Source organism: Nymphaea colorata, chromosome 13 (assembly GCF_008831285.2).
Source record: "Nymphaea colorata isolate Beijing-Zhang1983 chromosome 13, ASM883128v2, whole genome shotgun sequence".
In the NCBI taxonomy this organism is placed as follows: Eukaryota; Viridiplantae; Streptophyta; class Magnoliopsida; order Nymphaeales; family Nymphaeaceae; genus Nymphaea; species Nymphaea colorata.
In genome coordinates this window covers 17529214-17673392 of record NC_045150.1, presented here as the reverse complement: position 1 = coordinate 17673392, position 144179 = coordinate 17529214, and the positions used below count along the sequence as shown (strand labels likewise).

At 38.2% G+C, this 144179-nt stretch overlaps 6 protein-coding genes across 20 annotated transcripts; 5 read left to right on the top strand and 1 right to left on the bottom strand.

Moving 5' to 3' along the window:
* Positions 1 to 15687: 15687 nt before the first annotated feature.
* Positions 15688 to 18180, top strand: LOC116266987 (uncharacterized protein At2g27730, mitochondrial). The gene is made up of 3 exons (XM_031648533.2): positions 15688 to 15935; positions 16750 to 16788; positions 17811 to 18180. The coding sequence occupies exons 1-3, from the start codon at positions 15813 to 15815 to the stop codon at positions 18015 to 18017; spliced, it is 369 nt and encodes a 122-aa protein (XP_031504393.1). The 5' UTR covers positions 15688 to 15812; the 3' UTR covers positions 18018 to 18180.
* A 5008-nt stretch (positions 18181 to 23188) lies between these two features.
* On the top strand, positions 23189 to 44441 carry LOC116266802 (F-box/LRR-repeat protein At5g63520). Of its 3 annotated transcripts, none has more exons than XM_031648187.2 (11): positions 23189 to 23458; positions 23541 to 23648; positions 23746 to 23838; positions 23917 to 24048; positions 27356 to 27460; positions 27579 to 27618; positions 28560 to 28671; positions 28764 to 28954; positions 30972 to 31159; positions 42905 to 43023; positions 43889 to 44441. In XM_031648187.2, exons 1-11 carry the CDS (start codon positions 23228 to 23230, stop codon positions 44325 to 44327), a joined length of 1758 nt encoding a protein of 585 aa, XP_031504047.1. In that variant the 5' UTR covers positions 23189 to 23227; the 3' UTR covers positions 44328 to 44441. The 3 variants fall into 3 exon arrangements, with proteins under 3 accessions (XP_031504047.1, XP_031504046.1, XP_031504048.1); XM_031648186.2 differs by having other exon boundaries at positions 28548 to 28671; XM_031648188.2 differs by lacking the exon at positions 28560 to 28671 and having other exon boundaries at positions 28706 to 28954.
* Positions 44442 to 57095: 12654 nt separating this feature from the next.
* LOC116266800 (DEAD-box ATP-dependent RNA helicase FANCM) lies at positions 57096 to 117746 on the top strand. Of its 6 annotated transcripts, none has more exons than XM_050081153.1 (23): positions 57096 to 57292; positions 57691 to 58012; positions 58145 to 58288; positions 59060 to 59142; positions 59291 to 59405; positions 61567 to 61658; positions 61740 to 61794; positions 61897 to 62018; positions 62115 to 62228; positions 64051 to 64244; positions 68114 to 68244; positions 90109 to 90169; positions 90734 to 90804; positions 102964 to 103013; positions 103093 to 103258; positions 104089 to 104216; positions 104332 to 104667; positions 104744 to 104807; positions 104918 to 105085; positions 105953 to 107113; positions 107307 to 107358; positions 107510 to 107656; positions 115250 to 116486. In XM_050081153.1, the coding sequence occupies exons 1-23, from the start codon at positions 57272 to 57274 to the stop codon at positions 115821 to 115823; spliced, it is 4371 nt and encodes a 1456-aa protein (XP_049937110.1). In that variant the 5' UTR covers positions 57096 to 57271; the 3' UTR covers positions 115824 to 116486. The 6 variants fall into 6 exon arrangements, with proteins under 6 accessions (XP_049937110.1, XP_049937111.1, XP_049937109.1 ...); XM_050081154.1 differs by lacking the exons at positions 57096 to 57292; positions 115250 to 116486 and adding exons at positions 57327 to 57597; positions 117574 to 117746; XM_050081150.1 differs by lacking the exon at positions 57096 to 57292 and adding an exon at positions 57332 to 57597.
* LOC126410679 (uncharacterized) lies at positions 72493 to 76288 on the top strand. 5 transcript variants are annotated; one of them, XR_007575147.1, is made up of 4 exons: positions 72493 to 73340; positions 73460 to 75313; positions 75404 to 75608; positions 75706 to 76288. XR_007575147.1 is itself a non-coding variant. In XM_050081156.1 (4 exons), exons 2-4 carry the CDS (start codon positions 75040 to 75042, stop codon positions 75992 to 75994), a joined length of 768 nt encoding a protein of 255 aa, XP_049937113.1. In that variant the 5' UTR covers positions 72496 to 73340; positions 73460 to 75039; the 3' UTR covers positions 75995 to 76288. The 5 variants fall into 5 exon arrangements, 2 of the variants coding, with proteins under 2 accessions (XP_049937112.1, XP_049937113.1); XM_050081156.1 differs by having other exon boundaries at positions 72496 to 73340; XR_007575145.1 differs by having other exon boundaries at positions 73460 to 75608.
* A 1445-nt stretch (positions 117747 to 119191) lies between the features above and the next one.
* On the bottom strand, positions 119192 to 143536 carry LOC116267319 (eukaryotic translation initiation factor 5B-like). Of its 3 annotated transcripts, none has more exons than XM_031649004.2 (13): positions 143387 to 143536; positions 133048 to 135928; positions 132844 to 132951; positions 132652 to 132752; positions 132370 to 132460; positions 132026 to 132136; positions 131873 to 131938; positions 123237 to 123296; positions 122570 to 123124; positions 122174 to 122293; positions 121944 to 122063; positions 119891 to 120056; positions 119192 to 119463 (listed from the first exon to the last, which is right to left on the bottom strand). In XM_031649004.2, exons 2-12 carry the CDS (start codon positions 135880 to 135882, stop codon positions 119991 to 119993), a joined length of 4233 nt encoding a protein of 1410 aa, XP_031504864.1. In that variant the 5' UTR covers positions 135883 to 135928; positions 143387 to 143536; the 3' UTR covers positions 119192 to 119463; positions 119891 to 119990. The 3 variants fall into 3 exon arrangements, with proteins under 3 accessions (XP_031504864.1, XP_031504860.1, XP_031504863.1); XM_031649000.2 differs by having other exon boundaries at positions 143237 to 143530; XM_031649003.2 differs by having other exon boundaries at positions 143281 to 143530.
* Positions 127330 to 131862, top strand: LOC126410700 (uncharacterized). Of its 2 annotated transcripts, XM_050081308.1 has the most exons (4): positions 127330 to 127515; positions 127602 to 129455; positions 129557 to 129761; positions 129848 to 131862. In XM_050081308.1, exons 2-4 carry the CDS (start codon positions 127607 to 127609, stop codon positions 130119 to 130121), a joined length of 2328 nt encoding a protein of 775 aa, XP_049937265.1. In that variant the 5' UTR covers positions 127330 to 127515; positions 127602 to 127606; the 3' UTR covers positions 130122 to 131862. The 2 variants fall into 2 exon arrangements, with proteins under 2 accessions (XP_049937265.1, XP_049937264.1); XM_050081307.1 differs by having other exon boundaries at positions 127330 to 129455.
* Positions 143537 to 144179: the final 643 nt, after the last annotated feature.

Here is a 144179-nt window from a genome sequence, read left to right as displayed (position 1 = left end):
TAAAACATCATAGTCCTTTAGAAAAATTTGGGGTGATTACAGATGCCCCTCTTTGTTAATAAGCCGATGTTAGCCGTGCTTAGTGACAAAGATAAACGCCACAAATTTTTCAAGCAAGACATTTTCATAGAGATGTTTCAGGCTTTACCCATTACCTGAATGGGTTGTTTGAGCTTAAATTGCAGGTTTAACCCCTTACCTGCATGGGTTTGCCGATTTCAAATTCAGGTTTAACCCCCCTGAATGGGTTGCCTTGACTTGCATCACAAGTTGAACCCTTTAACTGTGTGGGTTGCTTTGGCTTGTAGCACAGGTTTAACCTCTTTGCCTGCATGGGTTGCTTTGGCTAGCATTGCGGGTTTAACCCCTTGTCTGCATGGGTTGCCCTCATATTGCAGGTTTAACCCTTTACCTGCACGGGTTGCTCTCAACCCCAGTGTAATTGTCATGTTTTGAGGTGAAGGGCATTAACAGGATCGGCACGCTCCACCCCATCAGCATCCATTAGTCGGTATGAATTGTGGGGCAAAGCTTCCTTGATGACATATGGGCCTTCCCAATTTGGTGCCCACTTGCCTCGTGGTCGCCCTCTCAGGTACACTGCAGATCGTATGACCGAGTCATTCACTTTGAACTGTCTCTCGATAACTGACTTGGCAAATTGTCTGGCTACCCTTTGGTGATAAGCTTCAGCATGTTCAGCCGCTTTTAGCCTCTTTTCATCTAGCAAATCGAGCTGCATTAGCCTTTTCTGCTGATATTGAGTAAGAGGGAGCTCTATGAGAGAAGCGAACTTCAAAGCAGGTTTCAACACATGTAATGGTAGAACCACTTCTGTTCCATAGACTACCTCTGCTAGAGTGGCATTTGTTGGAGTTCTCATAGTGGTGTGATATGCCCATAGAGAGTTGTGCATCTTTTCATGTCAATCTCTTCCAGTTTCTACTGTCTGTTCCAAGATGCGGACCAGGATCTTGTTGGTAGCCTCTGCTTGTCCAATGCCTTGGGGATAATAAGGAGCTGAAAAATGATGCGTGATGTGGTACTTGCTGCACAATTGCCTCATCTTTTCATTCTTGAAATGAGTTCCGTTGTCTGATACTATATCACGAGAGACTCCAAATCTGCAAAGAAGATTTTTGTGAATGAAGGACACTACAAGACGTCCTTCCACTGTTCTGAGTGTGACGACTTCTACCCACTTGGTAAAATAATCTGTTGCAGCAAGAAAATACTTATGGCCGTTAGAAGCTGCAGGGGATATCGGTCCGACTACGTAAAGGCCCACATTGAAAATGGCCAAGGAGATGTCACAGAATGCAAGTGAGAGGCTGAGGCATGAATCGCTGGAGCATGCAGTTGGCATTCTTTGCATCTTTTGACAAATTGGTGACAATCTTTTTGCATGGTAGGCCAATAATATCATGCTCGAATTATTTGTTTGGTGAGGGTTTGGTAACCAACATGGCCTCCACAATCTCCTCAATGTGATTCTTCGATTACTTCATTTGCCTCATCTTCATCAAGGCACCGAGAGTATTCAGTGCTAAATCCACGTCTGTATAATACCCCTGCTATGATAAAGTACCTCGCTGACATACGTTGTATTGCTTTTTGTTCATTTTTAGGCATTTCATCCGGGAATTCTCCGCTTTCAATGTACCTTTTGATTTCATGGTACCAAGGCGTATTTCTCCCTTAGATATGATGAACATGCACCATCATTTCAAAAGCAGGGTGTACTAATCTTTCGATCTCAAAAGAACGGATTGCTTCATTGGTTCGAAACGTGATGGTCGATCCCAAGCTCGCGAGGCCATCCGCAATAGGGTTACCTTCTCTCTTTACGTGAGCCAATTGTACTTCTTCGAATTGACAAATTAAGGAGGTAGCAATTTCTTGATATGGCATCAAATTTTCATCTTTGACTTGTCATTCTCCATTCACTTGGTTTATAATAAGCTGAGAGTCACCGAAGGCATGTACTCTTTTCACTTGAAAACTCAATAAAGAATGAAGTCCTTGTATGAGGGCTTCATATTCAGCCATGTTATGGGTACATGGAAAATCAAGTTTCAAAGAGTATGGGATCATTTCGCTTTCTGGAGTGATGAGTAAGATGCCTATGCCTGCTCCCATCACATTTCTGGACCCATCAAAATACATCTTCCATGTCGGAACTGTTTCCAATCTTAGTACATGTTCATTTGGAAACTCATCATTTGTTCTGATTTCTTCGTACTGAGGGAAGTCTGGTAACTGATCCGCAATTGCTTGTCTTTTGATTGACTTTTGAGACACATATTCAAGATCATATTGCATCAACAAAACTTGCCATTTAGCGATACGCCCGTTAAGGAATGGTTGTTCCAAGATGTACTTGAGAGGATTTAGTTTGGAGAGTATCTTGACCTCACAAGCTAATAAATAATGTCTCAACTTCTGACACATCCAAACCAATGCCAGACAAGTTTTCTCTATTGGAGAGTACTTCTTTTCGTACTGAACAAAAGACTTGCTAATGTAATAGATTGCATGTTCGATGCGACTTCCTTCCTCATATTGTACCAAAAAGCCGCCACATGCTGACTCATTCACTGTGATGTAAAGCAGCAATGATCTACCCAACGTTGGTGGTTTTAGAATTGGTGGATTTAGAAGGTATTTCTTGATCCTTTCAAATGATTGTTGGCATTCAAAACCCCATTCAAACTTGACACCTTTCCTCAGCAGCTGGTTGAATGGCTCGCATCTCATGACCAGATTGGAAATGAATCGTCTGATGGATTGGATTCGTCCTTGCAAGCTTCACAACTCCTTGATATTGGTAGGTGGTGGCATATCGATTATTGCCTTAACTTTGGTAAGATCCATTTCAATTCCCTTCTTACTGACCATGAAACCCAACAGTTTGTCTGACTCAACCCCAAACACACATTTTTGAGGATTCAGGCGAAGCTTGTACTGTAAAAGCTTCTCGAATACTTGGGCAAGAGTTTCAATGTGGTCTTCTCTTGTCTTGGATTTGATCAATATGTCATCGATATATGCATCCATGATTTTATGCATCTGGTCATGGAGGATAGCAGCCATGGCTCTTTGATAGGTTACTCCAGCATTCTTCAACCCAATTGGCATTACCGTGTAACAAAAAGTGCCCCAGGGTGTAGTAAAAGCGGTCTTAGGTTGATCTTTGACTGCTAATTTGATCTGATTATATCCCGAATATCCATCCATCAAAGAAAACATTGCATGGCCCGCAGTACTGTCTACCAACAGATCAATGTTTGGAAGAGGATAATCATCCTTTGGTGTGGCTTTGTTCAAGTCTCGAAAGTCAATGCACAACCTGACTTTACCATTTTTCTTAGGGACCACCACGATGTTTGCCAACCATTCGGGATAATCAATGGCACGAATGAATTTTGCCTTTAGCAAGTCCTCTAGTCCTTCTTTTACAGGGCCTTCTAGTCGAGGGTCAAGCTTGCGCAATTTTTGCTTAATCGGCTTGCAGTTAGGATTTAAGGGCAAACGATGTTCGACCAATTGGGGGTCTAAGCCTGGCATATCTTCATAAGTCTAAGCAAAAGCTTCTTAGTTACTTATAAGAAAGTCCACCAATCTTTTCTTCTCATCCACTGACAAACTAGTGCCAATTTGAAGAATTTTAGAATCTTCACTGGTTCCAATATTAATTTCTTCAATTGGATCATTAACCAAGGATGAGGGATGTTCTTTTTTTTTTAATCTGAGTGAATTCTGGTAATTCTGACTCGAGTATTATCATAGAATCCCTTTCACTGACTACTTGTTCGATAAATGCTTTCTGGGGGGACTTTCGCGGTAAAAGAATAAACTGAGACATATTGAGTTCTGACATCTTGTAAAGATGACAAAGGAAAGAGTTGGACGAAATTAAAATTGACAACAAAAGATTACTTGCATTGCATATAAAAAAAGTTCTTAGTTCATAGAATGGGTCCCCTCATGAGACCAGACAAAAAGATATTTAAAAATTACAAAATTCATGGGAGGATTTGAAATAAAAGTGAATACTATTAGCCCCCAAGATCTTCTTCAAATTCCTTCATGATATCCCAGTCCTCTCGTGTTCATCTGAAAAGGGATGTCAATCGGCTGCAAGATGCCATCTTCATTTTTTCCGAGGCTAGTGAATGGACGGTAGCCACCTTTCAAAAGCAATTGAAAACCCTTAGGGTTTTTCATGAAATGAACATACAATTGGTGTTCTCGGTAACTTGCACGATTGCTTGAAATAGTATAAGCATTTCTGGATGGTTCCCCTATCTCCATGTTCTGCATCCATTCCTCCAAAGGTCTGTCCTTTGTTGTTCTTATGCTCGGTACATCTACCGGATCAATTGGCCTAGGGAGCATTGGTTGCACTAGCCTTTCGGTTGGATCCTCAGCACGTATAGTGATGACTGATGTGCCAAAATTCCATTTGAGGCATTGATCAAGAGTGGATGGGACTCATCGTATTTGGTGGACCCAGGGTCGTCCTAAAAGTAAGTTATATGATGGTGGCACATCTACCACATGGAACACAATGTGATGGCTAGTATTTTCGATGGTCACGTTCATATCGAGAGTACCTTTGCTGTTCATGCTTCGGCCATCATATCCATAGATTTTGATATCATTTGAGCGATATTTGTCTTCACGAAACCTCAATGTTTTGGCTGTGAGATCAGGACAAATATTCAGACTACTTCCTCCATCAATCAAAACATGTGGCACTGTCATTCCATTGACCCGAACAACGATGTAAAGTGCATCTTTATGGAAATATCTCCATTTTGAGAGGTCTTTTTCTGAAAAGGTAATTGACTGATTTTTAGAAGCTTGAACCGAGTCTCCCTCATCCATACGCTCTTCCAAGGGGAGAACGTCCAAATAGCATGGATCTTCATCTGAGGAGTCATTTGATGATTTGTCGCCTTGTAAGATAAAAGTCTTCGGAAACATGGGAAGTTTCTTGGGCAAACTTTCTATCCTGCCATTCATCATAGCAATGAAATCTAGAGGTTCCTTATCTTGGTCTACCACCATGACTTTGTGTGAACTACTCCCAATATAAGGTCGAATGTGCTCTTGTGGATGGTACATAAGTGGAGTGCCTGTAGTGATCATGGCCACTGCTGCCTTTCCGTGGTCAAGGAATAGATTCCTTAGTATCTCAGGGGTGCTATCATCACAAATCTTGAGATCTTTGTTGATGAAGTCTTGAATAATATTTTTGAGGACAAAACAATCCTTAGTGTCATGACCAAGGGTACGATGAAACTTGCGCAGTTTTTCTTTATTTCCTCCCATCATTTTCGGAGGCTCTGATACTTTTGGCAAGACGATAGTTCCTTTGGCGAGAAGGTATTCCAGGATCTTCTCCCGAGACTGGCTCAGAGGAGTGAATTTTCGGTCGTAGCTCCAACCTGGGTGTTTGTTTTTCCTTTCATCGTCGCCTTTGAGAAACTGCGTGTTCTTTTTGAAACTGACTTCCTTGTCATGCTTGTAGTTATTGCCATGGTCCTTTCTAATGCTAGCATTGGCTATGAAGTGTGCGGGCAACTATGTCCTTCCTCCTTTATTTCCATCTTCTTTGTACTTAGGAGCAATAATTCCATCAAAATCTCCTTCCTCAATTCCTTCTTCTATCGAGTTTGCTTGTCCAATCAACTCGGCAAAGGTTTTGATCGGGGCATTGCGGATGAGACTTTTCAAGGGTTGGGCAAGATTTTTTCTAATGAGTGACAAGGCTTGTGTCTCAGAAATGGGCTCATTCATCTTATTGCATTGAATTCTCCATTTTTAGATGAATTCCCGAGCCTTTTCTCCCTATTTCTGATGAAGGCTGCAAATGGTACTGAGGGTTGGAGCCATGGGAGCATTTTGTTCAAATCTTTCAACAAACATGTTAATCAACTTGTCAAACTCCTTCAACTCGATTGGATTGACATTTTCTTTGTACCATTGTGCGGCAATGCCTTCAAGACTTCTTGAAAAATATCGGAACAAAGCTCTGTTATTTGTCTGAATTTTGTAGCAATCATTGAAACATGTTGAAAGATGAACGTGTGGGCAAGTGGTTCCATCATATCTGATGAATTCTCTGGGCAAGCCTTTCACGTCTTCGTCCCCTTCAATGTCAAGGTAGTAGTCCTCACATGAATATGAACGCTTCCCCTTCCCCTTAAGCTCAAGATTGTTCATTCTTTTCTCCATTTCATAGAATCTGCCCTTAATCGGACTTTCATCATCACTTGATTCGACCAATTCTGGCTTGGCTTTTTTCTTCTTGTCCTTGATCTCTTTTACTTTTTCTTCAGAACTCTCACTGTCTGAGCTACTGCTAGGGATGTACTTCTTGGTCTTTTTGCCTTTCTTGGTAGACTTTCTCTTCCTTTTGGGCTTCTCTTCCGAACTTTCAGTGGTGATAGGACCAGGTGAACTGCTTTCTATCATAATTTCTTTTCTCTTTTTGCTTTTCTTTGTTGTCTTTTTCTTTTTGAGATGAAGTAGTTCCGGTTTTTCTTCCTTACTAATTGCCGAATCTGAACTCAAATAATCTTCATCCTGATCTGTAGGAGAGGACTTGTTCTTCTTCTTCTTTCTTTTCTGCTTGGCAGCCTTTTCATTCTCAGGTTCTGGAGTAACCACCAAGGCCTTTTGCTCTTCTTGCTCTTTCATGAATCGCTCCATGAACAAATGAAACATATGGTAAGCTTCTGGCTCGATTGCTGGTAGGCCAAGTGTTTTTGACCGGAGTTCAGAAGATGAAGCCTCATTCTGAGGAGCTTGCTTAGCTTGCGATCTAGTTTCAACCATCTTGTTGGCTTTCAAGTATTCACCTTATGACACAAGAAAATAGAGTTATTGGACGGAAATAATGACAAAATGAAGGTTCATATTGCATTACAAGTTTTAAAAGTTACATCCAAAGATACTAATAAAGATGATAACGACAGAAGGAATACAAAGTTGACAACATAAAACTTTTAGGGAAGGATGGATGGTGGTCGGTTGGCATCCCACCACTCAGCATATTCATTCTTCACCACTGGGCCTATGAACCAAGTGTATGATATTTGTGTCTTCCATTCTTGTCGAGCTACTGCAAACAATGCCATCCATTGAGGAGAACTAAGGTCGAATTCGAGAATAGCTCCAATTGGTGCATGCACAGAGACCATCTTCTGCCTTTGAGAGAATTGTCGCATACATCTATCAGCACAATAATCAACTATGAAGTAAGGGCCCAAGAGTGTGGTACGCCCATGATGATGGTGAGTGTATCGGGGTAGACTCTGCCAATGATCACAATAATCCTAAATGATCTCTCCTTCATTCAATTGCTCGATCAAACGGCGGTATTGCTCCAACGTTGTCAATGATCCATCAGTGTTTCTGAATAGACTGGCTTGGGGTCCCACATGCTTCAGGAACCATAATTATAAAGCATATGTGCATCCTTTTATGAAGTCGATATCTCCAATGGTAAAGGAAGGCTAAGGCTGTCATTGCTACTGACAAGTGTTGGGTCCCTCTATGCCCCCATAATCAAAAAAGTTGGTCAATATGGACATCTAAAAGGTCACTCCTACTGTGCAGAGCATCATACAATGTTTAATTCTCCCTATGGCTTTTCGAGGTAGGGTAGAAGGTTCAACATAGGTTCCAAATTCTTCATACAAATTTTTCATGTTGATGTTTTGATTTTCACGGTTTTCTACTAAAGGTCAAGTTTTTCGTCCAGTAAAGTGAGCAATGAGGTCATTTGCATTGACCTTGGTTGGGTTCGTAAGGAATTGTTTTTCCAATAGATCATTTGGGTCACAAGTTGGGGTAGGGAGGTCTAGTATTTCGGCAAATTCATCTAGTAATATTGTCATTTCTCCCCATGGAAACCAAAAAGAAGAGGTCCTTGGGTTCCAACGCTCGGCGATTACATGTACCAAATTTCCATCAACTGACTGTATTCCTCCAGCTGCCACTGTCTCTAGCCCACATTCTTCAAAGTAAGAAGGAAACATCCGAGAGAAGGTGGGATGCTAAGTCCGATACCATTCGGGAGCCAAAGGTTTAGACTCAAGAGAAATGTAGGTGGACCGTTCGGGACCTTCCCCAAAGAGGATGTGATCATAAGGGAATGTGACACCACGTTGGAAAGAATACATCTTGAATGATGACTCTAAAAGACATCTTGAATGATGACTCTAAAAGATAAAGATTGAATTAGTGGAAAACATTGACTAGGTTGACAAAGACAATATGAGGTAAATGTGTGGAATAAGGTTGCAAATCATCACATAAGGTTTCACGCACATCAACATCTATTATGAAATAATTTTCTTTTTTTTTTTAGAAAATTAGGTATAGGAACCTAATTGAGATAATTTTGTGTCACGATAATCCGATATCAAGTTATGCTTATATACCTTAGCCAAATGGCTTAGTACGAGCATAGATTCTTTATTAGGCAATTAAGGGTAGAGTTCATCAACTCCTTCTTGATCACTCGTCGATATACCATAAATTACCACTCATGGTACTAACAAGGGGGCTTTCCCGCCCAAGGTGTGGTCTAGTTGTAAGGCTTAGTCTTGTGCTACCACCAAAGACCAAGCCCGGCAGCATGATGACCGGGACAAATAGGTATGAGGAATTTTGAAATACGAGAAATCATATAAAATGAGTTGTCTCTAATGCAATGTTGCCTAAGTTTGAAGATTAAAATAGAAGAGCAAATATGGTTTTCAAACAACTCCTAAATTGAGAAGGGTGGTATGTGATCATAGATATGTGTGAACATGATTGATCCTTCTCAATTAATCCTATGTGCAAGAAAACAATCACAATCACCAAACAATGCAATGAAATGCCAATGAGGTCGAGGCCAAGATAGGGGACATGCTTTATCATTGGCAATATATGAGATGTTCAAATTAGTGAAAATGCATCAATTATAATCATAGCCAAACGATGACGGGTCCCATCACGGTCGCCATATGTTTGCATCCCAAAATATTGGTTGGTTTTAGAGTGCTCCAGAAAAATGAAGTTTTTGTTTTGAAAGAGGAAAGAAAGGGACTCGCCCGTCGGTACGAGGATCGACCGTTCCCGGCACCTTTATCGGGGGTAATCAACCCAAGGGCTATGTTTATCATTGATGCATTTCGTTTTAACTTAAACATCTTTTTTATTCTATATGCGGTGTAGAAAATATTGAAAGTTTGAAGTTTCAAACTTTTGAAAAGGTTCTTGAAGAGTTGCTTGAAAATGTGAAATGTTTTGAGGAAAAAGTGGAACTAGTAAATATCATTTGAGAAGCTTGTGAAATCATTTTGAAATTACTTTAGTGTTCTCTTAAGACTTTAAGTAGGTTTGAGATTTTGCTCTAATTCGATTACCACCTAGAGCTTCATCCCTTCTTGCTTAAGTTATTTTGGAGAGGTGCATGTGATCATAAATGAAATAAAGTGGGTGAGAATGTATGGATGAATTTACCCTATATGATTGAAAGAATGTAAAACATTCCTACCACAACATTCATCTAAAGTCATTCCTACCACAACATACATCTAGGATTTTTGTTTTTGTAAATATCATATATATGACGGAAAAGTTTTTGAAAATGGATTGGGATTGTAGACCGTCAAGCATGATTCCAACATTAAGTCATTACTTTGTTTGTGGTCTTAATGAAGTTGGTAAATAGAAAGTTCGTGAGAGGAGAATGTTAAGAAGAATACAAGAGATAAAAGCACTCTTATGAAAAGAAAGAGAGAGATAGAGAAAGACATGCATACATATGTGCATACCATAACATATACACATATATGAAAGCTTAAGAGAAAAAGATGTATTGATTTGAAAAAAAAAAAGAAATTTTAGAGGAAAAGAAAAATATCATACGTATATATGGTTATGAAAAATTTTATAAGAGAAGATATTTGTCTTGAAAAGATGAATAAATATTTGAAAGAGAGGAAATGGAGCACATGTACATACGTATTCATGCACAAATGAAAATTTATAAAACGGAAAGTGAAAGCATAGAGAGAGAAAGATGGGGGGTCATCATGTTGGCATTGATGTATATAACATGTATATACATCCATACCTTCACAAGATTAGAAATCAAGGAACAACTTAAAATTACCAACTTCAAGTTTAATGTGGGCCGGAGGGGAACTTGGATTCATGCAAGAGTTTAAGCTAAGTCCCTAAGGCCATGTTATAAGGTTCCTTTTGAAAATGTTTTGGAAAATAGGATTTATATAAGCATAGAATGTTATTATTTAGTTTGTTGTAAGGGATATATTTCTTCCACCGTTGGGTATGGAAGAAAACAAGCAACATAACGAGACACTCATTAGGGTTCCTAATGGGATGATTAAGAAGGAAATTAGCGCAAAATGACATGCAAATGCATATTAACATGTATATTTTCGTGATGGTATATCCCAGGTTGGATAAGTCCCAACCTCAAAAATTAATATAAAATAAAGAGTCCCCAAACCACACTCTCATTCTCACCATACATTCACATATAAGTAGCAAGCCAAGCAACTATGCATGGATAATATATAGACAACATTCAATGAAGGAAAGAGAGAAAGAGGATGATAGAAAGTGCAAGGTTCAATTAGAAGGGACGATATGATGTAACTATGAAATGATATGTCACCTCATATTCTCATGTTCCCGGTGCACTTGAGTATAGCCTCTTGACTCTAAAATAAAGATTGAGAGCTATCTCCTTTGGCCATGGAGAAATAAGAAATAGAGGAAAATAAGATGAAGTAAAAGAACAACAAGAATGTATTCATAAAAAGAAAGAACATGATTAAAATGAAAGATCAACTCATCTTTCCATGCTCCCGGTGCACTTGAGCATAGCCTCTTGTCTCTAAAAAGAGATTGAGTGCTACCTCCTTTAGCCATGGGGAGATGAAGATGAGGAGAAAATGTAGAAAGAAAAATGATACTATATTTAATAAAGGAAAGCATGATTCAATCATGAAATGAAAGATCCTCTCATCTTTTCATGCTCCCAATGCACTTGAGCATAGCCTCTTGTCTCTAAAAAGAGATTGAGTGTTATTTCCTTTGGCCATGGGAAGATGAAGATGAGAAAAGAAAATAACAAGAACAAGTCTATATTAAAGAAAGGAAATAATAATAACAACGAGAATATATTCATGAAGGGAAAGAACAACAACAACAAGAATACTTGAAAAGAGCATGATTTAATCATAAAATAAAATACCATCTCATCTTCTCATGCTCCCGGTACACTTGAGCATAGCCTCTTGTCTCTAAAAAGAGGTTGAGTGCTATCTCCTTTGGCCATGGGTAGATGAAGATGAGAAGAGAAAATGAAAACAATCAACAAGACTGTGTTCAAGAAAAAGGAATAGCATAATAATAAGAACATGTTAATGAAAAATAACAACAATAAGAATACTTGAAAGAAGCATGATTTAATCATAAAATAAAATATCATCTCATCTTCTCATGCTCCCGGTATACTTGAGCATAGCCTCTTGTCTCTAAAAAGAGGTTGAGTGTTACCTCCTTTGGCCATGAGGAGATGAAGATAAGAAAAAAAAAGAAATGAGAGGGATGATGATTACATACCTCTAATGAGAGATGACCTAAGGAAGATAAACACCTTCACTTGAAAATCCCCTTTGAGTGAAGCTCCAAGATCATGCCTCCAAGAGGGTTATAGCTTGCTCCAAGTTGGAGAGAGAAATGGAGAGAGGAAGAGGGAGAGAGAGAGAGCTCAAGAGAAACTCTAAGTCTTCAAGGAAGGGCAAATTAGTCTTAAATGATTGATTTGGATCTGAACTTGGGTTTTGGATCTGAAAGTAGTATTTTGGATTTAATTTGGATCTGAAAGTAGTATTTTGGATTTCATTTGGATCTGAAAGTTGTATTTTGGATTTAATTTGGATCTAAGAGTTGTATTTTGGATTTGAATCTTGTGCCTAAATTTGAATTTCGCACTTGGATAAAAATCATAGTCCTTTAGAAAAATTTGGGGTGATTATAGATACAAAATAGTGCTCCAAGAGAAGTTAGAGCAGATGCATATTCAAGAGATACTTTGGTTTATGGCCAGAAATCTTTGATTAAGAAAAAAATGACTAAAGTTTTGCTTAGTTTGGTTCCAACGAAAAAGACATATAGACAATTCCTTTTGTGAATGCAATAAAGGATTTGTAATTATCTTGGCAAGTATCAACCTCAAGAAATGGACAAACATGTTGGTTTTTGATATGAAGATTTCACTATAAAAGCTAGTAGAACAAGGATACGTGAAAAGATTATCGTAACTATAGTAGAATAAACTCATATGTTACGATTCAATTGGTGGTTAGCCCATATAGTAGAACAAATATTCCGAAATAATTGGGTTTTAGAAGGCTTTGTAAATTTAGATATTGATGCAATATATGTTTATCCATGTGACACAAAGCAATAAATTGTCATTAAGGTATACTCTTTTTTTGCTCCTTTATACGACAACTTATCTCTGAATGAAGTTCAAGAGGCCTCTCCAAACAACTGGTATGAAGAAATTACAAGGTCGAGGGAATTTAAATTGTCACAAGAATTAAAGAAATGGCACCATCCATTCAACCTTATTTTAGAAGATAGAAACACCATAATACATATGTACGACCCAAAGCATGTACCTATGGTAATATCATTCTCAAACCATATCTGCATCAAGCCATGATTACAAGAGCATTTATTCCAAATTAATGCAGGATGGCAAGTTAAAGAATTAGGAGATTGTGGAAGAAGTTGTGCCGCAATTATTCCTTATTTAGGATATGATTCAGACATAGAATCAGAGGCAGACAGAACACGACACTAAGTACTACAAAGTAAAATAGAAACGAAGTTGCTAAGTTCTTAACCCTGCAGCCAAACATTCATGAAGACCGAAAAAAATTGACCCTTGAAAGTCACGGTTAAACTTTTTATGGGTGTAGTACTTCCCATGTAAAATTCAAGTATTATCTGTTTGAGCAGGTATGTGAAGAACTTCTCCTTGAAAAAATCCCCCAAGTTAAAATATGGATTTGCATTGGAGGTCATCTCCCTAAAATCTACCCTAAAGCAACTCTCCAGGTTAAATATGACTTTTACATTTGTAATTTTCAACATAAAAATTTACCCTATGATTACCCCACAGGATAAACTTTGGGTTACTCATTGAGGTAAATCATCTCGAGGAGCCTCTAAAAGACTGTTGTAGTTGCCGACAAGTTTTGTAAAATAAAGCAACGTTGCGTGAAGGCAAAAGGAATCTCGCACGCAACGAAAGAATGCAAGCAACGATGGTTTCTTCTTCGGAAAAAGCAAAGGCGGTTACTATAGCAGTCACTATAGCACTTTGGCAAATACTATTTGGCACTGTTGCAGAAACTATTTGGCATTGTTGCACATGTAACGATTTTTGTTTGTTTGTGTTTTATTTATTCAGAAAGGAATGTGATTCCTTTTCCAATTTGTTATTTGTTTTAAAGTTTGGTGCCTATATAAACAACACCCCGAAGTTTCTAAAAATCATCCATCAATCTCATCATACATCCTTTGCATCCACTTATACATTCATCCTTCCATCCTTGGTGCTTGTTTGGTTTCGAGCCCTTGGGTCTCGGTTTCCACGCCAGCCCTTCTTCCCCTCTTCTTTGTTGTCCCTCATGCTGTAGCAAAAACAAACCAGCGTTTTTTGTGTTGTGAAATCCTGCCCCTCTTCTTTAAAGTTTTGTAATTTTTTCATGTTAAATATATGATATTAATTTTCATATTTTTAAAAATGCTAAATTTGTTGAAATTTCTTTATTGAAGTTTTTTTTATTATTTCTAATTAAATAAATACGTTATTTAATGTTTATAATTTTGTAAGATGTTGTTGTAAATATTTTAAGTCAAATGGTATATATGGCAATTATATGGTTATTATTGTTCATAACCTCATGGAGGTTATATTATTAGCAACTAATCAGAATTCCCTTCATATAAAATTTATATTCTTATTATGTCATAACCTGAAGTTGGTGCATTCGACAATACCTTTTAACCAAAACATCTTATTATTGTGGTAGGTTGCAACTTCAAAACATGAAGCTACCAACTCATGGGCAGCTCTTACGTTGGGATTAGATATCACGTTATATCAACTCAATGGTTTGGATTATGATCTAAAGTTACAGTTCAGATTTCATTTATACTTGTTAATATGTTTATTATCGAATTTTTTAGCAATTCAATATCTGGTCCATTGGCATCCCTACCAATTTGTCTAGTTTTTGTTTAAACCATGGCCTTGATAAAACAAGGCAACATCATGTAGTGGAACCTTCTTAAGTCCTTCAAAGGACAAGGTAGCATGATGTCCACATCTATAATTAAGGGTGGGCAACAAGTTCGGGGGTAGTCGGGTACCTGGCCTGTAATGGGCTGGCCTTGGATTGGCTATTTGATATTCGGGCTGGCCAGATTTAAAAAAAAAAAAAAAAAAAAAAACTTATTGGCCCTGACTGGCTCGAGCTGGGTATTGGGGGCCCGAGCCGGCCCGATATATGTTTCTAAAAAGTATCTCTCTACATTTTTTTCTTTTGTTTTTTCTTTCTTTCTCTCTCCCTCTCTTTTATATATATATATTGATGTGATGTCCAAATACAAACTTTTATTGCATCACTGAAGGCTCCCTTAGAATCTTTTGGCTCCCTTAGAATCTTTTCGCGTGCCACGGATAGCTCTCTTAGAGACACTTAAATACATCGATTCTTGTTTCTGAGATATTAAAAAATGAAGTTAAGAGTTTCAAATAAGGCTTGACATAAAACCGGATACCGACGGATATGAAGTTGATTGTCTGGCCTGGCCCGATAACTAAGCGGACCGGGTTTGGGCTGCTGTCAAAGGCTTTAGGGCAGCCCAAGCCCGACTTTGTCGAGCCTTGGACCGGGCCGGCCCAACCCGATGTCCATCCTTATCTATAACAGGTATTGTTGCTGGCCCTTGAGGTTAAGAATTTTGATTATCCTATTAGGAAGTTTGGAATATTCAAATATCTTGATTGTCACGTAAAAATCTTGATTTCCTTTAGAATCATGATAGTTCTCCCAAAACTTTTAATCTTGGTAAGTCTAAATTATTGCCACTCTTTTTCATAGGAAAATATTAATTATACTATTTGGCATGGGGTAGAAACCCTAACGAAGCCAGTGGCTGGTAAGCGATAAGTCATTGGTTAGAGTGTCACATATTGTAAAAAGCCAAAAATAGCTCCGAGCAGGCCTGGCTCCTCACGGCCCTTTTTTGAAAGGTCATTGACTTTATAAATACCACTGTTCGTTTGGAAGTGTTGACTGAGTTATATTCTAATTTCACATATAATTAAATCCAAGTTCCACCAAATCAGTAAATAATATTATTTTTTAATAATAACTGAAAGTACATTAAAAAAATGTATGTTTATATTCAACGTGAATTTTTCTTATATAATTTGTATCCGGTTTCTAATTTACTATCAATTTATATTTGAAACCGATGGCATCTTCAACGGAATACACGAGGCATAAAGTAGACGCAAGACCCAGATTGTACCTATAAATCCAGCTATTCCCTCCTTCTCAAAACGCGTGGATGTAGAGAGAGGGGCAGGCCAAAACCCTCTCGAGCGGCAGCTGGAGCGAAGAAAAGGATCCGATCAACGAGGAACCGTCGACAGAAGACGGGTGCGTGGCCGAGGAGGAAACGGGGCGATGGCAATGGCGATGGGCGCCAGAACCACCAGTGTGAGGACATTTTTCCGGCGGTTCTCGAGTAGCGGCAGTGGGAAGATCCTGAGCGAGGAAGAAAAGGCGGCTGAGAACGTCTATATCAAGGTATTGTTTCCTCCCCAACTTCTGTCGTCTGTATATGTTCCATATTGATTTCCATTTTTATGGAGAAGGAGCATCAATCTCCGTTGCGGACGGAAATTTTCGACTTTGAGATCGGGAATGACTTTTTCTTTTTCCATTTCCTGGTGGATGATAGTGCTGATTGTTGATCATGCTTTTTTGGGAGTCCCTTCTTTTTCCTTTGGCATTTCGTTCATGGGGATAGTTAACCTAATTTCCTATGATAATATTTTTCCCTTCATCATTTGTTCATAAAGAAATTTGTGGTAAATCTACCTTCCTTGGATGTTGGAACCTATCTGCATCTAACAAATATATGCCCCTTGAAGATGCTTAAGCCTATCGATAATGAATTTGGGAGATAGAGGAAGAAAATTCCAACTAAATGGCAACAATAAGAACTTATAATGTGCCTAAATGCAGACCATACTTTTGCTAATTTTTAACGTTATTATAGATCTTGAGTTGTTGCTGTGTTCGAGCGTCTCTGTGGCTATTTACCTTATTGTTTTATTGCAATTTTATTTGGGCATAGAGAACATCTTTGGGAGTAAAAATATCTTTAGGTGAGTGTAAAAGTGCTTGGTGCCATGCCCAATTATGTCATTCAGAGGGCTCTCTTTGCACTGCCAATTAACTTGCAGGTTTATGTTTCCTTATATCCAACTTTTTTTTTTGTGATTAATTTTTGTAGTTTTTCTTTTTATATTTGTTTTCTCATATTGTATTTCTGTTTGTCCTAAACTGTGTCTATGTTGTGAAACCAAAATTAAATATTGGTATGCTTCTTCTGCAGAAAGTTGAACAAGAGAAGTTAGAGAAGATTGCTCGCAAGGTACATGGTTCCCTCTGATTAGAAATACCCGCAACTAAGAGTTGCACCACATAAGCTTTTGCTTTAGAAAACTCCATGGTTATTATACTGAGGTATATTTATTGCCTATTTCTGAGCATGTTTTCACTGGGATATGTAAAAAAACATTATCTTTCCACTATAGCTATATAATTCCAATCATAGTCACAAATAACGTCTTGGAGTTTTAAACGGTGAGGTTTTTCTCACCATAATACGGCGGGCTTGAAAAATACAGGAAAAAAACGGTATTTTAAAAAAAAATTAAAAAACTAAAAATGGAGAAAAATAAAATAAGTGAGAAAATAATAACACAAACATAGTAGATTTTGCAACAAATAAAAAATAGAAAATGAAAAAAAAAAACTGTTTGGCATTAAAAAAAAAATGAAAAAAAAGGTGAAAAAACGCAAAAAAAGCATGTTAAAAACGCTTTTTTTTCGTTTTTCATGTTTTTTTTCAAATGTTTTTTTTTTAGTTTTAAACGGCATTTCATTTTCTCACGTTTTTTTTGTGTTTTTTTCAAAATAACGCATTTTTTGTCCAGGATATTGTTTTGCCTGTCCATGATCATGGCAGGAGCATAGAGAAAGGAATTGTTGGTTCATAGTATGAGGAGAAGGAACAGAGAAAATGTTGAAAGGGAAAGCTCCATATAAGGGTCTTCACTTTGGTTAAAGTTTTCCTCGTTTAGGCTCGTAATTTGACTACTTGAGATATGAGTTGTCATGCAGTTTTTGTCTAAAGAAAAAAGCTAACCAATTTTAAGCCAGTTTACCTTCTCGCCAAGCTATTAAGAACTCTTTTGAAGGTTTCTAAGGTACCTTAACAATCATTTCAAACATCAGCAGCAAACTGGCATTTAGAAAACCTCTAATGATACAAAGTTGAAGTCACTTTTCTTTCATTTTTTTCTTCTTCAAATGGAAATATCATGTGGGTGAGCACCCAAGGTTCAGATTCTTTTTGCATTAAAAGCTGATCTTTATTTTAAAACTTTTCAGGGATATAAGCCAGAAGAACACCCAACAGCAGTTAAGACAACAGCAACTGATGCCAAATCAAGCAGCCCTTCTGCTTCTTCATCTTCTGGCACTTCAACTGACAAATACAGGAACTATGCGGTCCTCTCTGGTGTGATAGCAATAGCAGCTTCTGTTGGATGGTATCTAAAGTCTACTGCCAAGAAGCCAGAGGAAACCCAAGATTGAGCATCGCCTTGCATTGACCACCATGGTCCCTCTGTGCATGCAACTGCACGTTTCATTTGTTTTTCTTCATTTCCTGAATGAACTGTTTTTGTTCATAAGGTGCCTGAGCAGTGAGCTCGCCTAACAAAATTTATGTTTAAATTTGTTGATGTGCTTGAACAGATTTCTTGGCCATCTTTGTGTGTGTGTGTGTGTGTGTGTGTGGCGCGCATGTGTGTGTGTTGGGGGAGGGGGTGGAAGAGAGAGAGACATTAGGCTTTGTAATTTCAGAATCCCAATTCCAAGAGTATTTGAAATTTGGTGGAAGACAAGTCCATTACATCTGGAAATTTGTTGAAAACTGGAAGTGTTAGCATGCGTCAGTCCAATTCCGTGAATTCAAGCATATCTTTTTAGGCTTTCAGTTGGATAATCTCCTTGAAGCTTGGAGCCTTGGGCTTCTAGCTAGCGCTGCTGGTAGGCATACTCTAATTCTTTAACTTGATCCAGGCTACATATCCTTTCCGTGTTGTTTTGAGTACATTCGCTCTGAATTGGCCGATTTGAATCAAATCAATGGTAGAACGATGCAGTTGCTATAGGGGTTCACCAATCTTTAATTATTCCCTAAACTATGTTACACAATTTTTATGATCTAAAAGTCATTAATTTTTCTTTTTGGATTGATTAGACTGCGTCATTATTTTTTTTGCTTGTATAGCCTCTAGCAAGTCTTTTGATTTCTTAGTCTTTTCTGTATTTTATGTTTTGGTAATTAATAGTGTTCGAACTTATAATTTTTCTACTTCATGGTTCTTAATCAGATCATTTTGACTGGTTTTTTTCTTCTTGAAAATACTTCTGATTCAAAAAGAAATTCTGACACAACATTTAGCCTGCTCAGGTAGGCTCGTTATAATTACTACAAGGCCAAATTTCTGTCAAAATTTTGAACTTTTTTTGGCTTGTTACCGAAAGATGTACGAGAACTTCTTAATCCTTCCTGTAAGCAAAATATGAGATGAATGTAGATTTGTCAAACTGGTGATTGGGATTAGTTTTTATTGTTAATTTTTAACTGTTTTCATATTTGAAGTCAAAAAACATGAAGATACATGGTTCTTACTGTGTAGTTTGTGACATTTTTTACATGTTCATGACTCGTATGTGTATATACAAGTCTAATGTTAAAATATGCAATCTGTTCTGTATATCCAAATACGTAAGTGTAAATGTATTTGTACACATAAGAGTACATATGCATGGCTTACTTGGTAGATACATATATAATTATACAGTTGTGTTTTTTTTTTCTTTGTTTTCCTTTTTTCTTATTTTTTACTGTTTCTTAATTTTTGTTTCTTTCTGCTCGCCTTTGGATGTTTGAGCTGGCCGTAGGACTCTCAATAGCTAAAATTCTAGCAAATTGGGTCATATGATATTGATGCCCATTTCTAAGGTTAAACTTTTTTCTCATAATGAAGTTCCATTTCAGTTTTTCACTCGTCTCATTCATGTGTTTCCTCTTTTGAGAGTTTTGGTTTCTATGAACCAATTTTCCTTCTTAAATTTGTTTTAAACTCAGTTTTATCCGATTGTCCCCACTGTCCTTATTGTAAAAAAAGTAGAACTTATGAAACCCAAGAGAGGAGTCTCTACCTCCATGGCAGAAAAGTCACAAACCTGACAGAAGCCAAAAGGGCAAGTTTTAAGTTTCAAAGATCAGAGACAGCACTTCAGTGGTAGTACAACAATTAGCAAGAAACATAAAATTCCTAAAATGATATGCCATGGAATGCATTGAGTCAAAGTCAGGAAGATTGGACAGGTACTTCATCATCTTTCTTTGCCAAAGCTCTTGACCTACCACTAGGTAGTTCTCTCCTTGAACACCAAGAACCAGGTTTAATATGTCATAAAAAACCCACCACATCGACATAAGTGTCATCAGGGTTGCAGCTGATTGCAACACAATCATGGCCACCTTCCCCCATATCAACCGCAAATGTTTTCTGCTTCTCGTTACAATGTTTTCCTGTTTCAAGTCTCTCTTTTATATGTTCATATTAGGTATTCTCATTTTGGGTTTTTCCTTCGTAATTACAAATATCGAAGACCCATGTATGCAACATGTTTTGTAAAAAGGTCGTTAGTGATTTCTTTTATCAATGGATATGCAAATCATAAATCGTATTAACCTTGTGAACCCGTGCAATGTTAGAGTGCAAGGCAAAGAGATAGAGAAAGAGAGAGCGAGAGAGAGTAAAAGAAGGATAGGTAAATGGGTTTTCTTCAAGTGGTTGTAACCCAAATGTAATCTTGAATTTGGGCTTACGAAATCTTTTATAGCCACCCTAGTTTTCTCATATGAACCCGTGCAAAAAAAGCCATTGTGTGGGTTTTTTTCAAAATCATGTAAAACAATTTTACAAAAAAGAGTTTAAATCAAAATAGAAAAGTCAAACTTCAGGAAGCGACCCTCTCCGAGTTTTGACTAGAGTAAAAGGTGGGACATGACCACCTTCCAACAAAAAGATTGCATATGACATTCAAAGACAGACTTCCACCTCCGTTAAGCCTGGAATCCGGCCGGCCTGACATTCGAAGTCTAGGTCTAACTCTATTAAATAAAAAAAAATTAACATAAAATAATATATAACTGCAATTAATCTTAATAAAATATTATATATATATATATAAGTTAATAAAATAAATATTAAAATATATATCAGGCCGACCCAGTGCTCTTTTTCCAAGCTTAGGCCCGAGCCCAGAGTCGGGCTGAATACCGGGTACCCACCGGGCAGCCCCGTCCAGTCCCCAGCCTTACCTCCACGGTAAACTGTAGAAACACACATGAACTTGGTCATTACGGGCAGAACCAACTTCCAAACATTAGACCACCACACCCACTTGAAAACCCTAGACCTCACCTAAGAATGAAGGTAACACATGTATAATTTTCTCTATGAAAGAATCAATCTTTCTTTGTGGAGCTTGCACGACACTCAACAGGAAAATGTGAATGGAATATCCTTCCTTGATCCACAAGGGAAACATTGTTTGGTGACAAAGAAACCTAACCTTTTAAGCTTATCAAAAGTCAGCACCCTAATCTCACAAGCGAATAATGGAAGCTAAATGAGGAATTGTGGTTTATTTTCCCAAACAATTTTCTCCAATCAACATCAACTTGGTACGGCCTTAGAGCATTGTCAATTATCCTTTGTCTAGATATATGAATCTTCTGAGCCTCACAAGAGTTGGTCCTCTTAAGCATGGTTCTCACATTAGCACAAACATATTATCCACTCTCCCATAGCACTTGCCATAGAGAAAATAGTTTACAATACCAAGCCCCATTGTCCTTCCCAAAAAATTTTAATGAATTACGCAAGGTGCCCAACTTTCTCTAGCACCAAAGAATTGCTTTCCAAGAACACATTGCCCTAATAATATGTTTTAGCAGTCTAAAAACTGGCTTGAGAAATGTTTTCTTTCTTTTTTTCTATCATAACCTTGCCCAGAGGAAATGGATTGAATCATGCATATTTGATTGAGAATGGTTTCTCGAGTTAATACCCCGTTTTGCAAGGGAGGGTATATGGAACCTAGCTGACAAGGTGAATTTGTTGAGGACCCTCAAAATGACCTTAAATGGAATTCATCATCATCTTAACCATTCTTTCCACTACCCTTTCAGGGATTCTAAAGGACTTTGCCTAAATGAGTCGAAGGCTGGATAACCAACTTTATGAGACAAAGTCATGTTTGCACATGATAGGTTCCATCTAGTAAGCATATGAAACATCTTGTTGCTGAGAGTCCAGCAATGCTCTGCCCTCATGCTTCCTACAACTAGGGGAAACCCCAAGTAAACATAAGTCTTCGACAACCAACCACAAGAAGGCCCTAGTTTCCTTGAGAGTAAGCTCCTTTTCACTGAAGGGACTTATGAAAGATTCTGTAGGCTTGGCTTTTATGTCTGTTCTTCCTTCATTTGCATGAAAATCTAATTTATGTTCGTACATCATTCATGTTGTAAGAAGGTGGCTTTACAAAAAAAAAAAAAAGATGATGTCATCAATAAGTGCAAGAATGAGAGAGAAGTTGCACATACATAACAATCTAGAGTGGTTGAATATATTTGCTTGTTTTTTCTACCTTCAGGTTTCGATTAACATCTTCACAATGAGAAGGAAGAGATGGGGTGATCAAGCATGTCTTTGTATATTATACATAGAGTGCTCCTTTGCCTTCCTAAAAAGAAATGCGTAAGTATGTTGTTAAGTTTTTTAATAACCTAAGAATGATCGTGAATGCCACAACATATTGTCTAGTGATTTAATGTTACAGATTTACCAAAAGCTAATTTAATCCAAAAGTTTGTTGAATGCAATTTAGCTAGAGAGATTTATGAAACCAGAAGTTCGTTGAATGATTTAGTTGATTGTGGCATTCCACTTATGGCATTCCACGTCACAACCCGTAATAAACAACTTGTTCTCTTAAGTTTATAAGATAATCTATAGACACATATTTTATAAATTAAAATATTAATATATATTAAAAACTATTTTTAGCATCTTTTCAAAATCTATAATCTATTCTATTCGCCCATCTCTTTACAATTTTGCCATTGTGCGACTCTATAAAGGGGCAAGCACATTATATGTTAGGCTCTGTGTTAGGCGTCTGATGGTGAACTAAAAGGCCTCCTATGTAAAAACAAAAGTAAAACTGAAAGTATAACTTTATATAAAAAGTGAAATTTCTTATTAGCCACCCAACACCAATCCGACTTAAACAAGGAGAGCGTGAGAGATGAGAAGCTTTGTAAAACTTCGCTTATGAAATATAATCCATGAATTTTTCGAAGAAAAAGTATTTTTTTGCTGAAGATAAAATAGAGTTTGAAATACATTTTTGAACTTTTTGATAATGAAATATGTGATTGTGAATTACTTTGTCAATTAGTGCGGTTGTTTATAACTATATGAAAAACAAACAGTTGTTTATAAGCACGTCAAAAGATGAGTGACTATAAGGAAAATATTTACCTGCAATATGCAGTTTTAAGAATTTAGAGTAAAATTTTGGTCTAAGTTAAGATTTTCTTTCCGAAGTGCCCTCAACTCCAAGTCTGTATATATGCCATACGAAGCATGGCGGTCTTTTCCCTCTCTTGTTCACTTCCTTCCCTATTGGCTCCTCCTCTCGCTTCAGTCTTGATGCACTCATTCGGGGAAGAAGAAAAAGCGAAAAAGATGCAGAGAGCCACGGCCGAGGACGACCCCAACGTCATCCTTCCGCCGGACATCATGGAGAAGATTTTATCCAGATTGCCGGCGAGGTCGTTCGCGGCCGCTGCCTCCACTTGTCGCTCGTGGAACTGCCTTTGCGATCGCATCCTTTCTCAGCCTAAGCTCCTCTCTGCCTTATCTAGTGACCCTAGACTTTCGGTCTGCACTAGAAGAATCTCCTATTTTCGTCTATTGAGAGAGAAAAGCCCCAGTTGACCGTTTAAATGCCCATTTTTTGCAGGTTGCCGTCGAGGAAGCTTGCGAGTCGGTTCTCTCGGAGCCCATTCGGCCGCATTTTGCAATTTCGTTCATTGGAAGCAAGTTTAGCTTGAAGGAGACGCTCCGACTTGTATGCCTTTGAGTCTGTTTGCTGCCAATTAACTTGTTTCTTTTCTTGAATCATCGTTGTGGGGATTCTGATTTGTTCTTCTATGTTGGTTTGGAAGATAAAAGGAAAATTGGGTTCTTCAATACCTATTATCACTTGCTATTCCCCTGGGATAATTGGAAGAAATGCTAAGACTAAGGAGTTTGACGAGGTAATTTCTTTCTTCTAAAGTTCAGCGTCTATTTGGGGAATGGATTTTCACTTATTTGTTGTATTACTTTTTCTTTAGGTTCAATGGGTATCGGACTCGGAAGAATATGGTCACAGTACACGGGTACCAGGGGATCACGGGATTGTGTTGACAGTTGGCTTCGTTCCTGGTTTGAAGGTCGCAGCCATGCCGGTTAGGCATGTTAATGAGGTCGTATTCTCATGCCAATCCACCATGTTACATATTCATGAATGCGTTGTGAGTCGCGTTGACTTGAATGAATTAGGGAGTGTGATTAAGACATGCAAGAGCTGAGGCATTACTCATTTATGCTTAATTTTAAATTATAAATTTGATTAAGAAATGAACGCAGCAGTCCGTTCCATTGAAATGGATGCAAACTTCGAGCATGAAACGTGCCTAACATACGTCCCTTGCATTATAAACATTAAACACCATTTTCCTGGAGAATGAACAGACGAAGTTACTCAAGAAACACTGTTGCTATTCCTCAGAGTTACACTTGTTTCTCAAAAGGTGCATGTCCTGTTCTGCTTTTTCTGGGATAGCAAAACACTATTCCAATTCTCCTTGTTCCAGGAACAGCAGAAGGAAACCAAGGAAAGATATAATGTTTAAGAGATCAAGAGAAGAAACTCTGCTTGGAGTTGAAGTTTTTATTCCACTAGTTAATAGAAAAAAAAAAAAAAATCTTGAGCCGAAATCAAAATGAACCCTTCCTTAGTTCCATTAAATCGCTAGTAACAAGAAGCTTGGTTCCAACTGCGTTCTTTCATTCGATGAAGTAAACTTTCTGAGATGGTCAATGAATGTTGCGATAAACATCCTGCAGAGTTGCTGTATGATGGTCATTCTGAGAGCACCTCTGCAAGTACACTGGAGACCCTTGGATAGCTAGCTCATCCATTCTGAAGATTTTTTTTCTTTTCCAGAGTTACACTTTCTGCTTATGGCACTGGTCTTATGGTATAGATGATTAAATGAGTCCTTGTGGTGCACTTGAAGGCAGTGAAGTTAAAGAAGAATGAAGGCTGATGGATTCTCATGATTAATAAAGGATTAAGGGCAAGAAATTTTTGGCTTATGTATTTAATGGAAAAATCATTTGTTTGTTTAGAATGAAAATTGGAACGAAATTAAGGGAATCATATAGATATAAACTTTAATGTGAATATGGCTGGGTTCAATAGCTAGAATCCATTTTTCACTTGTAATCTTTTCCTCAAGAACAGTGAAATTGTGTCCATTCCACCTTTTTGGCAATTCCATGCGGCAGGTGAAAATCACAAGAAAAGGTAAAATCATTTCATTTCACTTTGTTATGATATAGAATCAATGGTCTAAACTTCTTAAAGAAAATTGAGCTCTTTTAATTGACTATGATAGACATTCAGGCTACTCTGATTTCAACATTAAGTGCAAATCTCAAGCAATGATGGAGGCATGTATAAAGTCCTCCTAAGAAAACATTTCAACAGGTAATTCCAATCCGAGAGTGCAGTTTTTTCCTTGGTCCCAATTCCAAAAAGTATATGCCCATCCCCCTTTTGTCCATTATGTCTCCCTCAAGCCCCAACTAGAGCCATATTCAGGAAGATCAATAGGTCGGTAGGATCCAATTCTCGTGCAATTATGATGGGTCCATCTTTGACATGAGAAAAAGAGGTAAATGCCATAGTGTATCATATAATAAGTTTCACTGAAACTGTGGGGTTTCCTGAATGATCCACATGTAATTATATACTGTATTTTATGTAATACACAGACCAGAGAGGGAGAGTTGGGGGGTTTTTGCATGACAATGCATATCACTAGAAAGAAAGAGAGTTGGGGGGAGTGAGGGTTTTTGAGTTACGGAGCATATTATTAACGCGCACAAAGGAGAGAGAGGGTGATTTTGTGGAGTGACTAGTGAGGGCTTTTGAGCGACAAAGCATATCAGCACAGAGAGAATGAGAGACCTTTGGGGGAGCTAGGGTTTTCATTCTTTTCTAATTTGCTTAACTCTGCAATACAATATTATAAAAGCAAAAATTTCTAAAACATGAATTTTGCCCATATTAGAAGAATAAGCTCTCATTATTAAAATTTCTTAATTACCAGCTAGCATTTCACATATACTTCAAATTGGTGCTCTTCTTCACCAATGTTTTTGTGTGTGTGCATCCCACAATACTCCTATACTGACTTTTTTCAATATTGCCATGTTTGAACCCATGCCGCCATACCTACACCATTTGACTTAGTTTATAGGGTTTGATGGATGAACAAGTTCCATGTTTATCAAATTTCATTCCAAACTTGAGCCTGACTAAGTTCCTATCAAGCTTACATTTATTTTAGTTCACAAATCACAACATATCAACGACATTGTTAAATCATTCAGCAAGCATGGACTCAGTTTGGTTCGACTATTTTCATGTTTCTGATATTCTTCTTTCAGAAAGATTTTCTAGGATCAAAATGTGGCTAGGATTGCTGGATCTAGCTTGCTCAGTTTTGTATGCAGTTAACCCTTTGACGCCTCCTGTTCCACCTATTGTAGGTTTTTGGCTGCCACTAATCTGAAGAACACTGTGATCGAACCTCTTGTAAAATTAGAGAGTTTTTCCATTGTTCACTTGTATTCCCTGGCAAACATGTGTACTGACAAGAATGAGTGTCCAATTATCTTGCTTCATGCATTTTCTCTGAGTTTGACAATGAATGAAAGCTTCATACGTAACAATCAATAAGGCCAAATGGATAAAGTGTGTCATGATCATTTTAGAATAATGGCTTCATCTGATGCTCCATGAAGTAATGTTTGGCCCATGTCCAACTAACTTGCTTCCTATGTTTTGGAACAACCCAGCAACAAGTCAAAAACTTCAGAAGTAACAATGAATAAGATCAAACATTAGACAAAGGATGTTCCGATCATTTTAGAATAATGGCTACATCTGATGCTTTTTCATGAAGGCTGCCTATGTTCCTGGAGTTGAAATTTTTGACATCTTTACTCAATTTAGATTTCCAAGGATGGGACACTTATCCAAGTAGGTGGTTATGTTACACTGCAAATTGAATAATGTGGAATGGGACATTTATGCAAGTAGGTGGTCATGTTAAAGTTAAACTGTGAATTGAATAATGTGGAAGGGGACATTTATCCAAGTAGGTAGGCATGTTAAGCTGGGAATTGAATAATGTGGAAAAAATTTGTTTTCTGTGACTTAAGAATGTTAGCAAATTGAGCATTAGGAGGAACTTTTAGCTTGTTCACTAGATTTTTTTTGGGTTGGCGTGGTGGTGGCCAAGATAACAGCCTTGTGTTATCTTGTGCTGCAATGCAAATACCATTTTCAATTTTTTTATCTTGAAGGTATACAAATATTATGCACCTTTAAGGTCTATTCTTTATTGTTTGCATCATTTCAAATGTTTTGGTCGTTGACCTTTGTATCACTTTGGTGCACATGCACCAAATATCAATCTTTTGATGTTCTGTGAACAGGAAGGTGATCCCTGGTCACTGGTTGACTTATACTTCACAAATGTCAAACGTTATGTGGAATCAGTTTCTGGAAGTTTGTATCCAACTGGAATGATCATCTTTGCTGTAAGAGATTGTTGTTCATCCTGTTGTTGGTTTACTTACTGTTGGATTGTCCTTAGCCACAAATTGCATGTTGATAAAGACAACCACTTAGTTGAAGTTCTAAATGGTGCTTTTTCAGGATGCTGGTTCTGACATGACATATTTTCTTGAATCGATGGGTAAGCATGGCATCGCAGATAACATCGCAGATAATCTGGTTGCATACTAGTTTCCATTTTGAGTCTTGAATGTTGAGCACATAATCTTAGTTGTTGACAAGATCTTCGAAGCCTTGTAACTATGACATGTAGAGTTATTTAAGCATGATTGAAATGTGAATGCCTGGCATTTTTGGACATGAACAGTCCCTGGAAACTTCTCAATAATTGTTCTCTTTTCTTTTTTTTTTTTGACATTCTCCTTCCTCAAAAAATTTGAACAGTGAGGGAGAGGATGACAGCTCATTTTCTGCCCCCTCTTTATGATTTGGTAGGGAAAAGGAAACTCCTTTTCCTATCAAATTAGAAAGCGGAGGCAGGAGGTTAGGTTCTCCCACCCCCTCTCCTCTTTTTTTCTTTTAATCAGAGAAGAAATAGAACGTGGCTGATGTCCCTCTTTCTTGGTGTACTTAGAATTTTAAATATAAATATGAATATAAAGTAGGGAATGGGTGTGCATTTGTAGTTCATGAATATATGTACTGAAAAAATATGATAACTGTGCAATGCCATAGAATCTTCTCAAATGGCTCGATTTGCAGCGGCCAATTCAAAAGGCAAGGGTCTCATAAATTTTGCCTCTCGGGCCCTTTGGGTAATTTTTGTAAGAAAAAATGGTAAAAGGAAAAGGAAGAAACAAAACTTTTGAGACCCTCACCTCTTGAACGGGGAACTCCAGAACCATCCATCTCAGAAGGTTATAACTCTAAACGGCCCTCATAGTCCCCACTTTTTGCAGTGAAAAAAGAAGCATGCTGCTCATGCATAAACTCCATTTGGTATCATTTATGGTGCATTAGTTTCTTGGAAAAGCAACACGAACTTCCTTTATTATGGGTATCCAGGTTTCTCAGATATTGTACCCATTTGGCATGCTGATTCTGGTATAGGTTTTGGAACAGTTTTGGTGCAAGGATTCTTGATTTATGCTTTTGTTGCCAATACCCAAATGGTTCATGCTACCAAGCTTGGCAGTTTTTCCTATAATGGAAGATGTGGAAGGGGCGGGGACAGGTGCATTGAATAAAATTTTTTGGTAAATTTTCAGATGAGGCTTTATGTGACAGCCATCACATTACTCCTGTCGCTGGTTGCTTGTTGAACAGAAACAAGGAAGGCTGCTTTTTGTTTAATGGCGGAGAGTACCTCAATTTTGAAAGTGAATGCAGGAAAGTGCACTCTTCTCAATCTTCAACTACCAAATCTCAAGGCAGTCATAAAAGATCACGTGCTAATAAGAGTTTCATATATGATGTTGTGGCCTTGGTGTTTGCTAAGGACAAAGAAAATCTTCATGGTAATGTTTTGCTGCTAAAAGTAGTTGATGGTTGTTGATCAGTCCATTGAAAAATTACCTTTTTAATGCCATTTGGAAACTCACTGCAATTTTCGAACTAGAAATCAAGATATCTTTGAATGTGATTGTTGGTTTTCATGCATTGGAAGTCTCACATGCTCTTCTTCAATAGCTTATTTGACAATGTTATTTTGGTGAACAAACTTGAGCCTTTCCAAACTTGTACTAAGAAGAGAGCGAATCAAAAATCTGATCAAGGTTAGTTACAATTTATATGGCAGATCATGCCAATAAGGAGCAGCTGATAATCTAAAGTGAGTTAAACCAGAGAAGGATTATTGATTTTGAGAAATTTTACTGAGGTTAAACTTTTCTTGAGTCAGCCTTTTTAGAAGAACATAATTTTGTGTATACGTATATGTGTTTGCATTATTTATTTATAATTCTTAACAGAAACAATAATCAGGAATATGACATATGTTTGTGTGTGTGTGTGTGTGTATATATATATATATATATATATACACATACATATACTAAGCCAGAAAAAGGAAAAAACTTTCTAACTGCTTGTCTGCCAAATGGGGTATAAAACGCATGTGTGTTTTTCAATTGATATCAGGATGAAAATGGATCTTTTTTTTTTTTTTTTACAACTAGCCTAGAACCATATCTCCTATAGCATGAATAAAAATAAGAAAAGACCCAATATAAGATTAGTAACAAGGATGTCTATAGAAATGAAAACATAGATTCTATCAGCTACTCTGTTTTAGCTTTTATTTTGCGGAAAAGTTTAAAAGATTAGTTATGATTCCCTCACAAAGGTGCTGGATCAGAATCATTTTGAGATGCTATTTTCCTCACAAACTTCTTTTCTAGTATATAATAATGATAAATATTTATGCAAAAGTGCAACACGGACTCTATAAGGTGGTTGCTGCACCTGTTGTATCCGTACCAGGTGCTGGTTCCGCTACATACCAAATGCAATTGTCAGCTTTGACATGTGCAGTTAACTTCATATGCACACAATATACTTGACTGTGGTTCAAATTTGGTGTTGTTAAATGAGTCATGATTTCATATATTCCATAGTTTATGGACTGTCACATAAGCAATTTAATTTTTTGTGTTTCTGTCTCTCTCTCTCTCTCTCTCTCTCTCTCGATACACACACACACACACACGCACACACACTCACACACCATGCACTCAAGTTATTTGGAATTGCTGAGCACCTGGCCTGCATCTGTATCTGTACCTTCATGTGCACCCTCACCCATGTCCGTAGCTTATATCTTGCGTTTGTAAGGCCAGCAATGGCAACGTGTGTGTACATTTCCCATTTTATATTCCTTATGGCCGTACAGTGTGTTGAATTTTCTTTACGAAGGTATCTTAGTGCATTGTCTGGCTTATTTCTCTGTTGCATTTGGTCATTATTGTCAGTGTATTCAAAGGTCAAATTTTTGGTTGTGCTGGTGTGATTCTTCTTTGACTTCTCCTAAAGTAGGAAAAGGCCTTTATCCTATCTATTCCATATCATACATGGGTACTACTATGTCTAAGTCTGGATTAGTCGCCTTGGTTCAACTACTTTCTTGAAATGCTGCCAATTCCCATGAAATCTGGAACTCAAAAATGGAAATGTTACATTAAATGATTAAAGTACTTGCATCCTCCTTGGACCAATACTTCGGACATAGAATTGGAGGCCCTCAAAGCAGTGTATCTTTCTGCCCTGTTACTTGCTAAGCAGTATGGGGCTCTCATCTGCACGTTCAGGGGCTTGTGGAAGATTCTTAAGTGTCTTTCATTCATAAGAGGTCCTTATTTTCTGGTTGAAAGATACAGCACTTAGCCTTCTAACTGCATAGTAGAAATTTTCTTTAGAAATGTCTTCCATTACTCGAAATGTATGCTTTTTGTTTGCATTTATGGTATTCTTTTACATGATGAATGGCATTTGTATTCTTGATATTCATTTTTAATTTCTCCCTTACATTTTCTGCAGGAATGGGTGATATCCAGTTCAGTCTTGCTCTATCAGCTGGCCTTTCATCTGTAGGCCCAATTTACAAGGCAGCTTCTGTAAAGTGTATAGAGGATAAAATATCAGGATGTTCTACATGGATGACTGCAAGAAGGGATGGATTCCCAAACCTTGATGGCCAGGCATTATTAGATGACCTTGAGAGTCAGGTAAACAACAATTTTGACACGCAGGTGTAAACATTCCTCTTCTTCTTCTTCTTCTTGCCCTTTTGTTTTTGGCCTCATTTTGGATTGCAGCAGAAATTTGCTAACTAGTTTTGTGGTTAAGGCAAAAATGAGCCTCAAGGGTGTTGGTTCATTGTGATGTGCTTTGTTTGTTACAAAAGTAGTTATGAGTCCAAATTCTTTGGACTCCATTCTAAGCACAAGCCAGTGCAGCATAGGTTGTTGGGGCAACTGTACTAGCGATATCTTTGTAACCCTCATGTTCTGAGTGTGCAGTTTCGTCATGTTAGAAACAAAAGGGTAGGCAAGAATAAAGCGTGCTACTAACGTAACAGAAATTCTTGGATTTGGTTTGTTGACATGTTTTAATGTACGGGTTTGGATTTGGACCCGGTCCAGTGGGTGCTCCTGTTTGGGCCTGTTGAGGCTCTACTTATATCTTTGTAACCCTAATTTTTGGCTGTGAATGAAATCTTAAGAGAGGGAGAGTCTGGTTGCTAGTGGGCACCAGTTCCTCCTCATCTGTGGTTTTTTTCTTCTTGTTGAGGGTTTTTCCACGTTACATCGTGTTCATCGTATTCCTTTTCCTATTTTTCGTGTTTCTACATGGTATCAGAGCCAACGAGTTTGGGAATTTTTTTTGCGGTCGTGAAGTTCCGGCCCTGACCTTTCCGTCACTCGCTGCTCTTGTTCCGTCGTTGCCCTTGCCGCTGCCGCCCGGTTGCATCGCTTGAGATCGTTGCCCTCTCCAGACCGACGTCGGAGATTGCTGTCGCCCAACGCTGCTCAATACTACTTCCTTCATCGTGCGTAGTTGTCGCTCGACTCTGTCATGAAGTTCTTGCTGAGCCCACGTCATGACCGCCTGCCGTCGTCGTCTAGCTAGACGCTCCTGCTCCGCCGTGCCTTTGTTGTCACCGGTGCCCCGTGTTTGCTGCTGCCCTCTGCTCCTCCACCACCACCTGTCAGTTCCGCCCAGCTTCCTTCCGTTGCTCTGCGTCTTCATTGTAGGCTCAGACACAGTCGCCTTCAGGGGTCTCCACCAAGCAGTATCGCTGCCAACGTCTTCCACTAAGCACGGTTCTAGTAGAGTTGTCGCAAGAGCTCCTCCGATGGTCGGTGCTCGCCCGACACCCCTCTGTCTCTGCATCGCTGACGGTTCCTGTTCTGCCGTTGCCTGTTCTGTTAAGTGTTGCCCTTCCGTCTAGCGCTGCATCTCCTCCCTGTGTCAGTGTTCTCCTGCGGGATCTGCTGTAGAGTCCCAGCACCTCTGCTCATGCCAGTTGCTGCGTGCTCCCAATTACCGCTGCTGCCCTTGTCACTACATGTACCCAGCGTCTGCCGTGTGGGTCAGGCGACTGTATCCTGCTGTGTTGTTTGTGTCGCCGAGTGTTACAGCCCCTGAGACTCTTGTTGGGCTTTGGTGCTATTCCTCTTGGCATTGTTATCAGCTTTGATTTGGGCGTCGGTGCACGTTTTTTTTTTTTTTTTCGTTCCGAAAGAAATTCGGGTGTTCCATCGACGTGATGGCGGATTTCCGTATGGGAGAGTGGATCATCGACAGGAAAGGAACGTGTTTCTACTTACCACATGACCGGCGATCCTAAGGTCTTTCATGGGTATAAGCTTTCGTCAGGAAAGGAACGTGTTTCTCTTACCGATGGTTCATCTATCTCTGTGGTTGGGAAAGAGAGTCTCTCACTTTTGAACAAGTTCTTAGTCCACAATGCTCTACATGTTCCCCATCTTCCCTTGAACCTCTTGTCGGTTAGCAAGATCACGAAAGAGTTGAATTGCGAACTTGTCTTTTCTGTTGATCGCTGTGTTATGCAGGACTTGGTGACAGGGAAGATGATTGAGATTGGTTTGCCTTCTGACGGGCTATATCGTTTACCTGTGCGTGCTGTCAGGCTCTTATGACGGCAGTTAGCCAAGCAACGAAGAACAGAGAGGACTCCCTTCAGTTGATTCTCCGTTGGCATGAGCGCCTTGGACACCTGCCTTTTGGACTTCTTAGACAGCTATTTCCTTATTTATGTTTCAGGTTAGACATGACCATGGTGTCCTGTGATGTCTGTCACCTGGCCAAACATGTTAGAGCTTCATACCCTTTGTCTAGCCATCGGTCTAATGAGGTATTTGCCATGATTCATTCTAATGTGTGGGGGCCTTTAGGGATTCCTTCTTGTCATGGTTTTCAGTATTTTATCACCTTTATAAATGATTGTTCTCGTAACACGATTGTCTACTTGTTGAAAGACCGTAGTGAAGTTCCTACTGTCATAGAGACTTTCATTGCTTATGTGGAAACTCAATATGGAGCATCTGTTAAGACCTTTCGATCTGACAATGCTTGTGAGTATATGTGTCAGTCTGTTGATAGCTTCTTTCGAAAAAAGGGAATTGTTCATGAGACTTCCTGTAGTTATACTCTTCCTCAAAATGGAGTTATTGAACGAAAGAATCGTCAGTTATTGAATATGACTCGAGCTCCTCTTTTTCAACGTCATGTTCCAAAAAGGTATTGGGGGGATGCTGTGTTGACCAGTGTATATCTTATAAACCGTTTGCCTAGTCGTGTGTTGAATGGGCAGACGTCTCACTCTATGTTACCGGGGAGTCCTGAACCTTTCTCTCTTCCACCCAGAGTTTTTGGTTGTGTTTGCTTTATTCACAATCATAGTCCTCACATTAAAAAACTTGATCCAAGGTCTATTAAGGGCATATTTCTAGGTTATTCTCCCACTCAAAAAGGGTACAAGTGTCGGGACCCTTCTATTGGTCGTGCCTATGTTACCAAAGATGTCACTTTCCTTGAACGTGCTTCCTATTTTGGTGGGAATCCTCTTTAGGGAGAGAATTCTATGTCAAAGGAAGAGTATTCTTAGTATTCTCCGAATCAGGAAATTCAGTTTACTGATTTTTTGGACTACAAGCGTAAATCTGTTGGTCCTTCTATTGAAGTACTTGAACAAGAGAAAAATGGAGAGTGTTCTACTAGGGCAGAAGAGGAATGCAATCGTCTGTTTGGGCAAGTTTACTCTAGGCGAAGAGTCTGTACAGATGAGATGACAGGTGGTGAGAATTCTACTCTCAATCCAGTTAGTCCTTCCCTAGATGACCCAAGTCGTGCTCAGAAGCAACCTGTTGAAGAAGAGAGTCAGACTGTTGCTGCAAGTGAAGAGCTTCCCATCGCCCTGTGAAAGAGTGTCAGGTCATGTACTCAACATCCTATTGGTAACTTTGTTTCATATTCTGAGCAAGGACTACAAATGTTTTGTATCTTCTCTTACTTTGGCTATGATTCCCAGGAATGTTGTTGAGGCTCAGAGTGATCCTAAGTGGACTTATGCAATGCAAGAAGAGATGGAAGCCCTGAGAAGGAACATGACATGGGAAGTTGTAAAGATTCCTGAGGTGGATCACTTGGTTGGATCTAAGTGGTTCTGCACTATCAAGTACAAACCAGATGGAAGTGTTGAAGATACAAAGCTCCTCTTGTGGCCAAGGGGTTTAGTCAGAAATATGGGATTGATTACTTGGAGGCATTTGCTCCTGTGTCAGAGTCATTATCTCCTTAGCTGTGATGAAGGAGTGGAAGATGTACCAACTTGATGTCAAGAATGCTTTTCTCAATGGAGACCTTGAAGAAGAAGTATATTTGTGTATGCCTCCAGGATATGAGGAACCTGAAAAATGTTGCAAGCTAAGGAAAGCTGTATATGGGCTCAAGCAATCTCCTCGAGCATGGTTTGAATGACTTACACTTGTCATGAGACAATGTGGATACCATCAAGGGAATGGAGATTATACACTCTTTGTGAAGAGAAATGAGTAAAAGGTTATTATTTTGTTGGTATATGTTGATGATATGATTGTCACATGTGATGATGAAGATGAAATAATTAAGTTAAAGAAACCGTTGGCGATCGAGTTTGATCTCAAGGACCTTGGTAAGTTGAAATATTTTCTTGGCATTGAAATTGCTAGGTCTGAGACTAGCCTCGTGCTAAATCAACGGAAGTACACTCTAGATTTGTTAAAGGAGACCGGGAAACTGGGGTGTAGACAAGCTTCTACTCCTCTAGATGCTGGCCATAAGCGAAGTCTTAGAGATGGGGAGCCTCTCTATGAAGAGGCCAAAAGAAGATATCAATGTCTTGTAAGGAAGTTGATTTATCTTACTCTCACTAGACTTGATATTACCTTTGTTGTGAATGTGATGAGTCAGTTCATGTATGCTCCCACGGATGCCCACTTGAAGGTTGTTGACAGGATCTTGTGCTACTTGAAGAGGAATCCTGACAAAGGTCTTTTGTATGTCAAGCAAGACACTCTTGGGATTGAAGGTTATTCAGATGCAGATTGGGTAGGTTGTATTGACACTAGGAGGTCCACCTCTGGCTTTTGTATATATTTGGGTGGGAATCTCATAGTGTGGAGAAGTAAAAGGCAAGATGTTTGTTTTCGTTCCAGTGCTAAAGCAAAATACAGAGCAGTTGCTATAGGAGTTTCTGAGGTTTTTTGGCTGAAAGTATTGTTGACTGATATTGGTATAAAGGTTGAAGAACCAATGAAGATGTATTGCGATAACAAGTCTGCAATCAACTTAGCCAACAACTCTGTGCTTCATGATAGAACAAAGCATGTTGAGATTGACCGACATTTCATTCGAAAGAGAATTGATGCTAAAGAACTTGTACTTCCTTACATGAGATCTGAAGACCAAACAGCTGATGTTCTGACCAAAGCATTGTCTTCAACTTCATTTGAGAGAAATGTATTCAAGTTGGGCATGTTTGATCTGTATGCCCAACTTGAGGGAGAGTGTTGACATGTTTTAATGTATGCGTTTGGATCTGGACCCGGTCCAGTGGGTGCTCCTGTTTAGGCCTGTTGAGACTCTACTTATATCTTTGTAACCCTAATTGTTGGGTGTGAATGAAATCTTAAGAGAGAGAGAGTCTGGTTGCTAGTGGGCACCGGTTCCTCCTCATCCGTGGTTTTTCCCTCTTGTTGAGGGTTTTTCCACATTACATCGTGTTCATCGTATTCCTTTTCCTATTTTTCGTGTTTCTACATGGTTTATCATTTAAGTCCTCCTTCTCTCTCTCTCTCTCTATATATATATATATATATATATATATATATATGTTAACCTCCACTAAACTGGTGCAACCTCTTATAAGAGAAACCCTGAACAAACACACGCACACACCCTAATCCCATAATGGGGTTCTTTCCCCCAGAGGAAATAAGCTTCAAATACAGTCATGATTCCTCAGTTCTGGCCTCCCAACCCAATTTATAGATTTTACCAGGTCAGTGCAATAGACCCAACTTATGATCCCATTCCCGGTTTCTCTCTCTCTCTCTCTCTGTGGATGTGTGTTTGTGTATCTGTGTGGATGTGTGTCTCTGTTTGTTTTTTGGTGACAAGATCAGGTCTCAAGGTGTTTCATGAAATGTAAGATGGGGACATGCATGCCGAATGTGTCCAGTAGGCTTGTCAATGATGGTATGCCAACCAGAAAGTTTCTGGTCTTAGCAGTGTTCCGTGTTGAGTAGGTATAATGTCAGTGGCTCGTTCTTCACGGGGACGGGGTATTTTCTAGGTAGTGCTTGAGATCTTCTCTTACTCAATTCTTTTTTTTACTTTTCTTGTGTTAGAATATGTTGCTGTGGGAACCGGATCCATTCCTGGACCCGGTTCTATGGGGCGCGGGTACCGAGGTGGGCTCGGTACCCTAGGCGGCTTCTCCTCTCTCCCTCTTTATATTGTCACTTGTGTTTAGTGTTGAATTAAGTGAAATATAATTTTCTCTCTCCTAGGGTTGCGGTGAGCCCCTAGGTCAGAGCCTCCCCGTGGTTTTTCACCTCTTTCTGAGGTTTTCCACGTAGATTGTGTGTTCGTTCTCCACTCTCTCTCTTTGTGGTTCGTGTTTCTACATGGTATCAGAGCCAGCGGAGTTGGAGAAGCGTTTTTTCCGAGGATCGTCAAGTTTTTTCGTCGCCCGACGCCATTGAAGTTCCGGCGCCGCTGCTGCCCTTGTGACGTCGCCCTGCTCTGCCGCCGCTGTCCTTTGTTCCGTCGCCGCCGTCCTCTGTTCCGGCGCCGCTGCTGCCCTTGTGACGTCGCCCTGCTCTGCCGCCGCCGTCCTTTGTTCCGCCGCCGCCGTCCTCTGTTCCGCCGTCCTCTGTTGCGCCTCCGCGGTCCTCCGTTCGGCCCGTTCTTTGTTTCTGCCACCGTGGGTGGCCTCTGTGTTGCGCCGTCGCCTGCTTTCCGTTGCCGCTGCCTCATTCCCGCCGTCGTCGCCGCTGCCTCCTTCCCGTCGCCGTTGCCTCATTCCCGCTGCTGTGCCTCTTGTTGCTGTGTGCTTGTTTGTGATGGCAGAAGCGATGGGGACTCAAAAAGATGCCGTTCTTGACACGGGCAGCGCCTCCAAGACTGAGAACGTGTCGATCCAGGTCACCTCCATCCGTCTGACCAAGGACAATTACCTATCTTGGTCTGCCGCTCTCGAGATTGGGATTACTAGCTGTGGGCGTCTCTCTTACATCACTGGCGACAAACCTGCGCCCATCAAATCTGATCCTCAATGGGCGACGTGGGCGTTGGAGGACAGCCAAGTGAAGGTGTGGATTATCAGCTCCGTGTCATCCGATATCCAGCCCCTCATTCTGCGGAAGCCGACCTCTTTTGATATGTGGACTGTGCTTGCAAAGATGTATGGTCGCAAGAAGAGACATTTGCGCACCTATCAGATTAAACGCAGTATTTACTCTCTGACACAGGGTGATTTGTCTGTTGCTGCCTTCTATGCTGCCCTGAAGACCAAATGGGAGGAGCTAGATTATCATGTGACTGATGAGTGGACGTGCGTTTCAGATCATTCCCTCTACTGGGAAAAGGAATGGATGGACCGTACGTTTCTGTTTCTGGGAGGCCTGCGGGATGAATTTGAGTCTATTCGTAGCCAGATTCTTAATGGTGATGAGATTCCGGGGATAGAGGAAGGATATGCTCATGTTGAGTCTGAAGAACAACGTCGCCAGGTGATGCATCTTGACACCGGTCATGGCCCTTCTGCCTTTGTCAGCCGTGCCTCAGGGACTGGGCAGCGTCCTGCCCGACATTGCACTCATTGCCACAAGTTGGGGCATTCGGTGGATTTCTGTTGGGATCTTCATCCCGAGAAGAGACTGGTCAGAGGTCGTCCTCCCTCTGGCAAGCGTAGCCCTTCTGTGTCTGATTCCAGTCAGAGCAATTCTTCTAGTGGTGCAAAGTCCAAGTTGTCCCCTGCTCAACTCAAGGAGCTACAGGCGTACATCAGCCGTCTATCTACTACCCCTGAGGAGTCCTCCACGTCTGAAGGGGCTCAGCTAGCCCAAGCTCTCGTTGCCTCGACTGATCAAGGTAAACCTTCTCTTGGTGATTGGATTGTTGATAGTGGAGCCACTCACCACATGACAGGGGACTCTAAACTCTTTCAAGAATATCAACTTTCCTCTGGCAAGCAATGCGTGTCTATGGCAGATGGGTCTTCTATCTCTGTGGCTGGGAAAGGGAGCTTGTCCCTGTTGAACAAATACCGTCTCCACAATGCCCTGCATGTTCCAAATATTCCTGTGAACTTACTCTCTGTCAGCAGTATTACTAAAGAATTAAACTGTAATATGATTTTCTCTGCTGATCATTGTTCCCTGCAGGACTTGGTGACGGGGAGGAAGATTGGGATTGGTTCGGTTACTGATGGGCTCTACAGGCTGCCGGTACAAGTTGCTTCAGCATTGATTTCTGTCACGAGTGGTCACTTGTCTGGTGTGAACGATAGATCTACTGTTCTGCGATGGCACGAGCGTCTTGGACATCTCCCCTTCCAGTTAATAAAGAAGTTGTTTCCTCATTTGTTTGCTTCTGTCTCCATTGACTCCTTCGCTTGTGAAGTGTGTCAATTGGCTAAACATGTCAGGGCTTCGTACCCTATTTCTTTGAATAAAACCACTCATCCGTTTGCCTTAGTTCATTCCGATGTTTGGGGTCCTTCTGGAGTACCCACGTGTGGTGGTTGTCACTATTTTTTGACGCTTATTGATGATTACTCTAGATGTACGTTCGTGTACTTGTTGCGAGAACGTAGTGAGGTTCCAGTAGTTGTGAAAAACTTTGTTGCCTTTGTTGAGACTCAATTCCATACTACTGTTCAAGCTTTCCGTACGGATAATGCAAGGGAATATGTCTCCCAATCCCTTGATGAATTCTTGAAAGGCAAGGGTATTGTTCATGAAACCTCTTGTAGTTATACCCCTCCTCAAAATGGTATAGCTGAACGTAAAAATCGTCATCTATTGAATGTTACCCGGGCCATTATGTTCCAACGTCATGTCCCGAAGCGGTATTGGGGTGATGCACTTCTCACTAGTGCACATCTCATTAACCGTATGCCTACTAGGGTGTTGGATGGTCAGTCTCCTTATTCTACCCTGTGGCCCACTCAGAATCCGTGGCCTCTTACTCCTCGTGTCTTTGGGTGCAGTTGTTTTGTGCATAATCATAGCCCTACTCTCAAAAAACTTGATCCCCGGTCTATTAAAGGAGTTTTCTTGGGGTACTCTTCCACTCAGAAGGGGTATAAATGTGTGGATCCCACTACTTCCAAAGTGTATGTTTCGAGGGATGTCACATTTCATGAACATGAGTCGTATTTTTCGGTGAATCCTCTTCAGGGGGAGTGTCTTGGGAACAAAGGGGAAGAGTATTCCTCTAATCAGCTAATTCAGTTTATGGAGTTTTTGGATTACAAGGTTAGTCCCAGTGTGATTGACACGGTCACAGTCAGTAATGAGAAGGGCAGCCATATGGAAGGGGTCACGGTGGATGCTCAGCCCATTGTTGCCCGGGATCACTTGTTTGGCCAGGTTTATGTCAGAAAGGAGAAAGCTACAGTGGAAGATGTTGGTGATGAGGATAGAACCAATCCCAATCCTGTGATCTCCCCGGATGACCCAAGTCCATCGAATGAAGAGCTCCCCATTGCTGTGCGCAAAGGCACCAGGTCATGTACTTCTCACCCTATTCAGAGATTTGTTTCTTATGCTAAGCTCAGTACAAATTACAAATGTTTTATCACAACCTTATCCAAAGTTGTTATTCCCAGGTCGGTGGATGATGCTAAGGATGATCCCAAGTGGTTACATGCTATGACAGAGGAGATGGGTGCGTTAGCTAAGAACAAAACATGGGAAGTTGTTGATATCCCTAAAGGGACACACTTAGTTGGCTCTAAGTGGGTTTACAACGTGAAGTACAAACCTGATGGCACTGTAGATCGATATAAAGCTCGTTTGGTTGCAAAGGGGTTCAGCCAGAAGTATGGGATCGACTATCTTGAGACCTTTGCCCCTGTTGCAAAGTTGAAGACCGTGAGGGTTATTCTTGCTCTTGCTGTGCACAGGAAGTGGCGTATGGACCAGCTTGATGTTAAAAATGCGTTCTTGAACGGCCATCTGGAGGAAGAAGTCTATATGAGCATGCCTCCCGGGTATGTTCAAGAGGGAAAATGTTGTCACCTCAAGAAAGCTTTGTATGGCTTGAAGCAGTCGCCTAGAGCTTGGTTTGAGAGACTAAGGATCGTTATGAAGTCTACTGGGTACAAGCAAGGAAATGGAGATCATACCCTATTCATAAAGCAGAGAGATGGTCTGGTGAGTCTTCTCCTTGTCTACGTTGATGATATGATTGTCACTGGCAGTGATGAAGAAGAAAACAGAAAGATGAAGGAGAGATTAGCTAAAGAATTCGATCTCAAGGATCTGGGTAAGCTGAGATACTTTCTGGGGATAGAGATTGCTCGATCAGAGACAGGGCTGGTTATGAATCAAAGGAAGTACACTCTTGACTTACTAAAGGAGACAGGCAAACTTGGTTGTAGGCCCTATCTTACTCCTATAGAGTCGGGAACTAAGATAAGTATCAAGACGGGCACTATTCTGGATGAGGAAGGAAAAGGGCGATATCAGAGGCTAGTAGGTAAGCTTATCTATCTTACTCTAACTCGCCCTGATATCACGTATGCGGTAAATGTGCTAAGTCAATTTATGCATGCTCCCACGGATTGTCACTGGAAGAGTGCAGAAAGAGTGTTGGGATATCTAAAGAATGACCCAGGAAAAGGACTGCTGTATACTCGACAAGACAAACTTACTATTGAGGGCTACTCAGATGCAGATTGGGCAGGTTGCACTGACACAAGGAGGTCTACTACAGGGTATTGTATCTTTCTTGGAGGTAACCTAGTTGTTTGGAGAAGTAAGAGGCAAGAAGTATGTTCGAGGTCTAGTGCTGAGGCTGAGTACAGGGCTGTTGCAATGGGGGTTACAGAGATGCTGTGGCTGAAGATTCTTTTGACTGATATTGGTGTGGAACTGGGAGATAAAATGAAGATGTACTGTGACAACAAGTCTGCGATTAATCTTGCCAATAATCCAGTTCTACATGACAGGACCAAACATGTGGAGATTGACCGTCATTTTATCCGGGAACGCATTGACTCAAAGGAGCTGATTCTGCCATATATGAAGTCTGAAGATCAAGTTGCAGACGTCCTAACTAAAGGGCTTTGTACTTCTTCATTCGAAAAGAATGTTAGCAAGCTTGGCATGTTTGACATGTATGCCAAGCTTGAGGGGGAGTGTTAGAATATGTTGCTGTGGGAACCGGATCCATTCCTGGACCCGGTTCTATGGGGCGCGGGTACCGAGGTGGGCTCGGTACCCTAGGCGGCTTCTCCTCTCTCCCTCTTTATATTGTCACTTGTGTTTAGTGTTGAATTAAGTGAAATATAATTTTCTCTCTCCTAGGGTTGCGGTGAGCCCCTAGGTCAGAGCCTCCCCGTGGTTTTTCACCTCTTTCTGAGGTTTTCCACGTAGATTGTGTGTTCGTTCTCCACTCTCTCTCTTTGTGGTTCGTTCTACATCTTGCAATATCCCAAAACAACCTTTTTTTTCATTTTTGTGTTCATCTTAATGTTGGATGGAAAATGCTCTTTTATGTGGTTCCCTATCTTTTTATTTTCTAGAAATTATAAGATTTTCTGATTCTAAGATACTTGCTTGTAATGGTCAGGTTTTTGAGTTCAAGCTTCACACTTGAAAAGGTCCATGGACTCCATCCATGCACATCGCAGTCCTTTTACTTTTGTGTTCCTAGACCTTTGCCTTTTCTCATGAGCTGCTCTGAGAACACAAAAATGTGGTTGGTCTCATTCTGACAATACAACACAGCGACCCACTTTGCATGTTAAGTTGTTAACCAAGGAATAGCCCTCTTGGGACATGCCATGTGCCATATGCCAATAAATTGCCAATCCATTTTCTACTTTGTTGCATTGCCATATGCCAATAATTTGCCAAATCTTTGAAAAGCTTTATCTTTTACTGAAAGTCATGCATGTGGCTTACTGTTTTATATTGTTTTGCCAAGCATGACAATTGTGTAGGCAACATCGTGTATGCAACTATGCATCTCTTTGCAACTTGAATAATGAATATTGTTATATTTTTTCTTGATTTTTCTTTGGAACTACGGTGCATTTCAACATACAATTATTACTTTAAATGTTCATTCGTTGTTGTGGATTCTACTGAGGTGTTCTTTGATGGCAGTAGAAAGTGAATCCTGAAGCAATTTTTGTATTTCGTCTCACTTGGTTTAAAAGGATTGTGTAGGTTGGAAACGAGAAAGCATGTAATGCATTCTACATTAGAGTCTTCAAAAGGAGGAAACCTGCCTTTTCGTTTAAGAAAAGGAAGCTGCTTGAATTCATTTCACTGCATGAAGTTACTGGGTGAGTTTTGAACTAAATAATTAATTTGCAGTAAATTCTAGAATATGTTTTCCTCATTGATATTTTATCTCATTTCACTAAGATCTTTTTCTTTTTAATAATTTTTTTCTCTTTTCAAGAGATTTAATTGATATCGTCATTCAAGTATATAGCAATCCAAGTTAAAATGCCATGTCTAAAGTTTGGATAGCATACAGATTCAGTTGAATTTGAGACAAAAGTCACCTTAACAGAAAGTATCTTGCGTTGACATCAATGACTCACATGTAATTAGTGTATGCTTCATCTAAGTTTCTTAATCTCTTGGCTACTCTTAAGGTAAACGGAGTTTCTGCAGAATGGCTGTGGAATATGTCAATCGTACATATCTAAATTATATGTTGATCATTCATCATGGTGCCCTTTGAAACTCTTGTCGATGAGGAAGAGTGCTTCCTGAATGCATGCATGTGCTTTTGTTTTTGTGTTGTTTTGTTCCTCTATCCTAAGTGTTATGCCTTTATCTTTGCATGAAGCCCACAGGGAGAGAGAGCTGCATTTAGATAAAAGAAAAGAAACTAATGAAGTAGAAGAGGAAATAGGACTTGTGGAGTACTACTTGAAGAGAAAATTGGAAGACGAGGCAATTTACATTGACCAGGACTGGAAAAAGGGAATATTGTTATTAAAAATTTGGAAGTGGTCCCTTTAGAAAAGCTGCAAGTGTGACTTGGTTACTCTTAATTATTGTGCTTTGATATAGAGTGAAGAATTGTCTAGCATTGTTCCCTTTATATTGAGATTCTGCTGGCATGCAAGCTTTAACAATTTAGCAGGCAGTTGATATCTATATTGCTGATACGATAATTATTACCATTGCTTCCAGAGCAGATGATGAGTACCTTTTTGTCGACGGAGGTGGCATTAGAACAGGGGATTTATTCCAATTTTGTGCTCCAGATGTTGATTCAGCATTGGCGTCACGTAGAACTGTTCTGGAGAAGTTCAGATGCTTCAAAGATGGAGGACTGAAGGACCACTCGAATAGACAGGACGAACATGAGCGCAAGAGGGTGGAGGTGTTTGGTGGGCTTATCTTTGCATGTATTGGTCGTGGCGAACTGTTCTTCGGAAGGCCATCCATTGATAGTTCCACCTTTTTAGAGGTCTTTCCTCATGCACCATTATCAGGAGTATTCTGTGGTGGCGAGATTGGGCCATGCACCGAGGAATGTGGGGAGGAAAACCTGAGCTCCTATTGCTTAAACAGGTACAGCACCGTGTTTTTGGTTATGACCTACAGTCCAAAACTACCAGCTCTATAGAGAAGCCTAGAACAGTTACATGCTGCAAAAAGACTCGCTTCTGCTCACTTTTCTGAGCTACAATGTTGTACTTCATATGCAGTTTGGTATTTTATTCATCAAGCCTTTCTGATCTGCCCTCTGTTTTTGTTGGCTTCGCCAGAATAGGATATCTAATTTCTACGCTTTTGCATAACTGGGTCTATGGAACCTCTACAAACAATTCATTACTTATTTCCTTGGCTAGTTCTAAGAAAAATCCAGACCCACAATTCTCATGGGAGTAACCGTAAGGCCCTTCACATGTGCCCTCTTGGTTCAAATTTTACACCAAGTTCTTCGATTTGCTCAAACAAACTAAAGTTGTTACTGCCCATCTGACAGCCAAAACCCTATACCCATTGATAATCACCATGTGCTCTGAAAGGTGTTCATCAAAGCCATGATTCATCAAATTGGTAAATGTAGTTCCTTTGACTATACAGTATGTCTTGGGTTTGAAAATAGTGACAAATGCTATGTGCAAAAACTTTCCTACTCGATGTCTCCACTCTCCCCAAATATTCCCAAATCTGCAATTTATATGTTTAATGAAATGAAAGAGAAGAAACATGCTGGTTATATCCAGTCGCTTTCCGGTGATGCTGTATAAACATCTATAAGAGCATATTAGCTTTGTAGAATTTTGTATAATGAGGTATACAAGCGCCTACGCTTAACGTTGATTTTATGATTATGATGGTTGTATCACCAATAAACAGGAGACAAACACATGGATAGAACCTCTTTGTTAGGGTTTTCTCCTGCAAGAGATTGAGGACTCGTCGCACATTATGGCTGGGTTCAGCGGTCGTCACCACCTTCAATCGAACGGGAGGTGGAGGGGACACAAATGGTTGTCAAGTGCCATTGTTCGGATTGATGGAGATAGATAATGTGGTTTCCAAAAAAGTTCAACCCGGAGATTGGGAGGCAACCTCACTGCTCTGCAAATGATGCAATGATTTTGTGATTTTGTGGAGGAGTGTTTGAGATTTTGTGTGTCGTGCAAGTCAAGCTGCCATTGCACAAAGAATTACAGACCAACCCTAACCCCTAACTACGAGGAACTAATGGAGCTAAGACTGGTTTATGGCTAGTCAGAACTGAAAGCACTCCGGCCGCAAAGACATATTCATGCTAATGCAGTGAGAGAGCTCGGAGTACAGCTAGTCTGAGACCAAACAGACTTGAAGCATTAGTGGAGGAGCAAGAACATCCTATGAAGTCGGTGGATGCCTTGGGTGCAGAATCTTGCAACCCCACCACTGTGGTCAAGCGCCCAATTGAAACGAGCACTCGACTGCACAATCTTTCTGAGTTTCCGGGGCCAACATCACAGGTACGCCTGTCCACTACTCCACCAATATGCCTTCCATGCCTATTGTGCAACCATTTTGGTCCAATTCGACGATGTTGATTTCACGATTTGCAGCTAGTACCATATTAGAGGGGAAAGGTCAACTACTTGAGGGACTCTATCCCCCGCTTCTGCATACCCACATATACCAAATCATCCATCTTTGACTCGCAGAAATGGCTCTTGGATGAACTGGAAGCTGCAGAAGAGGCGCTGGAAGTTAGGGGGGGGCATGCCAGCTTCCTCCTCGCACGAAGATTGATTAAGCTAGACACCAAACCATACCAGGAAAATCACCGAAAGACTGCAGAATACCACTTCAATAGGTAGGTAATTCTCTAAACTATGGTTTCTTCATGTGTGATGGAAAGGCCGAGCATAGATGTACAAGTACCACCACGGTTATTATTACCCACGGAGAGCCTAGGCATGAGGAGCAGAGGCAGGTGCGGGCACCCCTGTGGGCAATTGCCACACATACCCACAAAAAATTTCCATTTTCATATTAATATTTCAGGAAATTTTTCATTTACATATTAGTTCCCTTTAAAAATTTAAAATTTTTTATGGAGCCTCAAATATAACAGACTTTTTTTCGACTGCTAGCATTTTTTAATAACATATGCAAGTTCATCTCCAAGGCGATTGTTTACAGAATGAGAAATATCTTGGTACTAGGCAAGGAGCACGGTGCACATGAGCAGATTTTTATTGCACATGAATTTGTGTATGCGTGGAGCATCGTAATGGGGCATTTGTCCTCATGAAACTAGACCTGTCAAAAGCCTATGGCGGGGTGAATTGGAATTTCCTCAGAGATGATTTAAAATGACTGGTTTTTTCCCCAGGGTGACAAATATATGGCAAACTTGAAGGCCACCTTGATCAATAACAAAACTAGAAATAAAAGTTCCTCAGATCCTTTTTTCAACCAAATTCGAAAGAATCAATCTACACCGAGCACCAAATGGTGCCATAACTTTGCTTTAAAATGTAAACCCTTGACTCAAGCTTGCTTGCTGATTGGCATTAATCTTGCAAATAAATGCTATTTATGTGCAGTTCAAGAAGAATCCATTTACCATTTATTTATCACATGTTATGTAACAAAAAAGGTTTGGAGAATCATCAGACCTTGTTTTAATGCGAAAATTCCAAACTGGGGTTCAGCCAAAGCTGCTATCTCATGGTGGTGGAGACATGAGTTTAAATATAGGTGGGTCTCTAAATGTTGGGGTTTGTGTCTTCCCATAATTTTTTGGAATATATGAAAGTATGGAAACTTTAAGCTTCATGAGAACAATCAAGACCAATGAAGTCTCGATTGGAAGACTTGGCAAGAACTCTAAAGATCTTATTATGGAAGCTTTAATCATAATAGATCATATGGTGGTCTCCCAGGATTCCACCAAATCCCTAGCCAAATTTTGTTGGCAGACATTTTGTTGTACAAATAGTGTTTATACTGGACATGGCTTAGATATTATCAAGATACTTCGGCATGAGGGCTAAATGTTTTGTCGATAATCTTTTGTGTTGTTTTTCAGATATCTAAGGTGCCCTTTTTTTGTTGCAGGACCACTTAAATGCATATAGCGGTTGTGTAATATGGTCAATTGTTAGGGTTTGCCTTATATGGGTTCTTTGAAAATGCTAAATGTGAATTCCTATAGGGAGGTTGTTTGTCTTTTAACAAGACCCATTCCCCTCAACCCAAATACGAGGAGTTCTAGTTTTGGTGAATAGTGAGGCTATCCGGCCTTCCTTTATTTTTGGATTTTGTTTTTCATGTCTTCCTTTGTATTTGATCACATTTTTTGTTAATAAAGGTTTGGGAGGCCTAACTAGACCTAGGCACCAAGCTGTGCCACCGAAGAGCACCTAGTACTAGCCCGACACGGCGATGGGCGTTTCATTTTGTCAAACCGAGCCCGACCCAAAAAAATAATGGCCCGGGCTCGAGTAGCGATTTCAGGCAATACCCGATCATCCCATTAGGTCGAATAGACAGACAAGTATTGACTTGTCACTCAAGTGACCTGAACCACTCTTCACTTTCTCTCTTCAGTCTTCAAAGAAAGGAAGCTCACTGCCAATCTCCCTCGCCTCAAGCTGCCTGCAGTCAACCTGTCGCTACCATCACCACTTGCCGACTGTGTTGCCTTCCCCGATTGCCCCCCTGATTGCCTGAAGGCTAAAGCTGCTGCCAACCATCACTTGAGTCAATCTATTGTCGCCCCCTCGTGTTTGCCTCCTAGTCAGATGCCGACCATCCTATGGCCGAACTCCCTCACGGCTTATTGCCGTCATGCAAAATGAAATATCAATGGGTTATAAATAACCATGTTTGGCGAGCTTCATTGACATTTGATATGTGATCATGTTAATATACTTACGTCGGACACCACAATATATTGACATGGTTTGCAAAGTGCATTCACATATACTTAATTTTATACATGTGTCTCTACCACATAATACAAGTTGTGTGTGTAATGTTTTATCATAATGTATTACTACTAAGTATAAAATTCAATTGAAGTTGTTCTTTATTGCTGCTGATAATTGTTCAACAAATGACAATGGAATAGGTTTACCCAAAAAGACCATACAAAAAAAAATATTTTATTTTCATTGAGGGATTTCATATTCATTATAGTGTACATATTATAAATCTCATGGTTAAAGATAGCATGGATGATACAATTTCAAAAATTTACGATAGTTTAAAATAGATAATGAGATCACCAAAACGACTACATGCTTTCAAACAATGTATAAAGGTACTGACTTTGGATAAAAAAAAAAGTTTAAACTGTGATGTTCATGTTCAATGGGACTCTACATTTACCATGTTAACAGATACATTGTTATTCAAAGATGTCTTCCAACCTTTATGCTAGTTTTTTAAGATATTCTACACTACAAATCTATTATCTGCCACTAAGCAAATAATGTTGATCTTGTTTTTTAATAAATTGCATCAACGTAGCAACATTTGTGCGAGTATTGTGTGAAAGTAAAGAAATATATAAGGTCAAAAATATAATATTCTTATTTTAATTGCATTTGGTTTGGATCTTAGGTTCAAATTGTCGTTCTTATAGTTTTTTGCTTGTTAGTTTGGATAAACCAGATGCAATGATCAAATATGAGATCATAGAGAGCACCCTTCATGAATTCTATGCTGAATACAAAAACATGAATGGTGATAGTGCTGCAAGTGATATAGAAAGGGGAATTACATCTACTACCATAATTATAACTAAAAATATAGAAGTTTAGCTAGATATGAGTTTAAAATTAACACTGTATCTTTTGTAGTGGTTCATGTAGATCTAAAAAAATATTTGATTGATCTAATGAAAGAAATTGCACCTACTGAAAACTTCAACACATTATTTTGGTGGAAAGTGATTGAAAACAAATATAAAATTTTAGCCAAGATAACTCGAGATGTACTAGCAATTTATGTATCTCGTTGTTTCAGAGTTGACATTTAATATATTAGACAGAATTCTTAATGATTATCAATGTTCAATCACTCCTAATGTTGAAACATTAATTTGCACATAGAGTTGGAATTGTGATGAACACAACCTGCTTGAAGTGTTTGATGTTCATTTTTCAATCTAATTTGTTTTATGTATTAACATAGTACTACGCTTAGATTGATATGTGTTGTAGTTCTTATAGTGATGACCAAAATTTTGACGAGAAATGCTCATGCAATGCATGATTATCATGTTAAATGTTTTTCAATTTATAGTGTTTTATATTTATGTAATTTCTGAAGTAACTGTGAAACGAAGAAGCATTGTTGTCTAATGATTTCTTTATTGATTATAACAACTTGTAAAACTATTGAAACTCTTGGTGATTTCTTCGATATGGATGAAATCTTCAAATTAATGTTATTATTTTCTTGTTGGCATTTGTTGATCTTAGTATTTTGGATTGATAGTCTAATAACATCTTATTTTTAAGGCATAGAGTAAAGTTTTTTTTTTTATAGTATTGTAATCACCCCAAATTTTTTCAAGCCCAAAATCTAATTTGTAGATCCAAAACCCAAGTTCAAATCCAAATAAAGCATTTTAGACTCATTTGCCCTTTCTTTTGACAAAGAACCTCCTTTTAGAGGATAATTTTAGTCTTTTTGGTGGACAAGAATCATTTGTCCATCCTTTCGACAAAAAACCTCCTTTTAGAGGACGATTTTAGTCTTTTTGATAGGTAAGACCCATTTGCCCCTTCTTTTGACAAAAAACCTTTTTTTAGATGGCAATTTTGGTTTTTTATAAGACCTATTTGCCCCTCCTTTTGACAAAAAAATCTCCTTTTAAAGAGAGATTTTAGTCTTTTTGGTGGACAAGACTCATTTGCCCCTTCTTTTAACAAAAAATCTCCTTTTAGAGGGCGATTTTAGTATTTTTGGTGGGCAAGACCAATTTGCCATTTCTTTTGACAAAAAACCCCTTTTTAGAGGGCAATTTTAGTCTTCGTGGGTGGACAAAGACCCAACTCATTTAAAAAAAAACAATAAGCCTAATGGCGAATCATACCCATTTTCAAACCATTTCTTTTTCAAATTAATTCCAAATTATGTGAAATTTGGATGAAATAGGATGAAATTAAAAAAAAAAGATCAAATTTTGGTTTTTTTGCTACAAAATCTCTATAAATAACTTCCCCCTCTCTTGGACAAGAGTGATCCTTGAAAGAAACCCTAAAGTATTCTCACTTGAACGCTTAGGGTTTCTCTTGATCTCTCTCTCTCTCTCCCTCTTCATCTTTCCATTTCTCTCCAACTTGGAACTAGCTACAACTCTTCAAGGGAGCACCAAAGATCCATTGGATGATTCATCTTCATCATTTTAGAGCTTCATTCAAGGTGAGTTCAAGTTTATTTCAAGCATGCTTGTTCATTTTCCCTAAGTCATTTTCTCATTTAGAGGTACGTAATCATTATCCCTCTCATTTCTCTTTTATTTTCTTTCCTCTCTTCTTTCTCTTCCCATAGCCAAAAGAGATAGTTATCAACTCTATTTTAGAGCCAAGAGGTTATGTTCAAGTGCACCGGGAGCATAAAAATATGAGATGATATTTCATTTCCATGCTTGAGTCATGTTATCTCATTTCTTGAATACATTCTTGTTGTTCTTTTGCTTCCTTCTATTTTCCTCTTTTTTTTTATTTCCCTATGGCCATAAGAGAAAACTCTCAACTCTATTTTAGAGCCAAGAGGAGTGTACCAGAAACATGAGAAGATAAGATAATATTTCATTTCATAGTTGAATCATGTTTTAATTATTTCCTTGAATACTGCTTATATATTATTCATGCGTAGTTGCTTGATTTTCATTTATATTTTGCTTCTCTCATTTTCTCTCTTCCTCATTTCCCCATAGCCATATGAGGTAGCCCTCAACTCTACTTTAGAGTCAAGAGGCTATGAGAAGATGAGATAATATTTCATTTCGTAGTTGAATCATTTTCTCTCTCTTTTACCATGCATAGTTATTTGATTTTCTTACATATATGTGAATGCACGGTGAGAATGAGAGTCTGGTTTGGGATTCTCTCATTATTGTGTTGATTAATTTTGAGGTTGGGCTTTGTCCAACCCCGGAAGAACTTCACGAATTTATACATGTTAAAGTGCATTTTCATATCATTTCGCGTTAGTTTCCTTTTAATCATCCAATTATGAACCTTAATGAGCACCCTATCGTGTGATTTGAGTTTCTTCCATACCCAACGGTGGAAGAAACATGTTCTCTTGCAACCAATGAAATAACTATGTTTTATGTTTATGTTTTCCAAAATATTTTCAAAAGAATCGTTTCTAATATGGCTTTGGAGACTTAGCTTAGACTCTTGCTTGAGTCCAACCTCCCCTCCGGCCTACATCAAAAATTGAAGACGGCTATTTTCAAGTCATTTCTTGATTTTAATACTCATGAAGACATATATGTATATACATGTTATATACGTATACATGCACATGATTATTTCTTTTTGTCATTATCTCTTTATGATTTAACTTATCATTTTACAAACTCTCATATACGTATATATGAATATATATACGTGTATTCAATTTTAAAATCTATATCTCTCTTTCTAAAATGATCTTCCCTTCAAACCTCATTTTCATAAGCTATATATATATATATAGCTCTTTCTTTGAAATCTTTGATCTTGTGATTTTCAAGATATCTTTCTCTCTCTTCTTCCCTATTATTTCTTATGATCAAATATCTCATTTTGTGCATCCTTTTTGGACATTTTTTTTCTCCAAGATCATTTTCATTTACTGACTTCACTAAGACCATAAATCAAGTAATGACCCAATATTAGATTCATGCTTGATGGTCTACAACCTCAATCCATTTTCAAAAACTTTTACTTCTTATATATGATATTTACCAAAACAAAAATCTTATATGTATGCTATAGTAGGAATGTTTGTAGATGAATGTTGTATATTAATGTTTCATTCTCTTGTAATCATATATGCTTCATTATCTTTAATCATATAGGATCAATGCATTCATGCATTCATAATCACGTAATATCATTTATGAGCACAATCACATCTCTAAAAGAACTTAAGTAAGATGAGGTGGAGCTCTAACTAAGTGGTAACCAAATTAGAGCAAAATTTCAAACCTATTAAAGTCTTAAGAGAACACCAAAGTGATTCCCAAAATGATTCCCCAAGCCTTCCAAATGATATTTACAAATATTTATTAACTCTCGTTTTCCTCAAAATGTTTCACATTCTCAAACAATTCTTCAAGAACTTATTCAAAAGTTTGAAACATTAAACCTTCAATATTCTTCTACACTGCATATAGAAAGGATGTTTAAGCCTATATTAAATGCATCAATGATAAACATAGTCCTTGGGTTGATTACCCTTGGTAAAGGTGCATGGAACGGTCGATCTTCGTACCGACGGACGAGTCAATTTCTTCTCTATTTCAAAACGAAACCTCATTTTTCTAAGAACACTCCAAAACCAATGAAAATTTTGAGATGCAAACAAGTATGAATAAGATTATGAGAATGAAATTGTTTATTAGCCATCCATATTCTATAAAAGACATGTTATGCTATGCCTACTGTCTTTTCTATTTGATATTGTTGATTGAAATAATTTTCACATCCTTTCCCACCTATCACATAATTGTCAAGCATGTCCAATCTAGTGGGATTCAGTAGATGTTTGAGATCTACCGCTGTGATTTTTAAATTCTTATGTGAAAAGTGCATGAGTGACAATATTGTTTTATAATTTTTGTATTTCAGTTCCATGGGATTTGAAGATGGAGATCTTAAATTCACAATTCTCAAGCAGTGAATTTAAAGTGAGCTTTACGTTAAGTTAGACCCTTGGATCTCTTATATATTCTTCAAATTTAACTCTAGCCTATTTCAAACTCTTATATTAACGTTATATTATTGTCAAAGTTCAACATCAAGATCTTAGCTCATATGTATCATCTCTCCTTACAAATCACCTCTTAACTTAACAATCCAGAATTTCTTATAGAAACAATATAAATGTCAAATAGATATTTGTTTTCACCATAAAGAAATTGTGAGGCACATGGTGTTTTAGGAATTAAACCATTTTCCTTCCAGATCCATAATAGTAAGCTGGCCTAGCCCAACCCAGCCTGCTTAGCCAGTTGCAAACCAGCTCAGCCGGGCCTTGGACAGCATGATGCAGGCCCAGCCAATTAAAGGGCAGGTTGGGTAGCGGACCAGCCCAATAAGTGACCGGTCTGAAACAGGCAGACTTGTTCCAGACCAGTTCTGCCCAATAACCATGCCTAGGCCTAGGCCTAACCTTTGAACAACAAGGAACCTCTGACTGCTTTGTACAAAAACGTTGTCATTTTTTTTTAGCATGGTTTTATTATTCTCATTTATTTTAATCCAACCATTAATGTGGAATCATTGCTCCTAAACCCATGCCTCCTTGAAGCATCAAATTGGGATGCTCTTTCTGTTTGCTAGAGCAAACTCTTACCATCTTTTTTAACCCTTTTTCTCGGTAAATTACTCATGCCATCATCATCCAACCAATAAATCATCTACGAGTGCATATTGGGTTCATGGAATTTCATATAATGGGGAGGTATGCAAGTGTGTATGTGTATTGTTTAAGAGCTACATACTGGTCGTTGTAAGCCCATGGTATGCAAGTGTGTATTTGTAATGTTTAAGAGCTACATACTGGTTGTTGTAAGCCCATGTTTTATGATTCATGTTAGTACTCGTTCAAGTTTGTGACCAAGCTAGATTGATTTTATCAGTGATTATGATGATTTTATCATTAATAAACATAATATAAACACATGGATAGAAGCCAAAAAAGTTATTTGGGGGAGCCATTCTTTTTTTCTAATTTTTATGGGGAATGGAGCAAAATGATATTTACTTAGAATGTGTTACATTGATAATTGATGTTAATTTTTAATATTATATTCTATTTTATTTTGTTGAGAAAATATGCCATTAATGTGGTATTATCACCTTCTATTGTTCTCCTTGCATATCTCAAAAGTGCAAAAACACATACAGCTTTTGATTAACTTCTCATCTTGTACCTATGATACTTTAATTGATTGGAAATGTTATATCTTCAAGAAAATTGCAAACTCTCGAACAAAGCATAAACTGCACCTTTGCTTAATAGCTCAATAAGATCTATGCATCTCCAATGTGTGAAGTAGTCCACTATGCTTATAAGTGGATGACCATGACATTTAAAACTTGTAATTTTACAACTAATTTCAATTGTCTTTGTTGTCTCAAAACTGTGACAATGAAACATAAGTGTGTTGGTGTTTCACATTGTTATCAAAGCATTGTAGATCTTTCTACATGCTTGTCTTACTCTCTTGAAAAAGAAAGCTACCAAAATGCATCTCCCATGATTTCTTCCACTGAAATAATTACAACTGATTGTATCATTCAAGACAACATTTTCTTTCCTCTTTCTTCTAACCTTTATATATGTTATTCCTTTTATCTTTTCATTATCTTCACCTATGCCTTCTATACTTTCTATTTCATAGTTTTTTCTTTCCTTTCTCTCCATTTTTCTTTTATTTTATCTATTTCCATCTTTTTCCATTGTTTCAATAAATGGTATAAACCTAAGTGCCTCACTAACCTTCGCACCTTCAATTGTAATTGCATTTCTTTTTTTTTAAAGCAACATGTACTTTCTTCGATGTTAATATTTTGGTCTTTCTGAAATGAGGTGATCATACACATGCAGGAAAGATTTCTAGACAAGACACTGGACTAGCCATCTGGTCTTAATCTCATTATTCACATTGTCCTATAAACAACACAAATTTATATATTTAGGAAAAACTAAAAAAATATTGACAAAATATTATTGTAATAACAGTGATTTACATGCTATTATAACCATTTCCTTATCTAATTTACATATTTTGACTGTTCAGTGGTACTAACACTACAACAATGATAATCTATACCGTACCAAATTTGTATCTAGTAAACAATATCACATAGTCTGACTGATTAACATATGCAGAATGTGGTGATGAGTTTGCAATCCAGTTGCCCATTACTAATCAAATCTGAATCCGAGTCCGACGTGCAAATGAAATATATGATAGATATCTAATACAACCATTTGCAAATCTCAAATTTTTTGCTAATCCGACTCTTCACATTTTTCGATTTTTGTGGCAACATAAAGTTTACACGCCAACTCATTCGTAGGGGTGAATACAAGCCGAGTTGAGTCCAAGTCCAGTCAGCTCGAATTCGGCTCAACTAATGAAACATCGACTTCGACTCGGCTCAAGCTCGAGAATAGCTCAACTGAAGCAACTCGAGTTTGACTCGGCAGTTACGTGTTTAGCTCGACTTTGACTCGAAAAACTTGTTTGAATAGAATTGATATTCATCGTTACTTGTTGAGCTATTTGTGTAAATAAATATATTATTTAATAATAGTTTATTTATACCAACAATGTGTTCAAACTATAACAATACTTTTCATGTAATGTACTCTTAGTAGTAACATAGTCAATTTTATTCATAGCCAACTTAATTTTGTAAGTAAACAAATTCTTATCATTGATTAACATATAACGTTGAAAATGATTCACAAGTATAAAGTTTAAAAATAAATATTTTCATAACATGAAATTGTATTGTACTCCAGTTGCATGTTAACAATAACAAATTTAGACGAAAAAAACATAGGTCATATTTAAGTGAAAAATGAATACCAAACATGCAAAAGCGATTTACTCATATATAATAATAAAATAACTTACTAATAGACAGCATTACTGAGGTAATTGGGACACTATAAGCATTCCATTGGTCGTGCACTAGAAAATAAACGAAAAAACTGCCAATTGTTTTTTTTGTGCAATTGAAAAATGAAACAAAGAAACTGAGGAATGAGTGCTTCTCAATTTTTATAATCAATTTAATTACTATTTGCGGTTGCATATAACCAACAATAACAAAAGTTAAATTCCTTGTAAAGTTCAAATGATTAATGGGAGAAAGTAACAAATGTTTAAGAATTTACAAATTACATTTTAATACATTGACTTGCATATTAACATCAACGAAGACGAAAAACAAATGTCAAATCTAAGCCAATAACTGATTATTAGAACATGTAACATTGGTTTACTCATGTACAGTAATAACAATAATTTATTCACATGGAACAACAAATTTTTAAAGAAGAACAATTGCTTACTATGAAATAACTTTTTTTCCATAAATGAACACAAATATATACCCTAAAAGTTGTTTTTATCATTTAACATTGTTTTCTAATGACAACCCTATTAGGTAACACTTTTCCAAAGGCCCGAAAACAAAGTACATTCTCAGGATGAATGCAAGTAATAATTGCAAACTGTCAACGTAAATTATCTAGCCCAAATACCAATAAATGACTAAAACAGCTCCACTGAAGCGATTCGAATTGAATTAGGGGCAAACTTGGCCGATTCGAGAGTGCCCTGCTCAATTTTTAAACAATTTTAAATATTTTAAAATTATTATTATTTCTAGTTATTTTAAATAAAATCGTTTATCTCTCACTATTTTTACCTACTCCAACCGATTCAGCTGAACAATGAATCGGCTAATCGGTCTAATCAGTAGCCTCATCGATTTGGCTCGTGAATCGATTTTATTAACACTGATTTTGTGTTCAAAGCTAAATTTTTATTCTACGCCTAAATTAGATCGGTTAAGTCGACAAGCAATGGCCAATATATTAATAAATGACATTTAAAGGATATGTGTTTACTTTTTAATTAATTTCATTTTGGCCGATACAGAGACGGAATCGATACTGACAATGCTGTCAGGAGTCCAGACTCGACTCTGGAAAAGTTCGTTTCGCGCCTTCTGTAAAGTGCAAATCCATCGGTGATGTCCTTCCGCAAGAAAGGATGTGTTTGCCGGGATAACCCTCCCGCTCCCATAGGGCGGGAAAACTCTTTCCTCTCTCTCCCTTACTCTCTCCCCTGCCATGGCGTCATCTTGCGACGATGTAAGTGGTCCTATTCAGAATCTCTTTCGGCCTCTGTCCTCCTCACACTAATCAAACAACCGATGCTTTTGTTGTGTTTCTCTTCGAATAAAGTTTGTGTTTCATGGTTCTTCTTCTTCTTTACTTCAAGTGAAAGAAAAGAGGACTATCAACATCTGCAAGTGTATGTGGAACTATCTACATGCTGTTCTTTTTGGCCGTCCGATGACAACCCATGTCATATTTTCTCCTGTTTTAGAAGTTTGATTGGGAGGGGGCGCGTAGATGGAATTATTAACCAGAGTGCATATTTCCATCTGCAATTGGTGATCTGCCTTAATTTGTCCATGTTGGCGTACAGATTTTCTGTTCCTTTTTTGCCTTCTGATGACAGCCACTTATATTTTCTCCGGTTTTAGGAGTTTGATTGGGAGGCGGCCGTGAAGGAGATTGACGATGCTTGTGAACGGGTAGCTTTGGCTTCCATTGCTGACGAGCCCGTCCGCTCAGTTGCGAGCGAGAACCAGGATGGTAATTTTCGCGACGGAAAATTCCCATTCTTTTACAGGCCAAAATCGAGCAATGGTGCTCGTCAATCCACCCTCGACGGCTTCGTTGGCAGCAGCAAGAAATTCGGGGATGGGCCTGAATCCAGCAGCAGAGCAACCATGGCTGTTGATGACGGCGAAAATCTCTATGTTAGTATTGATCCCGAGACGGCCAAAACATGGATTTATCCAGGTAAGTATCTTTTTCTTTGCTGACTTCGGCAGTTGTTAAATAATTTGGTGGATATCTGCTTTCTATTCGAATCGCCAGATTTTGGAAACCCCGTCTGGTTGTTCATCGGTTTTAATTCACTTCTTCTCGCAGTTAATGTGCCACTTCGTGATTATCAGTTTTCAATTGTCAAGACGGCATTGTTTTCCAATACCTTGGTTGCGTTGCCCACGGGCTTGGGGAAAACACTTATTGCTGCGGTTGTAATGTACAACTATTTCAGATGGTTTCCAAGAGGTATTCTTAATATCAAAATCGTTAGGGAAAGAAACTCCTTTTGCTGACATCTGGGTATGTTTTAGATGGTCTTGCAAATGTATTATTTTTCGTCAAACGGGCGAAATTAATGTGCGTATGTGTGTGTTTTTTAAGTATGAAGTTCGCAACATTCAAATCTATCAGTTGCTCTGATCCAATCGTGGAAATATGATGCCTATTCATGGGTGATGAGTCGATTAAAATATTTGTGGGTACAACTATCTAAATTTCAATCTAACCCGTGGTAATATAAATATTACTCCCAAGAATGCTTTTCATTTTCTTTCTCAAGAAAGAAAATCTCATAAACAAATACTATAGAAGATGCCAGGTGATGTGTTGTTTCTTGTGAGTTGTGAAAAGAATCAGGTAGCAGGCGCCTTCACAAAGGAGCTTGCTATATGGAAAGTGACACTCAAGAGAAATCTTGTTTTACAATCTACAAGTTTTTAGATTCTGCAAATTTCGTTTTCCCAGATAGTCATGTTAGAGTATAATTCAAACAAAGAAAATGATAACTAATTGATTATATCTTCCCCCAACATGTCCTCTTCAGGTTTATTCTTTTCTGCCAGTTCAGCCTTCAGTCCTTTGTATTTTTCTTTTCATTGATGAAATGTTAATTAGTAATTGGCCTATGCATTTTTCTGTTTTTCCTCATGATGTTTTTCAAAACATCAATTTAGGTTTTCCTTTTTGTTAACTTTGTGGAATGGATTGATTTTTATCACATCACGTATTCGATGGCAGGAAAAATTATTTTTGCTGCTCCATCACGACCGCTAGTTATGCAACAGATTGAAGCATGCCATAATATTGTTGGAATTCCTCAAGTATGTCTTTTTTGGTTAATCTTTACTTTTATTCCTTGTCAATAGAGACAAAATGAAGCAATTTTACAAAATGCTCAGTTTATAAAGTTCAAATAATTTTCCTTTATCTGTGATGTACTTTAAACATTGACAACAAAACTGATTCCAGGAATGGACGATTGACATGACTGGTCAGATGAGCCCTTCGAAAAGATCTAGCTTTTGGGAGACAAAAAGAGTTTTTTTTGTTACTCCTCAAGTGCTCGAGAAAGATATTAAATCTGGTGGGTGGTTACATGCTGAGAGCTGTTTTTATGGTTTTCTTTTCTCTATGTCTGTATGTAAAAATTGAAATATGAATGCTAAATTAAAAGGAGCAAGCAGCTAACAAACTAAAAAGTTTAAAACCTAATTGGTCCAATTTGTGAGGGTCAGTAAAGCCCATGCTTGTAATACGCCAAGAAATTGTAGGAAGGAATCACTTTTGTTTCTCTATCCTTGTAGTGGCCTCCATCAAGGGTATTGTTATGTCAAAGAAACAAAATACCTTATCATGCTTCATACCGTTGTCACAAATATGCTTTCAGGTTTTAAACACTGAGGTTTTCTCGGGTATTTTTTGGCAAAGTTGAAAATCTCAAGAAAATCTCCTCAATTTTGTAAAAGAAGTAAAAAAATTAAAAATCCTGAAAGTTAAAAAAATAATATAATAAGAGATCAAAAAATTCATCTTAAAAGCAGAATGCTCGTCAGATTCTCAAAAATAGAACATGTTACAGAAATGGAATAGTGCTATCTTGTGCATTTATTCTTTATAGTTTATAGTTTATACTATACCTCACTTGTAGTTCCCGAAGGTGCAGAGTAATTTCCAAATTTCTGTCGACTCGCTGGACCTAAGAGATGTTTCCTTCAATTCCCGAACAGCATCGCAGCAGGAGGAGAGAACTATGAACGAGCCTCTCTCTCTGTGAATAAAGGGGCTCCAAACAGTAAAACATAAATCCCTAATCCTCCTAATGTTCTATTTTGCCAACTAAAGTGGCAGGTTAAAAACTGACAATCTTTTCTTCAATTTTGCATCCTTTGCAACTTTTAAAAGAATTGCTCACATGCAAAATAATTTCATTTGCGGTAATAGGAAACAAGGAAAAAAAACATGAAAAAATGTGCTGTTTTCGCATTTTTTTTATTTTTTGGTGTCTTTTCCAAAAAGGCATGCCTTTTTATGTTTTTCACCTGATTTTTTTCTTTAAAAACACAATATTTGTGACACCTACTTCATACATATCATGGTTGATCATTGTCCCATATCCTATCCTAGATACAGTCTCTGGCAATATAAGTTGTTGAAATACAGTCTCAAATACATAGAATTGCAAATACAAATAGCCACACCCAATACTGCACCTCTACCTGCATACCTAAGTTGGGTCAGGTGTGGTGACATATTCGATCCATGTGACATTGTTTCTTGTTGTGTCTGCATTTCACTTCCATGTGTGCACATGTTTGCTAAGCTCATGAATTGCTATAGCATTCAAGTCATTTTGTTGCATAAATATTCTCAATTATAATTCCATAAACCTTCATATGTTAGGTATAGCATAGGCATTCAGGTAAGTTCGTTGGATAAATATTCTCAATCAGAATTACATACCCAAAAAAAAAAAAAACCAAAGGACATGTTAATAAGAAAAAATGATACTATTCAACACCAGAAGTCTCTTTGGTTGACCTTTCAAAGGACATAAGGTGGTGATGGCCAAAAGAGATGAACCTACCAAAGACAGCTTTTGGTGTGCATCTATTGCCAAAATATGAACTACTATGTCTACCTATTTATGCAACATATATACTTATCCTTCTGAGGTCCTCAATTGGTTTTTGTGGATTAAACTGGAAGGTTTAAGAATTGTGCAGAAAAGTTATTCTCTTATTCAAGCTTGACAGATGGTTGAAATGTCAGGCTATAAAGAAATATGGTGCTCATAAGCCCAAATCAAATATAGCTGCTCCTGCATCTTTTGGAGCTGTTGTTAATCGTGAAATGTGTCTCTCATATACAGACAGACATGCATAGATTCGTTGTCTGTGGATTGTTTTCAGTTATTATTGTCTGGATAAAGTTTGTGTAGAACTCCATCAATTTGTGCTTATCCCTGCATTTGTCAATTCAACTTCTCTTATTGTTTCTCATCTGTTTGCTTGTTGATATATCTAGGTATGTATGCACCTGCTGCATAAGTCTTCCCCATCTTTTTCTGCAAAGTCTTCCCCATCCTTTTCTGCAGAATCATAAATGCCGAACCTTGAAACTCTATTGCATCTCACTATTATACTAGAATGAAAATCACTAATGACAATTAATACTAATACATAATAATACCTCCTGTCTCTTTTGTCAATAACTTTCTCAGGAATGTAATCTGAGTTTGCTTTCAGGAAGGTGCCTAGTGACAGAGTTTGTATGTTTGGTGATTGATGAAGCACATCGTGCAATGGGAAACTATTCTTACTGTACTGCAGTTCGTGAGGTGCTTCTTAGTTGACCCACTGATTTGTAAAAGATTCAGTTTTTGTAAAAAATGTAAATCTTGGTGTGGCTCATGTTGCAGTTGATGGCTGTCCCTGTCCAAGTAAGGATATTAGCATTAACAGCAACACCTGGCTGTAAGATCTCCTATATTTTCCTTCTCTACCATTGCAAACCTCTCCTCCTCTTCCTTGTTCCTGTCAAGTTTACTGTTTTTACTACCTATCTGCAATTTTCAGCAAAAAAGCATACTGTTCAGAATGTCATTGATAACCTTCAGATTTCTGTCCTTGAGTACCGGAATGAAAGTGACAATGATGTCAAAAAATATATGCATGACAGACAATTGGAACTAATAGAGGTTTGTAGTCATAATTTTTTTCTCCAACCATTCATTATCTCTTAATTACAGGGTTTCTCCATCTTTTATACTATTTCTGGCTGGGTTTTTTATCAGGTTGCTATGAGCAATGATGCAGTTAGAATAAATAACTTGCTTCTGGAAGCTATACAACCACTTGTCTCTAGACTTTGTGCACTTGGGGTGCTGCAACATAGAGACCTTTCGACAGTATGTCTGTTTTACACTAGCCAATTTTTCCATGTGCTTTCTGCTAAATGATTGCTGTTTTTGTTATGCATGCAAATATTTTGTTATGTGTTTGTTGGATGGGGTAGAATTCAGACGCTATCTGCTGCTGCACTAAAATCAAGGTGAGAAAGTTGGACACAACCAGCTATGACCTCCAAAAAGCTTTTTGGTGGAGAAACACTACTAAATTGCTAGTACGTAGACTAAAATACGTCACTAGAAACAAGAAGAACAATAGGATTATAGGATGCACATTAAGCAGATGAAAGTAATAATATTACCAATTCTAATTTCTGTAGGTGAATGGACAAAGATGCCCCTTATTTAATTGAATGCACATCTAAGCTTGGGCACCGGGCCGGGCCACCGCCGGGTACCTGGTACCTGGCCGGACTCGGGCCCGGAAAAAAGGAACCCGGGGTGGGCCGATAAGCCCGGGTGGGCCCGATAATGATTTTTTAAAATTTTTATTAATTTATATATATATTTATCATATTTTATTATGATTAATTATATTTATACATTTTTATTTAAAAATATATTTTTAAATTTAATCGGACCGGGCTCAGGTTTTCAGAGTCGGGCTGGGCCTGGGCCTGGGTTTTGGATGTCGGTTCGGCCTGGGCCCGACTCATTATTGGCCCAGGCTTATGCACATCCTCAAGTTCTACATTGTTCTGAAACATGTAGAGTAGAGCTTGGTCTTCAAATACTCATGAGCAACAATTTGTAACACTTTTTTGTAAATACAAAAAATTCAATATGATTTGTTTGAAAATGCTTTGACTTTCAAGTTTCAATAAACTACACTCAATGCCAGAGTAAGCACTTTTAGTTATCACATGTTATGAATTTGTTTTAACTTGATTAACATGGTATTCTTGAGATTTGTGTCAATGCCATTTTTGTGAAGTAGCCACCAAATCTTTACAAAAAAATGAAGAAAGATTTCGACGAAAATAAGCAAAAGAAAAACTGGAATGTGGAAAGAAAAATAAATCAATATGCAGCAGATTAAGAAAAGAATAGAGAGGGGCGAAGACAGAAAGATGATAACAAGAGTCCAAGATTGGAATGAATATGTAGTTGAATGTCAAAGGTTAATGAGAGGGCATGAATCAGTAAGTTGAAAGAGTTCAACCTTTCAAGAACTTAGCCATCAATATGTACATCAATGTTGAAGGTTAATGTGGACCTAGATCAGAAAGGATGACAAAAATTTTGGCCCTGATGTCTGAAAATTGGACTAGCTATGCACATATAGGTAAAATATAGGAAATGACCAGTTAAGACCTTTAAAAGCTTATCTATGTAATGAACACTAAATGAAATCCACTTGTGTAAAGGAGAATCAATTAAATTGCAATAGTAACTGCACTGGTGGGGGTGGGGGGAACTAGAACATAGATAGAGAAGAATTGCATTACTAGATAATAGATAAACTGATATGCCTGTGTGAAAAGGATGGAAATGGCCATATCTATGTACTTGACAGGTAGATGCCTGTGTAAAATTATCTCCACAGAATTATTCATTTAATTTTATATCTTCTATGAAAAGAAAAATGAAGTGTCTTAGTATCTCTTGACCTATTTCCGCTTAAGTAGTCGTTGACTACTACATGTGTTCATTGAAGCCATGTCAAGTTAGTAAAATCAACCAACCATATCTTGTTTCCCTGTCGTGACAATACTGTTTCTTGGCTTATATGTTTCATCTTTCTAGAAAGGAATTGCTCTCTGATGGCACAACATAATTATTTTGCCGATTAACATGATTTAAACTCTATCATTGCTGGCAGTTTAGCCCTTGTGCGTTGCTTAATTCAAGGGACAAATTTCGTCAATCTCCTCCTGCAAATCTTCCACAGGCAAAGTATGGAGAAGTTGAAGGATATTTTGGAGTTCTAATCACCCTTTACTACATTCATAAATTGTTATCAAGTCATGGCACGAGACCAGCATATGAAATGTTGCAAGAGAAAATGCAGCAAGGGTATGCTGCTTTATATTATCTTATTGTCGCATTTTCTTCAATATGTTTGTCTGTGAGGTTAATGTCTTAGTGTCGATCAATTTTTTTAATGTATTTTGTAATTATCGATGTACTTCCTGTCGGTATATTGTAATTACAAAAAAAATTTGATGCAAACGTGATATATTGATATTATAACCATTGGTCAGAATTAATTGGTCAAATTGCATCTTATAAATAATTGTCATGCAAATTATTGTTGCAGGAAACAATGAGGGTTTTTAAAGCCATCTTTAAAGAAAAAATTTCAGCAACACAAGGAAAGGTGCCAAGAAACTTAGGGAATTACAATCTCATTCAAAAGATTTAGTATTGAGTTGGGGTCAAGAACGTGAAGTTACGAACTACATGATATGATGCATGATTCATACATAAACCCTACATATCAACATGCATAGCATATGAAGTTAGCATGGTAATTGGTATGCATGTATATGCATGTTGGTACATGTGTTTCTATGCATAAAAGATGTTAAATGACATGCATGAATGCCTAGCTAATAATGGTATAATGATATGAGTCATGCATGTCGATGTGAGATGATATCACCTACTATATGCATGAGGATGATATGTGTATACTTAATATGATGTGTCTAACATGCTATTCAATGCACTCGTATGTATATGGCTATATGCATGCACATAGAGTAAGATGGATGACATCCAATGTTTGTATGTGATGCCTACATGAGTATATGCATGATAATAGCATGATGGATGAATGACATTATGTATATGACATGGTGTGATGACATGTCATGCCATGCTCACATGATAGCAATATGTGATATGTGTATTTACGTTTATGAGTCATTTGTTATGACATGGCATACATGAGATGCATGATCTTTACATGGATGACAAGGATGGAGGGATGGCACTTAGACCTCTATGTGACCTAATGATGTGTGCATAAAGACAGTTGCTTAGTTATATATGTTAGTAAACTAGCTAATTAAATGCATGCATATGGTCTATGTTAATATTGATAAGAGGATACCCAACTTGCAGCCACTTTTCCACAGTCAGCCAAAAAAAAAAAAAATCTGATAAGAATATGGTCCACGTGCAACCATTCTTCCACGAGCCCAGATCTGACTTAGAACTTTCCAACGCAACTCTCACGTAGTTGCTCACGCTCCACTACATCCACATTGGGAACCTAATCACACATACCTCTCACGTGTGATTAGTCTTCCCTTTCACGCTGCTCCACTATCTCCCGATCAGCAGAGAGAAGAGAGAAAGGAAGGGTAGAGGAAGAAAACAAGGTGGGAAGAGATGGGAGACAAAAGAGGAGAAGAGGTCTTCGGAAAGTCACGTCAGCCGCCGGCAGAGAAGGGTGGATATTGCCACTCTGATACCATGTTATAGCTGGCAGTCTTAGAGAGAGAAAAACTTCTTTAACACTAACCCTAATCTCAATAATAAATAGATTAGGGCAGAGGTAGAGACATACAAATAACATCAACCAAAATAGAGAAATGTTATGAGAACTCTTAACTATTAAATATTGCAAAGGACCACCTAAAAACTTAAAGTCTTCTAATTCAACACATATAATAGGTTGATGCAATACTTATAACAGGTATAACAGACTGTCCGTAACAGTATAGACGTATAACATGTATTACAATACATATAACAGGAATAACAAATTGTATTACAGTACATATAACAGGTATTGTTATATGACAAAACAGACTACCAGTACTGTACAGGTATAACACATGTACTATAACATTAACAGTAGTATAACAAACTAAGAATACATATAACAGTTATTAGTTATTACAATACATGTAACAGGTATAACAGCTGGTTAACAAAACAGACTAACATGAATGCTGGATGTTAAGACTGATAATGAAAGGCACAGATGCATGAATCAAAAGAGAATCCTGTGCTACAGATGACATGACCAACCAGCACCTATACTAGGTGTTGGTGGTGAATCTAAGGGCCGAACTAAAGCAAAACAAATCAGAATTAAAATCAATAAAAACAGACCCTATTCTAAGTGAACTTCTATGGTAATAGATCCTAATCCTACTCTGGACACAACGCGACCTCATAAATCAAACCCTTGTAGAGAATTTATGTACAGAAAGGAGTTAACAAATCTATGTCTTGGAAGGAAGAGAGATAGGTGACAGTCATAAGGCTGCCGTCAACTTCCCCCTCCTTTCTAATGATTAATTATTAAGTATATGAAATATACACAAAAAAATACATAGTATACACAGTTTTATAATTACGAGGAAAATCTGTTCATCCTACTTTACCAAGCCATTCAGTCATTGACACCAAAGCACATAGAAGAAGATCAGTCCAGCACAAGCCGTTCATCAGCCTTCTCTTCATCATTCGACCAAAGAATTGGTGATTGAGCATGATAATCAGAAGAGAAACATAATAAAATAATGCAAAACATGATGAACTAAATTTACAATGCAGAAACAAGAAAAAGACTCTAGGCTACACCACACGATCCTAGAAGAAAACAGAAAAAGAAGAACACCAACCTTTATTGATACTCTGATGAAGGCGTGAGTTGACATGCAACTCCTATGATCTGTAGCTGGATGATTCTATGCTCTTCACATGTCCCACATCATGGATGATGCTTGTGCAGTCCCTAACAAGTCATGGGCAAAAGGAGAAGTGGAAGGGAAAAGGTGGAGTGCGTGCAGGGCGAGCCTGACTTGCACGGAAAAAAAGGTGATGTGAACCCAACTTCCACCCAATGATATCTTTGCAACCTGCTGCAAACCTGCAAAAATAATACCCAAGATAGGGGAAAGACACAAAAGAGATGGAAAAAAAGAGAGGAAGAAGAGACCGACTCACCAGGATGAAAACCCTATTTTCTTGGGTGGAGAACCCCCTTTCACAAGCTTGAAGAAGGAAGGGAGAAGACATAGAACGCCGTCAGCCAAAAGACCAAACTTTCCTCTAGGGCTTATTCTATTCATGAGGGAAAATTTGGAACTACTTTTTCCCCTTCCCAAAAAGTCTCATAAACATTTGAAAAGTACTCAAAACATCAAAATTTCACTATATACTTCTATCCTATATTGAGCCATGTTTTGAGCTATTTTACATATGCATTAAATATGCTTCTAGTGCTTGGTTCAAGGCTTGGGTCCGCATTTAAACTTATTTGACTCCTTGGATTTGGATCCGGATCTCTTGCAATGCTGCTTCAATGCACCAAATATGTGATAATTCTCCTCATTTAGCCCTATTTCAAATAAAATTTAAAGCATAAACTCTTATCGAAAAAAACAATGTTAACATGGGTTCTTAGCAATTAAAAGAATGGAAAATGCATGCCAAATTGTATCAAATTATGATGCATTTAATCTATGCATCGTCACTCCCTAATTTAGGCGCCGGCATTAATTTAGGCACCGGCATTAATTTAGGCACCATCACTCCCTATTACCTAATGATTCTCCATTATCATTTATCAGCTTAATATTTACTCCTTGTACTCTATCCTTCTATAATACTGTCTTTCCTTCTTTAAGCTCCAAACCAGGTTAAGCAGTCACAATTTCATAGAAGTGTGTCAATGCTCCCCTTCAAAGCCCATTTAGGAAGTGAAGTCAAGAGATGTGTTGAATTTTCATGAATGATCAGAACCTCACCTCTTATTTTGTTAGATAGCCATGAAAAAACAACTCTATTTTCAAACTTTTCTGATATTTGCTAAATAAATATGGAAATGCTTTTTGTACTGGTACCTTCTAAATGATTTTCTGAACAGTGTATCTAGTCATTTAGGATAAATGTAGCTTTGATGCATTTTTTTTCTGATGCAGGACATTTGCAAAGCTCATGAGTAGGAATGAGGCTCTGTGGAATGCCAAAATGCTGATGGAGAAAAGCTTATCTCATGGTGCCCCAAATCCCAAATTACTGAAGATGTTAGAAGTACTCACTGATCATTTCAGTATGTGGACCGTGTAATTTTCTGTTAGCTTAAATTTTTCACCTTAATTTTTGAGGATTATGTTCTTGGCTCTCTGAACTAGTTGCCTGGAAACTAGCCCTTGACTTAATTCACTGTTTTCTATTCAACAGGCATTCACATTTTTTTAGTATTGTTTATATTTGTTCTCTGTTACTTTGGAGGGTGAGGGTTAACATTTGTGGAAAAGCATGCTTGTGAAGACAAAACATGTTTTCTTCAAGTGATCCTCTTGATGGATTTTTATGTGCTTGTAGCTCAATCGTTGTTGATCAAGCATGATGAAGCTGTGAATGAGCGAAATGCAGACAAAGATCTTCAAGAGCTGAAAAATAACAGGCATGATCACCAAGTCTTTGTGACACAATAGGTTCAACAAAGAACCAAACTCACAAACACTTGATATGCACCAAGGCACAAAACTGAATGTAAACCTTTATTTTATAAACAAGAAAGAATAACAAAAATGAGAAATACAAAGAAGAGCTGCCTTTGTTTCATAAAGGAAGCAGCAATGAGCTATCCAATGGCTAGTCTATTGCTGCAATGCAGCAGCAAAAGAATAAGAGTTACAAAAGTAAAAATTAACAAATGAAAAATTGAAAAGATTGTATTCCTGTTATATATATCATTGTTACAAAAAACATGTACGAGTATTATATGGCAAGAAATTTTTCGAGTATAATACGGCAAAGTTGTATATCTTGGGAATAAAACGGGAAAATCTCGACAAATTTTTAAAAAATTTAAAACATTTAATAAATCCCAAAAACTATAAAAAATAAAAACTCATAAAAAATACGAAAAAACGCAAAAAAAACATGTATAATACGCGTATAATACATATTTTTTTTCACGTTTTTTCTATTTTCTGACGTTTTTTTTAAACGACGCGTTTTTCTCACATTTAATACGACTGACTCTGTTTTATATATATATATATATATATATATATATATATATATAATTCATAGTCACAAAAAATGCGTTATTTTCGAAAAAAATGGGAGAAAATGAAATGTCGTTTAAAACTTTAAAAAACACATTTTTTTAAAAAACATGAAAAACGAAAAAAAGTATTTTCCACGTTTTTTTCACTTTTTTTTATTTTTTTATTTTTTTAATGCCAAACAGTTTGTTTTTCATTTTCTATTTTTTATTTGTTGCAAAATCTACTTATCTTTTGATGTTTGTGTTATTATTTTCTCATTTATTTTATTTTTTCCAATTTTTAGTTTTTTTTTAAAATATCATTTTTCCCTTTTTTCCCGTATTTTTCAAGCCCACCGTATTGTACCCGATAAGAACCTTGCCGTTTAAAACTCCGAGACGTTGTTTGTGACTATATATATATATATATATAGACACACACTCTCTCTCTCTCTCTTTCAATAATATGCAAATGCATATAATTGAAATATGCGTATTGATAAATATGTAATATACATATATTCTAGCAAAATCTGCCGAGGCTTTTATTGTCAGTGCAGAAAAGACGATTGGATGTACTGGCTTCAAGAGTGAATGGATTTGACCCACTTGCATCACTCCCCTTCTGGTTACGTATTATCTTTTTTTCACCTGTTCAGCCTTTGGTAAATTTTGGTATAAGCTTCTTTTGCATGGTTACCTATGCCAAGTGTTGCTTCGTATTAATCTATCTTCTGGGGCATAACAAGGTAATTTCACTGGACAGTACACAAATATAAGTGTTAGACTAAAAAGGTCTCCGACGTCTAGAGGAATTGGAGGTGAAATGTAATGAAAGAATAGTCCCACAATGGCAAAAATTTTTAACTATTTGAATGTTTGCCAAGAGAAGCAAGTCTTAATGTTTAGATGGGATGAAGAAGGTTGAGCTAGTTAGTATTCTATATTTAAACTTTATACTTGATTTCTCAGCTCACTGAGATAGAGGCATTTGTATGAAGGAAGTGCAGCTCATCGATAGATGTCCAACCTTTATTTTGTTTTTCCTGATTGCTTTACCTTTATGTAGCATAGAACCTTATCTCCGATGCATGCAGATGGAAATGGGGAAGCTGGTGCAGCATTTGTTGACAAATTGAGGTGCATGTGCAGTGTGTGTGTGTGTATATATATACCATAATTATAAACGTTGTCAATATTCTGAAAATATTGCAATTTATCACAAAAAATAAGGAACCTGATATTATAAGGAAAATATCACTATAAAAGGTGTTGAATATTGGAGGAAGAAAGGGACGTGAGAGAGAGAGAGGAAACTTTCTTGTGTCATTCACGTAACCCTAATCTCTTTTAAAAGAGATTAGGGCGTTGACTACATATTTACAATTTCAGTCCACTAAAATATAAGAAAACAATAAGTAGACCCTTGTCTACTTTCTAATATTTCAGAAAGACTCAAATTGACTTTAGAAAACTTTTAACACTCCCCTTCAAGCTGGAGCATAGATATCAATCATGCTCAGCTTGTTACATCCTCTCAAGAAATCTCCAATGGGAAGAGCTTTAGTAAACATATCAGCTGCTTGATCTTCAGAAGAAACGTGGATCGTGCTAATGACTCCTTCTTGGACCAAGTTTCGAACATAATGGCAATCCACTTCAATGTGTTTCGTCCTCTCATGAAAAACAGGGTTATTTGCAATGTAGGTAGCGGCTCTGTTATCACAATACATCTTCATAGGAAGTTTCACTGAAATTCCCAATTCTACAAGCACTGATTTGACCCATGACATTTCAGCCGCCTTTGAGCCATATCTCTATATTCAGACTCGGCACTCGATCTAGCAACCACATTTTGTTGCTCCTTCAAGAAATAAGATTCCCACCAATAAAGACGCAAAAACTTGTAGTAGATCTTCTATCATTTACTGACCCTGCATAATCAGCATCACTTTATGCTTCTATGTCCACACATTCTCCTTTTTTGAACCATAACCCCTTTCCCGGGGCTGATTTCAAGTATTTTATCACCATTAAAGCAACCTCCCAATGAACTTTCCGAGGTTTCCCTATGAATTGACTAAGCTTATTTACAGCAAAGCTGATGTCTGGACGAGTGATGGTCAAATTAGAGATCTGTAAGAACGAGAGTCAAAAGCCTCTGATTCATCATCATGCATATGAATCCGAGGATTCATGGGAAGTGTAGCAGGTTTGGCTCCCAATAACCCTGTTTCCTGCAGAAGATCAAAAGCATATTTCCTTTGAGACATCATAATCTCTTTACTACTACGAGCCACTTCAATACCAAGGAAATATCGAAGTTGACCAAGATCTTTTGTGACAAAGTGTTTTTGTAAGAACTCCTTTATCCGAGCTATCTCTTGAATATTTTCTCCAGTGAGAACAATATCATCAACATATACAATCAATATCACTATACCAGAAGTCCCTCGCTTGATAAACAACGAGTGATCAAGCTGGGATCTTCGAAATCCACATTTAGAGACAACCTCTCTTAGCTTATGGAACCATGCACGGGGATTTTGTTTAAGTCCATAGATAGCCTTTTTGAGTTTGCATACCTTGGAACACTCACCCTGTCGTTCAAAACCAGGTGGTTGTTGCATATAGACTGTTTCAGAGAGATCACCATATAGAAATGCATTTTTCACATCAAGCTGAAAAAGAGGCCAATCCTGCTGAACTGCGAGAGATATAATTAGGTGAATAGTACATAACCGTGCCACAGGCAAGAACGTCTCGAAGAAGTCCACCCCATAAGTCTGTGTATAGACTTTAGCCACAAGACGAGCTTTGAATCGCTCTACGGACCCATCAGAATGATATTTGATGGTGAATACCCATTTGGAGCCAACAACATCACAATTCAACGGTAGGTCCACCAAGTCCCAAGTCTCCCTAGAAAGAAGAGCATCCATTTCTTTCTGCATAGCATGCTTCCATCGTGAATCTAATAAGGCTTAGTGGTGAGAGGTCGGAATAGTATGACTAGCCATAGCTCGATCAAACTGCACCAAACTTGTGCTCAAATGGTCCATAGAAACTGAGTTAGAAATTGGATGCCTTGTGCACTGTTGCTGGCCCTTGCGAATAGCAATAGGTAGATCATCTGCAGAATAGTCATCATTTCTTCTTGAGTCAGTCTTATCATTAGAACTTACCTCATGAGAAGACGTTGGTGGGCGGTTAGGAAAGGGACCTTGACGTCAGGTATAGACTATTGGAGGATCAAGAAAACGATCACCTGATAATGGTGGAGAGGGTGGGATCGACTCAAGTGATATTGGGGGAATAGGAAGAGGAACAAACATTGGAAGCTCAAACACAGTGGTACTTAGAGCGGAAAAATAAGGACGAGACTCAAAGAATGTAACATCCGCACTGACGATCTCTTTCTTGGTATGGGGATCAAAACATCGATAGCCTTTTTGATTGGAAGAATATCTAATGAATACACATTTGACAGCTTGGGCAGCAAGTTTGTTTTTGTTTGGGCCCAAGATGTGTGCAAAACAAGTGCATTCAAATGCTTTAGGAGGTATATGAAATAATGGTCGATCTGGATATAGTATTTGAATGGGGATGCGTTCTTGGATGGCAGACGAGGGCAATTTGTTGGTGAGATAACATGTGGTAAGAATAGCATCACCCCAAAAATAGGAAGGCATATGAGTATGCAACATGAGGGTACGACCCAATGTTGTACGTATCGTACGATACGACCCCGTATCGTACAATACGTATCGTATCGTTTGAAGAAAACGATACGATACACCCCTCGTATCGTAAAAAGGGGGTGTATCGGCCCTGTATCGCACGTATCGTACGATACAAGGCCCGTATCGTACGATACGGGGCGATACACCCCGTATCGTACGATACGGCCTAAAAACGCAAAAGGGGGCCGAGACCTACTTATTCGGCTTCTTTTTCAAATTTTTCTTCTGTTCTTCATTTCTAACGCTTGGATAGTGCCGTGAGGGAGGGCGATCGTTCATTTTGACCCTGAAGAACTTGATTTTCATCGTCAAATCGAAGATTAAGTGGTCGATTTGTGCGTGGGTGCTTGATTTTCGTGGGAAGGAAAGGGGTTTTCTTCATTTCAGACATTTCTTCTTCGTAAGGTATGAAATCTCATGTTCTTACCATGTATTCTTAATTTTTTTACCGTATAATCGTAGATTTGAAGACTTTGAGTGTTTTTCATTAAGTTTACCATAGGATTTCGTTTTTTTTTTTGAAGATATGGATCCTACATGGCAATGGTGCGAAAGGGTGAAGGAGAATAACCGTTTGAAACTCAAATGTGGCTTCTGTGGGAATACACTTTCAGGAGGGATTATTAGAATGAAACACCATTTGGCAGGGTCCTCCAAAGATGCGTCTCCTTGTGTTGGAGGACCAAACAAACCTTTGCCTCCATTTGTGCGTCAACAATGTTCAGATATGCTTCATGTTTTACGTCAAAAGAGAATACAAAAAGAAATTGAAGATGCAGATGTAGGCTATAATGTGCCTTTGGAAGATGAAGAAGAAGAGGATGAAGCTTATGAATGTGATGATGAAGACGATAGCAGTCTAAGAACAGATTTGGAGACCTCAAGAGGTAGAGATCGTAGAGGAAAATGGATTATGTATGAAGGAGGTCGATCTGGCATAACGGGAAGGAAGAGGAGAGGCACAACAGATGTTAGGGCCAGGTGTGGTATGCGACCACCTAGTGGTAGAGTTCCTACTGGTAGGTCTAGTGTTGGCTCTATTAAGAGTTTTTTCCCTTCATATACCAGCCCAGGTGGTCAGCCGCAGATTCGTGCTGCTATGACATCTAAAGATATGCTATATCATGCACAAAAGCAGGTAGGGAAATGGTTTTATGATGCCTGTATTCCATTCAATGCAGCTAATTCTTTTCAATTCCAAGCCATGGCAGATGCAATTGCTTCTATAGGCCCTGGATTCAAAATGCCATCATATCATCAGTTGAGAGGCAAAATTCTTCAGGATACAGTCAAAGAAGTGTCTGAGCATTGCGATGAGTTGAAATTATGTTGGAAGGAAACAGGTTGCTCCATTATGTCAGATGGTTGGACTGATACAAGGTCAAGAACACTTGTAAATTTTCTTGTGTATTGCCCTAAAGGTACAATGTTCTTGAAATCTCTTGACTTGTCTGATGTTCCTAAGACTGCTGAGATTTTATTCAATGTTTTTGATAATGTTGTACAAGAAGTTGAACCTGCAAACATTGTACAGTTTATTACAGATAATGCTGCAAATTATAGAGCTGCAGGAGATTTGTTATTTCAAAAGTATAGAACATTTTATTGGAGTCCATGTGCCACTCATTGTGTTAATCTAATGTTTCAAGATCTTAATGAGATGCATGATATGAAATCAGCCATTGACCAATGTCAAGAGGTAACAAAATTTATCTATAATCATGCATATGTATTGAGTTTGATGAGAAAATTTACAAAAGGAGTTGAATTAATACGACCTGCACAAACTAGATTTGCCACAAATGTATTGACTGTGCAGAGTGTGGTGAAACAAAGAACTCCTTTGAGACAGATGTTTGCTAGTGAAGAATGGGCTGCATATCCACATGCTCATAAAAGAAATGCTTCTTTAGTTGTGGATATTATATTCAATAACGTATTTTGGGAATCATGTGTGAAGCTATTGAAGGTTTGTGTTCCATTAGTTAAGGTTCTCAGGTTGGCTGACAGCGAGGACAGACCTTCTATAGGGTACTTATATGAGGCTATGGACAAAGCAAAAGAGGCAATTTGAGACAACTTAAAGGAAAAGAAAAAGTTATATATGCCCATATGGAAGATTATAGATAAAAGGTGGACTGGACAGCTTCATCAACCTCTTCATGCAGCAGCTTATTATCTAAATCCTGCAATTAGATTTTCTCCTACATTTAAGAAGGACAGAGAAGTCATGCATGGTTTGTTAGATTGTATTAATGTGTTAGTGGAAGATTCTACAGAACAAGATGCTGTGCACAATGAGTTGGATCTATATGATAGTTGTTTTTGGAACATGAGACTACCTGCCGCCGTTCGAGCCGGGACAACGATGCGTCCAGGTAAATACATAGAAATTTTTAATTTACTTTGCATTTGTTACATTTGATTCTTTTAAAACTTTCACATTGATTTGTTATATTTTTGTTTAGATTTGTGGTGGAATAGGTATGGGTTTGATTGTCCAAACCTAGCACGTTTTGCAGTCAAAGTCCTCAGCCAGACATGCAGTGCTAGTGGATGCGAAAGGAACTGGAGTGTGTTCCAACATATCCATAGCAAAAAAAGGAATAGGCTCGAACATAAAAGGTTGAATGACCTTGTCTTTGTTCGATATAATATGAGGTTGAAACAAAGGTAATATAGGCATATACCTTAATTAATGTTTACATTTTTATGTACAATATATTTATATGAAATTATATACTAACAAATTTTCTCTTATTTAATGTAGAGAATTAGAAAAATCATTAGCAAGGAAGCACACATCTCAGTTCGATCATATCAGCTTGGAAAATTTTGACGATCTAGAGCCATGGATTGAAGAAGAACCAACTACAATATTTGATGATGAAGATCTTGAATGCTTCAACCTTGAAGTTGAAGCAACAGAAGGCTTTGTTGATGAAGGAGAGTCTGCTACTGCTGGTGCTGGTGCTGAATATGTTGGTGAAGATCTTCCAATTCTTGACGATGAAGAAGAAGAAGAAGATGAAGATGAAGATGATGAAGATTATGAATGATGAATCATGAATGAGAGTCAAGTCAAGAGTGCTTTCATTTTATATGTATCAAAAACTTAAGAGTTATGAATCTATGGTTGTTGAACACTTGATTGAATGTTTTATCATTTATGACTTTATCACTTTATGGCTTATGGCCTTATGCTTTGTTGAATGATATTGTATTATTGTTATGAATTTTGATGTTTATGAATGATGAACGCGTAAGTTTATAGCAATAATAAGTCTATCATTATCTCAAACATGTTTTCTATGAACAATTTATTATTTTTAATTTTTTCTGATTTTTTTTATGAATTTTCCGAATTTTTTTAAATTTTTTCTGATTTATTAATAATTTTTTAAAAAAATTTACGATACGGTTACGATACGTTACGATACGTTACGATACGGCGTATCTTAAAGCCCGACCGATACGGCTTACGATACGCGTTTTACAACATTGGTACGACCACATTTAGAAGTTGTCGATGTTTGCGTTCAGCAACACCATTTTGTTGGGATGTGTGAGGACATGTATATTGTGGTCGGATCCCATGATTGACATAAAATTGGAGTAGAACTGAAGATTTAAATTCAAGAGCATTATCAGTGCGAATATTTTTGACAACAACACCAAACTGAGTTTTTATTTCATTGATAAATTTCTGAAGAATATAGATTTCAGACCTGTCCTGTAACAAAAGTACCCAACTGACTCTAGTAAAATCATCAACCAAAACAAGGTAATGCCAAAAACGTGAACGATAGGAAACGCGACTTGGACCCCAAACATCAACATGCAGAAAGATCAAAGGGACTTTGACTCGATGGACTCTAACTTGAAGGGAAACTACTACGTGTATGCTTGTCTAACTGGCATGCATCACGTAAGAATGACTCTGACACAGGAATATCTGGAAAAATGCAACGAAGCTTGAACACAGACGGATGACCCAGTCTGAGATGCCACTGCAAAGGAGAAGGCTTTGACCTGAAAGAGGATGCAGCAACATCTACAGGGACAGAGAGAAAATAGAGCCCCTCCTGTTCATGGCTGCCACCAATCATCTTCCCAGTTTGTAAGTCCTGAAAAAAACATGAACCAGGATAAAAAATGACTCTACATTGTAAATCTCTAGCCAATTGCTTAACAGATAACAGGTTAACAGGAAATCGAGGAGCATATAGCACATGTGTGATGGTCCCAAAAGGTGTGAGATAGATATCATCGCTGCCCAGAATAGGGGACAACTTGCCATCAGCCAACCTGACGTGTTGTGGTGTAGTGAACCTGGTAAACGTTAAAAACATCTGTGGCTGATTACAACAATGCCTGGATGCTCCTGAGTCAATCATCCATATCATACCTGGGTCACTGGTAGGGGCACCAACAGAGAGAACCGAGCCTATAACAGCTGTGCTGGTTGAGGCAAGAGTAGACCTCCTAGCAAGAACCAGATCATATTCTTCCTTGCTTAAGTTGAGATAATACGATGGAGGTATAGGAGAACAGGTAGGAGACTCAACCATAGCATCTGTAGACTGTGACGAAGTTGCAGTAGATGAAGAAGACCCTTCTGACCTACTACCGTCAGCCATAAAAAAAATTGCACTCGAACACGAAGACCACAACCAAATGATGTGCAGCAGGTTGAACACAAACACAAAAATAGCAGACTTAGCATGTGGGAATCCACCAAGCACCACACGACTAGACAGATCTGAACGTCCAAGAACTTCTTCCACGGCAACAAAGGTCAGATCTGATGGCTGAAACTTCTTCACCCAACGACAAGAGACTGATGCTACTTGATTAGCAGCAGTTAACACCTCACAAAGCCTCGCTTTACTGATTTCACATTCACGATTTGCAGATATTTCTCCTCAAGTCAAACTGCATCTTCAACCAGCAACATGACTCTACCCACAACAACTTCTCACGTCACACTGTGCCCACAACCAGCAGATTAACTCTGCCCCACACGATCTTATGCAGCGACAACAAAAGGGCAAATCTGATACATCACGTCACAAATCGTCTTCCATGGCAGAAAAAAAATCAGATCTCTTTAGGGCAGATCTGATACATAACGGCATATGTTTACGGCAGCAGAAAATCAGATTTGATAACCAGATCTGAGCGGCATAGATATTCTTCCACGGCAACAAAAACTTAGGTCTGATACATCCTGATCAGATCCACCATCTTCTTCCACGGCAGCAACTTCATCAAGATTTCTCCATGTCTTCCACGGCAACAACAACACAAGGGTGCTGATCATGTTTCGACATGTTAAACGTGATTAGCCCCTTTCCACCAAACAATCAACTTGCTTGTTTTGTAAACAGCAGAAACCCTAGGCGTGAAACCCTAGTTTGGAGGAAGAGAAGAGAAATGAGATAAGGAGGGAACCCTAGGCGTGAAACCCTAGATCGCACAGCCCTAGGTCTGTTGCTCTAATACCATGTTGAATATTGGAGGAAGAAAGGGACCTGAGAGAGAGAGAGAGAGAGAGAGAGAGAGAGAGAGAGAGAGAGAGAGAGAGAGGAAACTTTCTTGTGTCATTCACGTAACCCTAATCTCTTTTAAAAGAGATTAGGGCGTTGACTACATATTTACAATTTCAGTCCACTAAAATATAAGAAAACAATAAGTAGACCCTTGTCTACTTTCTAATATTTCAGAATGACTCAAATTGACTCTAGAAAACTTTAACAAAAGGTATCACAGTTATTCCTTTAAAAAAATCCATTAGATGTAGAAAGGAAGAAAAAAGGTGAAAAGGAAAAAGGAAGGAAGAAAGGAAGAAAAAAGGTGAAAAGGAAAAAGGAAGGAAGAAAGGAAGAAAAAAGGTGAAAAGGAAAAAGGAAGAAAGAAATGAAAGAAAATGTGGAAGGAAGAAAGGAAAGAAAAAGGAGGAAATAACGGAATGAAAGAAGGAAGGGGACTTATTTTATGCCAATGGAAGAAGCAACCAGGGAAGATGGAGACTTTTCATTCAGAATGCCACACTGTGGTTGAGGAAACTAATAGTAGAGAACCTAACAATCAAGATTGCGAAGGACCAACATAGGCTTGAAGAACACAAGGATGGATTAGAACAAACCTGTGAAAGAACGGAAAAAATGGTTATTCACATCTCTTTTGGGATGGCGATGTAAATTCCAATTCTGATCTCTCTCTGACTAAACCAGTATCTATCCCCTCAAGTATCTCACGGTTCAAGAGTCTCTGGCCCTCCTACTTGTTTTGTTTCCAATGAGTTATTCTCTCCAGGCCATCACATTCATCTTGCTTTAATTCACTCCTATATTGAACTTAAATCTTACGAAGTGAAAATCTAAAATGAAATGACAGCCTGCAATGGCATATGAACTCAATGCTTGAGAGAGAATGGAGGTATGTGTTGGTGAAACTTCCTGCAGGAAAATTTACTTGGTGTGGATCCTCAAAGCATTGCAACTTACAACTAGTGTCACAAATGACACGATATTATGTTAAAAAAAGGCTACAATGAGAAAAAGCCAAAAAGACATGTTTTTTTTTAAAACAATGCCAAAAAACAAAAGATGCACTTGGGCGTCTTTTATCACCACACGTGAAAAGAACTTCCTTGTGGGAATTTCCTTTTTAGAAGTGGCATATAATGAAGAAGGTCTGTTTTTCAAAGTGCCCTTGCTTTTTAATGGTAAAAATGAGATGTTGAGAAAGCTTTAGGATTTATACTTGTAGCCCTTTCATTTGCGAAAGAAAATAGTCTGGTTTTGGCGTGGGATCCTCCTCAAAAAGTTCTATGTTGCTTCTGGGAACCGGTAGCCATTGTCTCCTCCAATGCTGCTGCTGGGAAGTGGCTGTAAGATTTTAATATCTAATACCAAACTACCGAATGAAGTTAGATGCAAGAGGAGGAAAAGAGAAGTCGGCTGCACGTCCAAGCAAGAGAGAGATGAAGGAGAGCAGTAATAAATGACGTCTGCCTCTTGTTATCATTATATACTAATCACGATTTAGGGTACATCGTAAAATACACAAAATAACAATAAGATTTACAAGTATGCCACCGCCCATGATGTGTTGGGTGTGTGGATCAAATGGGTCGGGTCTGGGAGTCCCAATCCATATGTACAAACTTAACAGCCCCTCAAGTTGTGCATGGGGTTTGATCATGCGCAACTTGTTCTTCAATTCCCAGAAATGGTGCCCTGTGAGTCTCTTGGTAAAAAGATCAGCCACTTGTTCAGACGTGGATATATAAGTGGGAACAATCTCGTCTTCCGCAACCTTTTGATGAATGAAGTGTTGATCAATCTCTATATGCTTAGTGCGATTATGTAGAACAGGATTGAAGGCAATCTTGATCGCTCTTTGGTTGTCACAAAATAGAGATGACTGAGCAATGGGAAGAGAAAGTTCCCCAAGCAGATGACGTAACCATGAAGCTTCAGTTGTACCTGCAGCCATTGCCCCATATTCCGCCTCAGTGCTAGAACTGGAAACTGCGCATTGTTTCCTGCTACTCCAACAAATAAGATTGGAAACAAGGAAAAGACAATAACCGGAAAGTGATCGTCTATCGTCTGGATCACCTGCCTAATCTGCATCAGTATAAGTGGAAATGTTGTGGCCATGCAAAACAGTTGACTTCTTGTGTAGATGAGTCCATCGCCAAGGGTAGCTTTAAGATAACGCAAAATACGTTTGGTAGCATCCATATGCCCTTATGTAGGTTTATGCATAAACCGAGAGACTTGATTCACAACATATACTATGTCTGGGCGTGTAAAAGTGAGATATTGCAACATACTAACTATACTCCGATAGAAACTAGGATTTGGGTAGGCATCACTCCCATCAAATGCATTTAATTTTGTGTTGAGAACACTAGGTGTATTTATGGGCTTGCAACTTGTCATACCTGCCCTATCCAAAATATCAAGAGTGTATTTATGTTGTGTAAGAGTTAATGTGCCACCTTTTCTATCAAGCTCAACACCCAAGAAATACTGTAGTTTGCCAAGATCCTTCATCTTGAATTCTTGTTGCAATACTTCCTTAACATGGGATATATGACATGAAGAATTTCCAGTAAGAACTATGTCATCTACACATATAAGTAGCCAAGTGGTAACTTCACCTGAATGATAGATGAATAAGGAATGATCAAGTGAACTTCTGAGGAAACCAGCCTGTTGTATATGGAGGGAAAATATATCGAACCATGAACGACATGCTTGCTTAAGCCCATACAGTGATTTTCGTAATTTGCACACCCATTTGGTTGAATCATTGGAAACATATCCTGAAGGTTGTTCCATATAAACTTCTTCCTTTAGAAAGCCATGAAGAAAAACATTTTTAACATCCAACTGATATAAATTCCAACCATATGAGACGACAAGAGAGATGATAACCCGGATCGTTCCCATCTTGATGACTGGACTGAAAGTCTCATCATAATCTTTCCCGTACTGCTGACTGAAGCCTCTAGCCACGAGTCAAGCCTTATATCTATCAATGCTTCCATCAGGTTTATACTTGAGTTTGTAAACCCATTTTGAGCCCACTACATTCTTACCATCTAGACGACGAACAATCTCCCATGTTTGACATTCATTTAAGGCAGCCATTTCTTCATTCATGGCCTCGATCTAATGTTTTCTTTTGCACGCTTGTTCATAGCATTTTGGCTCCACCTTTTTGTTCAATTCTGTCATAAAGAGTTGAAAATCCAAAGAGAAATTACCATAACTTACCCATCTATCAATAGGGTGCCGCACACGTTCTGATCTACGTGGACAAGTAGTGGCAGTTTCTGGATCAGCTGGAACTGATCGTCGATTATACACCATTCCTGAAAACCGATTAGGTAAAGTCATGCTCATGTTGTTGGTTTGAGTAGATGAATGTATGTTGTTCATCTGAGTGTTTGTGGCTGTCTCGAGCTTATCAATAGTTCTGTCACTTTGTGCGTGGTGTATATCAGCTCTTTGGTCTAATATTTCAGCATTCAGCCATGAGTCATATACATCATTTCTAACATTAAGTGTTGCATGTGGCTCATTTGAATCCTTCAACCTGAGCTCATAAAAAACAACATGTTGTGAAATATGCACACGTCCAGTTTTTGGATTGTAGTAGCGATAGCCTTTATAATTTTCTGCATAACCTACAAATCTACACATGACAGCTCGATCTTGAAACTTATTTCTCAAAGAAACATCAACATGAACATAACAGATGCATCCAAAAACACGTAGCTCATCATAATTTGGTTGTTCTTGATGTAAAATAAAGAATGAAGATTTTCCTTCAAGCATAGATAGTGGCACTCGATTAATAACATGAACAACAGTATGGAAGACTTCAGTCCATAAAGTCATGGGCTCATCAGTGTTATGCATCATACTGAGAGCACTTTCAACTATGTGCCTATGTTTTCTTTCAGCAATATCATTCTGTTGTGGTGTGTGTGGACAAGAAATCTGTCTAGTGATCCCATGATTTAGTAAGTACTCAGTAAATTCATTTGAAATGAACTCACCACCACCTTCACATTGGAAATGCACGATATTACTAGAGTATTTGTTTTGGACCAAGGTGTGGAATTGAATGAACAAGCGAAAAACTTCTGATTTGCTTTTCATGAAGTGGATCCAAGTGTAACGAAAATAAGAATCAATGAAAACAACATAATATTTACTCCCGAAAGAGGAAGAAATAGGAGCCCGCCCCCAAACATCAGAATAAAAATGATGTCAAATAACTTCGAAGCTCGCTTATTTATTGAATGAAAAGGAAGAGCATGACTCTTACAAATATGACAACTTGAGCACATGCTAGACTCACTGACAGGACTTAGACTGGACTTTTGTAATAGTCCGTCTGCAACAAGACTTTGAATGAAAGACCGACTACAATGTGCTAAACGATCGTGCCAAAGAGATGACATATCATACTCTGTAATATTGACTTCACTATGACTGGGAAAGGATGAATCTGAAACACAAGACTTAGACACTTTTGGAGCTTCTTCAATGAAGTACATGTCTTCTTTGCGAACACCCTCAGCGAATGTCTTCTTGGTTCGAGCATCCTTAACATAAACAGAAGAAGGAGTAAACTCAACAGAGGAATGAGTATCATCAATAAGCTTTGACATAGAAATGATACTTTTCTTGACATTTGGAACAACAAGAACATTCTTTAAGGGTATTGAGGAATGAGCCATGGATAAGTGTGCATTTTCAATATGTGATATTTTCTAATGGGAACCATCTCCTGTGATGACTGAGCCTTTAGCTAAATAAGGGAGAGCACTAGAAAGCTTACCTGCGTCATCAGTTACATGAGCTGCAACACCAGAATTCACATACCATTGTCATTCCTCATTTTGCTTGAGATTGACTTTAGACAACGCTGTCATTAGAATCTACTGCACATCAGGGGAAATGTTCAATGCCGCAATCGTGTTCGAAACAGATGACCCTGCTGCCTTATTGTCACGCCTGACCTGTTTTCCCTTGTTCTGTGGGTTATGCCAATATTTTGACTTTACATGACTTCTCTTATTGCAATAAAAACAAGTAGGTATCTTTCGTGGTACATTTGTCTGTGCATTTGTGTTAGGTGTAGGCTATGTCACACGGATACGGGTACGGGTATCCTATGGATACGGGTATCCTATGGATACGGGTACGGGGACACGGCATTTTCAAAATTTTAGGATACGCGGATACGGCGAATATTATATTCAAAAAAATTAAAAATGATAATGAAAAAAGTCTCAAACAAAACATTGTTCATCACCAATCTCAAAAGTGATAACTGCTAAGACATAAGCAAGAAACATGAACAATAGCGAAGGCTGAAGTGAATAGTGAACAGGAACATTCAAGAATGGTAAATTATATGTTAATGCCATCTAGATATCACGTATTCATCATTGTCTAGCATCATGAACAACAGCGAAGGCAAAATCCCCAAATCGGTTATACACCCAAAACGGCAAAATCCCCAAATCCCAAAATCAAACAAAAAAAAGAAAACATCGCACATAGCATTGAAGAATAGGATTCTAAACCGTCCAATCTTCAAACCAAAACATCCCCAAATCAGATTTTAATACCCAATCTAAAAAATCCCCAAATAAAAGTTGAAACCCTAACTTCTATTATCGAAAATAATAGACAAAACACTTACCTGTATGTCGCTGGCTGCCGCCGGACGCCACCGGAAGTCGCCGTCGATCGCCGGAGGTCGCCGTCGCCTGCCATTGCCTTACTGTGCTGCCAGCCTGCCGCGGAAGCCGTCGAGGGTAAACGAAGGTCGAGCGTCGAGGGTAAATGTCAATGTGTAAAACAAAACGCGGGTTAAAAAATCGGTTATGCAAGTGGTTTGGATCGGGTATGACCCAGACCCGATCCAAAACGTATCCAGCCGTATCGCCGTGTCGGGATCCCCGTGTCCGCGTGTCGACACCGGTACTCGACCCAGTCTGCCGTATCCGTGTGACATAGGGTGTAGGAAAGATACCTCTTTCTATCCCTGCCTGTAAGTTCCAAACTCTTGGATGACTTTCTTGTAAAGCATGGGTCCCACTGACCAATACATTGTGACCGCCAGAATGAACTAATTCATGTCGCTGTACACGACTCGCTTCATGCTGAATTAATTTTGCTTTCAAGTCTTCAAAAGAGGGAAGAATAGGCAATACCTCTAAAGCAGTGTAGAAAACATCAAATTCTGTCCCCAATCCACTCAAAGCATGCTGTACCTTGTCCTTGTCACTGACTGGATGCCCTATGATGGCAAGCTGATCACTGACATTTTTGATCTCATGTATATATTCCAAGACTGAACGTGTGCGTCGCTTGATATCCTGAAATTGCCTCTTGAGTTGTAGAAATCTCGCTTCTGATACTGGATAATACGTGGTAGCAAGTACATTCCACAACTCAAGTGCTGAAAGATCATCATCAACACCCGCCAAAACTTCCTCTGATAGTGTGGAGGTGATATAAGCAATGAGAGATTGATCATGAGCCATCCACATCTCATATTCAAGATTGATTTCTGCAATGGTCTCTTGAACTTGCCCTGCAACATTCTTCACCTCTCTCATAATCCATTCAGGTGGCGCAGGTGTGGTGCCATTGAGATGTCCATAGAGACGGTGACTCTTGATGAATGGGATTATTTAACGTTTCCATGTCAAATAATTGGTATGATTTAGCTTTTGTGAGATGATTTGGGAGAGGAAATTGGACGACAAGATGCTGAAATTGCGGTGGGAATCCATAAATGTAATAATCAGAAAATAGGGGGAAAATAGAAATTTTGAGATTAGGGTTAGGTGGCTGACGGTAGGACAGATTAGGGTAGATGGTAGGGTTAGGGCAGACGGTAGGATTAGGGCAGAAAATTTGAGGATTAGGGTTAGGGCAGAAATTTGGGGATTAGGGCAGAAAATAGAGTTTTGAGGATAAGGATAGAAAAGAAACAAAGATTAGGGCAGAAATTAGAGATTCTTACTGAACATTCTCAGTGGCAAAACCTGCTCTGATACCATGTAAGATTTTGATATCTAATACCAAACCACCGAATGAAGTTAGATGCAAGAGGAGGAAAAGAGAAGTGGGCTGCACGTCCAAGCAAGAGAGAGATGAAGGAGAGCAGCAACAAATGACGGCTGCCTCTTGTTATCATTATATACTAATCACGATTTAGGGCACATCATAAAATACACAAAATAACAATAAGATTTACAAGTATGCCACCGCCCATGATGTGTTGGGTGTGTGGATCAAATGGGTCGGGTCTGGGAGGCCCGATCCATATGTACAAACTTAACAGTGGCTACAGTGAGGCTCCTTTCACTGTATGTCATAATCTTTTCTCTGTTGCTGTTTGCTGATTGCAGTTGCTGTTACACATATGTGTGTCCTTTTCTGTGCATTATTCTCCAAGGTTTTCATGAAAAGGTGATTTCTGTTTTCTGAATTTGAACATGCTGTTCTACGACAGCTTCAATTAGGATTTAGATTACCAATCTATTCAAGAGGTTTCCACTGTATTTGCATGAAGAAAGATATGAATTTATGTATCTCAAGAGGTTTCCATTTTCTAGTCTCAGATTTTTGCTTATCTAGTTCTTTTTTTTGGGATGTCTTCTTATTAGTTTCTTATTTATTTTATTTTTACCTAATTTTTAGGTTTTTTAATTTTTAATTTATTTAAATTGTCAGTATCTTCTTGAGATTTTTAACTTTGCTGAAAATTATCCGAGAAAAGCTTTCCATTTAAAGCTATGTGATGAATGCATCCTTGGATGAATATTTTGATAAGTATTTGTATATGGAGCTTCCACAAGGAACCAATGATTCCAAGGGTATGGTGTGTAAAGTAACGAGAGCCTTATATCCAGCCTGGTCTAAAAATTTCGTGCTGCTTTGAGAGAACTAGAGTTTAGTAGCGTATCATGATCCTGCCTTCCTTGCATCATCAACAAAACAAGGGAGGTATATGTTTCTTCTATATGTGAACGATATGATTATCACTAGAGATGACTTGAAGAAAATTGATAATAGAAAAAGAAGGTTCACACAAATTTTTGAAATGAAAGATCTTGATTTTGTCAAGTACTTTATTGGTCTTGAAATTGCTTACCTCAAGATGGTTGCTATATTTAGAAAAAAAAAAAGCAAATATACAACGAATGTTGTGGACAAGGCCAAAATTTGCGATGAAGGTAATGTAAAATTAAGATCCTTAGAAAAGTCAGATTTGAAAAGCAGCCGTAGTCCTTTGGGGGATAGAGGAAGGACTTAAGCAATGGGATCTCCTCCTGCTCACCTGAAATTTGCATTTTCCTTGTTGATACCATGATCTCATAGAAAAGTGTACACAACAAATAGTAGCACTCTGAATTGTTGAGGCAGAGTATGGGACCATTGCTGAAGTTACAGGGATATATTGGCTTCTATTTGAACTTGGAGTTTCCTGTTTGCAGGAGGATTATCTTGTTTTGGTGACAGTATGAGTCAAATTATATCTCTAAGAATCGGTAAGAAAGACTAGAGGGTCCAAAACATAGGTACTATGAAAGCTGGCTTTGCCAGCATGAGCTGGGCATGACACTGTGATAAGTCGAGCTGTTCAAGCTTCTTGTTCTTGAAAGCGAAGCCATCTCAGACTTTGATGCAGCAGCAGTTGTCCTTCTCAATTCAAACCAAGTTCTTGGTGGGCTATGCTCGTGACATTCACTTCACAAATTTTAAAGCCGCTTCACACCATAGATAGACTATTTAAGATGCCAAAGGCGGACTCATTTGAGGGTAGCGATCGAAACTGGCCAAGAGAAAGGAAGCTGAAAGTGGTGCTATGGACATCAATGTAGTGAGTGTGCAAACATGTTACTGGGTTGGCTTGGACATTGTTCCATCTCCCTTACATCAGCTTCGGTTGTCTTGAAGTAGCTAGGGAACAGGGAGGGCCTGGAGGCCTTGATGGCTGAGGGTATTGTGCTTTGTTGCAGTCAGAGGGATTGTACGTTTCATTTCGTATCAAGCATAGTTATCCCCTCCATTCTATCGCAATGGGAGAGCATCCCAAGGGACATTGAACCGGATCACCGCACTCCCGCTAGACCATCAGGCTTCTAGGGTGGCCAAGGGTGTGTCAACACATCAATCTCCACCTTTGAAATCAAAGCTTGGGATTTTTGATAAATAAAATGGGAGGTGAATTGAGAAAGAAATACAAGAGTGGCTGACAGACTTTTCATTCCAGTAGCTCTGCCTAGTCATTCTGACAAGTTGTAGGGAAAAAGAGGTAGGTGGAAGTGAATGTGGAAACTGGAAAGTAGTGGTTCAGTGAGGGGTAGTATCCGATAGAGAAAGAAGCATAGCCATCGCATGTTAGTTGCGCGCTAGAAACTTGCCTTGCTTGCTAATGTTGCATGCTAAGAGAAAACAGTTTTTTGTCTTACTAAGTGTAAGAAAAGAAAGCAACCACCACCAAACAATAGAAAAAAAGGGTTAGCTGGGTAGTTGGTCGGTCAATAGGTCCAAGGTAAAATAGTGGAGGACTAGAAAGAGGGCACTAATACGGTTGTACCTTCTCTCCAATCAGAGATGCTAATTGAACAAGAACTGAAGTGGGGACCACCAGGTCATCAATTGCTTTAGGAAATTTGTTAATCTGCTTTATGGTGGCTTGATAGGGGTGCCAAGACAAAGGATAAATAGAAGGGAACCCAAAACTATGATGCAAGTTACAACTTTTCTATTGGTTTGTCTGTTCTGCTGAAAAAGGGGAATGGGCTGGGTGGTTTCACTTAACATCATGGAATCAGCTCTCCTGCGTATATCATGCTTGTCTAGAGCCCTTTTGAGCAGAAACGTACCCAAAACTTTGCGACAGTATGGAGCACATCAAAATGGTTTGTTGCTTCACAAGAAAGACATATGAAAAGGGTCTTACTCTTAATGCACTTAAACACGTATGATTAGTGAAAGTCACAAAGTGGTAGGTTTGCCAACAGCTTGCCTTCATCAAGGTTTAGAACTCTCTCTAAAATTGACATGATTTCTCTTGCACATGTCAAGTTTGAGGAGGAGTTGAGAAATGTATTGTATTGTACACTGTTCTGTATGTCATTTATCTTTATCACCTCACTTTAACAGTCTTTCTAGTCTTGTCCTACTATTATATAGTTATTTATCTAAAGCTACTTGAGTCCACATTCTTACTTTTCAGGGCTGAGGATGTCAACATTTATTTAGTTCTCTTTGCTTTGTATTTTTTTTTTCTGTTGCAATTGAACGAAGTGAATACAAGCTTCTTTTTTTCAGTGCTTTGTGTGTTTTTCTTGTCATCCATCCTGATTTGAATTATCTATACAATTACTAATTACTTGATTGACTTATTCAAGGCTGTCACGTGGGTGCGGGGTGTGGGTGCAAGTGTGGTGCAGATGCAAGTTCAGGGTGCAAACAGATTTCAGAAAAAACATGGGTGCGGATGCAGCGAGGGTGCATGTATATATATATATATATATATATATATATATACATATTTATTTGTATATGTATATAATACAAAGCCACATCCTAGATTCCAAAGTCTGTAGCATTCTATTTCTTCCATGTAATATATGTACTCTGAAATCTGATTTCAGATTTTACAATCTTACTCGTAACTATGTATCATAAGTAGGCACTAAACAAGTTGCTGTTACATATCTAGTATTATAAATTCGCAACTGTACAAATATACAACATATATTACATATAACATATATAAGACTGACTAACAAAACTGGTATTACCTATATAGAACTTATAAGCAACATGTATGTGTCTGTGTGTGAATATATATATATATATATATATATATATATATATATAACAGAACTGATTAATGAAACTTATGCAATTAATACTATAAGAAAAATGTTCCCAGATTAAAAAAAACTTATAAACAGCAACAACATACGTGACCATGTGGCATATGCAATATATAAATTATAAAGTTATCAGCAGCATATGATATCTAGTATTAAACTGCAAAAATATGCAAATACTAAAATGTGTATAACAGATGCCGCAAAATGGAAAACCAAAAAACTGAAGCATCATTTCTTAAACAAAATTGATAAGAGGACAAAAATGACCTCAATATGGTTTGACCGCACCGGATTCGCATTGGCCACACCCGGTGCTGTGTTGGAGGCACACCCTTGGTGAGTCCATGTGATATAGATTCAAGGGTTTTATGTCAAGCCTAGTGAAAGTAAGATACTTGCCTATAGATAATTGATGTTAAACTATCATCAAATTGGAGACAAAAATCTGAGATGCCTCATAAATGATGAACATGAAATCTGTAGCTCTTAAATCCCAAAGATTGGTCATCAGCAATTGGCTATAAAAGGTAGAAAAAAAAGGCTGATGTTTTTGGTCTTTTATCTCTTGGTACTTGATAAAGTCTGCTTAACTAAATTATGTCACTTTCCTTTTTCATTATTTCTCATGTTATCGTATATTACAAGTATGTACTTCCAGTTTTAGATGTGAATATGATATTTAGCTTGATGCTCGTAATTATCTATCTTCATCTTATTTGAATGCAGAAACCAAGGATCCTCAGCAATCAAGAGTGATCATTTTTTCAAACTATAGAGGCAGCGTCAGGTTGGAATATTTTTTTTAGGTGGTATGAATTTATTCGCTGAGTTAGCTGTCTTTGGTTTTTAGCCACTATGGAATTTTGTAATTTGATGTTGATAACTGAAGTTGGAAAACTTAAAATCAGCTATAGGATCTGAACAGATAATCCTTTATTTGTGAATGTATGTCTACCTGTTCATATTATTTTACATGGTCCTGTGGTCTCCTATGTTTTATATTGGACGTTAACAAGCTTACCAAAACAAAGTTATGTAACATTCTGCAATATGTGTCAGACATTCCACACTAAGTTCATTTATGTTAAATTTATGAGAAATCTGTAGGTGCCGTCATGAAAAGGAAAACCTGTTTCCCTTTTGTAAAGTTTGCTTCTTGTTTCACACCTTTTCCTCGAACCCTTTTTTTCTAAGGTAATTTTTCTCAATATTTGTTTCCCCATTTTTGCTTCACGTACGTTAGACACTGAAATTTCACTAGCCTGAACATGAAAAATGCTACTTAAATTCTTCTTATGCAGTTTGGTCTAACCTCATTTCTCATTTAGGTTAGAATTTATGAAATATGCAGGGATATAATGGAATCATTGTCCAGTCTTGGAGGTTTTGTTAAAGCAACTGAGTTTATCGGCCAAAGTTCAGGTTGTTATCCTGTCCTTTATTACTTATTTCATTCTGATGATGAGTAGGTCTAGCTTTACCTGCAAGGTTTGTTTCCTATGTCGTTCAACATCTTGGAAGAATAGATGGTGTTGGCAATGCAGCTTAAGCCCCATATTTATTTGTCTTAGGTTTACACCCTATCATACTAATCTTTTATCAAAGAGGAAGGCTGTAACGAGTCATCATATGTTGTACAGGAACCAATAGTTATATTTGAAGAGTGCTACCATCTAGTGGTATCAAATGTAAATTCTAAAGTAGGACAAATACTACATTGTTTTAATTGATTAATAACAATGAGTAAGAGACTATTAGACCGGAGACTTGTTGAAACAGAAAACACGAATAGCACAGTGATGTAATGTGGAAAACCCCCAACTTGGGGGAAAAAACCACGATGGAGGAGAGCTGACGCCCACTAGCTGCCAGACTCTCACTCTCTCTACTAACTTTTTATTCACACACTGAAATTAGGGATTACACATGTTAAGTAGAACCATAACAGGATAACACACTGGATCGGGTCCAGACCCAGACCCGGACAGGAGACCCATTTACAACATATGTCAACAAGACTCATGCCTCTGGTGCAGGTAAAATAAAAGGAATGTCTTTGGGGGTTCAGTTAGTGTTCCTCAGGCCATATGCAGGCATACTAAATTTTGCCTATTGAAACATGCAAACATAACTTTCTGAAGTTTTTTCGAGAATATAATACTGAATATGTGCTAGTTAAGGTCATTTGCTAAGAATTAGACACTTGAGTCATTTTTTTCGAGGCCAGAATATTTATAAAAGATTCTAGATCATTAATTTTTCAAACCTTTATAAAAAGCTATATAAAGGATTTGCCACTGCTACAATGTCACAACGTGGTGAGGAAGAGGAAAAGAGCAGAAAAAGATGTTGCAAGAATTTATGTCTAATTCAGATGTGATGTCACCTAATTCTCATTAAATATGCTTTGAGAAATTTACAATTTTGTTGCATTAATTTGTAAATTTTAAATACTTAAGTTTGTTTCCATAATGAAAAAAAATTTCAAAAAGTTAACATAGAAGTAGAAAGAAAGGGACATTGCAGTTCCCTGGCTCTCTCTCTCTCTCATGGCCCCAGGTATGCTCTCTCTACCTCCCTCTCACTTCCCCCTTTCTTTGTTTCTCCCCACTAGAAAACTGTCCTCCTAGGGGTTTAAAAGAACGAGGCATATCGAGGGTGTGTCCCTGTATCTGCATCGCCGTGTAGCGTATTAATGCGGGTATGAGACTTTTTTCTTGTATCCATCTGACTTGGTTGAGATATAATATAAACCTGTAAAATTCTGAAAACCACCTCGATTTATAATCAACTCTTGACACTCCCCCTCAAGTTGGAGCATAGATATCAATCACACTCAGCTTGTTGCAACATTTAGTAAAATCAATGATGATAAGATGTTTTGTAAATATATCAACAACTTGATCTTATGAGGATACATGGATTGTAGATATAACTCTTTCTTATACCACGTTTTGAATATGGTGACAATCATTTTTTATGTGTTTGGTTCTCTCTAGGAATACATGATTGCTGGAGAATATAGGTAGGAGGCTTATTATCACATCTCATCTTCATAGGAAGGCTGAATGGAACACCCAAACCTGTAAGCATGGACGATACCCACGTCATTTCTGCAACAGTTTGGGCCATCGTGCTATCTGATTTAGCACTAGATCTATTAACCATAGTTTGCTTTTTAATCCTCCAAGAAACCAAATTTCTTCCAACAAAAACATAAAACCGCGTTGTGGATTTCTTATCCTCAACAGACCTTGCATAATTTGTATTTGTATAAGCTTCTAATCTGATGATGCTCCCTGTTTAAATAGTAGTCCTTTGTCATATGAGGACTTAAGATATTTTAGAACCATCATCGCAGCATCCCAATGTATCTTCTTAGGTTTGTCCATAAACTGCTTAATTTTCCTACAAGATGGGATATGTCTGGCTTGGTTATGGTTACATTGTTATACATAATTATAGACGTATTATATCTATGAAGTTACAATTCATCATTCATGAACATTCATAATCATAATTCATAAGACAATTACAATATCATTATACCTCTAGCACAACAGGAAACATTGCATAACATGATATCTATGTTCTTAAGGCCTCACCTAGGCGTGGACTAAGCATGAGTCCACACCTGTCGCTGAAGTCCACCACTTAGGCCACAAGATATGTGGGCGCCTAGGCTCCAACACGCCTAGTCCATGGGAAAGTGAAAAGTCACATTCCCTTTCAATTAAAGTTTCTTAATTGATTATATATTATTATGTACTTTATGTCGTATTGATGGTGTATTGTTATGTTGATTATGTTAATATATGTATACCGTTATGTATATTATATGTATATACTATTGGTCATTTTGTCTATTATAGAGTATTAGGATACCTCATACCTGTTATATGTATACATTGGTATGGTTATGTCTTTCTTTAAATACAAATGGATTAAACCCTTCTTGCAGATTTACATTCCTTCTTCTAGAGATTAGATCTAGGTTTTTTTTTTTTTGTTTCTTATATTAGATTACATTTAATGAGTAATGTTAAAACTTTTTCTATCGATTTTGCATATTAATGAAGTAAACAATTTTAAATTTTGATTGTTTAAATTAATTATGCTTGTTATATTACTACTCTCCATATTTCAAATATTAGTAATAGTTAATTAAAATAACTTGACATATTAACATAACTAAAAAAATTAAAAAAAAACTTGGTCGCCTTTTTTGCCTAGGCCCGCCTAGGCAGTGCCTGGGCACCTTGACAACATAGCATGATATATATTATAACCATAGATTTATAAGTCCTAAGGTCCATAAGTGTATCAGATAACACATCAAAAAATAAGTTTTAATTGTTACACATTACGCCACAAGATGATCATGGAATGATGAAAATTTTCAATGTTAATGCATATAATAAATGAAAGTACTCTTGACTCATTCATAATCTTCATCATTTTCATTCTCATCTTCATCTTCATTTTCATCTTTCATCTTCATGAAGTTGAACATCCTCACCCACATATCTAACAAGCTCTCCTTCATCAACAATTTCTGTTCTTGCATCTTCAATGCTGAAGATGATCATCATCAAATATTGTAGTTGGTTCTTCTTCAACCCCTGGTTCCAACACATCAAAGTTGCCCAAGTTGATAGGACCATTCAGAGATGTGTGCTTTCTTGCTGATGTTTTTTGTAAGAGAAAATTTGTTAATATATAATTATATATATTATTAAAACAAATGTATGCCACAATATTTAGTTACCTATGAAACAACTCTATAGTAAGCTGTATTACTTTTGTTTCAACCTCATATTATATCGATAAAAAACAAGGTGATTCAATCTTTTATGATCGAGCTTGTTCCTTTTCTTGCTATGGATATGTTAGCTCTAAGGTTTGGGAAATCATTTTCAAACCCATTCCATCACAAATCTAAACAAAAAATAAAAGAAATTCCATGTAAAACAATAAAAAATAACAAATAGATAACAAATGCACATTAAATTGGAAGTTTTTGTTTAATTACCTGGACACATGGTTGCCCTGGCTCTAATGCTTGTGCTTATTCCCATGTCTCCTATGCAATTATCACAAACGTCCAACTTATTATGCACTGCATCTTGTGCTCTAAAATGTATCACTAACACTTCAACACAATTTAGGAAGCTATGCATGATCTCCATGTCCTTTTGAAATGTAGTAAAAAATTTAATGGCTGGATTTAGATAATAAGTTGCTTCATGAAGAGGTTGATATAACTGCCCAGTCCATATTTTATTTATAATTTTCCATATGGGCATGTATAACTTTTTATTTTCCTTTCAAGTTATCTCGAATTGCCTCTTTTGCTCTATCCATAGCTTCGTATAAGTACCCTTTGGAAGGCCTATCTTCATTGTTAACTAACCTAAGGACTTTTCTAATGGAACAGAAATCTTCAATAACTTCCCACATGATTCTTCGAATTCATTATTAAATATAATGTCCACAACTACAAAAGATTTTCTTTTATGATCATGTGGATATGCAGCCCATTCATTACTAGAGAGCATATGCTTGAATGGAGTTCTTTGTTTCACTATATTCTTTATAGTGAACACATATGTGGCAAATCTAGTTTGTGTAGGTCGTATTAATTCAATTCTATTTATAAATTTTCTCCTCAAGGTCAATGCATATGCATGTTTATAAATAAATTTTGTAAGCTCTTGGCATTGGCCAACAACTGTTCTCATATCATACGTTTTGCCAAGATCTTGAAGCATTAAATTAATACAAGAGTGGCACATGAACTCCAATAAATATGTTTTGTACTTTTGAAACAACATATCCTCTTGCAACTTTATAATTTGCAGCATTATTCATAATGAACTGCACAATGCTTGTAGGTCCAGCCTCTTGTATGATATCAAAAATATTGAGCATCCCAACAGTTGTAGGAACATCAAGCAAATCAAGAGATTTCAAGGTGATGAAACATTAAAAACACATACACAATAACGTGGAAAACCTCGACTCAAGCAAGAGAAACCACGATGAATAGGGTTACACAGGGAACATAAAGAAGGACTCAATATGGATTGCAGGTTGGATAGGGTCCATACCCTAACCAAGACAAACATAACGCTTCAAAACTCCCCCTCATGCTGGGCATATAGGTCAAGCATGCCCAACTTGGATACATTTCTCTCAAATGAAGTAGATGACAAGGCCTTGGTCAGTGCATCAGCTGTCGGATCTTCGGACTTCATGTAGGGTAGGATAAGCTCTTTAGCATCAATTCTCTCTCGAATGAAATGATGATCAGTCTCTACATGTTTTGTTCTATCATGTAACACCGGATTGCTGGCTAAGTTGATTGCAGACTTGTTATCACAATACATCTTCATTGGACCCTCAGTTTTGATTCCGATGTTAGCCAATAGCACTTTCAGCCACAACAGTTCAGAGACTCCCATGGCCACAACCCTATATTCAGTCTCCGCACTAGAGCAGGAGCTAACATTCTGTCTCTTACTTCTCCACACCACGAGATTTCTTCCCAAGTAAATACAATAACCCGAGGTAGACCTCCTGGTATCCATACATCCTGCCCAGTCATCATCTGAATAACCTTCAATCTCAAGAGAGTTTTGCTTAACATACAAAAGACGCTTTCCAAGACTCCTCTTCAAGTAACATAAAATCCTGTCAACTGCCTTTAAGTGAACTGATGTGGGTGCATGCATAAACTGGCTCATCACATTTACAACAAATGTAATATCATGTTTAGTAAGAGTAAGATAAATCAATTTCCCAACACGATGTTGATATCTTTCCTTGGCTTCTTCACAGAAGTGCTCTCCATCTCTGAGGCTAAATTTGTTTCCAACATCTATAGAAGTAGAAGCAGGTCTACACCAAGTTTTCCAGTCTTCTTTAATAAATCTAGAGTGTACTTTCTTTGATTTAATACAAGACTTGTGTCTGACCTAGCAATTTCAATGTCAAGTGATAAGTTCTCTACTTGCTTTGCTTTACAATCTACACAAGTATAAAATAGAATTATTGAGGCATAGTATCGACCCACAACGCCCTCCGATAGGTCTCTTCTTGTGACCAAACGATTTAAGCTCAACGCTTTCGATTTGAGCCAATTACTAATACGTTTCTCCCTTGCTTCCTCAGTTGAGGCGTCTTCCTAACATACATACTCTTTCCCAACAAACGTCGTGCATGCACATCAACAAAAGCATACTTCACGTGTTCGCTAAAACTGTTCTTAACCCTCTTCACATTGTCAAAATCTCTATTATGCTCTCTAATCACTTCAAAAATTAACTCATCATGCTAGAAAAATAATTATATACGTAGATCATCATCCCTCCAAAATAGTCCTCCACCTTCCCCAAAATAGCAACGTCGCTAATATGCATTTTAAATCATCAAATCTTAAGTCTAGCATGCTCAATCATTAATTATACATGCGCCAACAAAAAATATTGGGCAAATTAGGCTCGATTAGGTCTCGCTCACCCCGCTCTTAGAGTCCAAACTGCTGTAATGTTCCCGGCAGCCGCCTCAAGTGTTCGACTAAGCGCCAATGCCAAAGATTGCTCGCTGCTGTTGCCAACAACATGGCCCAATTGCTGGTAGGAGGTGGAAGATGGACTTCCCTAGTTGAAATCCAACCAAACAGCAGTAAATATGATGAGAATCAGCGAAAGGGAGATGAAAAGAGAGGTCTGCTGTGAGAAGGAGGCTGTCGGCTGTGAGATAGGTGGTGATCCAGTTGAGGGAGACATACTCACGACATAAGGACAGCAATGAGGAGAGGGAGAGGAGGTTGAAAACGAGAGAGAGAACACGAGAGATGTGAGTGGGAGAAGCAACACACAAGGGACTGAGAAATTGCGGGAGAGAGGGAGTGCAGACTGAGAGGGGAGACGGATGGAGAGTGGCGAGGGAGAGAGGGCAGGTGCGTGAGAAAAGGGAGAGTGCAGAGAGAGAGAGAGTGCGGGCAGAGAGAGCGTGGGTAGAAAGAAACGGATAGAAGAGAGAGAGGGGGAAGACAGAAAGCAATCGGGACAAAGGGAGAGGTAGACTTTCAGCAAGAGAGGGAGGAGAAGAAGAAGGAAGAAAGTTGAGGAAGGAGGAGACAGAGAGAAGTTGAGAGGGCTCACTTCACCTTCGTCGCTGCCCTTCACTCTCTTCCGTCGCTGGTTCACACTGTGTCGACCTCCCACCGGCAAAACAAGAGAGCGACGAAGAGGGAGACGGAGGGAAAGACAGGGAGAAGAGCCCTCACTTCGGTCTCTCCCGCATGTGAGTTTCAGGTCCGGTTCTGGACCCGCTCCAGCCTGACCTGAAATAAAAAAAATAAAAATGAGCGTTACAGCGACAACAACGGACGGCTGCGATGGTGACGGGGACTGGGATGGGCGATGGCGACGACATGAACCTCGACAGAAACTGAGACACCAAGCTTTGATACCATGATGAAACAATAAAAACACATATAGAATAACATGGAAAACCTCAACTCGAGGAAGAAAAACCACGATGCTAAGAGCATTTTGACGCTCACACACAACTAGTCTCTCTCTCTCTTAATTTTTTATTAAACACTCGAGAATAGGGTTACACAGGTAACATAAAGGACTCAACATGGATTGTGGGTCGGACTTGATTCAAGACAAACATAACGCTTCAACACAAGGACGTTGTACCTTTAGGGCAATCAATAGGAAAATTCACAAGTGTTCTTAATCGTGTAGCAGTCCATCCATTTGCCATAATGCCGTAGCCTGTTTCCTTCAGCTCCTTTTCAATTCGTTGCATTGTTTACTTCTTTGACCATAGCATCAAGAAATTTGCTCCTCAACTGATGATATCACAATGTTTTAAATCCAGGGCTTATAGAAGCAATCTAGTTTGCCATGGCCTGGTATAATACGACAAAGTTGTATATCTCGGGAATAAAACAGGAAAAAGACAGAAAATTTTTAAAAAATAAATAATAAATCCTGATAATTATATAAAAAGAAATTAAATGAGAAATTGAAAAAAAAATGAAAAAATGACTAGATAAGCTCTCATTTTCCCGTGCAGATGAAACATATAAAGCTTTAGTAGCCATTTCAACAAATCAGTTGGCAAATCACGATCACACTACTGGAAACAACATTTTATAAAAAAGGAAATTCCAAAAAGAAAAAGAACAAGCCTATTCCTATACTAGAAGCCTTCGTTAAAAACATCGATCAAGTGACGATTAAAACAGCGAAACGAAAACAAAACACTGAATCGACCCCGCAGCAGCACAGTATCAAGTATCAACTATCAACTAGTTCTTCAAGGGAACAGAAGCACTTCTAGAGATCGACGGATTTTTTCCAGTTTTATAAACACTAGGCATATTAGTGTTAAAGTAACAAGGATCCTGATAAAATTACTGGCAACAAGGAAAATGCAAGGGAAACTAGTCCATATACACGAATTAAAAAACGAACATGGAATAAAAAAAAAAGTCCACTGACTAACACGGAATGAGAACCTCTCATCGCTCGTCCCTCCGGTGTCCCCTCTTCAGCCGAATGAGAATGAGAAGGAGACGAAGGAAGTCGATTGCCCTCCTCTTCAGCCGAATGAGAACGAGAAGGAGACGAAAGAAGTCGAATGCCCTCCTCTTCAGCCAAATGAGAACGAGAAGGAGGCGAAGGAAGTCGAATCTCAAATGCCCTCGTCTTCAGCCGAATGAGAACGAGAAGGAGACGAAGGAAGTCGAACTATCGAAGACTCGAATGCCATCGATTTTAAGTTTTTAACTTAAGCCCTCTTTTCCTATCTGAAAATACTTTTTTGCCACTAAAAGGGGCGAACATGTTTAAAAAAAACCAACTTTTTAAACAATATTACACGCTGTGCCATTTTTCCTCGCACCTTCAAGAAAATCGTGAAAAATGCATACAAAACGCTTTTTATACGCGTCTTTTAATTTTTGTCGTTTTTTTTGAAAAGAACGCGTCTTATTCCTGTTTTATTCACCAGAGAGGTTTTTGACGTATAATACACGTTTTTTTTTAAAAAACAGCATTTTTTGTGACAATGCCTAGAACTGAAAGGAATTAGTTGCGTGAAGGGAATGTAGGTATCGTAAAACCATTTCTCTATTGTCATTTTTGTTTGTTCTAAGATATTCGTATTATGTGGATGTCATAGCAGCATGAATGTGCGGCTGAGAAGTTGAGGCAGTATAAAAAGCGAAAAAGTTCTTGATGGATCCAACACTAGACCTGCCACAACTCTACCACCAGGTCCACCACAACTATGAGGTCCAAGACCATGCCTAATATCTGGTGCACCTCTTCTTTTCCTCCGAGGTGGACTAGATCTACTGACTTCATATTCATTATCTTCAGCGTTTTCATCATCTTCTTCTTCAACTTCCCAAGGCTCACCATAGGCCTGGTCTGCCTCTTCCATTTGTTTTTATACTTTCTTTTGATGTAATAATTATATTTAGTCATTACTGACTCACAAATGGTGGCGAAGGTTTCTCTGGTTTTCCACTGCATGTGTCCTTGCAAAATGGTGCTTCATTCTAAGAATCCCTCATGAAAATATATCGTCACAATAGTCACATTAGATTCTTAATCAGTCGTTCTCCTTCACCCTTTTGCACCACTGCCATGTGGGACCAGACGATGCCATATCGTCAACAAAAAATGAAAGCCTATGGAAAACTCAATGAAAAACTGTCAAAATCTATGAATCTATGGTACAAATCTATGAATCTATAACACGAGAGATTTCATAGCTTACGGAGAAGAAATCAGAAAACCCATCAACGAGAATGGGTCACTAATGCACATCTACAGTTTAATCGACAATTTCAAAGTGAAAATCGATGATTCCCCTCCAAATGGGCACAATTTTTCTCTCCAACTCCTAGGATGGGTTTAGAAATGATGAGGGGATGGACTTTAAAAGAAATTTCATAAACACATGGATTCAGCCCCCCTTTTTATGAAATAGCCCCATATCATACCATACGGGGTGTATTGCTCCATATGATATGATAGGGGTCCTGTATCGCACGATATGTGTGATACATGTATGATATACCACATGTTTACGATACAAGTGGTGTATCGTATCACATTTTGGAAACACGGCAGTATGTATCATATGATACAGCCCCGTATTGTACGATACATACAATATTGCAATAAAGTAATGATCAATTTTCTTAATCTATTACATGGATCGGCAAGATTGGGAATATTTGTCCTCATGAGGATTTGTGCTTTAGCAACTGAGAAGTCTGGGGTTAGCCCCAATAGATATCAAGCAACCATGGCTTCCTCTTGATTCCACTTACAGTTGGAACAAGGTGGATGAACATGGTTCAATTTCTCAATGCTGCCTTTGCTCATGGGAAAGAATTTGATCCACTTCTTGTAGCTTAAAGATCAATGGCTCAACTTGAAGAACATGATTAACATTTTTATCCTGTGAATATGTGTCTCTCAGGTTATCCCACATCTCTTTAGCTGTGGAATAGTACGCAAGACCATCTGTTATGTGTGGCTGCAGAAAGTTCATAATCCATGACATAACTATGTCATTATCTTCTACTCAAGTAGCATACTTGCTTATCTCTTCCTGTCTGGTTCAAATTCAAGTAAGATATTCTATCATCGATACCCAGAGACCAACATCATGAAGGTTTTAGACCAACTTTCATAATTGTGGTCATCCAACTTAACAGGGGAGCTATACGAGAACGGATTCGTAAATGCTTTATAATCTGCAGTGACATCAAATTCTGCTCGTGCTTGGAGTCTCTCATAGTCTCTACTCAACGATCAAGCAACAAGAGCAAACTTTATTGCAGACAGAAATATAATAGTCTCAAATCTCCATGAACTGCAGACATGAATCAAGAAGAACATAAATACTGCAGAGCAGAAAAAATGATTCCAGTAGATGTGACAGAGATAGCTTGTCAAAGATGAGCTAAGAACCCATGAAAAGAATAGGTAGAGTCCCAAATTTGAGCAACAGCAATTAGAGTACAAATAAAAAACTCATCCAAGACTACAAGACTGAGAGAAGTATTTGACAACTTGGATCAGAAACTTCACGATCAGAAGAGATAAACAAAAGCCACGTAAAGAGGACTGGCTGCGTTCACCAAGTGTAAATAGTTTTGGGCTTACAGATCTGATGATCTTGACATGTCAGGTTTGAAGTCTTGTCCTTCGGCAGAAAAAAAATCAATTTTGTCTCCACATCAACTTCAGCAGTTGCCTTCTCAATGACGGAGGAGACTGATTACTCATCAACTTATGTGTTGTGAGGTTTCATAACATACAGTGGACTAGCTTCAACCTTGACCACCCTCAACAGCCTCCACAGCAATAGACTGCCTTCAACTTTTAGCACGACCAATGCATCTGAAACTGGTCTTCAGCATCGACAACATCAACACGGACGAGATCTGATCGCAAGGTTTATTTAACCATTAGCAATCAGATCTCTGATCACACGATCCAATGAAGACTGCCTTCAGAGGTAAGGAAAGTGATTTACAGCTGAAAAAGAAAAAGAAAGAGAAGAAAATAACAAGGGAGAGGGAAGAGAAAGAAGCTCTAAACTGTCTAGGTGTCAGACCTCCCTAGGAAATGGCGGCTTTGATACCATGTTGCAATATCTTTGGGGAACTAAAAAAAAATCTTAACATTAACCCTAATCTCTCTCAAATAGAGATTAGGAGGACAGTAAAAAGATTACATCCAAGTCGAAAATAGAGAAATATTAAAAGGTACCTTAACTTTCTAAAATTCTAATAACCACCCATCTAGCATGATTATTTCTCTTGACAGTTATATTTAGTCATTATTGAATTGATTGATTATTAATGAAGTATTAGGCTAGGAGGCATGCAGTTCAGTTTGCCGCCCCAGCCATTGAGCCCTCTCTCTTTTCCTTGTCATCTGTTTTCTATGAAATCAAAATCGTGGCTATTCGTTCAGCTTGATACTGAAAATCTCAGAGCCCTTGGAGAGGAAAATGATGAAGTAACTTGGTTACCCTAAAATTATGTCCTGTAACATGAAGGACGAACTAGATGGAGGCTTAGCTGAATGACATGAAAGGGTTGATTTTCATGTAAGGCCACTGATAGTTGATTTTCATGTCAAGCCACTGCTGTATATAAGAGACTAGTTTTTTTTTTAATATTTTTATAGTGGTGGGAGAAAAATAACTAGTTTGAAAAGAAAATATTTGAAATTTTGAAAAGTAGCTTGATGGGTACTTATGTGATCTTAGTGTACTCTTGATGACAGTAGCTTGATGGTTACTTGAGTGGTCTTAGTGTGTTATTGATGAGTGGATAATCTGACAGAATCAGCTTGGAATAAGAAATAATGCAGTTGAATATATAGTATGAATGTTTATGAAAGTATGTTTTAGGAGTGACACTCTTTGGCTTCAAGTTTGAAAGGTCTAAGTTCGCTTTGATTAAGGTAAACTTTGAAAATAGATGACTTGCAGGTTAATGAGCAGTACTAATTCTGAGTGTTGCAGGGAAGTCTTTGAAAGGACAAAGCCAGAAAGTTCAACAAGCTGTTTTGCAGGTTTGCTGCTTTTGGGAGGCTTACCCTTTAGAGTTCTATTCACCAGGTACTGATTCATCTAGCCACTTCTCATTTGCAGAAGTTCCGTACTGGTGGATATAATGTTATTGTTGCAACATCAATTGGTGAGGAGGGTCTGGACATTATGGAAGTTGATCTCGTGATTTGCTTTGATGCCAATATTTCACCTCTTAGAATGATTCAGCGTATGGGAAGGACAGGAAGGAAGCACCATGGTCGAGTTGATATCCTGCTTCTGTAAAATATTTCTATTTTGAGTTTCATGATGTTTCTCCTTTGGTATAGAGCATGATCACAGATCCCACTTTGGGATTTTCCAGTCAAAAAATGATGAAATTCTTTTATGTTTTAAAAGTCTTCTTTTTTTTTTCTTTTTTTGGTTGGGGGGTGGGGGGGTGGTTAAACTTTTAGAAATTTGTTATGCAATTCAATCAAAAGAAAGGAAAAGTAAGAAATAGTACATACTGTCGAGAAATGGGATATGAAATTTTAGTCCAATAAGGATGACGAGAGTATCTACCCAATACTTTCTATTTGTGTTGTAAAGGACTATGAATATACACCTCTCAAAGTTTTGTTTATCATTGAAGAGTGGTTGATGTTCTTTGTCCTTCATAAAAGGAGCATCAAACGTTTCATCAGGGTCAACTTCTGAAGGGGTTAATTCAAAAATTCAGAAGATTCTTATACGTTAATGTCATTGGCCCTTTCATATTTAATTTGGACCTTCAATATAGCCATTATTTTAGTATAAACACACAAAAATATCGTGACAAATAGTCTTCAGGTGATATTTGGTGCATACATTATTATGTTCAGTAACATTATTTGTATTATTTCTTTGCAATATTTGAAGAAATGCAATAGTTGTTATGATGTGTATGTCAAACTTATTTCTGTAGATGATTGACTTTATTTGATAAGTGTCGAGGGTTCTTCAGGAACAGTGCGAATTGATATGTCATATACTGGCCACCACAAAGGTTGAGTTTCTTTTTTCTTTTGTGTTGGAATCTGGCAAATCCTAGTTAAATGCTTCCTTGACTTGGGACACTTATTCTAGCATGTCAAGGAAATGAATTGAAGGGTTATCTGAACAAGCAGGCAAAGGCAAAGGCAGTGGGGAAACACATGCATAATGGAGGAACCAACAGCTTCATTTTCCATTCAAGTCCTAGGATGGTCTGAAGCAGCATTTGGATACATATATGCATAATCAATATATCCTTTACTTTTTCTCCCTTAAACTGGTAGTTCAGATTTCCTAATTTTTTGTGCTCCGACCTTTCTTCCACAGGTTCCCCATATTTACAAGCCTGAGGTTCAGTTTGTTGAGTTGTCAATTGAAAAATTTGTTCCTCGTGGAAGGAAAGTGAAAGAAGATTCAGTGAAAAAGGTTCCATGCTTGAACATGTCAACTGCCGAAACTGATTTGTTAACAAAGTACTTCGATTCTGGAAAAGAGGATAGGTGGAACCCATCCCTTATCGCATTTCCCCACTTTCAAGTGTTTCCTTCCACAGTTCATCATGTTCGACATTCATATAGAACAACGCGAATGCTGATTGATAGTATGCAACTACTTCAAGAAGTGGGTTCGTTTGATTCAAATAGACCAATTTCTGATGGCAAGGTATGAATTCATGTTTTTAGCTAAAGTCATCCTGGCAGACAACAGAAAACTGAAGGACCTCTTCTACTCTTTCCAGGTCAGCCTCTCAGGTCCCTCGTGTGTCCAAGCTGTATCAGTGCCTCAAGCTAATATCGCTATAGGTATATCTCAAACTCAAATATCCCTTAAGTACTTTTACCAGTCTGAATTGTGATCCAGAATCTAGATTTCATGTCTGAGCCTTTGACAGCTGGTGGCATGTTATTCACAGTTGCACCTGCGGGTATGGAGTTGCATATTCAGGTGATGCAGGGGTGTAACTCTATGATACATACCCAAGTGTGCCAATTTCCCAGCTGGTTGGTGGCTGACAAACAGGCAGTCATTGTTCTTCTATTTTTTTGTTGTTTGAACTCAAGCGCATTCCTGCAAGTGGGAGGTGGGAAAATGTCAAAAATTTTTCCTTTCCTGTCTTTCATATAAAAAGGCTCTTGCGATTTCTCTTATACTTATGTTAACTAGTGTTTAAAACAAAATGTGAACCTTCTAATGTGTTTCTAAACACTAATTTAATATAAATCCTGCTTTAGTTCAGGTCATTTCTGTAAAAAATTATTCATCTTTTTACTGTCAAAATTTTGTTGTTATAAGAGCCATTCATTTTTTTGTTATTAAACAAAAACATTTTAAGTAAGAAAACAACTAAACTTAGTAAATGTTTCTCACCAAATCACTCTTACAAACAAATTTATAGGTTAGATTGCAAAAAAATATTTCAATAATTAATTTAGTTGGGTCTGGTTTTCACCAATTTTCCTCTCTCTCTCTCTCTCTCTCTCTCTCTCTCTCCATATATATATAACTGAATGAGTCAAGTTTCTGACAAACCTGATTTGGGGAAAGCCAGGTTTCTTCCCCTAACCACTCCATTCCTTGGGAATTTAACTTGGTTTTATTTACTTTTTTGCAGTGTTGTATGTATCGTACGATACACTTTTTACAACATTTCTTTTTTGGACTATTCAGTATTTTCTTAGTAACTGATACCATTTTCTAGATAAGTAACATTATGAACAATCTGTCAAATGAACGTTATATTTCTTACATGTTTCAATTGAGAAGATGGGAACTGTGCCACTTATCCTTCTGATGTGGATGCTCTAGTTATCCAACTTGATGATAACTGATAAGTGCATCCAGTGTCCATATGTTTCTGATGCTAGTAATATCATTTGCCTGACATGTCTTTTTAAACAAGTGTTTGTACCTGTCCAGGATGAGTTATTAAATACTTTCTATTGTGCAGATGAATCTGCGAAACATGATTGTCCATCACTTTTGGAAACCAAGTTTGATGCTCAAGCATCTGTAGACAAAGTCTCACAACATAATTTTCAACAGTGTATTCCAGGCATTTCAAGCCAGAGAATTGCCCATCATCGCTTTCTTTTTGGTACCAGCTTTGTGTCAGTTACTGCTGTTGGAAGTATCTGTATTTCATATGTACCCTTGCTTCCTTCTTCAGAAGAGGCAGCAGGTTTTAAGATTTCAGTGCCGAAGCAAGGCTGGGAAGTGAAGACCGTCAAGCAAGAAATGACTCCATTTAGGGCACCATCAAGGAAGAAGAATCAGAATTGTGATGCAAAGAATGCAATTGGGAGTCATAATTTTGCATGCAAAAGTCCAATTCCGTCTAGACCTGATGCTGACAAACCTGCATGCCTTACTGACATCAAGGAAATAGTGCCCCAAGCACCCATGGTAGAAAGTAAATCTCCAACCACGCTAATTGAAAATGCCACTGGTAAAAATGTCCCCCTTAAAGCATATTCTGTTATGCCTGTAAGTGACTTGAAAGATTTAGAGCTAAGCCCAAGATTGACTAATCTTATAGAAAGGGGTGTTGTACCTGAGACTCCTACAGCTGAACCATTTAATGAGTCTTCTGCAACAGTTCATGTTTTAAACGCAAGTATGACAGCAAAGACAGATGGTTGCAGCTTGAGTATAGATCATCTGAGCCCCAGTGTCATGGTACCAAGATGTTCTGCAAAGTTATTCAATAGCCCAGAATGCATTCAAAATCCAGTGTCAACTTTTTCGTCATTAGGTCCATGTGAACTGGATACCTTCAGAACTCCTGCATTTGATTCCAGAACTGGAAAACGGTTAGATACGGAAAATAGTGAAGGTGTATCTGATGTTAGAAACATGAAATTGTGTGGCCTTTCTGCTGCCAATTTGCCTACTCCAACAGAGAAACATGACAGTAAAAGCTGTAGCGAAGAATGGCAAGATATACCAACTTCTGTGCACCAGCCATGCAAATTAAAAAGGTTGCGCAAATATAGGGACATTGGAAAAAGTACACCTCATCAAACCATGCATAGAAGATCTAATGAAGATGGAACAAGTCTCGGTGTTGGCTCCAACAGAGCCAAATCTGTAGTTGCAAAGCTTCAAAGAGGTGAATCTTCTCTATCTGCAAGTTCCTATTGTGCTAGTAATTAGAGAACTGCCATTACTCTGCAAATGAAGGTCATACTGCATCCAATGAACTGTGCCTTGATCTTATTGATAAAACATTTTTTTATGTGGTCCCTATGATAGTTCTGTAAATTTTCTCCTCTATTTGTCATAGTGATCATGCTTTGTTTCAGGTAAAATGATCTCAAGATCTCGTGTCAATGACTTTTTTGATGAAGAAGCAGAGTATGTCTACTACCTTTTATTTTTAGTAGTCAAGTGCTTTTCTTTATTAGTTGGGAGTTGGGACCATATGAGTGGTCCTTATTGGCACAGATTTAAATCTTTTTTTCCTAGGTTGTGTTCTCAAAGTTCACTTTTTTTTTTTTTTACTCAGAGTATCTTCTGACATGGATGTGTCGGAAGATGAACAAGAGGACGGTGAAGACCCTGAAAATAATAGTTTTGTTGATGATAGAGTCAATTCGACAATAGCAACTACTCAGGCAGAAGCTAGTGAAACTGACATGATGGCATTTTACAGGTTAGTTATTTTTCTTTTCAGTTTATTAGTTTCTAAAATAAGTAGGTCCTAATCAGTCAATGTCAGCTTGCATACAACATGTATGGTAAATATTTGTGCACGAGCATCACGACGAGTTTACGACAAGTTTCGTAAGCACAAGGTCACACACTGATACATGGGTGCGGCTGTGCACCTGAAAGGGTGCGGGTACGGACACGTGTAAGACACGGTACAGACACGGCCTGTGGTGGTGTCGGGTACAGTCAGCGTACCCAAGGTCGTGTCTGATTTGGACACGGTCAGTGCTGACCTCTTCTTTCATCCATTTTTTACTTTGACTTTCTTTTTTAGCCGTCTGCTTCTCTCGTTTACCTCGTTCCCTGCATCTTCATTGCATTTCACATCTTCCTGTCATTTTTTACAGCTTCTGCCACTTTTTCCCTGCTTCTTTTTCCATTTTTCATTGGCCAATGATTCAAGTCCTCCATTCTACATCACACTACAACTGCCGAGTTCTCTTTTCCACTTTTGTGACTGCACCTGCATACATGCTGTTATATATTACTGTATCTGTAATTATGTGTTCAATCTACTACATATTAAGAATTTATATATTCATACATTACAATATAGTTATATGCATTGTATTTGATTGTTGTTAAAGAGTATTTCTGAAATATTAGAAAGTTAGAGAGGATGTCTTTAAACATTTTCTTACAGTTGTTGGACTGTTTTTGTAAAGTGTTTGTCGCCAGCCCTAATTCTTTTAAAAGAGATTAGGGTTACGTTAATGATGAATTCTTTTAGCTCTCTCTCTCTCTCTCTCTCTCTCTCTCTCTCTCTCTCGTTCTCTCCTTTCCTCAACATCTCTCTCGTCTCTCTCAATCTGTAACATGGTATCAGAGCCCTAGATCTAGGACTGTGCTATCTAGGGTTTCACGCTCCTTCCTTCATCTCTTGCCTCTCCCTCCAAGCTAGGGTTCACGTCTATATCTTTCTGCTGATTTGAAGAAAAGCAAGTATTTTGTTTGGTAAAAGGGGCTAATCATGTTTACCTGTAGAAACATGATTAACACCCTTGTGTTGCTGTTGCCGTCGAAGACATGGAGAAATGTTGATGAAGTGGCTGTCGTGGAAGAGGATGGTGGATCTGATCAGGATATATCAGATCCGAGTTTCTGTTGCTGTGAAAAATATATATGTTGCTCAGATCTGGTTATCAGATCTGATTTTCTGTGGCTGTGAAGAAAAAAAATCTATGAAGTGGTATATCAGATCTGCCCTAAACCGATTTGATTTTCTGAGTTTTGCCGTCGTGGAAGCAGATCTGTGATGTTATATATCAGATCTGCCCTTTCGCTGTTGTGTGTGGAGTCACGTTGCTATTTGAAGATGCAGTTTTGACGTGAGGAGCAATATCTGCAAATCGTGAAACAGCAACAAGCAAAGTGACGCTTTGTGAGGTGTGGACTGCTGCTAATCATAAGTACAAGATTTTTCAGTTGAGGCCGTTGATTTCTTTGTCGTGTGGACAGCAAGTTTGTGAGAAACTGTTGTGTTTAAGAGAAGCAGCAGTCTTTTACCGTTGGGTGAAGAAGTTTCAGTCATCGACTGAAACAGTTGTTTCATATTACTGCCTGTTTTATATATTTCAGATCTACTTATTTGAGAAAGTTTCAGATATTGTTTCCGTTTGAGATATTGCTGCCTATTTGAGGAAGTTTCAGATTTGTTATTGGAGTCACAAGCCTCTATTCCGAATTTGTCTGTGCTGCCTTTGATCCTTTACGTCTGATATTAGTGGACAGCAACATTCTAGACTCTTAACGTGTGCACCAATCGAGTTTCCTTCATTTACTATGGCTGATAACATTAAATCTGAGGGCTCTACTGAATACAAGATGGCTGGAAATTCCTTCTCCTATGGAACCACGATCAAGCTTAATGGTTCAAATTATGAAATATGGTTCAGGGTATTCATAATGTCAGTGGCTGGCCATAGGAAGAAATATATTCTTGAGGAGGATGAACCTACTAAGAAAAAATGGATATATGCTGCATGGGATGAAGATAATTACATTGTTATGTCTTGGATTATGAATAGTGTGGAGTCTCATATAGCCTCAACTATTGCATATTATACCAAGTGTCACACCCCAACCTTTTTGACCCTCAACACATTTTTTTTTTTTAATATAAAGCATTGAAGTGTGACTACACAACAATTCAAAGGAGGGACAATTCAAAACAATGGGGCGAACTTTCATTTATATAACAATTTTGATTCATACAAAATCACATATATGTGTATGACAAAAATGCCCCAAACCATATAGTTGCAAAGCTATTGTGGTAAAATAGGGGGAGATTTCAGTGCACCTATTGTGGTAAAATAGGACATTTAGAAGACAGATGTTGGGATAAACATGGTCGTCCTTCCGTTGCATCCCTAGGAAGAAATGTTGCATCTAAGCAGGGCGAGAATTCTTTACCGTCTCCTATTGGGTCTGTTCAGGCAGCTTCATCAGTTGTAGATGGGTCTTTATCTCCTTCTCACCCTGAGACAGTGACAGTGAGTATCAACAAGTCTGAGTATGAGGACTTCCTAGCACTCAGATCTTTTTAGTCGTCGGCCTCTACAGTCATGATAGACAGTGCTATGTCTGTTGATAGTGTCCCACATGATACAGGTACTACTTGGATTATTGATTCCGGAGCATCGAGACACTTTTGTAGTAAACCTTCTATGTTTATTGTGCTACTTCTATGTTTATTGTGCTACACATGTTGCCTCAGGCACGTCATGTGAAACTTGCAGATGGTAGATGGTCACCTATTCTGGGTTATGGTGATATCAAGATTTCTCAGTCTATGACTATTCTTAATGTGTTATATGCTCCTAAGTTCCTGTAGAAACACGAACCACAAGGAGAGAGCAGAGAAAGAACACACGATATACATGGAAAATCTCTGAAAGAGGTGAAAAACCACGGGGAAGCTCTGACCTAGGGGCAAACCGCAACCCTAGGAGAGAGAAAATAATATTCACTTAACTCAACAATTACACGTAAGTGAAGAATATATAGGAGGGAGAGAAAGAGTGCCACCTAGGGTACCGAGCCAGCCTCGGTAGCCATGCCCCATAGGACCGGGTCCAGATATGGATCCGGTTCCCCATTACAATATATTTTAACAGTTCCCAACAAATTTGTTATCAGTTGGACAATTGATTAATGATTTACACTGTCGTGTTACATTTTACTATGGTTTATGTTCATTTCAGGACTTGCAAACTAGAAAGACGATTGGTGGAGGCTATGAGAAAGGGGGCATCTACTTCCTGTCGGATCCAGTGGGTATTGCAGCATCATCGATCACCTTACCGTCCTCCTCTTTCCAGTGGCATCTCAGACTTGGTCATCCATCTGTCTCCAAGCTCTGTCACCTTCTTCCTCAGCTTTCAATACCAGAGTCGTTCCAGTGTGAAGTCTGTCAACTTGTCCAACACACCCGTAGCAGTTATTCATCGAGTCTTTGTCCGTCCAGTTGTGGACTATTTGATCTTCTTCATGTTGATGTGTGGGGTCCTAGCAGAGTTGCCAATAGGTCAAGATTTCGGTATTTTCTTGTCATTGTTGATGATTATTCTCGAGTCACTTGGGTCTTCCTTTTGAAGGAAAGGTCTGAAGTAGTATGTATTCTCAAAAATCTTATTATTGAAATAAAGACCCAGTTTGGTATTCTTTTTAAAAACGTTCGCACTGATAACGCCCTTGAGTTCAAAGCCTCAACCTTAATGAAGTTTTACTCCGATAATGGCATTTCTCCTCAGTTTACTTGTCCCCATACCTCCCAACAAAATGGAGTAGCTGAAGGTAAACATCGCCAACTCTTAAATGTGGCTCGTTCCATAATGCTTCATACCAAGTTACCTGCATCTTTTTGGGGAGATGCCATCCTCACGACCTGTTACTTAACCAACCGTTTACCCTCATCCTCCATTGACAACAAGGTTCCCATTAAACTTGTGCATCCACAACGACCCTTATTTCTAGTGGCTCCCAAAGTATTTGGTTGCACATGCTTCGTTCACATACTTGGACCAACACATGATAAATTGGGAGCCCAAGCCATTAAGTGTATCTTTATAGGCTACTCCAGAAACCATAAGGGCTACAAATGCTTTGATCCCTTAACTTAAAAGAAGTATATCAGTGCGGATGTCACATTCTTTGAGTCTCAGCCTTATTATAGCTCCTCTTCCATCCTTCCGGAGATGCCACCATCACCAGACCCACTACCTATTCCTCATATTCCTTTGGAGTCGTTCCCTTTTGAATCTCCTTCTACTGTAATGTCCAAGTTTCGTGATCCTCCGCTGGTCTACACACGTCGACAGGACCCTTCTCATAATCCTTCGCCAACCGTTTCTCAGGAGGTAAGTACATCTTAAATGCATAGCTCTAGTCATTCAAGCTCTGGCTCCTCATACAGTTCCTACATGTCACCAGCAGGCTTTATTAGACACCCAATGGAGACGGGCTAGGCAAGATGAGATGGATGCCTTAGTGCAGAGAGGCACTTGGGAACTTGTTGATCCTCCTCCTCGTTGTGATATTATTGGCTCAAAGTGGGTATTCACAGTGAAATATAATTCTGATGGTTCTATGGAACGATACAAAGCTCGGTTGGTTGCTAAGGGCTACACGCAGACCTACGGTGTAGATTTCTTTGAGACCTTCTCTCCAGTTGCTCGGTTGGGAACCATTCGTCTTATCATTTCTGTGGCTGTCCACCATGACTGGCACATGTATCAACTGGATGTCAAAAACGCCTTTCTGTACGTGATCTCGATGAGACTGTCTATATGCAACAACCACTAGGATTTGAACGACAGGGGGAGTGTGGCAAAGTGTGCAAGCTGAAGAAAGCTATTTATGGACTCAAGCAGAGTCCTCGTGCGTGGTTTCACAAGTTTTCCGAGGTAGTCTCACAGTGTGGCTTTGTGAGATCTCCTCTTGATCATTCTCTGTTTATCAAGAAGACTTCCAGAGGTATAACCATCTTCGTGGTTTATGTTGATGATATTATCCTAACAGGTGACTCTGATCAAGAAATTTCTGATGCAAAACTGTTTCTTCAAAAACACTTTGTAACGAAAGATCTTGGTCCACTTCGATACTTCTTGGGAATAGAAGTTGCTCGCAATAGGGAGGGTGTTGTTCTCTCTCAACGGAAGTATGTTCTTGATTTATTGCAGGACACAGGGATGCTAAGAGCTAAGCGGGCTAATTTGCCTATGAATCCACGTATACACCTTCATGATGACCAAACAAAATTAGTAGATTCTCGATCTTATAGATCCCTTATTGGAAAATTACTCTATGTTACTGTGACAAGACCAGACATTAGTTTTGCAGTGGGGAAGCTAAGTCAATTTATGGAAAAACCAAGGAAAGTTCATTGGGATGCTGCTTTGATGGTGGTTAAATATCTGAAATCGTCTCCTGGCAAAGGCCTTTTGTTCACAAAAGGCAAGACTCTGGAAGTGGAAGCCTATAGTGATGCTGACTATGCTGGCTCAATCGATGACAGAAAATCTACCACAGCATTTTGTGTATTTGTGGGAAGCAACCTCATATCATGGAGAAGTAAAAAGCAAGGCGTGGTGTCAAGATCTAGTGTAGAATCTGAATACAGAGCTATGACTCAAACTGCAACAGAAATGACTTGGGCTAGATCCATGCTATCTAGCCTAAGTGTGTCGATTCCATTTCCCATGAAGATGTATTGTTCGTGCAGCCACATATATTGCTAATAATCCAGTTTTCCATGAGAGAACTAAACATATTGAGGTTGACTGTCATTACATTCGGATCTCGTTCAAGGAGGAACCATTGCCACTAATCATGTCCCTTCAGAAGACCAAGTTGCAGATGTCTTCACCAAAGCTCTCCCTATTGGTGCTTTCTCTAAATGTTGTGACAAGTTGAGCATGTTTAATATATATGCTCCAGCTTGAGGGGGAGTGTTGAAATAAGAATGTTTATGTTTCTAGGTGGTTTTTTGTAATATTAAAGAGTTATAAGATCTCTTTAATATTTTCTTTATTTTAGATTCATGTAATATGTAGAACTTCTTTCTACCCTAATCTCTTTATAATAGAGATTAGGGTTAGTGAATGAGATGAGTTCTTTTCTTCTCAACTCTCACGTCTTCAGCCCTCTCTCTCTCTCTCTCTCCACGTTTCAAGGCTGCAACAATATACATGATGATGACTCAGAGCCGTTTGACTCTAGATCTTACAGATCCCTGATAGGGAACTGTTATATTTGACTGTTACTCGCCCCGACATTAGCTTTGTTGTGAATAAGCTAAGTCTATTCATGGAAAAACCCCGGAAGGTTCATTGGGATGCTGCTCTAATGATTGTCAGATACCTGAAATCAGCTCCCAGGAAAGGGGTTATGGTTCAAAAAGGGAGAATGTGTTGACATTGAAGCGTATAGTGATGTTGATTATGCAGGGTCGGTAAATGACAAAAAGCCTACTACAGGTTTTTTGTGTCTTTGTGGGATGTAATCTTATTTCTTGGAGGAGCAAGAAGCAGAATGTGGTGGCTCGTTCTAGTGCTGTCTTAATATAGGGCTATGGCTCAAACTGCGGCTGAAATGTCGTGGGTTAGATCACTACTTTTGGAGTTGGGTATCTCAGTGAATCTCCCAATGAAGGTGTATTGTGACAACAAGGCAACGACATATATTGCTAACAATCCTGTCTTTCATGAAAGGACTGTTTACATTGAAGTGGATTGCCACTATATTCGAGACTTAGTTTAAGAAGGAATTGTTAGCACTATTCATGTCTCCTCAGAAGATCAGGCAGCTGATATCCTCACCAAGGCTCTTTTCATATGCGGTTTTCAGAGATGTTGTAACAAGCTAAACATGATTGATATATATGCTCCAGCTTGAGGGGGAATGTTAAAGAGTATTTTTGAAATATTAGAAAGTTAGAGAGGATGTCTTTAAACATTTTCTTACAGTTGTTGGATTGTTTTTGTAAAGTGTTTGTCGCCAGCCCTAATCTCTTTTAAAAGAGATTAGGGTTACGTTAATGATGAATTCTTTTGTCTCTCTCTCTCTCTCTCTCTCTCTCTCTCTCTCTCTCTCTCTCTCTCTCCTTTCCTCAACATCTCTCTCGTCTCTCTCAATCTGTACCAATTGTAATCTAAATGAATGTTTTTTTGGTTTATTTAAAATTTTAATGAATGTATTTTTCCATGTTGTGTGCCTATATATATATATATATATATATACACCATCAGCCGTACCCACATACCTGTGATCATTAGTGTGTTGTTCACACATTAATGCATATGGGAACAAAATTGCATCCCTTCATTCTGTTTACCATTAGACCACTATACTTTTGTTCATTGAAATGAGAGGTGGGAGATACCTAACTTTGTTATTGATTTTGGGTTCTGAAAGCCTTGTTTCTGATGAGCAATATTATGTAGCTTTATCATTTCATACTATAAGGGCTTCTTATTTAGCTTTCAGACTGGATTTTTTATGTTCATATTGTACTAAACTGACTTTCTGATAGCAGGCGATCTCTTCTCTCACAATCACCATTAGAATGCCACCTAAATTTCAATGGTTCTTCCCCCATAGTTACTATTAGTGAAGGTCATTCACTAGGTACAGATAGTTTTGAAAAGTCTTCAGTAGTAAGTGGGAGGTCAATAAACCAGTCAAACAGCAGCAACAGGGATCCTTGTGAGCTGGAAGAAGGGATAACATCAGTAAATGCACTGGCAAGTGAGGTACGGATAGCTGTGAGGAAGCAAACAGAAGGGAAGATAGATATGAGGAAAAGAAAATTGGATTATCAATCAGTCCCTTCTCTTCATGCAGCAGATATTTGTGTTGAAGGAAATGGACCTGTTACTTCTCGTTGTGAAGAAAAATGCCCTGAGCATGAGAATGACACAGTTTTTGATGATCAATTCTATGAGGGCCTTGATCTTGATGAGATAGAGGCAACAGCTGCGGAAATGCTGCAACGTAAATCTGAGTTAACATTACAGCAATCTGCAAAACTGGAAACATCTTTGAACAGAAAGGAAGGACATGACCTAGATGTCCTTTGCTCTCCTTCATTTGATCTTGGGGTTTGATTGACATAGTGTCCAGAGCATGTTTTATGGCAACGGATTGCAGTTTGTTGACATTTTGCAGCTTCCGTGCTGCATTTCAAACTCAAGAGTATCTAATGGGCAGCTGCTGCAGTTAAGTTGGGTAACACATTGCGACCTCTTTCATCAAGATCTTTTCACTAATTCAGGCAGCTGTTAATTTTAGTATCTGGTTGGAATGGGTTTTTCCAATTGGTGAATATAATGAGCCGCTGGCCCTGTCCGCATGTTTTTGAAGTACATGGCAGTTTTATAACTTCTGGGCTGGGCTGCAGTATATGGAGTTAAGCCCTCAGTTTGATTCCAATAGCTAATTATGCATATTACTGTAAAGTGAAGTTATTTTATGGATCTCCTGCCAGCCTCTTACTGTTATAGGTGGACTTATAACCCAATAAGATTCAGACCAGATGGTTGATAGTAATTTGTGGAAGGTGACTGACAGTCATCCAACATAATGGGATGATATTAGTTTTCTGAGATAAATTCTGTGACTTGACGGAATCAGCTACAAAATGATACCAATATAAATGTATAGGCTGAGGCTGCCACTAACTGTATAAGTTTTGATTGTAAAAATAAAAAAATATATTATCATTGTCTTATGATTGAATTAAATGAAAGCAACGCCACTTGTTGTCTTAAGCTCAGTGTTGTCCATTTGGTTAGCATCGATCTGCTCAGATGTATGCTTTCCAGTGGCTAGAGATCATGTCAGATTGTTCAAGCTGGAATACGCTAAACAAAAGTGCATATGAATGTTCTTTAGTAGCGTACTTTTATGGCTCTCTAAGAGTTGATACTTTGCACATCCTGTTTCATTATTCAACCAGGAGATTGTGGTCAGATATCTTACCCTGTTAAGTTGTAGAGTGATGAATCATGAGCGACGCTTCTAGGTTTTGGGAATGGAGATGCCTTTAATAGATGAAATTTAAGTTTATTTGTCAAAATGTGATTTAAAAAATATGCTCATTTGCTAGTCGCATGCATGGAGACTGCTACTTGAGAGTACTTGAGAATTGGTCGTATTCACCGTGTAATTTTCTAAACTTACATTTGTACAATGACATTTCCACCATGTCTTCGATTAGTTAATTCCTGTGCCTGTGTACCACCACGATCTATTACGTGGATTCCGATACATGCGACATAATTTCAGGAAAACTATGCAAGGGCAAGCACACGTGCAATTGCCTAGGTGGCAAGGAGAAAGAAGTAGCGTTCCTTTCCATTTAGGAATGTGCGATTGCAAATAAACGACTATGCATAATATATCTAAAATTTCAAAAAGGAGATTAAGGAGACGTGCCAATGAATTGGTTTGCTCTTGGATAATTTGTCCAGGCGAAACTCGCACGATCCCTAAAGTAAATAAACATGCAAAGAAATATTTAAGATTACAAAAAAAGAGATTAATGAAAGAATTAATAATCATGAAAGGCAGTCCCTATAATTATATATGATTTCCAAAAATAGATTAATGAAAGACTTAATAATCAAGAAAGGCAGTCTTCTTACAATTATATATTGATTCGATCCAATGAAAAAAAAAATACCAAAGAACTTGGACAATATCGGACTCAATTAATCTGCATAAAGATATGAACATAAGAGAAGCATATGCATCTTTTTTATAATTTGGTCAAATCTTCCATGGTCATAGTTGCAGTATCTACGGCAAGCATTGCACCGCAAAACAATTACTTAACACTGCATTTTTCTACGGCAGGCAAAAGTGGCTGGAGGTATTTGACTCCCAAAGCCAGCAAACAACAGCAGCTCTGACCTTATCACGGATTCCAAACTCAATTGTTCCTCCTTTAGATTTTATGAGAAGCAAAGACACCAATTCCAAAGCAAAATTGATTGGAATGGATGCGTGATGATTTGAAGTGATGTTAAAATCGGTATTCAAGAGCAAATTTGTGTAAACCAAGACTTTGTAAACCAGGAAAGTCTGTCCCTTGCTATTGTTACGCATCTTGGAGTATCCATTGCTAACATTAAGTTGCGTGATGCTGATGATACTTTGGTTTGGAGTGATGGTGGTAAGGAGAGCTTCAAGGTACACGAGATTCTAAGAATTGTAGAGTCTAGGGTACTAGAGAATGGTGGTGGAAGAAGATTTGGACTAGCCAAGCCCCACCCAAGAGTTGCTAGCATTCATACATCACTTGTGAAGGCAGACTACCCACCCTTGATAGAATCTATAAGGTTGGGATTCAGCTAGCAAATCGTTGTTACTTCTGCCGATGTGTTGAGGAGACGAATGCTTATGTCTTGATAAAATGTAAGTTAGCAAAAAAGGTTTGGAGGTCTCTTGCTGCAAAGTTTGGGATAGTTAAATTTTCGCAAAGTGAGATTGTAAATGAGTTTAAGAGTTGGTTGCTATTTTCGCAAAGTGAATTGTAAATGAGTTTAAGAGTTGGTTGCAAGCAAGGATCTCAAGGAAGTGGAGGCGTCAGTGCTGGAGGATGTCCTTAATTGTTTACTGGAATATATGGCGCCTTAGGAACAAATGTTTCCATGACAATTTTGAACCTCAAGGATGTAGGTTGCAAGAGAGGGTTGAAGGAGCTACATGGATAGTTACAAAAATTAAAATGAGAATTTGAATGAAAAATACTGAGACATCAATTCAGATAGAAATGGATGGTTAATTAATATTGTTAGAACTCATTATACCAAGCATGGACCGAAAATAGCAGGCTTTAGTTAAGTGGATAATGAGCATCAGAAGTTGTATAGTGATTGTCAAAGATCATGAAAAAATTCATGGAAAAAAATGAAAGTCTTGGAGCACATTCTCATATTCCATAAAGAATATGGTAGTGACTATGTCATCATTTCCCCTATCAAACATTGAGTGAGAAAAATTAAAGAGAGATTGAAAGGCGACTGCATACACTGGAGAAGGTGTTTCAATCAATTTCAAGTGAAAATTTCTACAAAATAAAGTGTTGCTATAAAGACATAAGACGACTGATTATAGATCATGCCAATGATCTTCATGACTATTTTGCTGACTTGAATATGATCTTCATGACTATTTTGCTGACTTGAATATGTAAATACATGGCTTGTAGGCTATGTTCTATAACAATTTTTTTGGTGAAAGGTTGGGTTAATCCTTTGTAAGTATTGTTATGGTCTGTCTTTAGCCTTCCCTTTTATATAACCATTTTGTTGAAATAAAGGTAGGAGACCTACCTCCAAGCAACCATTTTGTTGAAATAAAGGTAGGAGACCTACCTCCAAGCAAGCTCTTCACTTCAAAGACAAAGACACCAATTTGAGAGAGATAACTAGCACTGCCGATTTAACCTGCCGTATTGAAGGTTCAAGGATGATACAAAACTAACTTTTACAAACCATGTCAAGAAATACAAAATTGCTTCATCACCGAACAAAACGAGACTATTTTTGAAACTGTAAGTTTATTTTCCCATACACAAAAAATGGAACTCAAAAATGGAACGTTACAATACTCAAGGTGGCTCCCAAAGAAAAACCAAAGACAGAGACGGCACCCTCAAGAAAGGGGGGGCATTATGTGGAAGGAAGAGAAGAAAAGAAATCAAATGGGCAAAACTCCCGGAACAGGAGAATCTTCTGGTTCCTGCAAATGGAACAAACACATTTTCATCAGAATTTTATCACAAGAGCAGTCAAAACAAATAAGAATAAGAACTCAAATAAGTGAAAAGAAATGGCCTTTTAACCACACTTTCTTCAACCAAATTCATGCCCGAAGCAGCATCGACAATGAGAGTGCAACAAACATCTCATAAGTCCATGTGCACAACCATGTTCAAACAGGAATACATAGTGAGACACTTGCCAAAACATAGTTTAAGGATAAAATAGAAATTTTCTATTCTTTTTTACCAAACCACATCATTGAAAGGCGAGGAATAACAGTTGGAGATTATAATCATTGCTTAACAGATCCAAAGTTATTAAGCACGTACATTAACCATCTTTCTTGCTTGCAATACAGTAGAGACTAATCAAATATTAAAACAAAGAGAAAAATACTCCCTTACCTGCATTTCTCAACAGGTGCATCCTGAAATTAGGCTTGACGTGATTGGTGCATGCACAGCTTTCACTATTTCCAGTAGGACTGATTTCATCATTTACATATCATTGTATTTTGAAGAGAGTTTTCAATCTTACCACCAGCCTCCATTCATCGTTAGTCAAATCTTCCTGCATATTGCATCCAAATACGGACGTAATGACATACCATAATAGTCAAAACTAAAGCAAACAGATACAAGAATGAAAGCATGTACAAGCCAGGACACGTAGGAGAGCAAGAAATCACATGCAGAATTGCCATCTCCAAGACTCCGACCAAAAAGGTCTCGGAATGAACATTGACAAACCCCCAAACCACAGACCCATCCCTCCATCCATTGGAGGGCTGAATACCAGTTCATTGCCTGGTCCGTGACAAGAGTTTGAAATGAAGTAATTGCTGAGGATATCCAGCACATAAAGTGCTACTCACATTGTGGTGGATTATGGCAATGTCTTTGAGCATGGTATATCATCATTTTATTGTTTCTGTTTTTTATTTCATCAACTTTCTACATTTTCCAACGTTTAGGCATTTCAGGATCATTTTCACTGTTGTAGTACTTTGATTTCTAACATTTGTACATGTCAAATGTTCTATAATATACAAATACGTTAAACCTTAAGCCTAGGGCTGCACACGAACCGAGTCGAGCTCGAGTTCGGCCAGCTCGAGCTCGACACGAGTTTCATGACTTTAACTCGACTCGACTCGAGAAACTGTTTCCAAGCTCGAGCTCGACTCGAGCGGCTCGAGTAAACTGATTTATTTCTTTCTCACGCGCGCAGTTCCTTGTGGTGGTGTCCTCGGTAATAACACCTGCCAGCACCTGCCATAAACAGTGCTCACAGCTCTTTCACAAGGCAAAAAAGCTGCCTACGGTGGTGTCATCGATAATGGCATTGGCACCTGACATGAGCAGTGATTAAAGGCGGCGGGAGAAAAGGTGTGGGAGAGAAAAGAAAAAAAGGAAAGGGAAAAAAATGAGAGGGAAAAGAAAAACGAGAGGGAAATGGAAAGAGTGGTTGAAAAGAGTAATGATGAGATGAGATTTAATAATGAGGAAAAGAGGAAGCGTGAAAAAGGAGGAAAAATTTAAAAATGCAAAACAAAAGAAAGTGGGAAAACTTAAAAGAAAAATTAAAGTCGAGCCGAGTCGAGTTTAATCGAGTTGAGTTTGACTAACTCAAACTCGGCTCGTTAACATACTCGAGTTTATATTTAAGCTCGAGCTTGACTCATATAAAAAACGAGTCGAGCTCGAGTCGAGTTTACTCGAGCGAGTTCGAGTCGAGCCCGAGTTGGCTCGACTCGTTGTGCAGCCCTACTTAAGCCCTTCAGTTTCCATTCCAAATCAATCAACAAGCACTTCCAACATGGTTAAATGGTACTGGAAATTGATCTGTTGTAGATTTGCCAAGTCAATGTCACAGGTCTCTTAAGGTCTCTGAGTAACCAAATAGAGTTAATAGTAATGCTACAATGAAGTATAATTTTCGAACTTTGAGCTATCATATTCAGTTGAACCAATCTCATCTTTCACATGATTCAACAAATCAGAGATGAGAGAAGGCACCATAAAGTAATCTGGGTTCCCGGACATAGCAGGTTTGTGAAGCAATAAGCATCTCAAATATCTGATTGTTAGTTAACTCCAGATTGCTTCCTAATCTCAAAGTTTTGATTCAATGGTTGTGTAGACACTATTTCAAAAGACAGCATTCTGATATCAGGTAAAGAATGCAGAGCTTTATTAGAGATGAGGCGTTGACAAAATGCTTCTCTTCCCGGTGACATTCAAAGGAGCTTCACAAATACTATTGTTTTCATCATCCCTTGCAACAAGATACAATTATATTCTAAATAATTGCTATACTGTCACCGGTAACAATATATAGCCAGCATTCTTTGGTGTTTTCATAGCATATATAGAATATCATAATATAGTGATTGTAAAAAATGGCATAAAAATAAAACAGTAAGAGAAAAATATTTGCATTGACAAGAAATTGTACCCTATAGTTCTCTTTCAGCACATCAATGGACCTCCTTGAGATCTGACTAACAAGTTCATCCTCGATTGAAAAATGCCTACCAAACATCTTCTGTGATTCTTCTGGATTACTACCAACAATCTGCATGTAAAAAGCATAGCATAAAAATGGTCAAACAAATAAAAAAAGGAAATGAAAACTGAACTGAGATACCAAATCATATTTAGCGCATCTGCAATGCTACATTTTACCTTCACAGCCACCTTCTGGCCTTTCTTGGCAGTTTCAACATCCTTGTGATTGTCCTCAATAGACGCAATTCTTCCAATAGTAATAAAGTCTCTCGAAGGTATACAAATTGGAGTCCCAACCTGAATGCAGAGCATGGACATAGCTATCAACCACCGGATTGATCGCACATTAATAAAGTTGCTATAAGGAATTGTTCCAAAATGTTGCTCTTACAGCAGACCATCACCTAAACTTCTACTTTCCAATTTTTTTATCTATATTTTTGTTGACGTTTTAAGAATGTACATGATCATTCTCGTAAGAGTCCATAATAGCAAAATGAGTTGAAAGCACACGATATTAAAAACTAGTTATAAAATAGAGGAGAAATTTGTTAGAAAATGAAGAAAGCAAACCTTCAGAATTCCTTCAAGAATATCAACTCCCAGCACAATTGGATCCTTCGAGTTAAAGACACAATTGGGAACAATCTTAAGAACACAAGGAAAAACTGCCTCATCAGCTGCCTCTTTCTTCCTCTCTTCTTTAAGATTATTGATATATGCTGTGAACTGGTCAAACAGGTGATAGATAATATCTGCCATAAATATCTTCACACCAGCCTCATCTGCTAGCTCCTTTGCCTCTGGTGTTACTTTCACATCAAATGCCAAGATAATTGCATACTCCTTCTTTTTCCTTTCAAGCATAACACTGGCTCTCATAACATCCTTTTTGTGTACCGGACCAATATTTACACCACTAACTGGTATCTTAACACTCTTTAGAAACTCCAACAGAGCTTCAAGTGAGCCAAGAGTAGATGCTTGCACACACACACCTTCACCGCTTTTGTCAATCCTTTTCATGATAGTCTCCATATCTGACATTGCTTCCTCTTTTATTTCTTCCAAATCATCATCAGGCCCTACAACATATAACTGGGTACCTGCAATCGCATGTTCAAGGCCCTGGAATAGAAGAATGTACAACACACATATTTTAGCAGGATCAGGTAGCAAAATTGTTTCAGATTGTATGGTTCCAATACAACTATGAACAGGAAAATGAAATGGAGATCACCTGTGCAGTAATCTTGATGCCCTGTGCAGCTTTGAGCTCTTTATGGTGTTGATATGTTCCCTGAAGTTCAAAAGCAAATAAATTAAAAAAATAAACTCTTTAGCCTTTGCTTTCCCTTCTTTCTTTTATGTTTTTCTTATCCATTTTGGAAATAATAAAAGATAAAATTTAGAGTACATCAAAATTGTTTTCTAAAATAATAACTGATAAGCATTTGAAATTTGTGATCATGTTACTTGTGACACGGCTTTCTTTGGCCATTCACATTGCCTAACTGTGTTTGACATCAAAAAGATAAAACCAAGATTCCAACTTTGACCAGACAGAAGTGAAAATGTGAAAAGGAGATACAAGTAGCCACAGCATTTAAGACACAAGAGGACCATGTGACATGGGTAACTTTTACGGATTGAGCTGATATCATAGACATGTAGCACTGAGAACAATATTTTGGTGGACCATCTAAATTTGGATTTCACACAACCCACATAAGCCATTATATGATCTAGCCAACACGCGATCAACATTCAAGATCAAAAGCATGCTATCCCATAATCATATCATGACTTTCTGTTATATATATATATATATATATATATATATATATATATATATATATATATATATATATCACTGACATACTTTTAGACTTCTAGTTCCACAAGTAGAGCATTATATATTCTTAAATGTGTCCACATACATACACATACAACATTAATACTTTTTCTGTGTGCCAATAACAAATCTACTTTTCATGTGCTACAAACAGCGCAACTAAATACCCCAAGAGAATAGAACAAAGCAGAGATAAATATTGCAATATCGGCCAATTCAGTGGACTGCTATGTGCCTAAAATTTCTTTTAAGGATAAAAAATTGACATCAATTGATTAAGCAAACGCAAACAAAGGGAGGTTGTATGACATAGTAGAAAGCAGATTGTAGTAAGAAAGCCAATTGTGTAGAACATCATCCTGCATTCAGAGAGTAAACCAAAAGATTTGAGAAGAAATTCTCAAGGTAAACTTGGATGAAATTCTCAAAGTTAACCATGAACATCCAAGTAGGCACTTAGTAATAGAGGTACTAAACTCTAATCCTCCTCTCTATATCAATCAATCACCATAAATTTACAGGTGAAACATTTAATGTTTGCCTCAACATACAACAATGACAACAGAAAGAGATGATATTTTCAGTTTTATGTGTGTTTATCGACACCCTGTAACATACTTCCGTTGTGACAAACTTACAACATGGAATGGGCGAAAAAATTTACCTCCAACAACCGCAAGGTGCAAAATGAACAATGACCATAATTGACCAGACAACCTGATTTTTACTGTTGATCACCTTCATAGGTCAATTTTTAAACTCAGCCTGACACAGTATTTCCATGATTGTAACTCGCTTAGGCTACAGTTAACAGCTTCACTATGTCAGGTCACCAGCAACAGACGCCCCAATTGGAGTTTACAAGACTCCCTAAACTCACTTGATTTTACACCACCGTACCTAAATAAGTAACTATGAGCCTTTCCACGATTGTATGTTATGGCATTTCTGGACTTGATTTTACACTGGCATAAAAACCATTAGTATCTCCACCAAATATTTAAAATCGACCACGTGTCAATATATTGTATAGCATCACTAAACTTGATTATCCACAACATGACAAATTCTCCAGATACTAGTATCAAGCAGCAAATATTAGCACCCAGCACATATGTCAGCATATCGTGTGCTTGGATAAGGCAAGATGAGAAACAGGGAGTAAGTCGGGCCTCTAATGATTGTTGATTTTGAATGAGATCTTAAACTAACTTGAGAAAAGCATATACAACTGACATTTTCTCTAATACCAAGCATGTTATGAGCTAAGTCATGTCAATCTTTTGAAGCAAGTCTTTTATGAGGCAATCCTTCATGTATTCATTTTGATCTTCAAAACCTGGAATCTTATAATTCAAACCTTTGCTGCCCTTTTCATGAAAAGGTGGTTAATGATTATTAAGCAAACCTTTGCTGCCCTTTTCCTGAAAAGGTGGTTAATGATTATTAAGCAAATTTTTGCTGCCCTTTTCCTACTCATTCTATGGCCCATCTATCTTTGATTCCAATCAAACTCTTGACCTTCATCACTATTTCATCATTTCTAAGCAATATTACCCTGCTTCCACATTATTCTGAAAGAATTTTTCTGCTGTATAGAACGTCACAAGCTTCCTAATGGTAAACCAACAGTATATATGTCCATGTGTGTGTCTACATAGTAGCATGCAAGTTGTATCTGTTAAACGAGACCCAATCTTAATAATAAAGTCAAAAGAGACTTAACTCACAAGAGATGCAAGGAAATTACTAAAGCTATATATGCACAAAACCACAACCAAGATACTAGAGAGTTACACACTTTGGCATTAACAACATAAAAAAGTAAGTCCTTATTTACAGCGAAGTGCTTAGAGAAGCATAGCCAAGAAGGTGAGGTTTTAAATACATGCAGATGAAGAACACATTGAGCTAGCCATTGGTGCCAACAACTAGGTCAATCCTGGTAAAAGGCTAAAAATGACCAGAATCTAGTCAATAAATATAAGAACAGAAAAGGAAAAAATACAGAATATAAAATAAAAAATTACATATTTAACCTATATAAAAATATATTTACAATATATGCACATACTAACAAAATACATACATACATAGACAAATATTTTAGATATATATATATATATATATATATATATATATATATACTATGTCACATAGGTACGGGTACGGTTGCCGGTACGAGTGCTGGTACGGGTACTGGTTCGGACTATTTTCAAAAAACTTGGGTACGGGGGTACGTCTGTATATATATATATATATATATATATATATATATATATATATATATATATATATATATATATATATATATAGATATAACATAAAATAAGAATTCAAACAAAATAGCGCATTCATGATTCAAAATTTATAGTTTTTAAAGAAGAAACTATTGAAAAAAATATGAAAACACAACTTTGTATGTGTTTCCTGAGTGTAAATGGTGTAAAGAACAAAACTGAAATCATAAATTTTGGATAAGAAAGGACTTGGTCAACTTTGATCGAGTTTTAAATTGAACGGATACAGTCCTGGGTACGTTGACCGTACCCGGTACTGTTTGACCAGTGCCCAAGAGGTACCCAGGACAGTACCAGTACCAGCGCCAGTGTCGTACCTGGCCGGTACGGGTACGCTGCCTTTACAGCAGTACCCATGTGGTTGCAAACATATTTGCTCGCTATACACACTAACAAAGCATATTATATATATGCCATATATATTCCACAATCCACCAATCATAAGGCAGAGAGGTGCAAAAGGAAATATGAAAAGAGGGACAGAGAAAAAGCAAGGGAGAGAAAAAAGGTTGGAAAAACTAGTCCCAAAGTGGGAATTCCCGTTTTATATCTACACATACACACACACGCACATACACATTCATTACACAATTTTTAACACCCGCTCTCAAACTTAAAGTGTTACAACCAAAAGTACACTTAAAAGAAAATAAAGCATTGCTGAAGAGAAGGCCTGAGTGAAAATCTGCAAGTTGGAACTTCCATACTGTGTTTTGGATCATGATTTATGAATATGTTATTTTGTTTGTAATTTTTTGATATATATATGTGTGAATATGTTATTCTGTTTGAATTTTTTTGACATATATATATATATATGTGTGTGTGTGTGTGTGTGTGTGTGTGTGTGTGTTGTGCGTGTAAAGCCGTACCCCCGCACCTAAGTTTTTTGAAAATGATCTGTACCCGTACCCGTACCCGCACCGGCACCCGTTACCCGTACCCAATGTTATCCGTATCGTACGATACGGACGCGTATCGTACGATACGTATCGTCCGTATCATAGTTTTCGATACGGTACACTTAGTAAATACGATACGCGTACGTATCATACGCGTATCGCACGTATCGTACGATACGGTGGGTGTATCGCACGATACGTGCGATACACCCCCGTATCGCACGATACGGGAGTAAAATTAAAAAAGGGGCCGTCGGGCCCCTTTTTGCTTCTTATTCTCAAACCGACGCTCCTCTCTCTCTCTCTTCTTGTTTCTCAACGCTACGAGAGACGTGGGAGGGACAGATTTTCTCCATTGCATCAAGATTTGCCGGTGAAGAAGCTTCATTTCTCGTTGTGGGGAGTCTTGAGACGGTGGGAAGCTTGGAGAAAGAGGGTTTTTTGGTTTTTAACACCAAGAAGGTAAGAAATAACTCATTTTTGCCGTTGAATCGTTCATTTCTCTTATTTCCTACATTTATTTGTACGTTTTTACTTGTTTTGTGAAGATATAATGTCGGATCCTGCATGGCAGTGGTGTACAAGGGTGAATCCCAAAGATAGATTAAGAGTTAAGTGCAATTATTGTAAGCAAATCATATCAGGAGGGATTTCTCGCTTTAAACACCATATAGCTGGTACACACAGCGATGTGGCTGCTTGCAATGGCTCCCAAGAGATCCCATTGCCAGCGTATGTAAAGCACCAGTGTCAGCAGCTTCTTGATGCAGTGAAAGCAAGTAGGATTGAAAAGGACATGGAAGATGCGGAGGAAGGATATGGGGACCCACATGAAGGAAAAGAAAGTGAAGGTGAATATGTTCAACTTGAACAAGAAGATGTTGGTGTCAGTTTGGGAACAACTAAAGGGAAAGGCATCATGCATGAAGGTGGTTCTTCTGCAACTGCAACCAGAAAAAGAAGAGGTGCAAGTATAAGTTCAGTTTCACGAGGACGTGGCAGAAGTCAGGGTCGTACTGGTGGTGGTAGAGTACCTACTATGAAGTCGAGCAATATGTCTGGTTCGATCAAGAATTTTTTTCCCAATTATACTGCTGCTGGTGCTCAGCCTGAGATTCGTATAGCCATGCAATCAAAGGATATTATTGAAGCAGCAGATGAAACCATAGGAAGGTGGTTCTATGATGCATCCATTCCCTTCAATGCAGCAAACTCTTATCATTATCAGTCTATAGCAGATGCGATTGCTAGTGTAGGGCGAGGGTATAAAATGCCCTCTTTTCATAAATTGCGAGGTAAAATTCTCAACAATATAGTTAGAGATGTGAAGACATATTGTGATGAACTAAAATTGAGTTGGAAAGCTACAGGATGCAGTGTAATGGCAGATGGGTGGACAGACATCAAGAACAGAACATTGGTAAACTTCCTTGTATATTGCCCTCTTGGTACTATGTTCTTAAAATCTGTTGATTTGTCTAATACTCCGAAGACTGCTGATGTGTTGTTTGGGATTTTTGATAAAGTTATAGAAGAAGTTGGGCCTGAAAATGTCGTACAATTTATCACTGATAATGCAACAAATTATAAAGCTGCAGGTGAAATGTTAGCAACACGATATGGGACATTTTATTGGAGTCCATGTGCTGCTCACTGTGTAAATCTTATGCTTCAGGATCTTGGTGAAAGGGATGATATGAAGTTGACAGTTCACAGATGCCAAGAAATCACAAAGTTTATTTACAATCATGCTTATGTCTTGAATTTGATGAGGAAATTCACAAATGGGGCTGAATTGATTCGACCTGCACAAACACGGTTTGCTACAAATGTTTTGACTGTGCAGGGTATAGTCAAGCAAAGATCTTCTCTCAGGCAGATGTTTTCAAGTGATGATTGGGCTGCATATCCACATGCCTATAAAAGAAAGGCTACGACAGTTGTGGATACCATCTTCGATGTTGACTTTTGGGAATCATGTGTGCACTTATTGAAGATTTGTGTACCTCTAGTGAAAGTCCTCAGATTAGTTGATAGTGAAGATAGACCTTCTATTGGATATTTATACGAGTCTATGGATAGAGCCAAGGAGGCCATTAGAGATAATATGAAGGGAAAAAAGAAGTACATGCCTATATGGAAGATTATAGATGAAAGGTGGTCTGGACAACTTCATCGCCCACTTCATGCAGCAGCCTACTACCTAAATCCTGCTATTAGATATCTTCCCACTTTTAAGAAGGACAGAGAGGTCGAGTATGACATGTTGGATTGCATTGATGTATTAGTAAGTGATAGTAAAGAACAAGACGCTATCCATATGTCGATCAACAAATATGATACGGCTTCTGGTACCATGGCGAGAGACACAGCAGTTCGATGCAGGACAACTATGCGTCCAGGTATTAGAAAAAGAAACTTTATACTTTTTGTTGTTTAGCTTTTATTCTACCTTCTCATATATTTATTTCTGACAACATTTTTACTTTCCATCTGTTATTAGATTTGTGGTGGGAAAGGTTTGGGCCTGATTGCCCAGAATTAAGGAAGCTTGCAATTAGAATCCTCAGTCAAACATGTAGTGCAACTGGATGTGAAAGAAATTGGAGTGTATTTCAGCACATCCATAGTAAGAAGAGGAATAGGCTGGAACATAAAAGGTTGAATGACCTTGTTTATGTTCGTTATAATATGAAGTTGAGACAAAGGTAAACATTTGTTTTGTTATACAAGAATATCAAATTCTAATATATATTTTAATCTCTAACAATTTGTTAATTTTTTCTCTTGTTAGGCAACTAGAAACAACATCTACGAGGAAGCATCACAATCAATATGATCCTATCTTCATTGACCATTTTGATATATTAGATTCTTGGGTTGAAGAAGAACCAGCTGCAATACTTGATGAGGACGATCTTGATTTTTTGAATGTTGAAGGAGCAGTAGAGATTGTTGAAGAAGGAGAGGCTGGGGGGGAGCAATGGAATGTTGGTGACATTCCATTTGCAACAGAGGGGATAGAAGAAGAAGTTAATGAAGGAAGTGAAGATGATGATGAAGAATGAAGATGATGATGCAAATGACGATTGACGATGCTTTTTGTTTTGAGTTTTGAAAACTATGTCAATATGTTCTGAGTTTTGACTTCTGAACTTATGAATTGTGATGTAATTGAATACTCTTAGGTTGTTTAGTATGTTATTTTGTTTTTTTGAATGTTTGATTTCTTATTTTGGAATGTCTTGTTCATATGCATAGCTCACAGGTCTTACTTCATATACATGAATGATGAATGTTCCTTTAAATACGTTTTTCTTGAATTTTTCTGATTTTTACTAGTTTTTTCGGATTTTTTTAGAATTTTTCTGATTTTTTTTCTATTTTTTATAAATTTTTAATATTTTTTACAAATTAAAAAAATAATTTTACGATACGTTACGATACATTTACGATACGTTACGATACGACGTATAGGTCGGCCCGACCGATACACGATACGATACGGCAGTGATAACATTGCCCGTACCTATGTGACATAGATTATTAGCAATATATATTGCCCCTTGTTATCACTACACAACTTTGAAAAATGACCTCATGTCTTAAATTACTTATTCCAGCCATGAAATTCTATCATGGTCAAAGTCATTGTCCACTATTTGGCTTTCACAAAGGATAGACACCACAGGCTAGTTAGCAGCCAACCTAGGAATATCTTGGTTCAAAATTCAAGCCCAATCTTGACTGAGCTTTGGAAAAGTAAGCCCAAGCTCATATCAAACAGGAGTCATCCATATTCCATCAATACAGTGACAACTAACATAAAATGTCTACTATTTGAATCATGTCCAGAAGGACCCACAACAGAAACCAAGATAACACAGAATTGCAGGATCCCCATAGGTGACATTCGCATTAGGTCTCATATCTCAATACTAAAAAGAGAAAGCCTCAGTAACGTGAGACTGTTAAGACTAACATGAGCTGAATGGTTACAAAAACAAGGAATGCTTATTAAGGCTGAAGCGAGCTGCTCGACTATTTGCCTTTATGATAAGAAAGAAAATAATCACATCCCTCAACCTTCACAGAGCATTTCTTGTCCATGTGGAATATTATATCAGAATATCTTCAGCAGCATACCATCAGCTAAAACATATAAGAGTTCAATTTTAAAGGGTAAGAGGTGAAGAAATTTTTACTAGAGCACCTCAAGCCTCAAGCAAATAAAACAAGGGAAATTCCAAGCTACAGGGATTCTTTTGATGGACTCATGTCCAATTAAACCAAGACAATAAAAATGAAAAAAAATGGTCTGTCGAAACTTTTGATAATCTCAAAGCACCACAGCAATCGCAGCAGAACAAAACTCTTCAGTGACAAACTCCTGCTGGTGTGAGAAGCAGATGGGGTATCCTTACAAGGAAGTCCTAAGCTCAAAGAGTCAATGTATAATATCCACCAAACACCTTAGATATGTATATCTGGTCACAGTACTGAACTAGTGTTAAAAGAATAAACAAAACAAATGTTAGCTAGCTCATCACATGTCTGAATAAAATTGGAACTGGAAGGATTTGATATGGTGTATCACACAATAAATGATAATGCTAAATTTTGAAGGGACTTAATCCTATTGGACTTTTGGATAAAATAGACTTTCTTCAAGCCTCCTTGCCTGCCGGTATCTCCCTCTGCCATAATTTTGTCAAACATATCCTTAACGTAGATAAAGCACCAATAAAAATTTATGCTCATTGATTTTGTCAAATACCTCCCAACAGAAACAAAAAGCAAGCGAAAGACTTCTGTATACCTTAACTCTTAGCTCCTTCATTGGATGAGGTGTCAGCAAAGCTCGGATGTTTGTAACAATAGGACCCTGATGATATGACACAGCGCATGTATGAGGTTGACCCATCATGCCCCAATGACATTGAAACCAAGGAGAACTGAGTCCAAAATTTACCTGCATACCACAGACAACAATCTGATCTCCCTCATGAAGCACACCATTGACCAAGACAACATCAATTGTCGTCCCCAACCCTTCAATAACCTTAACCTCCAGGACTGTGCACTGCAAGGCAGATACATAGAGTAACAAAAAGAAGCAATCAGTACAGGACAATGAAAAAATTCTGGATTGGAAGCTACATACACCGTGGTGCCTAAAAACAAGAAATCAACTTATAACAAACACTTTTAATCAGTTTTTCAGTTTTGCTATTAAATATTTTGCAACCATGACCTGACCATGGAACCAAAATGAGAGTGATACAGTACCCAGACTCATAGGAAGAACAGAATTACCTCAATCTCACTGATGAACATGAGCCTTTCTTCCATTCTCTTCTGTGTCAACTGAACCAACAACATAAGAAGATCTGGAATGCCTTCACCGCTGCAACACCAGAAACATGCCACCTATTCAGGCTGAGCACTCCTTTAAAATCTGATTATCTAAAAACTTTTTATCCTTGTATCTGGTTCAATCTTATATATTTTCAGCACAAGTTACTTTAAAGTTGCAAAAATAATTTAAGCAAAAAAGCAGACGAGCATAAATTTTTACTATGGATCGTGGCTACCTACCTAATTGCACTCGTGGGCACTATGCTGACATATTTTGCCACTTCTTTATTTTTGTAGTACAACTCAGAGTTCAAACCTTGCTCCTTCAGTTGCGTGACAATCTGATAAATAATAAGCAGATGGAACGAACACATACCATGAATCAGTCTTCCAAAAATAACAGAGAAAAAAATGCACATGAAAAGGGGTTACCTGAGAAAGCCTCGTCTCAAATTCTACATTCACATCTTTGGACTGCTGTTTCAAGGCCTTCTGAATTGGCCCATTCGGGATGCTTTTCCACCCATATAATCTGTCCACCTTTCCATTTAAAGCAAGATATGAGAACAGATATTGACAGAATACCATTAAACAGAGATATCAAATCCACTTTAAAGGTGGGTTTATACTTCATACCTTATTCAAAGCAACAACAAAAGGTGTCTTACGAAATTTTAAGAGATTGAGAGATTCAATTGTTTGTGGTTCCAAGCCATGCATGATGTCAATAACCAGAATTGCAATGTCACATAAACTTGAACCACGTGACCTCAAATTCGTGAAGGACTCATGTCCTGGGGTGTCAATTACCAATAGGCCAGGTACCCTCAATTCTGCAGTAGCTTTTAACTCTTTTGTTCTCTCCCTTATGTTCTCCATTGGAAAATATGTTGCACCAATCTGCTGTGTGATGCCTCCAGCCTCACCCTCCTGAACATTTGTTCGGCGGATGCAATCAAGGAGCTTAGTCTTACCAGTATCAACATGACCAAGGATGCAACAGATTGGAGAACGTAGATCACTAGAACTCTTCTTGGCAAGCGCCTCTTCTTTCCGATTCTCTCTTGTTTTTGCTGTGTCTTTTCTTTTATTGGTTTCTACAGCTTCACCATGGTTTTCAACTCCTCTTTCAATACCTACATTCACCTTTGATGTAGCTGCAGATGATACACCATCTTTTGTACTAGAAGGATGCGCTATCATGACCTTGGAAGATGTTGAATCCGATGGGCCCATCACACGCTTTGTGCCTTTCTTGACCATGGGATCAGACTCCTCCTCCGAAAATGCACTTTTACCAGGTAGAACAACATCTTTATCCCAACATTTTGCATCCCATTCATCTTCATCCTCCTCAGCATCATTTTCTTCCTCAGGCTCATTGTCTAACTCATCAACATTTTCCCCTTCGGGTGGTTCATTTTCAATTTTATCAGCATCCAGTTGCTCCGGTTTAATATGCTGATCGTCAACAGCTTCCTCTACTTCTACAACCTTTTCAGACAGACTGACATTCACTTGAGCAAAGACAGGTTTTTTCTTCTTCTCATACCTTGGTTTTTTTGTGACTCCAGTATTCTCTGTGGGAAGCCCACTTTGAGATAGAAACTGCTCTCTCATTAATGCCAGCCGACGTGCTTCTTCCTTTTGCTTTCCAGTCAAGAGCTTACCTTCCTGCTTTTTCTTCTGGAGTTTTTCCTTTTCTCTCTCTTTCTTCAGACGCTTAGCCTCCTCCTTTTGCCTTTCCAACTCCTTAAGGCGAAGCCTTTCCTCTTCTTCTTTTCTCAACCTTTCCTCTTCCTCCCGCTTCTTTTTCTCTTCAGCTTCTTTTAGTCTTGCTAGCCTTTCCTGCATTTCTCTGACATGTTTGGGGACCTTCTTATCTGAGACTTTGCTCTTCATATCCTGCGCCTCTTCCTTTACTATTTTGGCTTTTTGTTCGTCTGCCCCAGCTGCAGAAGCTGCTGCTGCTGCTTTTTTCTCCTTTTCCTTCTCTTTCTTCTTTTTTTTCTTTTTTGCAGCTGCAGACTCTTCAGGCTCTTCAGCATCAATGGTCACTGTAGGCCCAGTGCTAGCTTCAACCTCCCCTGAACCAGTTGTTAAAGGAGCTGCGCCATGAGTAAGGCATTCATCTTCCGTGACTGCTGGGGCAGGCTTCGTAGATGGTGGTACCTCTCCAAGTTCAGCAAGAATTTTCTCAAGATCTTCCTCCTCTTGGGCCGTTCTTCCACTCTTCTTCTTCTTCTTTTGCTTTTTAGATGTAAGTCCGGAGTCAGGTTGATCATTGCTCCCCTGTGTCTCAGCTGTGCTACCAAACTCGACTTCTCCCTTATTATCAATTGCAGGAACTTGAGCAGCCGCTGAAGCTTCCTCCTCTACAGGAATTGTACCAAAACCAGTGGAAGAGAACATGCTACCTTTCTTGGACTTAGACTTCTTCTTTCCAGAGAAAATGATTGTAGGTTCATCATCTTCTTCTTCCATAGATTTTTCTTCAACTGTAGATGCATTAAGCTTTTCACTTGATTCAGAAATTGTTGACTTTGATGAAGCTGTGGTTTCATCCAAAACTCTACTTGAAAACTCAATATCAGAAGTTGTGCTTGTTGCAGTTACCTCTAGAGCCTCAGTAGCTTTAGCTTTAGATCCTTTCTTCTTTTTCTTTCCTGTAAAAACAATACCATCTGACTCATCATCAACCTCCACTCTCTTTTCTTCTAGTGATGGTTCCTGCAGACCTGCATCCTCGCCTTCATATGAAGCCAGCAATGAAAATACATCCAGTTTTGATGCCTTCTCCTTTGACTTTTTTTTCTTTTTTCCTGCAAATGAAACGTCAAAGTTTTCTTCTTCTCCTTGCATTGACTCACTTTTAATGGAATCACCAATATCAAATTCATTATCATCAGCCTTATAATCCTTTTTTCCTTTCTTCTTCCCAGTCTCAGCCTCTTCTTCTTGTACTAGCACACTATTGACAGAATCATCAATATCAAATTTATGGTCATCAACCTTAGAGTCCTTTTTTCCCTTCTTTCCTTTCTTAATCTCAGTCTCTGTTTCTTCTCCTTGAATTGACACACTTTTAACAGAATCACCAATCTCAAATTCGTCATCATCGACCTTAAAATCTTTTTTTCCCTTCTTTCCTTTCTTCTTCCCACTTTCTTTTTCTTCGTTATTCTCTATAGGTAACTTTTTGCCTTTCTTATCTTTCTGATTCCTATTAGAGAGGGCCAGATCATCAGCAGAGCCTGAGAATTCATTAATCTTCTGACCAACTTGATGCTTTTCATTCACAGATTTTTCAGCCATCGATGCTTGCTCTTGATCATCTGTAAGTTCAGTTGCGACTGAATATTCATCATCATCAATCACACGGTCCTTTTTCCTGTTTTTCTTTCCAACAGGGGCAACCCTAACTGGAGGCTCCTCTTCATCAGCTCCAGCAGTTGGCTTTTTCCTACCCATTGCAGACAGGTCCACTAGCACCAATACACCAAGAGAAAAAAATCACCTACAATAACCAGAGAATAACAGTAGTTGTTTAGCCTGCCTCTAGTTCTTACTTTAGATGGGAACAGAAAATAACAAAATTAACATAGATTGACTGCTATTTATGCCTAAACAATTCAGCAGGCACGCAAAATCATTAACAACGTGATCAAAAGTATTAGTTTGAAAAAGGAAACATCCTACACTCCAACTGAACAAGTCATTAAAGTTGGTTCATTGCCAATCAGCAAGCATCCTCAAATTGATTTCCTCAAAATAAAAACCGGATGAAGAATCAACACAGGTGCATGGATGACAGCAAGACTCTAATCCACTATATTCAAACTACAATTACACCATGGAATCCTGAAGGAGTGTATGAACAAGAGTTTAGAAATTGGCAAACTAAATTTGGAAGTTGTTGAAATTAGAAAGCTTAGGTTTAAGTTTGGTAGTTTTCTGATTATTTAAAAGTTAGAGTTTTCTTTAGTCATTTACATATTTATGTGTAACTCTTGTGTAAAGACTCCAGCTGACCCCTATTCTCTCTTTAAATAAGAGACTGGGTTAGCAATAATATTACGATTGCTCTCTCTCTCTCTCTCTCTCTCTCTCTCTCTCTCTCTCTCTCGTTCTTTTTCATTCCATCTCTTTTCTCCATCGTCTACAACATGGTATCAGAGCAGTGAACGGTTGGGGACCTACGCAATCTAATTGGGACTTCCTTTCTATACTCTCTCAAGTCTGTTTTTCTAGGGCAGATTTCTGTGAGCAGGTCTGCTCACGACTTGGACAAATCCTTTAGCCCAATCTAGGGTTTCTTAAAACCCTAGATTGATAATGGTTTTTTGAAGTTGTGTGGAGGCAGCCAATGTCGTGCAAGCAGTGTGAATGCAGCCAATGTTGTTCACAAAAAAAAAATCTGAGGGCAGCCAATGACGTGCAGGCAAGTATCATAATTTTTCTTTGTCGATGAAGTCGTGCAATGAAGTGCAGCACATGTGACGTCTGATTTCACGTTGGAAGTTCTGAAGTTACCTGCATATAGGGTTTTTTTTTTTGTGCTGTCGTTAAAACTATGCACAGCTTATGGTATTCCTGCTTACGTCTGACTGTGAAAAAAAATATATATGCACACTTCGACGATGTTGGAATAATAATTGCTGTGAAATTGGCGAAGTATAGCAGTGGTTCTGCGTGTGCTGTGTCAGTAGTGATGTGTGGCAGTGATGTGTGGCAGTGGTGCTGCGTGGGATACAATGAAGCAGCGTTGAAATCTGCTGACTTTGTTTGAAAATTGTTGACCGTTACTGTGCATGTTTGCTTCCTGCTATCTACGTCTCAAAATAGTTGGCTAGTTTTTCTTTTGTGTTCAACCTGCTGCACGATTTTTTTTTTGTTGTGGTCTTCCTATTCTATTACAGTATTTCCTGCTATGGCTGAAATTAACAAACTAGAGGGTGGCAATGATCATAAAAGAGCTAGAAATCCCTTCTCCTATGGATCTACTACCAAGTTAGATAGACACAACTATGAATTGTGGTTTAGGTCCTTTATGTTGTCAGTAAAAGGACATAGAAAGAGGCACATAATTGAAGAGGATTAACCTACTGACAAGTCAGGGAAGTACATGACCTGGGAAGAGGACAACAGCATTGTTATGGCTTGGATTATGAATAGCGTCCAACCACAGATTGCTTCTACTATTACTTACTATACTACTGCTAAGGAGATGTGGGAATTCCTTAGGCAAACATATTCACAAGACAAAAATGTAAGTAAAATTCTTCAAGTTGAAGAGAAGTTGCACAATCTTCGACAGGGAAATCAAAATCTATCACAGTATTTTGCATCTGTTAAAGCGACCTATGAGAGGCTGAAATTCTTGCGCCCTCCATGCAAATCGTGTTATAAGTCACACTTTGAACCTACCATGGTTGCAAAGTTTCTCACTGGCCTCTCTCCTGAGTATGCAGCTGCCAAGGATCAAATGCTCATAGGGAGTGAAATTCCTGATCTCTCTGATGCTTACAATAGACTTAGTCGTCTTGCTATTAGCTTGTCCCAACCAGCTGGTGTGACTCCAATTTCTGCTCTTGCTGTGGGAGGTGTTCGTGGTCAGGGCACCTCTTACAGTGCCAAAGGAAGAGGTATAGGTCGTGGAACTGGTGGTCGTGGGAGGTTCCAATGCACCTATTGTGGGAAGATGAGACACTTGAAGGATCGTTGTTGGGATAAACATGGTCGACCATCAAACTCTCCTCACGATGTGAGCTTCATTGAAGTAAGTATACCTGACGTTGATCTTTCACAGGACTTACCTATAGCCCTGTGCAAAGGCAAGAGACAATGTACTATGCATCTTATCTCTCACTTTATTTCCATTGACCATCTTGATGACAACTTACAGCAATTTCTTAAAGCTATGCCAATCCATACTATACCAACTGGTCATCAACAGGCATTACTAGACTGTAAATGGCGGAAAGCTATGCAAGATGAGATGGATGTTGTCGTACAGCGTGGTACCTGGGAATTGGTTGATCCACCTGAAAATTGTTGGCTCGAAATGAGTATTTACAGTCAAGTATCATTCAGATGGGTCAATAGAGCGATATAAGGCTCGATTAGTGGCTAAGGGTTACACTCAAACATACGGAGTAGACTTTTTTGAGACGTTCTCTCCTATGGCCAGGTTAGGCACTATTCGTCTCATTATTTTTGTTGCGGTACACACTGATTGGCCTATGTATCAGCTTGATGTGAAAAATGTCTTTCTCTATGGTGATCCTGAAGAGATCGTATATATGCTGCAACACCCAGGATTCGAGCGACAGGGGGAGTGTAGTAAAGTGTGTCGTCTGAATAAGGCAATTTATGGACTTAAACAAAGTCCCAGGGCGTGGTTCCAAAAACTATCTGAGGTTGTTTCACAGTGTGGATTTGAACGATCTCCTTTGGATCACTCTCTATTTATCAAGAAGACCTCCAGAAGTATAGTTGTTATGGTAGTATATGTTGATGACATTATCTTGACAGGTGATTGTGATCAAGAAATCTCAGCTACAAAGGCTTTTCTTCATAAGCACTTTGTCACGAAGGATCTAGGTCACTTGCGATATTTCCTTGGGATTGAGGTTGCACATAACAAAAAAGGTGTAGTGTTGTGTCAGAGGTGTACTTGACTTATTGCAGGATACAAGGATGCTAGGAACCAAACCGGCTAATCTTCCTATGAATCCACGTCTTCATCTTCATGATAATCAATCAGAACTAGTGGATTAACGATCCTACAGGTCTCTCATTGGTAAACTTTTGTATGTTACTGTGACAAGACCAGACATTAGCTTTGTTGTTGGGAAACTAAGTCAGTTTATGGAAAAGCCTAGGAAAATCCATTGGGATGCTGCGTTGATGGTTTTGCAATATCTAAAGTCATCCCCGGGCAGAGGCCTCTTCTTCAAGAAAGGTAAATCTCTAGAAATTGCTGCTTACAGTGATGCCGATAATGCACGGTCTGTTGATGACAGAAAATGCACCACAGGCTTCTGTATCTTTGTTGGGGTCAACCTCATATCATGGAGAAGCAAGAAACAAAATGTAGTTTCTAGATCAAGTGCAGAATCTGAATATAAAGCAATGGCTCAAACGGCCACTGAGATGACGTGGGTTAAATCTATGTTAACAAATATGAGTATTCATGTTCCTCTTCCTATGAAAATGTACTGTGATAATAAAGTTGTCACTTACATTGCAAACAATTCAGTATTTCATAAGAGAACAAAGCACATAGAGGTGGATTGTCATTATATTCGGGACTTTATACAAGAAGGTGTTGTGTCTACTGTTCACGTAGCTTCTGAAGATCAAGCAGCATATATGTTTACTAAAGCTCTTCTTATTGGTGATTTTTCTAGATGTTGTGACAAGCTGAGAATGATTGATATCTATGCTCCAGCTTGAGGGTGAGTGTTGAAATTAGAAAGCTTAGGTTTAAGTTTGGTAGTTTTCTGATTATTTAAAAGTTAGAGTCTTCTTTAGTCATTTACATATTTATGTGTAACTCTTGTGTAAAGACTCCAGCCGACCCCTATTTTCTCTTTAAATAAGAGATTAAGGTTAGCAATAATATTACGATTGCTCTCTCTCTCTCTCTCTCTTTCGTTCTTTTTCATTCCATCTCTTTTCTCCATCGTCTACAACAAAAGTATTTATCAATCCCCTGCCCAACATTTTAGATGGTCCAGCTCCAATGTACGTTTTTGTCAACTCGGTTATTATCAACAGTTGCAATATGGTATGAAACTAATCACCAGTAACCAGCACCTACAACTTGGGCCAGAAACCAAAAAATATGAAACAAATAAAAGGCTATTATGTCATGAAACTTTACCAATCCATAAGTCTCAAAACTCATAAGAAACAAAACAATCTAAAAAAAAAAAAAAAAAACTTAACCTTAGTGAGCTGTCACAGTCAAACTCGTCAATCAGAAAAATCAACTCCAGAAAGCGCATTATGCACCAATGACTCAAACCAGCAGCAATCATAACCACAGAGGCATGGACATTCACCGCAATCATCAACCAAGATGGATGAATGCAAACCAAATAGATGATCAAGATTGCTTAATACACATACCAATCACAACAATCACTCAAAAAAATGTAAAGGACAAGAAAAGAAACCCTAGACTACCCCTTCCTTCATCTTCAGCAAATAATCTCCAAATGCAAAAGACAGAGAGATAGAGGAAGATGCAGAAAAATCACCAATCGGATACAAAGGTCAAGGTCGAGCTGCAAAGGCAAACGGGGAACAGACATGTAAAACCATCACCGAGAGTGAGAAAAAGTTTACTGATTGCCAGCGGAAGAAGGATAAAGAGAATGGCAGAATCTGAACCTGGGGATCAATGGTCGAGCACCAGCCGAAACAACTATTAGACACCAAAAGCCATGCAAGCATGACAAGATATGCTCTCTCTCTCTCTCTCTCTCTCTCTCTCTCACACACACACACACACACACACACACACACACATACACACATGGCGTGGCACTCTTATTTCTTCCTTCTCCTCTCAGACTTTCCATAAAATTCTATTTTATAATTATATTGTATTTTGCTTTTCTAAATTTCTATAAGAGGAATAAATGGCCATTCACTTTCAGGGAAGAACATCATTTTCAGAGTAATTTTTGTATGTTTGCACATTACTTTCTTTAGTGATCCAATAGGAGGCCATTTGATTTTTGGAACACAATGTGTCTCCATAACATGCATGTTCTAAAAGTCAAGAAGAGCATCGAACATGGATGCTAACTTCGTGAATCAAATGCAGGTATTTCCAGAACCATTTCGTTGTCATGAGACTAACCGAAATCATTATGAACCAAATGTGGCTTCGAGAACAAGACCTTTGGTTCCCAATGTTTTCAAGAGCAAAACTAAAATGCCTTCTTAAGGATAGCTTAATACCTGCCTTATCAGTTACTTTAATAGGTGTTATTGATGATTTATTTTAATACTTGGTTTTCCTTCAATTAATTGTAAAGTAAGCCTAAACGGAGTATTTTTGTAAATTATCCATCCACTTCAACTTTTTCCATTCATCAACGGCTCTTTGAAAATTGCTCTGGAAAGTTGAATGCCTAATTGTTGATCTTAAAGTTAAAAGTTATATAGCAATTTGCTATCTGCTCAAAAGCCGTTTTTAAGCTTTTTTTTTTTAAAGTACTCATTTCTATGTTTCATTTAACATTTAAAATATTTTCTTTTGTAAAATGCCTTCTTTGGGCTATTCTTTTAGATGATGGGAAAGTTTATCATCATGAAAAGGATGATGTTTAAGTTTTCCGTGAACTTCTAGTATGCCCTGTGCACGATATATGTGACAATGATATATATATATATATATATATATATATATATAAGATTTTCATAGAAGTAACACTTTTCATAAAAATTATTAAATTTAAGCTTTATTTACCCAAAAAATAAAAAAAGTAATTGTAACAGCTGATGTTGAAAAAAGTACAGTAACATTTTTCATTAATATCAGAATTTTAGTTCAAGTTTTTATTTGACACTAAAGTGGGGCTTTCGTAAAAAGAATCACAAAAAAGGACCATTTTAAAATTGTAAGCAAGAGATATGCCCAAAGATACAAAATTTCCTACTCGAAACATATGAAATCTTTATATGCAACAACAAAATTAACGACCAGCTCTTGATTACAGTACAAACAAGGAAATACTTAAATATAATTACCAAGAGCTTAGATGGGAAAAGGTTGTTGGATACACTTACTTGCGCTCAGTTCTCTCTGGCGCATTTATGCCCAACTGCATATTATATGGTTCCTGTAAACTTTTTGTCCATAAAAAGGGTTTCCATTTTCTGAAATTATTTAAAGGCCCCTTTGACACCCTGAAGTAATGTTTCTGAAATTAGAATTCCCAAGGCATTATTCCAGTTGAAGTTGGAACCAAAATGTTTCCAGGATCCATTTTTAGACAGTATTTGATGGCCTAGAATTTTGTTCGAGTAACCATTTCCTGCTTTTTGATGAGACAGCAAAAAAGTTCCATGAACTCTGAATGAGTCGTGCAGACCATTTTGGCTGCAATTAGCGGATAACCAGTCACAACTATCCTAAAGCAAAACTGTGAATATGGTCTACAATATTCCCTACCAAAGTAACAGTAGTCTACAGCATTGACATATAGCTCTCTAGAGTCTCTACCATTCATAATAAAGACCGATGCATTTTATGTTCTTTGTCTGCTGTACATGGACAAGTAAATCGCAAATTCATGTAGAATTTACACCAACAACAAATTTCAGTTCTGGGTTATGCAAGCCAATCAAACATCCATCAGCATTATCAAATTTGAGACCAAGAAAAGAATGAACAGCAGGAAAAATGAAAAATCCAAACACCAAGAAGCTGTTATCGCATATTAAAGTATTCCTGGACACCACTGCTATTCGCCACTGTCATCACATGTATGTACGGAGGAAAAAATTACAGGCAAATCGAGAAGCCATAATAAGCTGCAGAAACCCAAACAAGTCGTTAAAAAAAAAAAAGCATTACAAGTGTGTACGCCAGATAAAAAACTGTTCAAACTTTCCAAAACACAAGATGCAGAATATGACACTCATCAGCAACATGGAAAGGGTGGAAAACTAAAACTCCTTCCTTACAACTCTGCCCTAAAAAAAACATACAGTATATATGACAGGAAATCTCAAGATCAAACAGGAGAAAATCGAAACAAAATTAAGCATCAAGAGAGAGACAGGGAGAGAAAGAGAGAGAAACCTCTTTGTTCTCTTTGTTCAATCTGACTAAATAGCTTATCTCACCTCCGTTGAAAGAACATTCCAAAAACCTAGAAGAAAACCCTCTAACTCCACGAACCGCCTCTCTCTCTCTCTCTCTCTCTCTCTCTCGCTCTCTCTCTTTTCTCACCTTGGGATCGCACGATCAGCCACGAGACCAACGAACGAGAGTGATTGAAAACAATCGCGCAGCCAGACCCGCCCCTTCCCTCCTTTATATTCACGATAGCGGAAACAGCAGTGGCAAGGCGGTAGCACTTCACGCAACCGAGAGGGATGCAATGAACAGGAGAGGAGATGTGCGCTGTCGCCCCAGTGGGCAAAAAAGTAATTGTTGGAAGAAAAAAAAAGCCGGACCCTCCGGGTCAAACCAGAGCTTTTATCCAGTAATAACTCTTCCATGTTTGACACTCTATTGTAAGTCGTAGAGAACACGAAAAAACTTACCAGGCGAAACTTGTCAATAGAGAAACGGTTCCTTGCCTTTTTTTTGCCTATCAAACACCCTTAAGCTCATTTTTGTCATGTTGTAAAGTGTTGATAGATATGGCTCTTGAATGGCAGGTCTTATTTCTTCGCTAATAGCTTGTGATTCTTAGCACATAAACTATAAGAAAAAAGTGTCCTTTTAAATTTGTGCCCTTCAAGAAAATCCCGTGTAACTTTTCTAGGGCATTTGATGGTTTGGAATTTTGATTAAGAATAAAAATTTCATAATCATAATTCCTCTTCAAACTAGAATGAAATCAAAATTTCAGGTTTAAGTTTTATAATTCTGAAAACAAAATACCATGTTTGTTTGGTAATTCTAATTTCTTAAAAATTGAACATTTTGATTCTAAAATTTCGTAATTGTAGGTATATCAAATGCCCAATGCCTTGGAGTGCATAATAGCAGGATCATCAAGTCAAAGATGTCTATC

Bases quoted from the DNA above. Each gene is read 5' to 3' on its own strand.
- LOC126410679 (XM_050081155.1), top strand. From the start codon at position 73,462: ATGGATCCTACATGGCAATGGTGCGAAAGGGTGAAGGAGAATAACCGT.
- LOC126410700 (XM_050081308.1), top strand. From the start codon at position 127,607: ATGTCGGATCCTGCATGGCAGTGGTGTACAAGGGTGAATCCCAAAGAT. The intron at 129,456-129,556 runs GTATTAGAAAAA...ATCTGTTATTAG, and splicing joins CAGGACAACTATGCGTCCAG to ATTTGTGGTGGGAAAGGTTT. The intron at 129,762-129,847 runs GTAAACATTTGT...TTCTCTTGTTAG, and splicing joins AATATGAAGTTGAGACAAAG to GCAACTAGAAACAACATCTA.
- LOC116267319 (XM_031649004.2), bottom strand. From the start codon at position 135,882: ATGGGTAGGAAAAAGCCAACTGCTGGAGCTGATGAAGAGGAGCCTCCA. The intron at 123,125-123,236 runs GTGATCTCCATT...CTTCTATTCCAG, and splicing joins GCATCAAGATTACTGCACAG to GGCCTTGAACATGCGATTGC. The intron at 120,057-121,943 runs GTACAATTTCTT...TGCAATATGCAG, and splicing joins TGCTGAAAGAGAACTATAGG to GAAGATTTGACTAACGATGA.
- LOC116266800 (XM_050081150.1), top strand. From the start codon at position 57,355: ATGCTTTTGTTGTGTTTCTCTTCGAATAAAGTTTGTGTTTCATGGTTC. The intron at 62,019-62,114 runs GTTTGTAGTCAT...GTTTTTTATCAG, and splicing joins GACAATTGGAACTAATAGAG to GTTGCTATGAGCAATGATGC. The intron at 64,245-68,113 runs GTATGCTGCTTT...TTTCTGATGCAG, and splicing joins CAAGAGAAAATGCAGCAAGG to GACATTTGCAAAGCTCATGA.
- LOC116266987 (XM_031648533.2), top strand. From the start codon at position 15,813: ATGGCAATGGCGATGGGCGCCAGAACCACCAGTGTGAGGACATTTTTC. The intron at 15,936-16,749 runs GTATTGTTTCCT...CTTCTTCTGCAG, and splicing joins CTGAGAACGTCTATATCAAG to AAAGTTGAACAAGAGAAGTT. The intron at 16,789-17,810 runs GTACATGGTTCC...AAAACTTTTCAG, and splicing joins TAGAGAAGATTGCTCGCAAG to GGATATAAGCCAGAAGAACA.
- LOC116266802 (XM_031648186.2), top strand. From the start codon at position 23,228: ATGCACTCATTCGGGGAAGAAGAAAAAGCGAAAAAGATGCAGAGAGCC. The intron at 27,619-28,547 runs GTAAGCATGGCA...ATTCTGGTATAG, and splicing joins ATATTTTCTTGAATCGATGG to GTTTTGGAACAGTTTTGGTG. The intron at 31,160-42,904 runs GTAAACAACAAT...AGGATTGTGTAG, and splicing joins TAGATGACCTTGAGAGTCAG to GTTGGAAACGAGAAAGCATG.